We start from the raw sequence: 138926 nt of genomic DNA, 5'->3' as shown, positions 1-138926 counted from the left end.
TGTTTACAATTATGTTATTATAATATAAATTATTTTTGTGGTTCTGCTTCTTTCATTCAACATCGGTTCAGTCTTCCCAGGCTTCTCCAAAGCTTTCCCTTTCATCATTTCTTATGGCACAACTGTATTCTGATTACATGAATGTGCCTGCCCTTGTTTTCTGTTGCCTTTTACTGCTTCCCCTTTCCTGTTGATCTCTGGGCTTCTCTTTGCTTGATATTTTGGTTTGGACCTTATCCAGACTAGAGTTAATCCTTCCAGAGCCACTCAGTCTGAGCCCTTTTTTTTCTGAAGTGATGAAGTGAGAAATCCTAACAGAAAGCTCTGAGAATCACAAATTCTTAGCAAGATATGTATATATGTTTAAAGTTTTGTGAGTCCTTGTTCGTAAGTCCTGCTTGGTGACTTTGTCACCAAAGTGTTGATGACAAAATTCCTCCATTTAGCATAGTTCCGGGCACATAGTAGGTACTTTTTTTGTTAGTTGTGTCCTACTCTTTGTTGACCCCATTTGGGATTTTCTTGGCAAAGATAACTGAAGTAGTTTGCCATTTCCTTTTTTAGCTCATTTTACAGATGAGGAAACTGAGGCAAACAGAATTAAGTGACTTGCCCCAAGGTCACATGGCTAGTAACTGTCTAAGGTCAGATTTGAATTCCTATCTCCAGGCCCAGCACTCTATCCACTGTGCCACCTAACTGCCCACCTATATAGAAGGTAGTCACTTAATAAATGCTTCATGACTGACTTTGTATATATGTGTTCTCAGACCCCTTGTAATAGCTCTGTAGCCTCTATGGGACCCAACTAGGGACTGGAAACACTGGACTGAATTATATTTAATATATCTATACAACAAGAATGAAATATAACCAGCAAGTGCCTTTCCCAGACAGGTAGTTTTCCCAATAGATGGTGATTGGATCCCACCAGAACCCTGTCAGAGGCAACCACCAGACCAGTAGGCATCATGGTAGAGCGGAAGCCTTTCATAATCCCTACAATTTGTTAACTTGTCCCTCGCTCCCCCAAATTTCTTTGTTAGGATTGAAAAGGACCTTAGAGGCCTTCTAATTCAACCTCCTTTTTACAACTGAGGCAATTGAGAGGCCCAGGGAGGTTAAGTGACTTGTCCAAAGTCACAAGTGGTAAGTGGCTGTGTGAGATTTGAACCCAAGATGATGTATTTTAGAACCAATGTATCATATCACACTGTCTTATGTTGTTTATATTTTGCACCTCTAAGATGATACGTTGCATTGTGAATGCTGATTTGCAGTTAGCCAGTGTTTCCTTGCCAAGAATTCCCTACTCTGATTTACATATCTCTGCACATAATTTCCCCCAGTAGAAGTAAGCTCCTTGAGGGCAGGAACTGTTCATTTCTTCCTTTGTACACTCAGAGCCTACCATAGTACCTAGCATATAATAGATACTTCATAAATACTTGTTGAATTGAATTGAAATTCATCCATCTTTTCTATGGTTAAAAATAATAGGATAGAATAGGGATACAATCCAGTAGCTATCAGAACAGAAAGAATTTGGAAAACTGGTAAGGTTTTGTTTTGTAAAGTGACAAATATTTCCATCAACTAGAGCTAAATTATTTCAGTACTCTCCCTCATCGTCACTTTCCTTACTTCAGATACTAAAAAGTAGAGGCAGGTCTTTATTTCCCAGACAGAAGTCAATATTTTTGTTGGTTTAAACATAGTTAAAAATCATTGTATTTTTAAATTGATATGTGATTGATATGTGATTAAGTATTCTATAAATTTACTGGGGAGGGAGTGTGCATACAGGAACTTTTAGCCCTGAGGAAGGAGCCGAGGTAAGACTCCCTAACAAACATCAGGCTTTGGACCACTGTGGCTGCTTTGGTTTTGACTCCAGATCCTTTGCTCAGCTCTTTTGGCTAAGTCAAGTCTTTCATATCTGACACTGACCTAATTTACTTCCTGATTGTGTTCACAGGTAGTGGGGCTGAAGGTGAATCTCCACTGTCCTGTGCTTTGGGAGCTCAGGGAGGTCATTCCCATCACCAGAGGTGAGATGCTGGAATTAATGACACAGGATGTACAGTTTGGCATATAACGTGGTGGACAGGTGGTTAGGTGTTGCTTTGGTTAGTTGTTAGTTTAGTTGCAGGCGAATATTTATCGACAGATATTTTCTATACCTCAACAGACTTGGTGGATGAATAAATGACTAATTTTTAAAAACATCCTATATTTGTAAGTTGCTTTATTCTTTATAAAAGTTTTTTTGCATACGCTGTTCTGATTTGTTTCTCACACTTTGTGCAGTGAACATCGCTGGTGTCACTAATCTCCATTTTACAGATGAAGACCCTGAGGCCCAGAAAACCCTTGTCAGGCAGCTTGCAGATAGCAGCATGTCAGAACCACTTCCATGGCCAGTTAGAGTTTACCCTAGCTAGTGCAGTCCTACAGAGTGGTGGATAGACTGATGGACTTGAACTTGAACTCAGAAAGATCCAAGTATAGATCCCCACTGAAGTCTGTTGTTATTGTTGAGTCATTTCCGTGTTGTTGGACTCTTAGTAACTCCATTTGGGGTTTTCTTGGCAGAGATACTGGAGTGGTTTGCTATTTCCTTCCTTCTCCAGCTCATTTTACTGATGAGGAAACTGAGGCAAACAGGGTTAAGTGACTTGCCCGGGGTCACACAGCCAGGAAGAGTCTGAGGCCAGATAAGGAATATTAGTCTTCCTGACTCTGGGCTGGGCATTTTATCCACCATACCACTTAAATGCCCCATTTCATTTCACTGAACCTCAATTTACTCATCTATAAGCTGGAGTTAAGGAAACCTTATAATAACTAGCCCATAGGGTCCTTGTGAGGCTCAAAAGAGATAATGGATTCAAAGTACTTTGCTATCTGAAAGTACTTTTTGAATGTCAGCTATCATCAAGCCTGGAGGATGCCATTGGAAACATGGCTAAACTAATTTGGCACACACTATGTGTTGAATTTTGCATGCTTCTCCTCCTCACTGGAAAGTGAGCCATGGCTTGGGATCTCCAGGGAAAGGGCACATACTGCAGCTTTGTGTTTTTTTAGTGGTATTTTCATTGGCTGAAGGTTTGACAAGGAGGAAGAAGGAACGTGAGAGAAACAGGAAGGGTTAAGGGGAGGGGAGGGTGGAGGGAAAGGTTGAGTCCCTTTGCCTTGCTGACTTGGTGCTGCCCGAATGCTGTAATGGCCCAAACCAACAACATGGAGAGGGAAGCCAAGGACGCCAAAGTCTGTGTGTCACCGGGTTCCTCCTCGTGTAAATGGCTTTATTGGCGGTATTTTGAAGGGACAAACCTGGCTTATAAGCCATTTGTGCCAACATATTTACTCTAAGAAGATTTAAATGTCAGTTAATTGTGTTTAAGCTGAAGAAGGATCTAAATTGCTGACATGCCTGGCACTAATGACAAGGTACGCCCAATGTTCACCTTGCTTTTTGACCCAGGTCAGTGGCATTAGGAAAATGACTCCAGTTTAGAGACAGTCATTACCAACATCATCAGACACTAGGAAGTGACCTCTTTCATGTAGGTCTCTCTATAAGTGTGGAATAGTGGAAATATCACTGGATTGGGAATCTGAAAACCAGGGTTTGAAACTTAGCTCTTGTTCAATCTCTCTGCAACCATGGGCACTTGCCTTTAAATTCTCTGGGCCTCAGTTTTCTCATGTAATTTGAGAGGATTGGACTGAATGACTTCTGAGGTTCCTTTTAGCTATAAATCTATGATCCTGAAAGGATCTGAGATAGAACAATGATTACAATGAAATTAAACTATTCACTTAATTAACAGAGCCTAATTTTCTGACATCTGTGCAGAGAGTACTAATAACAAACACAAGTCCTATTTATGGTTTTTACCTTAAGCATTAATTAAAAATTAAATATAGACCTCAGGCTATAATTAAATTCAGAAAATTAATCAGGATGTAATAATGCCTATCCCCTGTCCAATATTCAGAAAGAATACTATATACTACTTCATTTATCTATCATCACTAGGAAATGAACTTTTTAAGCCAAATGAATTTTCCAGATAAATGATGGCTTAACCCCGTAAGTAACAAAAATTTTTTAAAATAGCCTTTTTGATGTAGAATTTCCTTTATGGTATTACAAATTTCCCCACTTTTTTTTTTAACAGATGGTACTGACTGTAGTTTATTGTTCTTATGGTGAACCAGGGTTAGCATTGTGGTACTCAGTTATTGTCTTGTGCTATGCCAGAACAACGTTCTCGGAGGCTGTTGAAGTATTTTGAACTATTTGCACCTCTGGTAATTGACTCAAGACTGCTGTGCTTTTCAAATTAGTGAGTCTATATCTGATGTGTTTTCTCTCTCTTCTTTCACTGTTAGGCTTTCTTCACTTCTTGCTGCTGTTATGGGCCTGCCTTTAACGGCTTCTCTATCCTTTTGTTAGATGGAAAATCACATGACTAAGGCAGCTAGGTGGCACAGTGGATAGAGCACCTGGTGTGGAGTCAGGAAGACCTGAATTCAAATATGGCCTCAGACAGTTGAGTGACCCTGGGCAAGTCACTTAACTCTGTTTGCTTCAGTTTCCTCATCTGTCAAATGAGCTGGAGAAGGAAACAATAAACCACTCCAGTATCTTTATCAAGAAAACCCCAAATGGGGTTGTGAAGAGTTGGACACAACAAATAACCAATCTTCTTAGAATTTTGTCTGAAATCAGAGTAAGTAGGTAGTAAGTTTGGGTGAAAGGATTTAAAATTATTTTTATAATAGTTTTATTCTGAACTCAACAAACATCAACAAACATGAACTTTTTTATATGCAAAGAACAGAAAAATAGGATTGTATTTGGGAGCATGCATCTCCATTATTTATAGCTTGTTTTTAAAAGTCTATAACAAATTCAGCATGTTAGTTCCAAAGCTGTTCTGCTTGTTTATGTTTCCTTTTGAACCTCCTTTCTGTTCTCTTTAATTCATTTAAAAATGCTTCATTAATGCCCTTTTAATTAAATTTTTTTTCACTTTTAAAATTTTTCTTTTAATTTTTTTTGCCACTGCTATTATTAGCTCTACTGTCTTCCATGATTCTCCCTTCCTTCCCTTCCCTCCCTTTAAGAAATTAAAGCCTCCTCCATTGTAACAAGTTAGCATATTCAGGCAAAAATAATCTCCACGCTGACCGTAATCCAAAAATGTATGTCTCATTATGAATCTCTGGTCCACAACCTCTTTGTCAAATGGTAGAAAGAATACTTCAGCTGAAGTCCTCTGGAGTCACAGGTGGTCATTACATTGATCAGAATTCTTCAGTTGTTCAAAGTTATTTTTCTTTATAATATTATCATCCTAGGAGCACAACTGATAGAACACCAGGCCTGGAATCAAGAACACCTGATTTCAAACCCAGCCTCAGATATTTTTCTAGCTGTGTTACCTTGGGCAAATCACTTAACCCCTGTTTGCCTCAGTTTCCTTATCTGTATAATAAGGATAATAATAAAGCACCTACCTCATGGGGTTATTGTGAAGATCAAATGAGATGATAATTGTGAAGCACTTAGCACAGTGCCTGACACATAGTAGGTACTATCTAAATGTTAGCTCTTAGATTGTTTTCTTTTTTTAAGCTCATTTGGTATCAGTTTATTTAAGTCTTATCAGGTTTTTCTGAATCCATCATTTTTATCATTTCTTATAGTAGAACAGTTTTCCATTGCATTCATGTGCCATAATTTGTTCAGCCATTTCCCAACTGATGAGTGAGTACCCCTTTATTTTCCAGTTCTTTACTACAAAAAAAGTGACGCTATGGATATTTTTATGACTATGAGTTCTTTCCCTCTTTCTTTGATATCTGGAGCATATAGCTGCATCAAAGGGTATGTGCGGTTTAGTAGCTTTTTGGATTTAATGCCAAATTGCTTTCTGGAATGGTGCACGGATTCACTAACACCAACAGTGCATTGGCACGCCTACCCTCCTACATCCCCTGCAACAACTGTCATTTTTCTTTTTGTGGCCATCTTTGACAAACGAATGGTGTTGTGAAGTAGAACTTCAGAGTTGATTTAATTTGCATTTCCCTAATGGTGATTTGTAGCATCTTTTCATATGGTTGTTGATAATTTGGGCTTTTTCCTTTGAAAATTTTCTCTTCATATCCTTTGATCATTTATTAATTAAGGAATGGCTCATTCTTACAAATTTCAATTAGTTCCTATATATCTTGGAAATTAGAACTTTATAAGAGAAACTGCTACAAAGATTTTTTTTTCCTAGTTACTTTTCAGCTTTATATAAGTAAAATTTCCCATAGTATCTCCTGTGATCCTTTCTGTTCCTTGTTTAATCCATAGTTGTAAAAGGTCTTTTGGAGGCGGCTATTAAAAGACAAAATGGGACTCCATTCTGGGTTAGAGAAAGGTAATGTCTTTACAAGCCCCAGCAAAAAGATGGGGCTGTGGCTTTACAAGGGTTCTGCTCCTCACTTGAAGTGTGGCATTCACGAGTCAGGGCTTGTACTAGAGGTCCTTGGAAGCCTTGCCTTTGCCTCTCCCTTTGTTTTTCCTTTTCTCTAGCATCAACTCTGTGAACATGGGCATGTTCTGGAAGGTTTGCAAATGTTGGCAGCTAGCTAACATTCATATAGTGCTTACTATGTGCCAGGCACTGTGCTAAGTGCTTTGTAATTTTTATCTCATTTGATCCTCACAACAACCCCTGAGGTAGGTACTACTATTGTCTCCATTTTACACATGAGGAAACAGGAAAACTTCTGTTAAGTAATTTGCCCAGGGTCACATAGCTAATGTCTGAGGCTGGATTTGAATTCAGATCCTCCTGAATCCCTGTGTGGTACTGTATGCACCATGACACCTAGCTGCCCACAGTATTAGTTGTGAAGACAGCACCGGTAGCAGAATTGGGTATGTGACAAGGAGAGGGTTGACAGCAGAGAGATGTTAATCCCTGCTCAGTATCTGATCTGACTGTACTCAGTGGAAATGAGATGTAAAATGACTAGTTAGCAGCTTTGGAAAGAAACTGTTTCTATCCCAACAAGGCTAGGATGTTAGTCTTCCATTTGATTACACTAGTAGTGATGTTACTGGATTTTCATTATTCTATGAGTTTTTTTTTTAATTTTTAAAATTTTCTATGTAGGATTCATGTTGTGTATTGGGTAACTTTGGCACATTGAGGAAAATCCTAGAATTGAACCCATAACCATTTTCATAATTTGCTATAAGTGTCAGATTTCTTTGGGCATGCTAGGTGGTCATGGAATGAAGTACCCAAGAACAGAATCAATCCCCTTGTTGAAGAGACAGGTAATCAATCTCAGAGCAATGAACTTAGGACAGACCTCCTGATGTTGGCACAGATCACCAACACATGTTGATGTCAGTCAAGAGGAGCTGCCTAGCCACTGCACTCAGCTTCATTGGTCTGGACACTGTAGTTTTCTCTTGGGGGAAAATACACATCAATTTGCCTGAATAAAAATGGTGGGATCATCCTCTATGTGCCTTATTGGACATTATCATGGCACTATGTATGTCCAGCACACTCACATCCAGAAGGCAAAATGTGCCAACCCTAGAGATCGTTGAAGGTTTTTGTGCTGCCATGGGCTGGCTTGCATTATTATATGAGTCACCTTTGACTACTTAGAATTTGCCAAGTAGAAAACATGGCTTCCAATTGCTCCATTATCACACAATGAGTTTTTCTCTCCCCCCAGCCTTCCCAACCCTATCTTAGTCCATTCTTTCTGGGGGTGTTGTAGACCCCTTCTATAATCCATGAAGAATCACTTGATTTAAGCTTTAATTAATCATTACATAAAATAAACAAGTAAGTGAAATTATGGAGATGGGAGTCCAGCATGACTGTTACTGAAAGGAAAGAACTCACTGCCACTTTACCTCAGGTGGCTATTGTGCTAACAAAGTAGTTGTGAGTCACCCAAATGTTATTATCAGCTTAAGTTTCTGGGGCATTCCTTAACTTTGCCATCATACAAGAGGCTTACAAATCTCTGTTACTTATTAGAAAGCTCAGTGTTTAATTGTAGTGAGTCTGAGAAGTACTATTATGTATTTTTTAAGTTTTACTGATGTCTTCTGTTTTTACATTAAAATCACTTCTTGCTCTCCTTATTTTCCCAGGTTACAAAGAAAAGCAGTTAAGTAAAACCAACACAATGATCTAAGCTTACAGTATATGCATCACTCCCCATCCAAAGTCCCCCCTCTCTCCACAGTGAAGAGAGAGAAATGTTTTCTTATCATCCAGATGGGGATGGTCATTACAATTAGTCAGGGCTCCTCTGGCTTTTACTTGTGTTATCCTTTATATTACTGTAGGCATCTTATACATCGTCTTGTTCTCCTGATTCTGCTTTTTCTGCTGTTTTTTTTAGATTGTAGGAATCTTGTTTTTTAAATTCCTCATTTCTTCATTTCTTTTAGTTCAAGAAAATTTCATTACACTCATATCACATGATTTGCTCAGCTATTTTTCAGTGAGGGCCACCTATATTGTTTCCAATATTTTTGCTGCTACAAAAATATACTGCTGTGAATATTTTAGTATACATGGGACCTTTCTTTTTGTCTTTCCTTCTTTGAGGGATATGCCTACCAACGAGATCTCTGGTATTATTATATTCTTAAACTTTCTTATTGGTCAAATACATTTTTTTCTTGTAAGTCCAGGTCTGTGGTTACATCCCTTATATAGATTATCTCAATACAAAAAAGAATATTTAAGCTATAGGACTATCTCACAAGTAAAGCACTAGAGGAGGTGTCATCCAGTAGACCTGGGAGTCAAGAGTCTTGGTTTAGGGACTGACTTCTCTTGACATTGGGTGAATCCCTTGGCTTTTAATTCTCTCTACTCCTCAGAGAGTGATTATGAGGATGAAAATACCAATAGCTTACATTTATGTTACCCACAGCCTGGGATAAGGGGGGCCTTCCAGGAAAGAGGTTCATGCTCTGGCCTTACATAAACTTGTTTAATCCTTGGGGGAGCCAGACACCAAAGAAAGAAACTCAGGCTTTCTTTGAACTCTTTCTCACTGTCCCTGTGCGGAAACAGAATTTTAAGGAAATCTTTGAAAAAAAATTTTAGTTATGACTCATGTCTAGGAACTTCACAGAAAGGGATTGGGAGGGTTCCTTCTTCTAGAAGGAATAATCAGTGTACAAAATAGATTATTAGCTATAGAACAGTTATTTGTTTCCTTCATCGCAAAAGAAATGTATAAAATACAAAATACTCATTAGCGTGAATTAACAAATACTAAAAACATAAAACTTATCACATTTATACTCTCCCACGAGGTAAAGAAACTTTGTAGAACTGCTGAGTAAATATTCTACATTTACCTCAGAGCTTTACTATCTAAAAAACTCACCAGGTCCATATCTTCCCACAAGCCAGGCATGGATCCTTAGTCCTTTCAGATTCCAGATGATCTTGGTGGCAGTCATCTTCTTTTAGAAGTGGTATGGCTGGAGGAAGTACTTACTTGGCAGCCAGCACCAACTCAGAAGCCCTGTTGAACTCATGAGCTTATTGCCAGGGCCACAGTTGTCCATCTCTCAGGATCACTGGTCACCTGTACTCAGGGAAAGAAATACAAAGCAGAAGATGCAGCCAGGGACTTGAAGTCTAGACTCAGGCTCGGCTAGGCATGCACATATTCTTAGTGCCATGTGGTCATGGTATAGCCTCCACTGTTTGAAATCCACAGGACTAGGGGGGAGGAGGGGGGAGAGGGAAAGAGAGAGAGAGGGAGAGGGAGAGACAAAGAGAGAGAGGGAGAGACAGAGGGAGAGAGAGGGGGAGAGACAGAGAGGGAGAGAGATAGAGGGAGAGAGAGAGACAGAGAGAGGGAGAGGAGGGGGAGGGGGAGAGGGAGAGAGAGACAGAGAGGAAGCAGAGAGGAGAGGGAGAGAGAGAGACAGAGAGAGAGGGAGAGAGACAGAGAGGGGGAGAGAGAGAGGGAGAAAGAAGGAGAGAGGGAGAGAGAGAAACAGAGAGGAAGAGAGAGAGTTGATAATTTTTGGAGTCCCTTTTAGCTTAAAGTCTATGATCTGATGAAGCATGATGCAAGTATCCATCACCATGAAGACAGAGTTCATGCTCCATGGATTCATCTCCTTCTACCCTCTTCCTTCCACTGCCAACATTTATATTGTTCTTTAAGGTTTGCAAAGCAAGTTATAAGCATTATCTCATTTAATCCTCATAACAAGCCTGTGAAGCAGGTGTTATTGTTTATCTTTATTTTTCAGATAAGGAAACTGAGTCCCAGGGAGGTCAAGAGACTTGCCCAGCATCTCACAGCTAGTAAGTGACTGAGGCGGGATTCAAAACTAGGTCTTTCTGATTCTATGTTTAGGATTCGATCCACTGAATTAGAGAAAGGTTGTAGGCTTTGATTAAATATTACATAGGCAGCCATTACCCTGATAAATAATCTGGCTCTAAGAGACTGTTGTTTTTGCTGGAAAATGGGCTGGCTCTGACCATGAAGTAACAAGGGAAGAGAGTCTCAAATTCTTGAAGCCTTTGTATGTTGAGATAAGCTGAGATGAGAAGGGAGGCTGTCTCCTTTAGGGAGGATAGGAACTGGAACCTCTTTCAAAGAGTTAGTCTCAGTGTTTGTAGGGAGGTTGTTTTGTAGCCAAGGAGCCTCTCCTCTCTTCTGTGATTAACCTCCCTGACCTCTACAAGAGTTTAACTTGGCCTGTCAAAAGCATTCCACTTTAAGGCGGTAATCTGACTTCTTTATCAAAGACTGGGGATTTCTCCTTCCTTCCTGGTACTGGCAAGTCTTCAGTGTTGCCGTCTAGAGGAGGGGGGTAAGTTATTTCATCATTGATGGTCCATCTCATAGATGTTTACAGCTGGAAGGGACCTTAGAGACCATATGGTATGGTTCTCTTATTTTATAGAAAGAGGAAACAGAAACTCAGAGCGCTTTTATGATTTGCTTAAAATCACACAGCAGATCAAAGAACCTCTTAGTTCAGTTCTCCATCTAATGTACTTGTAATTTATATGTATGCCTTTCAAAGTCTTTCTCAACAAACACTATTAGGTGCCTTCTATGAACAGCGAACCATGCTAGGTTCTAATAATTTAAGGACAAAAAATGAAACAGTACTTGCCCTCAGGGAACTTATATTCAACTGAAGGTATACAACATGTATACATGTAAGTACAATATCTATCTATCTATCTATCTATCTATCTATCTATCTATCTATCTATCTATTTATCTATTTATCTATCTATCCATCTATCCATCTATCTATCCTGATGGGGGTGGAAATCATTCTAAACAATAACCCTACACCACTTGAAGTAGGTGATAAGAAAACAATAATAACAATAGCTAGTATTTATGTAATTCTTTAAGGTTTGCAAAGTGCTTTGAAAATATCATCTCATTTTATCTTTACAACAACCTTGGGAAGTAGATCCTATTATTACCTCCATTCTACAGATGAGGAAACTGAAATAGATAGAGGTTAAGTTATTTGCCTAGGTTAAGATGGATAGTAAATGTGAGATTTATGCCTTGATACATTTGTTATGTGAGAATACATCTTGATTATCCACTAGATGTGAACAAGACCTGGATACCTCCTAAGTGTGACAGGAAATCTGTTTGAGGAAACTTGGTCGAGCCCTAGTGGTCTTTCTATAAAATATCAAGCCAGTGGAGAGGATAAAGCCAAAAAGCCTTGAGAAAGAATAGACTTGGGGGAGGGCTCAGAACTGTGGGCCTCGACATGGGTCTCATTCATCTTTCCCTTCCTTCTTGGCTGGAAGAAGACGTTGTGATGGAGGTCTGAAGGATTTCAGACTTCCCGTCTTCCCACTGTAGTCCTAGCAGCATCCTCAGAGCAGCTTATGGCAATATCTGCACTGGGAACGAAGAACAAATTAGACATAGATGCAAGGCTTTACAACGAGCCCAGCAAAAAACTGTATTATGCACCAGGGGACTATCTTGGGAACTCCAGTAAAAAGACTTCTAGAAGCTGTATTCTAGCTGTATTCTGTATGCCATGTATTTTAAGCTTAAGCCCACTTTCCCCTGGATTCTATATGTTACTAGTAGGAGAATGTGTCGCAGACTTTTGGGGGAATATTTGTTCCAATTTGTCCTTCTTATCACCTTAGTAAAGCTACTTAAGTTTGGCTGACTAATTTATATCAATTGATAATCATAATGACAAGCACACCAGTGGGGGTTCATGAGTTAAAAGCATTAGAAAGACATCCCACTCCAATCCTTCAAAACTAACCTTAGAGTTTCTTTTCTTTTAGTAATATTTTATTTTTTCCAATTACGTGGAAAGACAATTTTCAACATTCATTTTTTAAAATAAGATTTTAAGTTTCAAATTTTTCTCCCTTCCTCCCTCCCTTCTGCACTCTCCAAGACAGCAAACAATTTGATATATAACTCTAGAGTTTCCAAGGGGGCATAGTAAACCCACTTTTGATCACTTGACCTACAAGTGCAAGGGGGAGGGATTGGGGAGGGGGTGGCAGGAAAGAGTGTTGGGAGAGATCTTAGAGTTTACAAGTGATATGTGTGTACACATTTTATACGTGTGTGTGTGTATGTTCTAGATACATACACATTATTTATATTCTATATATACGTGAATAGAAAGAATTATACATATATACATATATATATATATATATATATATATATATATATATATATACACATAAATTTAAGAGGGAGAAAGTGTTGATAACTTAGTAACTGGGAGGACTAGGACAGATCTCATGTAGGAGGTAGCACAAGAGTTATAGTTTAAAGAAATCCTATTAATGAAGTTATCAAAATTTAGTCCCTTTCGGTCATTTCTTATCTTCTGTTGTAATCACTACACTCTATTGACCTCATGTATGAGTTCCCATGGTATCCAGTGAAGTCAGTTTGATCTAACATTACCTTAATTCTCTCTATACCCCACTGCCAAGTTGTAGGTTATAAACATTGTTATTCTCCATAGAAATCCTTGTGAATTTCATTGTGTCTGTGGACGAGGCCTGGAGAGTATTCCTCTGACAACCTTGATCTGTAGCGCTGGACGGGCATGGTCTTATCTTCCCCGACCAGCACAGAGAACAGATCAGAAAACCCAGACAGTTGTTTTTTTAAAATTTTATTGAGAACCAAATTGTTCTGAATGAGAATGAATGTTCTATCCCCAGACAGACAGAAAGTGTGCCAATTTCTGCAATTGCCTCCACTTGAGGATAGACTTGGATAGGGACTGGGTCTGGACTTAAGATCTCATTTGTATAGGAAATTCCTGGGTGGGAAAACTCCTCTCACCAATATAGTTCTGTCACTTTGTCTATGAGATAGTCTTAGAGAACCTCCCAGAGAACCCAGAGGCTAAGTAATTTCTTCAGTTACCCAGCTGGTAACGTTGTTTCAGAGGCAGAACATGAACCCAGGTCTTCCTGGCTTCAAAAATGGCTTTCTATTCACTATTTCATGCTGCTTTAAGTGGAATGTTATTGAAAATTATTTAGAAGTTTCTTCTAAGGACTGCATGCACACTTCCTTTCTTCCACATCTTGGTTTTGTCACGGTCCTCTCTCTTTTGAATAGGGAGATAGGGAGAGCATCCCAAACAATTAGGGGCACGTGGCCTCAGAAATAAACTTCATCTGTCTTCTGGAAGGTTTAAAGATATAGATGAAACCTATTTTTTCCATGGCCCATTCAGTTCAGTCTTTTTTATGAGTCTGCCAGAGCATAGTAGATGCTCAATAAATATTAATTGAAAGAATAAGTGGATGGATGGATGGATGGATGGATGGATGGAAGTATCTAATCTTCCTGGCACCTTGACTACATGTGCTTCGTTTTGTAAAACAAAACCAAACCAAATCTATTATATGTGAGCCAAGAAGGACATGAAAAACATAGTAAATATGAATAGGTGACAAACTGGGTGGAAATTAGATAGTTACGCTCCTTGAATGTCATGGCCAAATTATTATTATCACAACTCTAACAATTATCTGCCAAAACTAAGGACCTGCTATTGCCATGAATGTTAAGAGATTAAGAAATCTGAAATTGAATGAAAGGGGCCCAGATATTTTTAGTCTCATTAAGGAAGAAACAGAAATCTACATCTTTAGAGGATGAAGTAAAAGGTACCTCTAAACTTTGTTTTAAGTGATTTTGTCCATAAATACCAGAAGTGTGGCTTGGGCAGAGTGATTTGGACTTTGCCCTAGGGCACAAAAATTGAGAGGGAGTCAATAATGCTTATATTTCAGGAAATAAAAGCAATTTAGCTTGGTATCTAGTTAGTAAGAATGATTAAAATAGGAAGCTGCTAAAGCCTACTCACTTCCCTCAGGTGGGTACCTCCTTCTTCCTGCCTTCATGCTCCTCATTGTCCAGGTCCTTCCTTGTCCCTTCCCCTGGAAGAAGCCCCCACAGAATTCTCACAATATCACAAGGTCTCTCTTTCTGTGTTCTTCCTGTCATCCCAAGACAGTATAGTCCCAGAGTGTCTCTCCCAATGGTAACCTATGCCTGAATATTCAAGATGTCCACCTTCCACATTCCACCTTAATTGAATTTGTCTTAAAAAGTTGATCTGAGGGACCCTTTTGTGGTGCTTGCTTTGAGTGTCAGAATTGTTAGTTATGGCTCTGGTTCATTCAATAAATATTTGTAGAGTGTTTACCATGTATAGCACATTAGGCCAATGTAGGAGCTGGAAATAAATTAGCTATACTTCCCACTTTGATGGAATTCTGGGTCTAATAGGGAAGATAAGCCATATTGATCCAAACAAATACAATACAAAGTATCATCAAAGAATACATATGAGAGGTATGAGCAATTTTCTCACAGGAAGGAGAGAATACTATTTTAGAATAGTTATGGGAGCTCAGTTCTTTCTGTCTGCCACCTCTCAATCCATTGGAATCCAAGACAGAGGAAGCAATAGAAGGGGAAGGGAGCATTATACCCTCTCCCTTGAACAGACATACAGACCCTGTGTTTGACCACAGAATTTGTGTGGTCCAATGTGCAACTCTAAAGTAGTATAATCTAGGCTGAGATGCCAGGCTATTCCTGGACATGAAAGGGATTTTCAAGTTGAAAGCTGCTTTTTTAGCTTGAGGAGGGAAAATAATGGCTGTGTTCTGATTCGCTATGTTATGTTGAACAAAACCATCATTTTTTCCCCCCCAACTGTGTATTTTTTCCTCTTGTTTTCACCACTGAAACTGTGACTAACTGGTTAGCTATAAATTGACATCTGTTTGGTTTCCAGTAGCTTTCTGTGAAAAGAATTAATGGGTATTTTGAAAAAGTCGCACTGCAACAATAGCTTGTTTGGAGGTTCTCTTCTGACTTACCTGTCTCTAAAATTTGGGATTTCTGCCACTCTCTTTTCCTTTTATCATGTTTCTTTCCTTCCCTTTAATAGTTAATTATTTTTCTTTAACAATTGGTTTCATTTGATGCTCCAAAAATTACTTTGTTTGACCCATTAAAAAAAATCAATTAGTCATTCCACCTTGGCACCTATTAGGTGCCAAGCACAACAGTAATGTCTAACCCAGTCAAGGATGCCGTTTCCTCATCTCTTTGGATGTGTATTTTTTTTCATACTTCTTTGGTCATGGGTCAGTACCCACAGTTCAGTGAATAAATCAGGCTTGCCTAGGAGAAGGGGCATAAAATCAGTTTGAGACTAACTTAGAGGCTGTGTATGCTCACTGTCATTTTGCGGAGTGGTCACACAGCTGCCTAGTGCCTGAGTGAGGACTTGAATCTGTTTTCCTGATTCCCAGCCCAGGACTCTAGCCACTGCACTACTTACAACCTCTAAACGCCATGGATTTAGAGCTGGAAAGAAACTAAGGGCCCATCTATTCAGCCCCTTCATTTGACAAATGAAGAAACTAAGACTCAGAGAACTAAGTGACTTGTCCAAGGTCCCACAGGCAGTAAGTGGCAGTGCAGGCTTTGAATCCAGACCCTCATACTCCCAATCCAGAACTTTTTAATGTATCTGTGATCATAGGGAAAGTTTCCTCACTCATTCCACTTTCTCAGGTTCCTCTCTAATTGTCTCTCCCCACCTCATACCTTTGGGTTTAATGGTTCTTGGCTTATTGATGTGGAAGCTGGAAAAGTCTGCAACTTTAAGTCAGCTTCTTGACATAATTTAATAGGCCATGGCTGATGTCTGCATAAAGATTAAACCTTAGAAAGAGGTCACTTTATTCATGTGATTTCCCAACTTGTCCAGGCCATTCTAAACAAGTAAGAATCAAAACAAGAAAGGCTTAATTAGGAGTTAAAAGGCCTTTGTAATTTTCTATTGCATTTTCTAATGGAAAAATCTGTTTTCTTTCTCCACAACAGAATCAGTGACTACAACGAAAGTGTATTTTTAAATTTTTGTCCTCTCTGTTTCAGTAACGAAAAAGACTGTTTGCTAGTGGGAGTGGCAGGAGGAATGAAGCTAGGGCAGAACACAAGAGGACAATGGTGATATAGTTTTATTTTTTCAGGTCTAGTGATCGAACCTCTTTCTTAGCCAGGCCTGGTCCCAACCCTACGTTGAAGGAAGAGAGGCTCTTGAAGGCCAAAGAGTTTAGTGATGTGTTTAGGGTCACATGGCAATTAGTATCAGAACCAGTGCTTGGAATTTGTGTGCCTTTGTTTTCAGTCCAGGGCTCTTTCCATCACGTCATGTGAGACAAAAGCTAAAGTCATAAAATCATAAGAAAGATCTGAAATAGGACTTTTTAACCATTGAGGTTCCCTTTGGCAGTATGGGAAAGCCTATGGACCCTTTCTGTTTTTAGAATAATGTCTTGCACAAGATAAAGTACATAGAATTATATAGAATACAGAGTACAACTACATATTGAAATAGTTATCAAAATATAAGTTCCTGTGTTGTAGGCTGAGAACTCCTGGTTTAGAAGGATGGAGAGCCACCAAGCATGGTAAAAAGATAAAAAATAAAGAGGAATTAAATACAGGATAATTGTTAAGGGTAGAGAGACCTGAATGGATATGTGTAAGACCTTATTACTGAGGATTTGATTAAGAAGATTCATTCCAGTGGAAACAGAGAGGTTTGCCATTTTTCCATTTGCAATGACTCTAATGTAGTCTTTGATCAACATTTTTATGAATAGCAGGTATGGCTTTGATATGTCACTAGTTATATTAGTCAATATAACACATAGGAGTCATCTCAACTAGGAAGGCCTATCAGTTCTGGTAGTTTGCCTTTGCTAGACAAACAAGAGCTATCTTTTTGCCTTTCTTTGTATACCTAGCACTTAGCACAGTGACTGGTTCATAGGAAGCCTTAGTAAATGCTTATTGATTTGACTTGACTTAGTCAAATGGGTCATGACAAGTGTTCATAGAAAGCTGAAAAAAACTTATCCTCAGAGTGGCCAGTAATTGCCATTTATCCTGAAGCAGGTAAGTATTCTTGAATGAGTTTGCTGGCAAAGTGGAGGTGTTAATGATTCAGTCATTATCTGTCCTTTTACAGTCCTAATAGCTCATCCCATGAAGTACTTGCTCCAAATTCTGGCTGGCATTCACCCCCCAGGTTGAATTCACCCACCATTGGCTCTGTCTTTTCCCAAAACCAAAGTTACTTACTCTTCCCAATTGATGGGCATCCTCTCAATTTCCAATTCTTTGCCATCGCAAAAAGAGCTGCTACAAATATTTTTGTACATGTGGGTCCTTTTCCCATTTGTATGATCTCTTTGAGATACAGCCCTAGAAGTGCTATTGCTGGGTCAAAGGGTATACACATTTTTACAGCCCTTTGGGCATAGTGCCAAATTGTTCTCCAAAATGATTGGATCATTTCACAACTCTACCAACAATGCATTAGTGTTCCAATTTTCCCACATCTTCTCCAAAATTTATCATTTTCCTGTTTTGTCATGTTGGCCAATCTGATAATTCATTCATTAATGTACTCAACAACTATTTATTAAGCACCTACTATGGGAAATACTCAATGCTAGGCCCTAGAGATTGTACAAAGATAAATAAGGCTTGATTCCTGCTGTCACAGTGCTTGAATGCAGATCCTAGCATTGTTAATCAGAACATTGGAATCTGGTAGATATAGGGCAGCCTATATGTCAATCTGATAAGTGTAATGTGGTACCTCAGAGTTGTTCTCATTTGCGTTTCTCTAATCAATAGTGATTTAGAGCATTTTTTCATATGACTATAGATGGCTTTAATTTCTTCATCTGAAAACTGCCTGTTCATATCCTTTGACCATTTATCAATTGGGGAATGACTTGTAGTCTTATAAATTTGACTTAATTCTCTATAAATTTTTACTTAATTCTCTATATATTTTAGAAATGAAAGCCCTAAGAATATTGCAGGCTAAGAAGATTATCTCAGTCTGTTTTGGAAAAAGTGTCAAGGATCCATTTTTATATTCCAATGTTTTTTTTTTTCATTTCCAGACACAAACTGAGTGTTAGAGCAGGCAGAAGGCTTGACATAACTCAGTTATAAATTGTTTTTGAGTAGAATCTGTTGTGGAAACTAACTGACCTGTTTGTTAAATCTATTTAATTCTCTCCAAAGTTATCAATAATCTCTTAATTGCCAAATCTAATGGCCTTAGTCAGTCCTTATCCTTCTTGACCTCTCTGCAGCCTTTGATACTCTTGATCATCCTCTTCTCCCCAATACTCTTTTCTCAAGGTTTTTGTGACACTGCTGTCTCCTGACAGTTCCTTCTTAATCTCCTTTGCTGGATCTTCATTTAGGTTGTACCTACTGACCATGGATTTCTTCCAAGGCTCTGTCCTGGGCACTCTTCTCCCTTTATTCTGTTTCATTAGGTGATCTCATCAGCTCCTATGAATTCAATTAGTATCTCTCTGCTGGTGATTCTCAGATCTACTTATTCAGTCCTAAATTCTCTTCATTTTGGGAAGATCATACTGTCTAAAAGTAGGAAGTAATCAACAGAGGGAAGGCACTAGCATTAAGGGGGATAGGCAAAGGCTTCCTGTGTTCTGGTGGGATTTTAGTTAAGATCTGAAGGAAGCCAGGACATGGTGGTTAGAAAAGAGAGGCCTGGGGGGCAGAGTTAGGAGATGGAGTGTCTTGTTCAAGGAACAGCAAGGAGGCCAGTGGCATCCATACTGTCTATTGGACATTTTAAACTAAATATACAGTAGACATTTTAAACTCAATATGTCCAAAATGGAATTTACTCTTTCCTCCCAAATCCTCCCCTGTTCCTAAATTGCCTGCTAGTATCAAGAGCACCACAATCTTCTCAGGCCCCCAGGCTCCCAAGCTAGGTGTTATCCTACATACCTAACTTTCACTCGTAGCACATATCCAATCTCTTTCTACAAAGGTAGAAAACACCTTTGTAATATCTCTAGCACATGCTCACTTTTTCTGATGTGGATGTCAGCTTACTGGAGGTCCTCATCAATTCTTATTGGGGCTATTATAATAACCTTCTCCCTACCTCAAATATTTCTTTATTCTAGTCCAGCCTTCACTCAGCTATGAAACTGATCTTTCCAAATTCAAGGTCCGACCATGTTATCCCCCTATTCCATAAATTCCAGTGGCTCCCTATTACTTCCAGAATCAAATATAACATCCTCTATTTGTCTTTCAAAATACTTCATAATCTGGCACCTACCTACCTCTCCAGTCTTTTTATACCTTATTCCCCTCCATGTATTCTACAGGCCAGTGACACTGGCCTCCTTGCTGTTCCTCGAATAAGACACTCCATCTCCTAACCCTGCCCCCAGGACTCTCTCTCCTAACCACTATGTCCTGGCTTCCCTGGGTTCCTTCAGATCTTAGCTAACATCCCACCAGAACGTGGGAAGCCTTTGCCTATTTCCCTTAATGCTAGTGCCTTCCCTCTGTTGATTGTTTCCTATTTATCCTGTACATAGCTTGTTTCTATATTGGTGTTTACATATTGTCTCCTCCATTAGAATGTGAGTTCCTTGAGAAAAGACTGTATTTTGCATTTCTCTATATCCCCAGTGCTTAATACAGGGCCTGGTACATCGCAATCACTTAATAAATGCTTGTTGCCAAAGCTGACTTAAATATCACTCTACGGTCCAAGCCATATAAAAGAATTTGTATTAATAGGGTCTTAGAAATAGTTTAGGGTAGCTAGGTGGTATAGTGGATAGAGCGCCAGGCCTGGAGTTGGGAAGAATCATGTTCCTCACTTCAAATCTGGTCTCAGACACTTACTAGCTGTGTGACCGTGGGTAAGTCACTTAACTCTGTTTGCCTCAGTTTCCTCACCTGTAAAATGAGCTAGAGAAGGAAATGGAAAATTACTCCAGTATCTTTGCCAAGAAAACCCTAAAGGGGATCTTGAAGACTGCAAACAATTGAACAACAACAACTGAAGAAATAGTAACTAGGCACACCATCATCATCATCATCATCATCATCATCATCATCATCATCATAATGCCAGGTGACATTTATGTAGTGCTTTATGCTTTTTGAAGTGTTTTACATGCATTATCTCATGTGGTCTTTACCAGTGCTCTGTATAAGGTAGGTATTAACTGATTTTTTTAATGGATCATTAATGCAGATACTCTTGCCAATGGTGAAGATCACAATCCATCTTGATCTTCTCATTAGCCCTCACCATTTCCTCCTTTACTTCAGTCTCTGATGAAGGCAAACCCCATATGTGTGCTCCAGTTTCTTCCACCTTCTTCAGCATATTGTCCCTTCTTTCTTAAATCTTTCATTTCTGTGTACTAGATCCTTTCCTACGCCTAAAAACACGACCAAATCTCGTCCACCTTGGGGAAAAAACAAAAACAAAAACTACCCTCACTAAATCCCACCATTTCTGCTAGGTGTCTTCTTATATCTCACTTCCCTTTCTCAGTCATACTCCTTGAAACATCTGTCTATATTAGGTGTCTCCACTGGTTGCAGATCACCTTGTTTACATCTCAGCTTCAGAACATAGAAGAAGCCTGTGGTATTTCTCATGGTTGAAGATATGTAGGTTAAAAAGGTCAGCATGATGCTGACTGTAGGGGTTTTGGTAACTATGCTGTGTCTCTATGCTCTTAGTTCCTCAGTTTGCTAGCTTTGCTGTCTAAACTAAGGCCTGGCTCCCTTCACTCTCCCTCCTACTGCTAGTAGAGCAGCAGGCTTCCCCACCTGGGGCTCCTTGGCAACACATGGAAAGAGAGACCTTTTTTCTGTCCCACTTGCCATAGTTTCGGGTCTTTCCCACTCTCTTACACCTTACATGTCTGTGTACCTAGTCTTACATTTTCATCACTGCCTTCTATGTGTCCTCCTTCAATGTTCCAAGATCCCAGAAGGAAAAACTGAGAAATGAAGCTGTGTCAGGATGCTAACATCCTGGAAGGAACCACAGTGCCCTGTAATAAAAAAATATATACTTTATACTAATTTTCAGTAATTTTTTATTTATTTAAGATTTTTCTTAATTGCACATCAACAAAAAAAAAGTTTAACAGTCATTTTTCGAAATTTTGAGTTCTAAATTCTCTCCCTCCCTTCCCCACCCCCTCCTTGAGAAGGCAAGCAATTTGATAATGGATTATATATGTGTATCATTACTCAATATAGATATATTTTTAAAGGAATGAATTAGTGTGGATTCTCCAGGAGATTACTTTCTCAAAACAAGCAGGACAAGACTATTCTTCTACTTACTCCACATCTGACTGACTCTGTGGTTGTAACATGTTGTGAGTTAAGAGTAATATCACATGTGTAGCCATTATGTATCCAATAGGGACATCCAAGTTACCAGCATCTTGCTCACATTTACTGGTGCACCTCTGTTTGACAAAAGCACGCTCAGGGAATCTTTAATACCTGAATGTGAGTAGTCACACATTTGGATAAATGCAGTTTTCAGAAACTCACTTGGGAAAAACTGTGCTCTCAAACAGTCTCAACTACTGAACCTGCCGTGTACTTGTTTCTCTTTCTCCTTCTCCTTTACTACTCTCATTGTTTATTTCTGAGTTTTAGTCTTGTTAGACTTGGCATAACTTACCCTATAGGTCTTCTAAGAAGCTGTCTGATTTTTCTCTCCATTTTTCTTTTCCAAAGTAGTCACATAGGGAATTTCAATCTTGACAGCTCTTCCTAGGCACCTAACTTTGGTTGGCGGCGCTGAGTTGCCTGGGGCAAATAAGGATAAGCTGACTTTAATTAAAAGAACCATATATATCTAAAGTTGATATTTCCTTGTGGGCATTTTAACGCTGCTGCCTTCCTTTTTAGGGAAAAACATTGGTATAGTTTTTTTTTTAGCAGCTCATTTAGAAAAATAATTGAGGGAATTTACTGTTTATATACAAATTTCCTCGGATGGCTATAATAGAGGAAGAGTTACTTGCCTACCTTTGTTTAAGAGGTGATTATTACAGTGTTCCCCATAATGTTTTCCAGTGAAATTGTGTAAGTGATTAGAAACTTCAAAAAAATCCCTAATTATTTGTGGTTTTGAGCAAGAATTCTAAGTACAGATGGTGATTATAACAAAGGATATAGGGAAAGGCTTAACTATATTGAGAATTTAGGCAATAGAATGCCTTGTGTGAAGAAGAGAAAGGCTCTGGGTGGTAGAGTACATGGTAGGGGGAGTAAGGTCTAAGAAGCTTGGAAAGCTAGGAGGAGGCCAGGTTAGAAAAACCGTTGAATGCCAAATAGGGGATGAAATTTGATCCTGGAAATGATAGGAGCATTGGAATTTATTGAATCAGGGGGTGTCAATGTTAGACTAACTCTTTAGGAAAATCAGTTTGGCAGCTGAGTGGAGGTTGGACTGGTATGGGCAGATGCTTGAAGTAGGGAGACCAACCCATAGGCACTTACTATTGTTTGCTGACTTGTTTAAAAGAGCACAAATAGAACCGATGTTCTTACAATTACTTACCTGATTCTTTTTTTTTTCTTTTTTCTTTTTTGGTGAGGCAATTGAGGTTAAGTGACTTGCCCAGGGTCACACAGCTAGTAAGTATTAAGTGTCTGAGGCTGGATTTGAACTCAGGTCCTCCTGATTCCAAGGCCAGAGCTCTATTCACTGTGCCACCTAGCTGCCCCACTTACCTGCATTCTTGATACTATTGTCTTCTGCCTCCTCAGGATCCTTCTCCAGAAGTCATCTCCTCTGCTTCACTTCAGTTCAATTCACTTGCAAGTGAAGACATCACCCTCATGTTATTGGTACTCTTCCAGAACAAAGGATGGACAAGAACAATCTGTTCCCTATCAAGTGACTATTTCCCATCTGTCTCCAAAGAGGTGACCCTCAAAACTAAAAGAAAGTAGAAAAAAAAAAGCCTTCCTGGTGATGATTGTAGCCCAACCAACTGCCGTTCTCGGTTTTATTAAATTTCTTGAATATAAATCATCTCTACCTGATACTTACACTTCACAACCCATCTCTTCAGCCTTTTTGATGAGACTTGTGCCTTGTACCAATTGACTGAAACTGCTCTCTCCAAGGCTATCAGTAATTTCATAATTGCCAAATCCAATGGCCTCTTTTTTTCCCTTCTTTTCTTATCTTTCTTGGCTACTCTGCAGCTTTGAATACTGTTGACCATCCCTTTCTCCTGAGTATTCCTCCCTTAGCTTCAGAGACAATATATTGTCATGGTTTCCCTCCTAACTTTCTAACTGTTACTTCTCTATTTCCTTTGCAGTTTGACTGGAAATTTGATGACTTCCAAAATCAACACCTACAGTTCTGATTTCCAAATTCACAACCTCAACTGCCTAAAACAATCCTCTTTATGACTGTTAGATGTTCCCTAAGCTCTGTCCTTAACTCCCTTTTCTTGTCTCCCCACACTCTTCTGGCAGTCTTATTGATTCCCACCATTTCAGCTATGGCCTCTAGGCAGATATCTGACTTCTAAATCTCTCCAGTTCTGATTTCCCTTCTGCGATACAGGTTTGCATCTCCCACCACATTTGGAAAATCTCAATTCAATTTAACAAAAACATTTCTTCAGCACCTATTATGTGCAAGGCACTGAGCTAGGAGCTGGATATACAAAGACAAAATGAAAAATTGTTCCTGCCCTCAAACAGCTTACATTCTATTGAGAGAATGCAGATTAAAAACAGAATACAAATATTATCTTATTTGATCCTTATACCAACCCTGTGAGGTAGGTGCTATTATTCTCCCCCTTTTACAAAGATGAGGAAACTGAGTCAAAGAGAGGTTAAGTGACTTGCTCAGGGTCATACAGATAGGGAGTATCTGGAGTAAAATTTGAACTCAGATCTTCCTGATTCTAGTCAAAGCCATTAGCTCTTCCACAGATAATAATCTGCAGTCAAAAGAAACTTTCTCCTTTGAGACTATTTATTAGCTTGATGTGTTATACCAGGGTGACCTCTTTTTAAATTTCATTTTATTTTTAAGATACTTTTTATCGTGCCTTTTGACTATATATTGCAGTGATTTCCCACCCCAACTCTGTTTGAATGCTTTCTTGTGACAGAAAAACAACTAAGCAAATATGATCCACTATAGAAACTTTTTGACAATGTATGCCATCATCTATCCTAGCACATCCCCATGTCATTGCTATGAGGGAGGAAGGTGGATTATGTTATGTCTTCTCCATGACTCATTTTTTTTTTCCATTGCTCAGAGTTCAATTTTCTTTTAGGGATCTTTTAATTTACTTGTTGTGCACATTATTCTCTTGGTTCTGCTTATTTTTCTCTGTAATGGTTCATATCTATCCTCTGTGTTTCTCTGAATCTTCATATTTTTTCTTCCTCCACAACAATACTTCTTAAGTGCACGTACCATCATGTTCTTGGCCGTTCCCCAGCCAATAGAACCCACTTCATTTCTAGTTCTCTATTCTTTGCTAACACAAGGAGGGAGAGATTCTGTGACCGTGTTGTTTTTTCCAGTCGCTGAAACCTTCTGGGACAGCTATCAAGTGAGTGGGATGCTAGTGGCCCAAAGAGGTTGTTGATAAGTTTCTGTTTGAACTATAGGAGAATTCTTTTTCTCACCTAGGGAAAAAGAATCTCTTCTTCCCCCAAAAAAGCTGAAGAAAGTGTTCTTATTAGAAGGACAAGAGAGGACCACCTACCTGGGAGTTCTGCTCAGCGAAGTGGTCTACTAGAGCTGCTAATCTTGTGAAATGCTAACAGTGACCTCTTCCTTCCAGTGCTAGGCCCTGTCCTCTCACGTTAGCCAGGTCCTCACTCAAAGGCAGTGAATGGGTATCCATGGGCCATTTCAGGCCCTTACTTAGTCTGCATACATCACATTACATCATCCCACAAAGCATCTTTCAGTCAAACCTCACACAATGCAAAGAGGTTGGCTGTGTTCATTGGGGGTTAATAGTTGTCATGGGGACTCCACATTCCAGCATCAGCTGCTAATGTGCAAAGCATGTTGTTTGAACCTGGCCAGGAGGAGACCATGGGAAAATTCTTGCATAATTTGTAAGATAAAAACAAACCCACTTAAAAAAAAAAGGAAAGAAAGGGCCTCTGATCTCCCTCTGATGTTCAGCTTTTCTCTCTTTGCATGATTTAACATTTCTCTCTTTCAACAATGTTGAAAAGTCAGTTTGCATGGAATACCTTGGCACTTAAGTGGTATTTTAAGTCAAAGTATTTTAGCACAATACCTGAGAAGGAGGCAGCAAGTGAAGAGCTCCCTTCCGGGAAATGATGATCCCTTGCTCCCTGGCTCTAGCTTCCCATGCATTGGCATCCTATTCCAAGAATGAATAATCTCTGCACACTTCTCTTGTCCTTGCTGTTCCCCTATTCAATGCCATTGCAAAGTCTCTTCCAAACATATCAGATAGAAGAGTGTGTGTGTGGAGGGTGCAGGGAGAGGGTCATTACATAATTCCATTGTGGCAAAAACAAAAGGAGAGACAAAATAGCACTGCCCTTGCTTGCCATCCAAGAGCTGGACTTTATTTCCCTGCCTTCTTCCAGGGGAACTCTCCCTAATGGTGCTTCCTTTTTACTGTTGTGCAAGAAATCCAAAGAAGGCAATGAACGACTGTAAACTTTTTGTCCCCTGCTGAACCTCGGTATTTCAGCCACACAGAGACTGAGTTGGAAGGAATCTCGGAGCTCATCTAGTATTGTCTATACCTGTACAAAGAGGTATTTTCTAGTAGTAGAAAGGGCATTGTGCTTAGGGTCCTGAAGATGCGAGTTCAAATGCTGCCTTAGACAGTTGCTTGCTGTATGACCGTGGGTGAGTCATTTGCCTGTTGTGTGCTTCAGTTTCCTCATCTGAAAAATGATAAGGTTGAATTGTAGCATCCCTTCTAGCTTTAAATCAATGCTTCTATGATCTTATGAATAGGAGCTTCCTCTGCATCATCTCTGCAGCTTCAGGATGCATCATCCCTTCTGTCTATATGACAGAAATGTGAGGAGGGGGAGGGGAAAGGCTAGAGAGAGCTTTTAATTTGCTTAGCTATCATAACCTGCCTTGGGGATTACACATGGGCTTTGGGATTTCTGGTCCCTTCTGTATCCCTGGTCTCAGATATCATCTCCATTAGAAGTGAAGAAAAATTGGTACTTTATGACTCATACTGTGAAATAGGCTCCTGGAATCTGTGTGATGCTCAAACTCTCTGACTTGCATTCATTCCTGTCAGACTGATGGGTGTCACCAAGGACAGAGGCCACAGAGAGTTGGACAATTAACCTCAGCCCCCATCCCCACCCCACCCAAGATTTTAGAGGATGGTCTTTCAATATAGGTTTGAGACATTATTGGAGAGCATGTTCTGACACTAATCTACATGGGACCCTGATCTTTTATTGTTAAATATAATTTTAAAACAATCTTTTTCTTTCATTTTCTTTCATTTGTAAAGAGGAGGAGAGTTGGGTTCCATAGCCCCAACCTTCCATCTCTCCATTTATCTTAGTCACAGGATATAATCACAGATGATGAGGTGTTAACGAGTTAACAAAGTGTTTTCGGTCCTGTTACTCCCTTTATGGACTATGAACAAATCATGGTTTTGCTGATAGCGTGCTGTGTCTACATCAACTGACCTAGGGGTGAGGGGTGGGTGGAGAACCAAATCCTCTCCTCCTATTTTAAAAATAAAGTTTTATTGATGCTTTTTATTCCTTTCCCAATATTACCCCATCCCATCAAAGCCCTCCTTGGAACATTTAAAAACAAGTTAAGCAAAACCAACTAAGCAGCTATATTTGACAGCAGATTTACAACTATATGATAACAGTTATTCAGCAAATTAATGGTAGAGTTGAAATTCAGGAACCTCACTTCAACTCATATTTATTAAGTGCATACTGTGTTGTCTCAGTATGAGCTACTCAGTTCAAAAGACTCCTGTGTCTGACAAATGTACTTGTTTTGCTTGGTTTGCTTACAAAGGCTTTTTAAAAAAAGATGCATAGAGATAGAAAGAATTTAGCTGTCTCAAGGTGGACCTAAGCAGTCACAGTGTTTGAAATGGTTCTCTTTACCACAGTGTCCTGAATCCCAGGGATGTAGTGTCCCAGATGTAAATAAGGACTGGACATTTGCTTTACACAGAGTTCCTGTTGGAGCAGAGGAATCTGCCCCTTAGGTGTGTGATATAGGAGTGTTAGAGCTAATATAGGAATCCTGTCCACATGTAGGCAGGGCTTTGCTCGAACGTATCACATCCAGGCATTGTCTACCCTCCACAGTGTTTTCTCCATCCTTGGTGAGAAAGTACCAGACACATTTCCCAGACGGAGTGATACATGTCATTCAGGGCAAGTAGCTGTGGCTCCCATACTGCATTTCCTCAGCATCCCACAGTTCAGTAAACTTCCCTAAAGGAATTTATATTCTACTGGGAGGATTCAATATGTACATAAATAAGCATGGCATAAAGAAAATTAAGAAAGAGGGAGAGCATTGTTAACTGGAAGAATGGGGAGGGGAATGGGGAGGCTCCTTGGAACTAGTGGCACCAGAGCTAAGTTTTGATGGAAGATTAGGACTCTGAAAGGTGGAAATGAGGAGGGAGTGCATTCTAGATATGCATTGTGCAAATGCAGGGAGATGAAATTTCAAATTGAGGAAGAGCTAGTCGTCCAGTTTAGCTGGAGCACAAACTTTATGAAAGAGAATAGTATGAAATTAGTCTGAAAAGGCATATCATTGGTAGATTGCAGAGGGCCTTAAATTCTAGCCAGGCTAAGGAGTTTGTATTTTATCTTATAGACAATGAAGTGTGAGCCATTAAAGGTTTTTGAACAGGGGAATCATATGGTAAGGCCTCATATTAGAACTCAGATGTTTTGAGTACCACTTTTTCATGCTGCTTCCTGAAATCACTTTACATGATGAGGGTTATAATTTAACCCCTACTATAACTAAATCCAAAATTCATCAAAGGAGTGTTTGTATTTCACCCTAATCCAAATGCTCAGAGTTGTGTAAGTAGCATCCAGCTAATGCTTCTAAGTCTCTTTTGGGAAGAAGGCATTTTGGTAAAGGAAAACTAAAGCAGAGAGATGAGATGAGTCATTACCCAACATAGCACAGAATGTCAGAGGCACATGTGGGAAAACAAGACTTAGGTACCCTGGCACCTACTCCTTCTAGTGACTGTGTCCCCCTTTCCTTTTGCCATCTCTACCATCATCCTCCCTTTCTCCTCATTCACCTCCCCAAATCCCAAACTGTTAAATGCTTGAAATTTCAGGGAAGTCAAGTGTCACCAAGGAATTAGAATTTAATAAACTTGACTGACCACACCAGCTTTGCTAAGCTGTTGTCATCCACTTAAAAATCAATAAAGCTAAAGCCATGTTAAGCCCCCTTGAAACAGGCCACTGCTTTAATGCATAAGCAATGCCCAAGGGTCTTCCATAAAGCTCTTCAAAATGAAGGAAATAGCTATGCTCTTGCTCAACGTCAGTGTCCTTCCCCTGAATTAATTCCATGTATTCAACTCTCTCTCTCTCTCTCTCTCTCTCTCTCTCTCTCTCTCTCACTCACTCACTCTCTCAGTCTCTCACTCATTCAGCCCTAACTAGGCCAACTTTGTAGCTAAAACTCCAGGAATCTCCATTTTGACCCTTTATATCAAACCCACAAATGATCCATCCCCATCCAAATTGGAAATATCAAAGCTCCTGGTTTCGTTTAATATTTGTATTCTTATGTATAGATTTGAGCATGGGTTTCATTTGTCGTTACTAAGTTTACAATAAATGAATATTCACAAAGTGCCTCCTTTTGATACTAATATTAATATGGCAGAGTTGTGTTTATAATGAGGGAAAGGGATGACTGTTTCTTAGGAGTCTAGATAGGTGAAAGCAATTTGCAATGATCATTCTTTCACACAACTGTCTTTCAAGAATGGAAAACATGTCCTCTTGACCAATGGTCATTACCCATACTGCTATGTGGTTTTTCTTTGAATCTTTCTGTAACATAAATTCATTAGCATACCATTAGGTTTAGGAATGGCTAAAGGTAGATAATCACATGGATGTCGTTTTCGTCCTATAACACTTTGTGAGATCAGTGTAATTCCCATCTTATCTAAGGATAAACTGAGGAGACCCAGGAGGTTAAGAAGCTTGAGCAAAATCCCAGGTCGAATGTCAAAAGTCAAATACTTAAAACCGGGGTCAGAGATCCAGAAGTGGTGGCTGATGAGCTGAGGCCAAAGGTCTGGGCTGGTTGACTCAAATGACACTTCAAAGTACTTGACCATACTCTAATTTTGAATCTATAAACACATTTCAATTTAGTTAAAACAATTTCATTCCTCCTCCCCCATTTTCTTTGCTTTCTTATTTTCACAATTTGTCATACTGTTTTCTAGTCTCCATGCAGAATTGGATTTAACATTTTGTCCCCATATTTTCTGCAAATTGATCAAAGGATCTGCATCCTTATTCTGTATAATCACATAGCAACATTTCTGATAGTGAAAGGTTGTAACCAAATTCTTGTTATTACCAAATTCAAAATCTCTGCCTATTAAAATAGCATACTTTGGGCTATAAAGGCATCCCTGGCTTCCTCAGTCATCCTGATTGACAATTGCAATGGATTTTATACCCTGTTTCCTAATTGGGTTAGTGACATCAGAATTATAATAATATATTTACTAACACTTTAAGATTTGTAAAGCACTTTCCTTATAATAATCCCATGAAGAGGTAGTACAAGTATTATTATCCCCAGGTTACTAGGGTATGGCCACTGTGAATGCTACAGCTTCTTGCAGCCACAGGAGAGAGTTGAATGACAGAAGGACACCAAAGATGGATGAGCAGTCCTGAAATGGGTTCAGCAAGTCCTCACTCCAACGGTGCTACTCCTCCCTGAACACATCTGACAGCCTTTATGTAGTTCTTATAGACTATAGAGGAGGAAGGATCTTTCTGACTCAGTTGCCAGTCATCTCTGATGCTGCCCCAGTCATGGGGACCAAGGGTCCAACTGAACATGTTCCTTAGTAAGGGGTCAGAATATATGTCCTACACAGTGGGGACAAAGATCATCCTCAACCCAATGGGGAATGCCCCAATCCAGGATATCAGGGGAGAAGGGAGACTTCCCTGATTATATGAGAGATTTGAAGGGATTTGGTTTTTTTGGGGGGGAGGAGAGAGAAAGTAGCCTAGGAAACTAGGGGCTGTTTTTGCCTTTCTTTTGTAAGAATGAGTACCCTTCCTTCCCACCCCTCACATACACACACTGTATGAAGGCCAGGTATATTACATTTCACCCTTCTCTCAGGGTTCTCTCATAACCTTAAGGGGATCTGACAGTGTCCGGTCTCTCTGCTATTGGCTCAAACCCCAACTTATTGTGTTCTCCAAATTTTAGGGGTCCTCTATACCCTAGATCCATTTAAGCACTTAATTACTTCTGTAAAGGAAAAGCAAATGGAGCTGCAAACTCACCTAACAGGACAAGAAGATGAGTAAGCTCAGTTAAAGAAGGAGTCGTGTCAACTCCTTGTGAATGTTAAGCACAAGAATTCTCCCATTCATCTCACAGTACTCGCTCTCACAAAAGGCAAAGGACTGCTTAATTGTGGAATAGTAATGTGAACATTTCCACCAGGCATTATCATTCTAGGGATATAAACTTTAGATTTCTCACATTAAACAATGTCAATATTTATACAAGATTAAATATGGAAAACACCAGCATTTAAAAAGCAACAAATGAAAAATTTGCAGAATTACGTCAGTGGAACTGACTTGTGAGGGATCACACATTGGAAAAAAAAATCAACTATATAATTACAGCCTAATATTTTCTTTTTTGGGCAATTTCTCTAGGATCTTGAAGTCTAAGGTATCTAAACTTAAAAGTTACTGGCAAAGAATCTTTCCAGGAGATTCCCCCAAAGGTAAAAGTCTCAATTTTATTCCAGGCAAAGTCTCATATTTAAGTGACTTCCCTGGGACTCCCGCCCCACCTCCCATAGCCAGACACAGATATGTTATGTTTCCCCACTCCCCCAGGGTTCACTGATGCCCTCAAGGGAATTTGGGAATATTCTAGTCTCTATCATTGACTCAAACTCTCACTCATTGTATTTCCCCAATTCCCCCTGCAGTGCCAGTTCCATAGCAAGAATAAGCATCATGAATGGTAGATTTTTCATCAGTCAACAAACATTTATTAAGTGCCTTAATATTAAGGGAAAACCACTGCATGTTCTAGATGACTGACTCACAGATGAACTTTATGAACACAATTGGACTATACGGCTACTGAAATCTCTTTTAGTTCTGAAATTGGATGAGTATGATTTCCAGTAGCTTAAAAAAAATCTTTCCTATCTTCAACACATCTCACCATAATTACTGACACCCCATTTCCTTGAACCATAATAGTTTACATTTGTATCATGTTTTAGCTTTACCGTTCACTCCTCACAACCACTCTGTGAGGTAGTGGTCCACCAATATTATCACCATTTTGCAGATGGGGAAAAGGACTCAAGAGGTAAAGTAATTTGCCTAAGGTTACACAGCTACGAAGTATCTGAAGTTGAATTGAAAAGAAAGTCTCCCAACATCAAGTCTTTATACTACTCCACACTATCTCTCATCATATGCTTACCTGGAAGAACACTAGATCTTAAAAGAGTGTCCATGTTTTAGGTATATACAGGCAGTTGGTAGGACTGTGGATTGAGTGCTGGGCTACTCCAAAGTCAGAAAGACCTGAGTTCACATCCAGCCTCATACACTTACTAGGTGTATGACCTTGGCTAAGTCAGTTAACATCTGTCTGCCTCTGTTTCCTCACCTATAAAATGAGGATAATAATAGCACCTGCCTTCCAGGGTTGTTGTGAGAATCAAATAAGATATTATTTGTAAAATGTCTTATCACAATGCCTGGCACATAGTAGGCACTATATAAATGCTAGTTATTATCATCATCATCATCATCATCATGGTCATCATCATCACCATCATCATTATTGTTGTCCTTGAACAGAGCAGACCTATGATTTCATAGGTATACAGAACCATATGGAGATGCTCCCTCTACTAATGCAGATAGAATAACTGTTCTGCACTGTGTAATCTTAAAAGAATTGCCTAGAGGTTGTTCCCAGGGTAATAGCCAGTTTGTCTCAGAGGCAGGCCTTGAACTCAGATCTTGCTAACTAGAGGCCAGCCCTCTATCCACTAAGCCAGGCTGCCTCTCCTGTGTACATATTGCAGTCTAGGCTTTATCTACAAATGGGCTAATCAGTCTTCTCTGAGAAAAATATTTAGGACTTATTCAAAACCATTAGCATTGTTGGCTCTGACTTCAGATAAGCAGGGTAAACAAACCTCAGCCTCTGTGGGAACTAGCCTTTCTGTCTTTCCCTGCTTTTCTAACCCTTCAAAGCCAAGTTTTCAAAAGTCTCAGAAGTACCTTCTGACTGATTTCATTGTTTTGTTTATTGTCCTTATCACATGGGCCAGATAATTTCACATTCCATAGCTAACAGAGAGATCTGTACCATGGGCCAGAGATTTTCCTCACCTAACATTGCAATTTATTTTGGAGGAGTATATAATATCCTTCCCATTTAGGCAAGGTGAATACAGAGGCATTTGCAGGTAGACTGTCCATTTATAATCTCTGATTTACACATATGACCTGTATCATCATTATTATTATCAGCAGCAACAGTATCATCACCATGACCACTAGCATTAAATATTTAGGGAATGCCTACTCAGTTGTCAGAATCAATGAAGCATCTTAAATGAGACTTCAGAGGTTATGTAGTCTAACTTCTTTCTTTAGTCATGAAACCTAGTTCCAACATCTCTGACAAGTGGTTATTTAGCTCTTATTTGAACACTTTTCTGTTTGGATGCTGGTAATAGTACCAGTGATAGGGAACTCACCATCATACAAATAATCCATTTCATTGTTTTGGATAGTTATAATTGTTAGGGAGTTCTTCCTTTCTTTTTAAAAAAATCTTAATATATTATTTTCCCCAATTACATGTAAAAACAATTTAAACATTTTTCCAAATAGAGTTCTAAATTCTCTCCTTCTTCCCACACCCCAATGAGAAGACAAGCAATTTGAGATAGGTTAGACATGTGTAGTCATGCAAAACATATTTCCATGTAAGTCATTCTATGAAAGAAAAAAAAAGACAAAAAAAACCCGAAAAAAATAAAGTAAAGAAAAAGTGTCTTTGATCTGCATTCAGGTTCTACGGTTCTTTCTCTGGAGCTGGAGATGGACAGTACCTTTCATCACAAGTCCTATAGAATTGTCTTAGATCATTGTATTGCTGAGAATAGTTGTCATGTACAGCTGATCATCATACAATATTGCTGTTACATATGTACAATGTTCTCCTCATTCTGCTCATTTCACTTTGCATTAGTTCATGTAAGTCTTCCCATATTTTTCTGAGAGCATCTTGTTCATCATTTCTTAAAGCACAATAGTATTCCATCACAACCATATGGAGCCATTTGTTTAGCCATTCACCAGTTCATGGACATTCCCTCAATTTCCAATTCTTTGCCACACTAAAAGAGCTGCTACAAATATTTTTGTGCACATAGGTCCTTTTCCTTTTTTTTTTTTAATCTCTTTGGGATACAGAGCTAGTAGTGGTAGCTAGTAGCTTGATCAAAATGTATATGCATGGATATATTTTTGGGAATAGTTCCAAATTGCTCTCTACAATGGTTAAATCAGTATACAACTTCACCAATAGTACATTAATATTTTAATTTTCCCCCATCCTCTTCAACATTTGTCATTTTATTTCTCTGTCAGATTATCCAATCTGACGGAGTGAGGTAGTAGCTCAGAGTTGTTTTAATTTGCATTCTTTATCAATAGTGATCGAGAGCATTTTTTTCATATGACTATAGACAGCTTTGATTACTTTGTCTAAAAACTGCCTGTTCATATCCTTTGATCATTTATCAATTGAAGAATGGCTCTTATTTCTATAAATTTGCCTCAGTTCTCTATATGTTTGAGAAATGAAATCTATTAGAGAAACTCACTGTAAATTTTTTTTTCACAGTAATGATTACCAACTATGTATTTCCCTCTATTCTATTTCTGCCATGATGCTCTTATTTTCTCTCTTTCCTTTTATCCTGTCCATTCTCAAAGTATTTTGCTTCTGACTTTTACCTCCCTCAAACTGCCCTCCCTTCTATCAGCTCCCTACCTCCACCTTCTCTTATCCCTTCCCTTCTAACTTTCCTATATGGTAAGATAGAATCCTTTTAAAAAATTTTTATTAATTTATTTTGATTTGTCAACAATCACTTCCATACGCTTTTGAGTTTAAAATTTTTCTCCCCCTTCCTCCCCACCACCCTCCCCAAGGCAGTGCACAATCTGATATAGGCTATAAATTTACATTCCTATTAAACATATTTTCACGTTAGTGAAGTTGTAAGTAAAAATTATAACCAATAGAAGAAACCATCAGAAAGAGGAAACAAAACTCAACAGAAGAGAAAAAAAATGATAGCGATTCAGCTTCCATACTTCTTTCTTTGGATGTGGATAGCATTTTCCATCACAAGGTCTCTGGAGATGTTTTAGATCCTTGTAATGCTGAGAAGGGTTAAGTTTATCAATATTAGTCATCGCACAACATGGCTGTTATTGTGTACAGTGTTCTCTTTGTTCTGCTCACTTTGCTTCACATCAGACCATACAAGTCTTTCCAGGTTTTTCTGAAGTCAATCTGTTCATCCTTTCTTATAGCACAATAGTATTCCATTACATTCATATACCACAACTTGCTCAGCCATTCCCCAGTTGATGGGCATCCTCTCAATTTCCACTTCTTTGATACCACAAAAAGAGCTGCTGTGAATATTTTTGTAAATGTGGGTCCTTTCCCCATTTGTATGATCTCTTTGGGATATAGCCCCAGAAGTGCTATTGCTATCAAAGGGTATGCACATTTTTATAGCCCTTTGGGCATAGTTCCAAATTGCTCTCCAAAAAGGCTGGCTCATTTCACAACTCCACCAACAATTAGTGTTCCAATTTCCTGCATCTTCTCCAACATTTATCATTTTCCTGTTTTGTCATGTTGGCCAATCTGATAGGTGTGATTTGGTACCTCAGAGTTATTTTGATTTGCATTTCTCTAATCAATAATGATTTAGAGCATTTTTTCATATGACTATAGATGGCTTTAATTTCTTCATCTGAGAACCTCCTGTTCATATCCTTTGACCATTTATCAATTGGGGAATGACTTGTATTCTTATAAATTTGTCTTAATTCTCTATATATTTTAGAAATGAGGCCCTTATCACAGAGACTGGTTGTAAAGATTGTTCCCAATTTTCTACCTGGTAAGATAGATTTCTACACCAACTGAGTGTGTATATTATTCCCTCTTTGAGCCAGTTCTGATGGGGTAAGGTTCATGTGCTCCCCTTCCTACTTCCCCATTTTCCCCTCTGTTCTAAAATCTCTTTCAGACCTCTTTTATGTGAGATGATTTATCCCATTCTATCTCTCCCTTTCTCCTTCTCCCAGTGCATTCTTCTTTTTTGTCCCTTAATTTTATTTTTTTTAGATAATCATACCATCACATTCAACTCACACCATTGCTTTCTGTTTATGTATACTCCTTCTAACTGCCCTAATAATGAGAAAGTTTTTTGGAGTTATAAATACCATTTTACCAGGTAGGACTATAAACAGTTTAACCTTATCAAATCCCTTAGGATTTCTCTTTCCTGTTCACCTTTTTATGTTTCTTTTGCATTTTGTATTTGAAAGTCAAATTTTCTATTGAGCTCTTGTTTTTTCATCAGGAATGCTTAAAAGTCTTCTATTTCATTGAATATACATCTCCTCCCCTGCTCCTCTCGATGATGATACTCGGTTTTGCTGGGTAGGTGATTGTTGCTTATAATCCTAGCTCTTTTGCTCTATAGAATATCATATTCAAAGTCCTCTGATTCTTTAATATAGAAGCTGCTAAATCTTGTGTTATCCTGATTGTGGCTCCACAACATTTGAATTGCTTCTTTTTGGCTGTTTGTAGTATTTTCTTCTTGATCTGGGAGGTCTGGAATTTGGCATTAATATTCCTGGAAGTTTTCATTTTGGAATCTCTTTCAGGAGATGATCATTGGATTCTTTCAATTTCTATTTTCCCCTCTGGTTCTAAAATATTAGGGCATTTTTCCTTGATAATTTCTTGAAAATTGATGTCTAGGGTCTTTTTTTTCATCATGAGTTTCAGGTAGTCCAATAATTCTTAAATTATCTTCCTGGATCTATTTTCCAGGTCAATTGTCTCCAATGAAATATTTAATGTTTTCTTCTATTTTTTCATTCTTTTGATTTTGTTTTATTGTTTCTTGATATTTAATATAGTCATTAGTTTCTACTCGCCCAATTCTAACTTTTAAGGAATTTTTTCTTCTGTGAGTTTTTGTACCTCCTTTTCCATTTGGCCAATTCTACTTTTTAAGGAGTTCTCTTCAGTGAATTTTTGTGTATCTTTTTCCATTTGGCCAAGGCTGCTTTTTGAGGCATTCTTGTCATTGGATTTTTTTTGCCTCTTTTACCATGTGGCCTCTTCTGTTTTTTAAGGTGTTATTTTCTTCAGTATTTTTTGTGCCAAGCTGTTGACTCTTTTCCCCCATGATTTTCTTGCTTCACTCTCATTTCTCTCTCTATTTTTTCCTCTGTCTCTTTTACTTGATTTTTAAAATCCTTTTTGAGCCCTTCCATGGTCTGAGACCAGTTCATATTTTCTTTGAGTCTTTGGATGCAGGAATTTTGACTTTGCTGTCTTCTGAATGTGTGTTTTGATCTTCCTTGTCACCATAGTAATTTTCTATGCTCAGAATTTTTTCCATTGCTTGCTCATTTCCCAGTCTATTTCTTGACTTTTAACTTCATGCTAAAGTGGGGTTCTGCTTTCCAAATGGAGGGGGACACTGTCCCAAGCTTCAAGTTTTTTGTGCAGCTGTTTTCCAGAGGTAATTTTGGGGACCTGTAAGTTTTTGATTTTTCCAAGATGGTTATGACCCAGGGAGAGATATGTTTCCTACTCTCCTGTATAGTGTACTGGTTTGTGAGTGAACATAAGTACTCTTTTCAACCCTGGAACTGTGACCAGGGTCCCTGCTCCCCTGCAGCTGCAAGCTCTGCTGTGCTAGTGCTCCTCCTCACAGTGGGACTAAGACCCAGGGCTGTGACTCAGATCCAAGTACAGGGAATACAACAGAGTCCTGCCCCTGGTGCCAGCAAAAGGACCCCTGTAAATCTCCTGATCTGTTGTCTGATCCCCTTACCATCTGTGGCTGAGAGGTCTGGAAACCACCACTGCTTCCACTGATTCAGTCTCCTTGAGGCCTGCTCCTGGTTTGCTGGGGCCAAATCCACACTGGTATGGACTGTGCTAGACTGCAATCCTCTCTTACTTTGGTGCAGCAGACCTTTCTTGTTGACCTTCTAAGTTGTCCTGGGCTGAAAAACTGCTTTACTCTGTCTTTGTGGGCTCTGCCACTGTAGAATTTGTTTAGAGTCATTATTTAAAGGTATTTGGGGGGTTTGAATGAGACCTCAGGTGAATACCTGCCTTTATTCTGCCATCTTGGCTCTGCCTGCAGGAGTTCTTTCTTAAGTTGGCCCAACATGTGATTGATTCTCTCTACTTTTTAACAAGTTCTGATTGATCAGAGTAAATCTCATACTCCTTCCACATGACAACTGTCCAAATACTTGCAGATAGTTCTCTCCTATCATTTAAAACTTTCTTCAGGCTTCTTCAAGAGATCCTTAAATGGGAGGGTCTTTTTGAGTCTCCTCACCATCTTTGTTGCTTTCCTCTGGAAGTACTCCTTTTTGCCAATGGCTTTTATAAAATGTAGCTCCCAGAACCGAATCCCCAGGGCTTAGCGTAATATCTAGCATATAGTAAGCACTTAACAAATGCCTATTGACTGAGTGAAATATATGTTCTGACCAAGGTGAAGGACCATATAGGAACACAATGGCCTCTCCAAGTGTTTAAATGAAGATGTTCCAAGGAAGTTCAAAACTTCAGTTACCCTATCAGAGTAAGACCTACAGTAACAGGGAAGACTCCTTTCTCCCTCAGGAGTTCAAATATTAATTAGCTTCTAATTCTCCAGGCATTTCCACCACCACCACCTCCCCCACCTAAAATGTCTGTTCCTGTTTGGCCCAGATAAAACCCACCCACTTCACCCGAATTGAGCACCTAACTCTATTCAGGACATCAGTGGAGTTCCCTGTGTCTCTCCTCCCTGACAACCTGTCCACTGTGAAAGTACCTTCTCTCAGTAAAGCTTGCTTACCTTATGTTTACTGCTCCAATTTTGTGCTGTTTTGTCCTGTGCTGTGGTCTGCCCCCCAGTCATGGCTAGTTCTCTCTTTAGAAGTATGAGTCACTGTGACTAACGATCTCAGCAGTTGCACCCACATCTCAAGACTTTGACCTAGGGAATGTAGAAGGCAAAGGCTGGATGGAGAGGAACCTCATGCCCCTGTAGCAGGGCTCACCTCCTTCCCAACACCAGGTCTATGACAGGTCTATCTCCCCCTGGCAGATAAGGGAGATAAGGGAAGAACCCTACCTTTCTCTGTACTGTACCTTGGTATTCTGAATCTTCCTAAGACTATATTAAGATAGACTATAACCCCTTTGTTTGGGATACTACAATTCCCTGACTGCAAATTGCATTAATTTTGTTTTGTTTTGTTTTGCTTTTTTGGCTTGTCACACTGTTGACTCCTATTGAGATTATAATCCACTGAAGCTTTTTCTAATGTTAACCTTACAGGACCATGCCACTCATCTGTATTCATCTTCAATCTTATGTTCTTGACTTTATCTTTTGTACATGCCATTTTAAAATCTGTGCTCAGAGACAGCCATATTAGTCTCTTTAGAAACCTATCATTTTTCTTCTTCATTGGAATAATTCCCAACTGGACCTTTGGAATTTGGTCCCTGAGATCCTCACATGCTCCTTGAGCCAAGTTCACTCTTAAAGTCTCAAACCACAGGATCATGCTCACATTATCTTTGAATTCTGAAACTTTTTCTCCTTGTGTCTAAGGAATAATTCAAACAGTGCTTGTTTCTTTGCATTTCATCTATCACAAATTCAAAGACAAAATAGTTCATTAGTGATCAGCATTGCATAACAAAAACGTTATCAGCTACTTTTTTGGGGGGAGAAAGAGAGAGAAGGGGAGAGAGACAGAGAGAGAGAGAGAGAGAGAGAGAGAGAGAGAGAGAGAGAGAGAGAGAGAGAGAGAGAGAAGAGAGAGAGAGAGAGAGAGAGAGAGAGAGAGAGAGAGAGAGGGAGGGAGAGAGAGAGAGAGAGAGAGAGAGAGAGAGGGAGAGAGAGAGAGAGAGAGAGAGAGAGAGAGAGAGAGAGAGAGAGAGAGAGAGAGAGAGAGAGAGAGAAGGGAGGGAGAACAGTAGAGAAAATTTAACAGATTTACAATCTGTATTGGAAACTCATCATCAGTTTCTTCCTTTTGTCAGGTCTCCAGAATATATTCCTACCATGATACCTTGCCTGTTACTTTTGTTCTTTATTCTTGCTCACATGTCATGCTTCTTCCTTAAGTTTCATAGGTTTCTGCACAGGTGTACGTCTTCTTTATATCCGATACTGCCCCATTATCCTTTCTTGCTAATCTGTTCCTGTTGAACAAGGGCTCCCTTTTGTCATAATATTCAATTTATGACTCTCCTTCCACCATGACTTGCAAATTCCTTGTATTTCTTTGCACTGATACCAAGTTTACTTCATTTATTCTTTATACTCTACATTTACATAAAGACAACCCTTAGTTATTTTCTCCTGTGAATAGTTTAAAGCCCTCATTCCTATTCTTTCTAGGTTATACCCATTGTTCTCTATGACACATAATTTAGTTATTATGCCCAGGTACTTTTAATTCTCCCCCTTCTGCACCTAGTTTTTTTTTTAAAGGCAATTGGGGTCAAGTGACTTGTCCAGGGTCACACAGCTAGTAAATGTCAAGTGTTTGGTTTGAGGTCGGATTTAAACTCAAGTCCTCCTGACTTCAGGGCTGGTGCTCTATCCATTGAGCCACCTAGCTGCTCCTCTACATCTAGCTTAAGACCTTGAGTGGATTACCAAGTTTCCAGGCAAGTAACATCTTCCTATTCAAAATGAGACATACTCTGTCCCTGTATAGGATACTTCTAAAGACATTATGAAAGCAGACAATATAAGAATTGACCCCTGCCCTCAAGGGGCTTACAATCTGCTTGAAGAGATTGGACACAAAAATACAGTGGTAAATGTTGTAAGGTATCTGGACACATGTATATGAACATACAAATACATAATCTGAAATACATAAGAATTTGCCTTCCATGTGGTTTAATTCATTGTTCCCAGACAGCCACAACCATATATTGGATATAATGAATACCAAGAAGGGCAAATTCACCATATTAGATGGTAGATGTCTGAAATAGTGGTGACATGGATATTGATAGAAATTTTCTTCAATATATATATATATATATATATATATATATATAGGATCATAGTTTAGAGTTATATGGAAACTAAGAGGCCATCTAGTCTAGCCTCCTAAACAGTCCCGGAGCACTATTGCCCAAGGCTACACAGGTAATAAGTTTCAGATCCAGAATTGTAACTCAGGTCTTCTGACTCCAAATCCAGGGTTCTTTCCACAGCATCTATAATCTCTCTCTCTCTCTCTCCCTCTCTCTCTCAGAAATTGATCACACTTTATTTACTAGTTCTACTTGAAAAATTATAGATATTTAAGATAGAAAGGTTTTTTTTATACAACACCCAAAACAATAGGAAGCAAACATCAAAACAAAAGGTATTACTTACAACCAACACCGCAACAATAATAATTCACATTTAACTGTGGAGATTTGCAAAGCACATTAAGTATGTGGTCTCATTTTATTCTCTCAAAGAACAATAACAACTGTGAAGAAGATGCTATTTTTTTATTATCTATATTTTTTTATTATCATAAGCAAATTGAGGTTTAGCAGGGTTAATGACTTGCCCATGGGCATGAACTGGAAATCATATAGAACAAAATTCCAACTTGGGTCTTTCTGTCTCTAAGTTCAGTACACTTCCCATTATGCCATAGTACACTTACATTTATAACAATAAATGCAGATGGTCTAAATCTTTTCTATTAAAAAAAGCATATTATATCTCTTAAGAAAGGCAGTATGCTAGAGTAGAAAGAACATTGGATTTGAAGGGAGACGACCTGGTCTTACTATCTATTTCATCTTGAGGAAGCCATTTAACCTCTCAATTTCATCATCTGTAAAATGGGGATTGTTGTTTAGTTGTTTTCATTAGTGTCTGACTTTCATGGCCCTATTTGAGGTTTTCTAGGCAAAGATACTGGAGTGGTTTGCCATTTCCTTCTCCAGTCATTTTACATACGAGGAAACTAAGGCAAACAGGGTTAAGTGACTTGCCTAAAATCACACAGCTAGTAAGTTTCTGAGGCCAGATTTGAACTTAGGTCTTCCTGATTCAATGCCTGGCACTCTGTCTACTATGCCACCTAGTTGTCCCAAATAGGGATAATAATACCCTAGTTAGGTAACAGGACTATTGGGAAAGTAACATGGGATGATATATTTTAAAAATCACTTTGTAAGCTCTAGCATTCTATTAAATTTCAGTTTTAAAAAGATTATTTATTTTAATTTTGTTCTTTATATAGAATATATTTCCTAGGTTGCCAAAGACTCATCACCTTGTGGCCAAGCTACTGATGATGAATTTCCCTGTATTTAGTGATGTTAATCCTTGAACACGTAGGTTCAGTCTGTTTTTAAGGCTACATTAGAGGCCTTTCTAGCTAGTTTCTACCTGCTAGAGTTTGTACTTAAAAGACATAGCCTTTGAGAACTCTGGGTCATCTCCATGCCACAATGGGGCATTGGAGTACTCTGAACTCAAATCCATCTAATAAACTCTAGTAGTCTCCTGGTAGTGCTATATGATCGTGAACTATAGAATATTATGGGCTGGGAAGACTCAAATTGTGGCTGCCCCAAAGGGCAAGGGAGGGAATATGCTAAGTATAAATAGGCTGCAGCATATTACCTCTGAAGACTTGAACCCAGGAAGTGGTGTACAAGACATGAACTAGGGAATATATGACTGGAAAAGGAGATGGATTGGTCATTCAACAAAAGTAAGAGTAACAGAGGGAGAGCCCAGGTGTTGTGTCAGTGAAATGTTAAAACAAACAGAAAACACCCTGGGGCCATGCCTTCAGGACCCTGGATAGATCCATCAAGGAGGATTAATTCAAGACCAGGGACAAATGTAACACAAGATGAGATGTGGATGTTTGTAATCTGTATTTGTAGGAGACATGTCCAAATCTGTGAGATCTCAGGTTTATTAAGGTACAGAAATATATTGTTTCTATTTTTTGTAGCAGTAACAATAATAATAATAATAACTTACGTTTACATAGTGCTTTTGAGTTACAAAATGTTTTCCTCACGATAACCCTCTGAGGTAAATAGTCATTAGAAGGAAGTTGGGATTGTTTCCTTCTTTGTTTTTATATTTTAGGGACATCATCATCATCATCATCATCAATATTTAAGTGGCACTTTAAGATTTGCAAAGCCTTTAATATACATATGTACTATCAAATCATTTACTATTAATGCTATGTGTTGTTATCAGTGAATACAAATGTATCATTTCAAAAGCTATGCCATTTGAGTATAACCCCTGGCAGGTTGTAACAAGCTGGGAAATCTTCCAGCATGGCCCTGGTAGCTGACTGAACTTGCTGTTTAAAGATGGACATTATTTACAACACCCTAAAGGGAGGTTAAGTGGGTTTCTTGGGGGGGTCACATGGCTCATAAATATTTGAGGCAAGATTCAAACTCAGATCCTCCTGAGACCAAGGCTCTATCCACCATCCTTAATTTTTCACAGTGCCTGGTACCTAATAGACACTTACTAATTGTTTGCTGATTGATTCATTGGTTGGTTGACTTAGTGATTACTTGAGTGAAAGTGTTATCATTGCCAGTGTTTAACATAGTGTCTGTATGTAGTAGGCACTTAATAGATGTTTATTGATTGATGTTACAAATGGGGTTCTGCAGGATTAAGAGATTTGCTACAATTTGCATAGGATTAAGTAGGAGAGCCCCAAGTCTTACTTCTTCTGACTTCCAAGTTCAGGGTTCTTGTATCTTTACTAACTAGAGAGAGTTTGATGTAATAAACATTGCACTAGGAGCCAGGACACCTCTCTTTTAGTCCTGGAATGAGGGATGTGCTGGAGTTAGCTCAGGAGAGCCCACCAGTCAATTTTCAGTGTGAGCATTTATACCTCAGAAATTGCAAACTTATACATCAGGGCTTCGCTTATTGATTTGTGATTTTCTAGACTTAAGAAAGTGATGGAGAAAATATTAATAATGCAGATGAAACTTAAAAGTGTGTCCTGCTTACATTTCTGGAGAGTTTACATCCCTGTCTGGCTTCATTATTAATTAGCCCTTGGGTTATATCATTCTCTTCTCTGGGCTTTAGTGTCCTCATCTGCAAAATAAGGGAGTTGGATTAAGTGACCTATGAGGAATGGACAGCTGGGCTTGGAATCAGGAAGACTATTCCTCATGAGTTCAAATCTGGCCTCAGTCACTTACTAGATGTGTGACCCTGGGCAAATCAGTTAATCCTATTTGTCTCAGTTTCCTCATCTGTAAAAATGAGCTGGAGAAGGAAATGGCAAACTACTTCAGTGTAGTTGCCAAGAAAACCCCAAATAGGGTCATGAAAAGTTAGACACAACTGAAACTGAACAACAACAACAACAACAAGGTGCCTTTTCTCCCCAAAATCTATGAAAGGCACCTCTGTATTCAGGACAAAAGAAGGAGAGGCAAGAGAGAAACCTGAATTAAGAAGCTGACTTTGTTCTCCTTTCCTAACTAGGAGACTCACAACTCTCAGAATGTTGACAGATGAATGTTGTAAGAAAGACTTCAAACAATATCTGTGTCATCAAAGAGAGAGATAAATGCTTTAAATTTAGCTCAGTCGTTGAGGATGAAAAGAATTTGCAAAGTCGTAAGTTGCAGCATCAAATAAAAGTGCTTGTCTTCTAGTCGTTTATGTACATATGAGTTAGAATGGTCAAGATCAGACAATTACTTTCCCCACTTGTTTCACCTGGGCTCCTATTCCAATCTATTTTCCATGCTTTGGGGATTCCTGATAACTTCAGGTAAGTCAAAGGGACAAAAAATTTAGACTGGAATTAAAGTAGGTTGTTACATAATCACAGAAAGTACCATACCTCTTTCTTAAAGCCTTTCCTCATTAGTAATAACAATAGCTGACATTTACATAAGTCATCAAGGTTTACAAAGTGCTTTATGAATATATTTTTTGTCTCATGCAACTCTAAGCATTATAGTTTTAAAACCACATGGGGAAAGGGAAAAAGATCATCTTGGTGTGTCTTCTCTGTCTTCTTGTATAGCTGGTAGCAAATAATCTCCACCATTTGGTTGGAAAGCCAATGCTCACCCACAGCTCAATGCCTTCACGAGCTAGTCTTGAAGACTCTGGACCCAGCCTGGGTAAAATGCCATCTTGGCATCTTCTCCAGGTTTTGGCGACAGCCAGACCAAAAAGTGAACACCCACAGAAGGCATGTTGTAAGCTTAACCACATAAAACTGAGAGATAAAAGTGTGTCCGATTGGCATCTTCTTCAGGATGAGCAAATGCCCAAAGGGCACCCACTGCACGCTTTTATCCAGGAGGTAGCATTAAACTTGTAGTCAGGAGATCTGAGTTTGAATCCCAGCTTTGCCACTCCCTGTGTGTCCCTGGGCAAGTTACTTCATCTCTCTTGGACTTAGTTTTCTCATCTATAAAATGAAGGGGTTGGATTAGGTGATCTCTAAGATCTCTTATATCTTAAGACATATGATCCTATGAAATAGCAAGAGATCAAGGCAAACTGCACCTTCTGTCCTTTCCAAAGTCCCCACTTGATCCTTATAACAACTCTGGGTGGCAGGTGCAGTTATTATTCCCATTTTATATATTGGGAAACTGAGGTAGAGGGTGGTTAAGTGACTTGCCTAGGGTCACACAGATAGGAAGTATCTAAGGTCAAATATGAACTCAGACCTTCCTGATTCCAGTCCCAACCTCTATCCATTGTGGTACTTAGCTGCCCAGACACAGACTTCCATATTCTTTTTCATTCCTAGTAAAGGAGAACTACTGCTGAGTCCATTCCTCTTGTTCCATGAGTGATAAACTAACTGATACAAGAAGCAGTCAATAGTCCCTGCCAGTGACAATATAAATAACAGAAAACCACAGGCTTCATGGGCTTCAGTCAATGCCTCATACTAAAGAAAGAGGCAAGATCTTGCTGAGCTCATCTGTAAAAACTGGCCCTCCTGGAAGTGTGAGTTGGATCTAAGTTGGAAACTGCCAAAAATCTCCATTCCTTTCCATTCCTTTCCACTCCATTCTAAGAGGAAAACACTTTGGGGAACTAAATAAACCAAGTTCTGTTTTCCCTAGAATTCTTGGGTTCTAGGTGGCCGATATATTGTTTGGGGGCTGGCTTCATCTAGGAGAAGCTACAGGAACACAGATGAACAGTAATGTTTTACTATTTATTGCAACTAGCAATTATTTGAACTAGCATACCACTATTGAGTATTAATCTCAAGGAAGGCAAAGTTAGAGAGAAAGAGCCCTTATTCACAGAAGCACATTTTGTGATATTAAAAAACCAGACACTAAGTGGGTGCCCATACACTGGGGAATGGTTGAATGAATTATAGCATATATAATGGTCTTACCACTATTAGAATGCAAGCTCGCTGTGAGTAGGGGTTGTTTCATTCTTTGTACATAAATCCCCAGTGTCTAACACAGTGCCTGGTTCACAGGAGGTCCTTAATAAATATTTGTAGATTGGTGGATTGTAAAAACAGAAAATGTGAAGAGTTCAGAGAAACATGTATGAATTGTCTGCAGAATGAAGAAAGCAGAACCAATAGAATAGCATACACAGTGACTACAATACTGTAAATAAAAACAGCATTAAAAGGCAACTAAATTCAGATCAATCATGATGACCAATCTTGGTTCTGAAGAATAAATGCCAAAACATATATCATTCCTCTTGGTAGAGAAGTGTATGAATACAGATATCAAATGTTATATTCATTGCCAAAAGAGTCTTTTTATAAGTTGATTTGGCTTAACTGTTTTTCTTTCTTACAAGGGATTATCCAATGGGAGAGCATATTGGGAAATTGTGATGTAAAAATGGCCTCAATGAAACATTAAAAACAGAAATTATCATTAAACCAAGGCAATGAAATATTAGTTGCTCTACTTTTGGCAGAGAGTAAGCTCTAAGTCAGAAATGCCTGAATGAATGATTGAAATCCTCATCAGTACTGTTATCAGGCATCTGCATCAGACTTGTGATCAATTTGTTTTCTAAATTCCTCCTCAATTCCTCTTTCTGCCCAGGTGATCTGCAATATATGTATGTGTGTATGTATGTATGTATGTATGTATGTATGTATGTATGTATCCATCCTAATGATCATATTACTTTTGCTAATTCTGTTAATATTTGCCCAAATGTCTACCATGATTCTCCCGCTGTGGTTCCTGGATTTTGTGACTTGGGTTAATTATCTTAGCCTGTCCCCTAGTCCTCCTTCTCCTCTCCCCTCTTTGTTTTTGCCCTTCAAGCTTTACATTTCCAGAGCTACATTCCAGTCATTGGTCCCATCCTCTATAGTCTCAGTAATACTTATGAGGCCAAACTTACCTTTTTGTGTTAGGAGATCCAACCAGCTTGCTTGTTAGTGAAACTTTGTGCCCTTATGTGCAAACTTTTGAGGCTGTGGATCTTATTATTTGATCCTTTTTTTTTTGGTCTCTTTCTATTAGTGAACTCCTATTAGTGTCAAAAACTATTTTTCCCACATTGTAGCTACTCTAATTTAGCACAGTGGGTCTACATAGTCAGTTTTCTCTCTTTCCCTTCTCATTTGAAGCCCTTTTGATTTCTCACTAATACGAGTGCTATATATCACAGTTTAATCTAACCTGAGTTTTCTTCTTCTTCTTCTTCTTCTTCTTCTTCTTCTTCTTCTTCTTCTTCTTCTTCTTCGCAAGGCAATTGGGGTTAAGTGACTTGCCCAGGGTCACACAGCTAGTAAGTGTGAAGTGTCTGGTCTGAGACCAGATTTGAACTCAGGTCTTCCTGACTACAGGGCCAGTGCTCTATACACTGTGCTACCCAGCTGCCCCAGAGTTTTCTTCTTAAGCTCTGTTTAACACGTTCATTCTTACTCACCCATAAGAATCTTATCTTGGATTCATATCCCTATTGTGGTTGCTGTAGTTCTGCAACTTCAAGTTATATTGGCATCAGTTATGGATATCTTAGTTTAAAATTAAGCCTTTTTTTTTTTCTTCATAGCTTGTTGCTGAAATAGTTAAAGGTTTCTTCTTCCTTGGCAATCTTTCCTTCCTTCTTGCTGGCAGAAGATAGAAAAGAATACTCTCCTTTGAGTAGTCTCTGAACTCTTAGAAGCAAGAAAAACATCTCCTGACTAACTGTTTTCCCTCAATTAAGATGATTCTTTGCCAGCCTGCCTTGACCTGTTTTTATTTATTCCTTTCCATTAGGTATTTGACTTACTTTGCCATATAATGAAACCCCATGAGCTGGAATCGGGTGTAACCAGCTTCGCAACCATTCGCTTCTTAAACTATCCTTAACACAAACCCTTTTAGAAGCTGGGCTTTTTTTTTTAAGTTTGTAATTCTTTGCCTGGAACATTTTAAAACAACATTGAAACAACTTTGTTTTTTAACACAGCCTAATAATGCTTTCATCAGGCAGGAAGTGTGCCTTCACCTTATATAATCCCTTCTAAACCCCAGGTCCATCAAGTTCCCTGTGGCATTGTCTGTTTTTTCTCATGGAAAATTAATTGAAAGGAGGAGGAAAATTCTATTCAGGAGAAAAGGACGGGTCTGCTAGGAAAGATGGTACATAAAATGTGCTTGCCTTTTAGAAGAGGGGAACACCTTTCTTAATTCACTGACTATCCCGCTTGGGTTCATGATGAGCTGATAATTCCTGTGCATATTTAATTAAATAATTATAGCTCTTTAAGAGTTTAAAGGGTGTAACCCAGGCAAGAGACAATCTCAGGGAAATGAATCATACTAATTACTCATCTAAACAATTAGAGCACCACAGGTTGTGGCTATACTCCCATGACTCCTTGCATTTATTCTTGTTTCTCCTGGCTTTCCCTCTGTTGTGACCAGAGTGTGTAATAACACAGGGAAAACCTGGATTTATCTAAGCACTTTACTGACCCACATAGCTTGGCCTAGCAGCTGCAGAGATTAATTTTATAGTGCCCAAGTTGCTAAAATTCCAACTGTAGGGGATACATCAGGGGAGTGCCTGGAACAACATGATTACCTTACAGGGCAGAGAGCCTTTTGACTATGTCCTCCTATGGAGGAAGTAGACATGCCCTTTGGAATCATGGATGATGGGTCTCAGAGAATGGAGATGAACTGCTTGGCTGTAGACTATTATGGGATGAATTGTTGTGGGAGAAGCCATCTACTTTAAGCTGGTCTCTAAAATGGAATCTTTAATGTAGGGGTTCTCTGATTAATCTCCTATATTCTGGAAAATATAGGAGTGCATATTTACTAAGGCAGAGTCCTATCTCTTTCTAAAACATTATATTCATAGGTGCTATACCCTCTTATTTTCCTGAGTAGGGGATCAAATGTAATTTTCAAGGTGGATCTGTTCAGGTTTGGAGGTGACCATGTAAATCTGAAAGGTCTGGAAGTCCAGGGTACAACGAGTGGAGCTGATTGGCAATCAGGGTAGTTTCTTCATCAGGGAAGACTGGCAGAAGGATGGTCACTGGGAGTTGTTTGTTTGTTATTAAAGTACAGACTTTAAAATTTTTTTTTTCAGTTCCAAATTCTCCCACTCCCCCACCCCCTTCTCCACCCAGTGAGAAGACAAGAAAAACAAAGCCTATTACAAATATTTATAGTCATGCAAAACAAAGGCTTTCCCTAAAAAAGAAAAAAATAACCATAGTCTATCCTCTGAGCTGGTAATTTTTCTGTACAGAGGTTAGCATATTTTATTGTGAATCATTTGGAACTGTGGTGCATCATTGTGTTGATCAGAGGTACTAAATATTTTATTTATTTATTTTTATTTTAAAAAATATTTAGTACTTTCCCCCAGTTACATGTTTAAAACAATTTTGAACATTCATTTTTAAAACTGTGAGTTCCAAATTCTCTCTCTTCCTCCCTCCCCATCCCCCTCATTGAGAAGACAAGCAGTTCAATATAGGTTATACATGTGTAGTCATGTAAAACACTTCCATAATAGTCATGTTGTAAAAGAAAACATAGACAAAAAAAAACACCTCAAGAAAAATAGTTTTTAAAAAAGTATGCTTCAGTCTGCATTCAGACACCATCAGTTCTTTGTCTAGAGGTGGATAGCATTTTTCATCATAAGTCCTTCAGAGTTGTCTTGGATTGTTATATTGCTGAGAATAGCTAAATCATTCACAGCTGATTGCTCTCCAGCATTGCTGTTACTTTGTATATAGTACATTTCACTTTGTATCAACTCATATAAGTCTTTTCAGATTTCTCTGAGAGCATCCTTCTCATCATTTTCTATAGTACAATAGTATTCCATCATAATCACATACCACAATTTGTTCAGCCATTCCCCTATTAATGGGCATCCCCTCAATTTCTAATTCTTTGCACCCAGAAAAGAGCTGCTATAAATATTTTTTGTACATATAAGTCCTTTTCCTTTTTGTTTTTTGTTTTTGTTTCTTTTGGGATACAGACCTAGTAGTGGTTTTGCTAGGTCAAAGGGTATGCATGGTTTTATAGCCCTTTGGGCGTAGTTCCAAATCTCTCTACAGAATGGTTGAATCAGTTCATACACCAATGGTGCATTAATGTCTCGTTTTTCCCACGTCCCCTCCAACATTTGTCATTTACCTTTGCTGTCCTATTTGCCAATCTACTATATATGAGGTAGTATCTCAGAATTGTTTTAATCTTCATTTCTTTAATCAATAGGAGTTAGCTATATACATATATGTATATAGCCATAGATAGCTTTGATTACTTCATCTTAAAAACTGATCATCATATCTTTTGATAATTTATCAGTTAGGGGATGGCTCTTATTGCAGTTCTTTATGCTTGAAAAATGAGGCCTTTATCAGAGAAACTTGCTTCCAAATTTTTTTCACAGTAACTAATGCTAACTGTATTTCCTTCCATCTTATTCCCACCCCCTCCCCCAATTTATTCTATTCTCTCTTTCCTTTCACCCTGTCCCTCCTTAAAAGTGTTTTGCTTCTGACTACCCCCTCCTTCTCTTATCCCTTTCCCCCTACTTTCTTGTAGGGTAAGATAGATTTCTAGACCCAATTGAGTGTGTATATTATTTCCTCTTTGAGCCAATTCTGATGAGAGTAAAGTTCACTCATTTCCCCTCACCTCCCCCCTCTTCACCTCTACTATAAAAGCTTTTTCTTGCCTCTTTTATGTGAGATAATTTACCCCATTCTATGCTGCTTTTCTCTTTCTCCCAGTACATTCCTCTCTCACCCCTTAATTTTATTTTTTAGATATCATCCCTTCATAATAAACTCACACCTGTGCCCTCTGTCAACATATACTTCTTCTAACTCTAACTTCTAACTTCTAACTCTAACTCTACTCTAATATTGAGAAAGGTCTGATGAGTTACAAATACCATCTTCCCATGTAGGAATGTAAACAGTTTAACTTTAATAAATCCCTTATGGTTTCTCTTTCTGTTTACATTTTTATGCTTCTCTTGAGTTTTGTATTTGAAAGTCAAATTTTCTAGTCAACTCTGGTGTTTTCTTAAGAATGCTTAAAATTTCTCTATCTCATTGAATGTCACTTTCCCCCCTCATGGATCATACTCAGTTTTGCTGGGTAGGTTTATTAAGTATTTTAAAGTAGATTATCTTACAATGTTGCTATTACTATGCAGATTGTTCCTCTTGTTCTGTTCACTTGACTTTGCATCAGTTCATAGAAGTCTTCCCAGGTTTTTCTGAAAAACTGTTCACATCATTCTTTATAGCACAATAGTATTCTGTCACATTCGTTCAGACATCCCACAGATATCCTCAAAGTTTCTAATTCTTTGCCATTACAAAAATAGCTGCTATAAAATTTTTTTGGTCATATGGGTCCTTTTCTTTTTTTTTATTTCCTTGGGAGTATAGCCCTAATAAGTGGTATTGCTGGGTCAAAGGGAATTTACCGTTAATAGCCCTGGGGCATAGTTCTGAATTGCTATTCAGAATCCTTTTGAACTAGTTTATAGCTCTACTAACAGTGCATTAGTGTGCCTGTTTTCCCACATTCCCTCCTGCATTTGTCATTTTTCTTTTTTTGTTATCTTAGCCAATCTTATGGGTGTGAGGTGGTACTTCAGAACTGTTTTAATTTGCATTTCTGTAATTATTACTGGTTTAGAGCATTTTTATATGGCTACTAAATCTTTGATTCCTTCCTTCAAAAGCTGCCTATTCATATCTTTGGACCATAGATCAATTGGGGAATGGCATTAATTCTTGCAAATTTGACTTAGTTTGGAACACTGATTTATTGGCAACGGGTGGATTATGTGGCATGGTGGCTGGCACATAGTATATATGTTTGTTACTGATTCATTGATTGATAGGTTGGGTTTTCAGTACACTATATAGTAACTTTGGGTCTAGAAGACTATTTTGTAAAATACTACTTGAATGCTGACCATGTGTTGGTCTTCAAATTAATACCAATCTCCTTTTCTCAAATATAAGACAGATCTAGTAGATGCCTTAGAAAAAGCCTTCCTCAGGTTTACACATTGGAGAAAACAGAATTGTCCTGTACATACCACAAACTCTAGTGCCTTCCAGGCACCAGGAGTATTTGGGATTATGTCTGGAAGTGTTACAAGTTGGTAGTACATTTGTCCTCGTTATTTCTAAGGGACTACTTCTATCATCCTGGCTTCTGGCTCACAGTCATTCAAAGCACCTTTGAGAGGCACTTTGAAAAACCTTATTAGTAGGCAGCCCTGTCAAGATCTCCTGTCAAATCAGAATGCCTTAGGGACATAGCAGAGAATAATTGGGCAGTGTGAACCTTGATGGAGTAATTTCTCAGTACACTTCAGTTCTGAATTCTGTATGAATTACAGGGATTTGATGATGAAGACCTGCTACTTCAGGGAACAAAGTGCTAAAGAAGAATTCATTTATATTTATTTAGTGTCTTATTACCATCAATCACTTTCATTTGGTCCTTACAACAACACTGTGAAGTTTGCTTATCTCCATTTTACAAATGAGAACATTGAGGCTCAAACAGGCGAAGCCACAGAGCTAGTAAATGATAGAATCCAGATTTAAACCCAAGGCTTCTGACTCCAGCTCACCGCATGGTCCATGAATACAAGAATGAAAGAAAAACAAGCCTGGCTAATGTTTTGTGCAGCAGTCTTTTTTTCTTATTAGAATCATACTTAGAGGGTTTTTTTTTTTTTACTTGTGGGGCTTGGATTGAGCAGATGAAGATTGTTTGGGGGTGGGATGGCAGTTTCAGAGCAGAAGACAGTATGGCCAACTGTGTAGCCATGAGAAGAGAGGGAGTGGTCCAGCCTTTTTCCCTGTTGGAGTTGAGAGGAAGATGGGTCCAGGAGAAAAGGTAAGTGATAAGACTTTGGGGGTATAGGTCCGTGGAGAACCATGAGGCAAGCCCACAGACAGTGGTCTCTGTGAGGCTTTGCTTCACACCAGTTATGACTCTGCTTCTTCTCAATGGTCCTTATCTAAGATATTAGAAATACATTCTAAGGGACAATAGGTTTGTAATTGAAACCCCATAGTCCAATTCTAGGGTTTAGAATAAACCTCTATGATATTTCTGGGACCTTTACAGTTTTACTACTAATATATTAGTCCCAAAGCAAATGTTGTGTAGAAACAAGCATGTGAAGCAAATTGAAGCAAAGAATTAAGCAAATAGGACTCTGGCTTCAAGGGACCTTTTGTCAGGGTAATACTCTATAGGCATATGCCATATGTTTCCCTAGTCAAGTGGTTCTTTTCATGTATTATAAATAAACCTCACCAAAACATCATGAAACCCCTCTCTAATGTGCCGCTGATTGCTCAAGTTACAAATTAAATGGTCTAATCCTGTTTGGCTTCTTGTCATGGTTTTGGAAACCAATGCCTGTATTAGAAAGGAAACCAGTACTAATATTGCCTTGTCAGGTGCAAACATTTGTTATTATGCATATGGGAGTATGGTGAACTTTCTTCTGTGTTATAGCCATACCTTTTCCTTATCTCAGGTAAATTGAGCTTGTTCCTGGGGTTGATTAGAGACCCCATTTGAATGTATTTTTCATCATTAGCTAATTAATTAGATTCATAAATATGTCAAGCAGACATAGAAGGGAAAATGTTCATAAACATAAAAAACAATTTTTTCAAATGTTGGCTTCTCTTTGCCTTCTCTGCTTTGGGATTGAGACAGGCATCCAGGGGCTACTCAGGCTTTGTTATTAAGTATTATGAACTAATCATTAGACCTTGTTTGATTTCTGCAGAGGAAACCTCATAAGGATTAACTAACTGGAAACACATAAGAGTATAACTTAAGGAGCACTTCACTGGGCAGGAAGATGAGAATATTATCTTACTGATTCCTAAGTGATCCGTTCTGGCCAAAAAGAACAAGGAAGGATGGACTCTGAGGAAAATGCTGTCTCACCCACAAAGACCAAAGAAAAGTCCTTTGGCCCAATTGGTTGTGTAGGTCAGCAGATCTGATGGAGCAAGAAACTAGGGAATTGGTGGGAAGAAAGAAAGAAAAATTTGGGAAAAAACTTTGACATCTCCAAATTTTAGGAGAAGCCCTACATTGTTAGTCAAATTCTTTTTGCTTATTATTTCTTAGGTTTGGAAATTGTTTTGAGGATTAGTGCTACTCTAACAGTTGTGTGGGGGTAGAATGTGCTTTGAGAGGCTGCAGAGCCTTAATCCTTCATGGCTCATCTCCGCCCTCATTGGAGTGGGGCCAGCCTTTCTCAGTTCCTCCCTGCAGGTTTGACTTTCTCTCTAGTCTACTTTCTCAGATCACCTCTTAGATAAATGCTTTTTCTGTCTTTCCTTTTCTTTTTTAAAAGTAGATTTTTTTAAAGGCAATTGGGGTAAGTAATTTGCCCAGGGTCACACAGCTAGTAAGTGTCAAGTGTTTGGTCGGAGGTTGGATTTGAGCTCAGGTCTTCCTGACTTCAGGGCCGGTGCTCTATCCACTGCGCCACCTAGCTGCCCCATAAACTAGATTTTGCTCGACGTCTTTTGTTTTTCATCACCCAACTCTCCCCCTGTATCTCTCACCTTTTCCCACCTAGAGAATCATCTCTTATATTAAAGATTTTTTTTAAAGAAAGAAAAAGAGAAAAAGATCTAGTAAAACCTATGAACACGTGGAAAAAAATTTGATGTTAATTACAATATTCCATAGTCATTGATAGTGACATCTGCCAAGGATAAGGGTTTGGGGAGAAATGATTTCTCATATGTCTTCTTTGGGGCCAGCCTTGCTCTTTATAATTTTGCTACATTCAGTTTCAGTTGCTTTGTAGCTGTTCTTTTCATTTGCATTGTTGGAGTTATTGTGCATATAGTTTTCTTTGATGCATTTACCTCACTTTGCATCAGTTCATCTCTTTTCATGCTTCTCTTTATTCATCATGCTCATTATTTCTTATAGCATGATAATATTCATTACATTTATGTATCATAATTTTTTTTAGTTGTTTAACCATTCCCTATCCATGTGCATCTACTTTGTTTTTACTTCTTTGTGACCACAAAAAGCATTGTTATAAATATTTTGATTTCTATGTAGCCTTTCTTTTTGTCAATCACTCTCTTAGGTTTATATGCCTAACAGTGTAGTGGAATCTCTGAGTTAAAGGGGCTGAACATTTTAATAATTTTGTTGGCATAATTCCAAATTCCTTTCCAATGTGGTTGGGCCAATTTGCAATTCCACCAGCAATGCATTAGTGTGACTTTCTAATGGTTTTCTTGTCAAACTTGCCATAGGGGGACAATAGAAAGAGGTACTTTCCTTAGTAAGGCTACTTTCAGCTTATTTACAAACCTTCCATTCACTAGCCATTTACTCCTAGTAGAATAGAATCCATACCCATGATTTGGGGAGGCTCTAAAAATATGAATTAACAATTCTCTTTTGTTTAGCTTGCTCTGCTAGCTAAGAAGGTCCCAGTGATTAGAGAGAGACTTGATTTATGTCTGGTGAATATATATTGGAGTTTTTTTTAAGTCTCTTTTCCTCTGTATGTTTTACCATTTATGGCTTCTCAGCTACATTTGAGTAATGAAATATGGAGCAACAATTCAATTGATTAAACAATTTATATTAATATTAGTTTATAATACAAGGTGAATAGGGATAAAAATTAATGAAACAGCAATAGTTTTGGCATAAATACATCCTAATTTAGGGATGGAGAGAGAAGAGAGGAAATAGAATCACCACTTTGGTATTATCTGTTCCTCTGGATAAGAAAAAAATCAAATAAGTATTTATTAGACACCTACTATATTCCAGGCATTGTGTAAAGAACTTTAAATTATTATCTTACTTGATCTTCACAACAATTTTGTGAGGTAGACATTATTATCCCCATTTTTACAGTATGGGAAACTAAGGTAGTTGGAGGTTAAGTGATTTGCCCAGTCATACATCTAGGAAGTGTCTGATAGCCCTTCCTGACTCAGTGTTCTATCCATTGGTACCATCTTGCTGCCTGGTCAGTAAAACACACATCTACTCAGTAATCTTATTGGCCTGGAGTCTGATGCTGACAGTTTCATCACTGTAGCTCTACCCCTTCTTCCATGGTGGCTGGTCTCCACATCACCTGTTTCCATAGAATCCTGCTCTGCTGCTTTTTGGAACTGCTTTTCCGGGTATCTCTTTCATGTTCACCAGTTTCTAGCACAGAGGCAGCTCTACTTGCCTTCTGTCTCCGTTTCACCTGATCTCATTCTCAGGTCCAGAGAGATGCATCAGCTGTGATTGCTGAAATGACAACAGAGGCTGTTCAGCTCTTGGGATCCCAGCCTACAAGTCCCTTCTCTTCATCTTTCTCTCATCAAATAGCTCCATCTGATATTGTTGTCTTCAGGTTTTCTCCTTTTGTGCAGTTTCTCCTCCTTCTCTGTTAGGAATGGGAGGAGCTAAGTTCTCCAAGGCCTCAGTAGATAAACATTGGGCAATTCCTGTCCACCAATGGACAGAGGTTTTGACCATCCTTGGTTACACCAGGAAATGGGATATTGTAAATCACTTTTTTTTTGGGGGGGGGGTGAGGCAATCAGGGTAAAGTGACTTGCCCAGGATCACACAGCTAGGAAGTATCAAGTATCTGAGGCTGGATTTGAGCTCAGGTCCTCCTGACTCCAAGGCTGGAGCTCTATCTACTGTGCCACCTAGCTGCCCCCAAATCACATTTGTTTTAAGAAAGTAGTCCTTTTCTCTTAAGTACGCGACTTTTTCTCAATAGCACTTTGAGAAGAGTCACACAAGGAGAGAGAGAGTGCTGAACTCAAACTGTGGAGTTACTTATTGTGTGACCATGGGCAGACAAATCACTTAACTTCAGCTTCCTCAAGTACAAAATTGAGATAATATGATAAGTACCCACTCAGAATTGTTTTGAGACCCCACAGAGATTTTGGTATCCTAAATATCCTGGGTAAAGCTAGGCATGTATCCTAAGTTAATGGGGCTAATTTTATTTATTTGTTTTGCAAAATACCCCCCCCATTACATGCAAAAACAATATTTAACATTCATTTAAATTTTTTTTTAGTTCCAAATTCTCTTTCTCTCTCCTTCCACTCCCTCCCCTTTCCTTGAGAAGGCAAGCAGTTTGATGTAGGTTATATATGTGCAGTCATACAAAACATATTTCTGTTACTAGTCATGTTGTGAAAAAAAAAACTACAGACCTCCCCCCCAAAAAAACTCAAGAAAAATAAAGTTTAAAAAGTATGCTTTTATTTGCATTCAGATTCCATCAGTTCTTTCTCTGGAGGTGGATAGTATTTTTCATCATAAGTCCTTCAGGATTGTCTTAGATCATTGTATTGCTCAGAATAGCTAAGTTATTCACAGTTGATCATCGTACAATATTGCTGTTACTATGTATAATGTTCTCCTGGTTCTCTCACTTCACTTTGCATTGGTTCATGTAAATCTTTTCAGGTTTTTCTGAAAGCATCTTGCGTGTCATTTCTTATAGCATAGTAGTATCCCATTACAATCATATCCTACAACTTGTTCAGCCACTCCCCAATTGATGGGCGTCCTCTCAATTTCCAATTCTTTGCTACCACAAAATGAGCTGCTGTAAATACCCCCCCCCGACCATTTCTTTGGGAAATAGTTGGTGATACTGCTGAATCAAAGGGTATGCACATTTTTATGGCCCTTTGGGTGTAGTTCCAAATTGCTCTCCAGAATGGTTGACTCAGTTCACAACTCCACCAACAATGCATTAGGTGTTCCAGTTTTTGTGGAACTAATTTTAGAAGTTAGAGAATTAATCACTATTACCCTTTTCATCCTCTGCATTTAGTAGCAAATGCTCTCTAAATGGTTATATGATAAACGTCGCCATCATGCCCTGATGTGAAAGAAGAGCCTAAATGCAGAAAATACATACCCAAGTAGGGTTTACTTAAGGATGTATCCTTCTCTGCCCATCGATTGGGGAATGGCTAAACAAGTTGTGGTATATGAATGTAATGGAATACTATTGTGCTATAAGAAATGATGAACAGGCTGACTTCAGAAAAACTTGGAAAGACTTCTATGGTCTGATGCTGAGCAAAGTGAGCAGAACCAAGAGAATGTTGTACATGATAACAGCCACGTTGTGCAATGACTAATATTGATAAACTTAACCCTTCCAAGCAATACAAGGATCTAAGACATCTCCAAAGGTCTCGTGATGGAAAATGCTATCTACATCCAAAGAAAGAACTATGGAGTTTGAATGCAGATCAAAGCACACTATTTGCTATTTTGTTTTCTTCTGTTGAGTTTTATTTCCTCTTTCTGTTGGTTCCTCCTATTGGTTCTAATTCTTACTTACAACATCACTAATGTGAAAATATGTTTAATAGGAATGTATATGCATAGCCTATATCAGATTGCATGCCGTCTTGGGAAGGGGGCAGTGGAGGAAGGGAGAGAAAATTAGAACTCAAAATCTTATGGAAGTAAATGTTGAAAACTAAAAATAAATAAATAAAAAGATAAAAAAAGGGGAGCATTCATGCAGGTACTGGACAGAGACAATGAATGATTTACAAGACTCAACAAAGAAGAGAAAGAAAACCATGGAGGGAGAAGATTTAATAATAATTAACATCATGATTAAAATGTAAGAGTTACCAGTGAACAGGTCAAGGAGTGGAAAGCCCCTGGGGTTCATTTTAAAGTTAGAAGTCAGACACTGACTTTAAATTAGAGCTGTGATAGTCATAGTGGGCTGACCCTGAGAAGAGAGGGTGAAAGTAGAGTGTGGATGATTCTCTCTTGTAACTTTCGAGCAACTCCTGTACGTGTCCTTTCTCACCTTGGGAGCTGCTTTAGGTAATCCTTTTCTGAATGGTGTCATAACACCACGTCCGTAGCTCCCTGCCTACCCTGCTTCCTTCAATTAACACTTGTAGACATATGTGCCTTGCATCTTGGCCCCAATCCAGCTAAGCTGCACAAAAAAAAGATTGTGCCTTAGTGTTTTTGCTTCTTGGAACCTCCTCTACTGCTTAACTGAGGCCACTGAGGATGAAATGTGGAAGTGGGTTACCATAGCAGTCCATATGTTAAAAATGTGCATGAGGAATTTGGATGGAAAGGAGAGAAATATATTCTTTAATACAGATTAGAGCAAGGTGCAGTTCGGTGAGAGAGAATGAAAAAATAATTAGTAATTATACCACTTACAAGTATATCTTCTTATGATGTGATCTCATTACATCTCACAAGTTAAGTCATGTTTGGCTTATGTAATGTTTAGCTGGGAGGCCTACCAGGAAAACACAGTTCAGAATAAGTGATAGGGTTACTTATGAGAAAGAAAACCCCCCCAACAAAAACCCAACATCCTTCTCTGACTGCTTCTAGGTGAAAGTAATAACTCTGCAGGGACCACCAATTTCTCTTTTTGATCCCAGTACCTACATACTATCAAAGTGAAAAATGGCTAACTCAAACTAAGCATTGAAACCAACTCAGGTTTCATAGAGGGGCTTGGTTCATCTTCCTTTAAGTTGACAGAGTAATCTTCAGCAGAAACTAAGACCAAACACCCCTGACACTCACTCTCTCTCTCTCTCTCTCACTCTCTCTCTCTCTCTCTCTCTCTCTCTCTCTCTCTCTCTCTCTCTCTCTCCCCCCCCTCTTTCCCCCCCTCCCCCACTTATTCCAAGCATTGTATTGTAAGAAATATTGGTAGAGAAAAAAAACCACCCTTCTTTGTGAAGCCAGATTGTTTAGACAGTTCAGACTCATTTCCAACTCACTGGATTATTTTTTTAATTAATTAATTAATTTTTAGTTTTCGACACTCATTTCCATAACAGTTTTAAATCTTCTCCTCCTCCCTACCCACCTCCTTCCCTAAGATGGTGTGCAATCTGATATAGGCTCTACGTATGCATTCCTATTAAACATATTTTCACATTAGTTAAGCTGTAAAGAAGAATTAGAACCAATAGGAGGAACCACAAGAAAGAAGAAACAAAACAAAACAGAAGGAAAAAAAAAGAGCAACTAGTCTGCTTTGATCTGCATTCAGACTCCACAGTTCTTTCTCTGGATATGGATAGCATTTTCCATCATGAGACTTTTGGAGATGTCTTAGCTCCTTGCATTGCTGAGAAGGGCTAAGTCTATCAAAGTTAGTCATTGCACAGTGTGGCTGTTATTGTGTACAATGTTCTCCTGGTTCTGCTCATTTCACTCAGTATCACTGGATTAGTTTTTATTTCATGTTTCTCTTACTGTGAAGCAAAGGCCAATGTAAGCATAAGACTAAAGTTTGCCTGGAGAAGACTCAGGTGAGAATATGATCACTGACTTCAAATATTTAAAGGCTGTCATGAGGAAAAGAAGCTAGGCATTTTGTATAATTCTGGAGAAAAGGACTAAGTGAGTATGATTTGAAGTTATGAAAGGCAGATCTTGGGGATCTTTTCTGTCAGATCTGTTAATTTCATCCGTATCGAGAACTTCCAGTAAGGAACTTCTCACTAACGAAGATCAAAAACTGTTCTGCATTGTACAGCCTTAGAGAGTTGCCTGAGAAGCTAAGTAGCACAGTGGGTGTATGTAGTAGACTTGAATCCACCTCTTCTTGACTGCATCACACTGTCTCTACCCTGGAAAAATACTAGTGTTATAAAGATAGATCTTTGTTTTGGGGAGAATCTTGGGGTCATTCGAAGACGTCTGTGATTTCTCAAAAGCCATCTCACACAACCACCTCCTTCTGACTTCCTCTGGGCCCAGCTCATTGTCTGTTTGTCATGTGTACCCAAGGTATCTATACTGGTGGATGAATGCTAAAGATTGACCTTCCAGCTATAAATCAGAGTCTGGACAATGGATATTCTTTGACCACTTGTTTTTTCCTGTTTGCATAGTTAAATAAAACTCTTTAGAGCAATTATGGACCTCATTGAAGAGGATCTGCAATGTTTCAGGACTTGATGTAATCAGTACAATGCCACCCACAAGCAGGACTGTCTGGAGGGCTTTATTATCTGCAGATGATCTCTTCTTATTTTGGCCTCTGCTGAATTTCTTGATGGCAGTGGCAAATGATTTTGGTGAGCATCTATCTCCAAGTCTTATGCCTTGATCAATATTAACATTATTGGACAAGATTATCTCCATTGTTGCAGCTTTCAAGCAATCATGGATGATTTTGATATATGCATTTGTCAAGATGTTAGGAGACATTCTATTTTCTGGAGCTAAGGCCTAGCAAGCAAGCTTTGCCCAGAACTTGGCATAACAACAATCCTTTGCACTCACCCTCTGGATGATCTCACCCTCCCATATAATTATTGTATTGCTTTGACCAGCACCCGGTGTTCTCTGAGCTTGGACAAACACCAGACAAGCTTGGATAACTACCTGTGTTCCAGTCATGAAGTTCTGCTATGAATCAAACTTGTCTCATTGTTGCTGTTACCCCTCATTGTCAGGGCTACAGCTCACAGCGCAGCCATTGGTATAAGTATTGAGACCTTGGGTCCCCCCTTCCACCCTCTCCAATAGGGGTGGGGCCCTGACACATGTGTCCTTGCTTGCAAGCTGTTTCCCTCACTTTAAAATTAAACTTCTGTTTGATTCCCGACTCTCCTGTCTCTAGCCTGCTCTGTTTAGCTCTGCCCACCTGCAGGTAAGAGGCCTGTTTCTTCTGGTTCCCACATGGCAGACATCTTATTGGAGGATAGCATTTAAGGCACTATTTTGCTCAAGTAAATCAATTGATTTTTGATAGTCAACAAAGAATAAGCACAGTGGGATCTTGTATTCTCTGTATTTTTCAGTAAATTGTGTGATGATAAAGAGTTACTAAAGAATATCATTTGCTTCTGAAGCTTTCCTGTTTCTTTCTCAATGCCTTCATCAACTTTGTGTGTGTGGAAATTTTTTTTATAAAGATGGAAAAGTGGGCATGTAGGTCAGTAGGCATGGATGCTATTTTTAACACCTGTTTTTGTGGGTCGTAATTAGATCAAAAAGTTTTTTACTCCATACTTTTTTTAATCTTTCTTTCCTTTAGCTACCTCAAGAATTAAACTTTCAACACTCTAATTATTGTATTCTGGTGTAGACTGCTGTGTATACTTTATATTCTGTGTATGGAGTCTAGGTATTCTTCCCATCTTTGTTTTTTTCATCACCATTTCTATTTCCTCTATAAGCACTTCTGGGACTATTGTCTTTAGAGGGCCAACATGGCAACTCCACTATCCTTTAGGATGAAAATAGTGCCCCCACCCAGTATCTTTTCTTTTCCCCCCCAATATTTTTTCTATCTTTTCTTTGCTCCCCTCCTTCTATTATCATCCTTAAATGTTCTCAGGATGACTTTGCCTAGGTGAATCTCTTTGTCAAGCTTTCTTTAAATTTTCCTTTCCCAGCGTTGTATCTCACAGCTTTATGAGTGAGTATTGCTTATGACGTTCTATAATCTTTCTCTGTAAGATATGTTTATGTTTTGAATGAGTGTTGCCCTTGGCTGCCTTCTTCCTCCATTTGGCAAGTCAGTCAAATGCTTGCTGACTAAAGTGGTTTTTGGCTTCTTTTGTTCTCTCTCTCCTTGTTACTGTAATTTATTTACATTGGTTAATTTGTAAGAAGTTGCTATAATTAATGCAGATGGCCTTTCTTCCATCCACTTTCCATTTTTGACATCAATAACTTGTTTAAGTAGGTCATGTTGGATGTTTTCATTACTCATTATGCATTTTTTCCCCCTCATTTTTATACCTTTGTATCAATTAGCCACACTCAAAATCTTTGATGGATTTTGCTAGGACTTGTCTCCACCAGTAAAGCCTTCAAGAACCTTAGAAAGTTACTAGTTATGTGACCTTGGGAAAGTCACGTACAGTCTCTTGGCCTCAGTTTTCTCATATGTAAAATAAGAGGACTATAATCGATGACCTCTTGGGTCTCAGCTCTAGATCTGTGGTTCTATCGTACTATGAACCCAGGATCATCTACTCTGCATAATGAGGCATTAGACTAGGATATGGCATATTTGGCTCACTATAAGAAGAATTTGCTAATAAACAATTCCAAAGAAGAATAAGCTACTTTTCTAAATAAAGTAAGCTTTCTGTCATTGAAGATATTCAAGTAGTGGTTAGATGACATTCGTCCTGGGATGTTACACAGGTGATTTTTATATGGAATTGGAGGAATAGATAATTTCTGAGATCCTTTCCAACTCTAAGATGCAAGATTTAAAAAAAAAACTTTCTTATAATTTGCAAAGGACTTCTCTTTAAGGCCAGTTACTTTCTGAATGTTAAGTTCTTTTACCCATAAAATGATTTCTTATTTTCCTATAAAACAATTTAAGATGAATCTTAAAACATGAGTGAGCGGAAAAGACCAATTATTTAGAAATTATTAGTCTTTAGTATGTTGAATGTATTTAATAAATGATATATTTATATGCATATAAAATTAATAGTAGAAATAATAGCCAGAATTTATATAGCACCTACTGTGTGCCAGGCACTGTGCTAAGTGCTTTACAAATATTATCTCTTTTAACCCTCACAACAGTCCTGTGAGGTAGGTGCTATCATTATCCCTGTTTTACAGTTAGGGAAACAGAAGTTAAATGACTTGCTCAGGCTCACATAGCTAATGTCTGGGGCTAGATTTGAACTCAAGTCTTCCTGACTCCAAGCCCAGGCTCTATCCGCTGTATCACCTAGATGCCTTGGGTATCGTGGAGCATGCACAGAGCTGCCCTGCCTGCTTCTCGATATTGGTGAACAATTCAGGTACTTTAGGGATGACAAAACAATCCCTTTATTGGCCACTGAGTAGGAAATGCTCTGTAGTCTCTCCTGTTTTCACTTGTAGATCATATCAGGTCTATTAGGTCTATCAAAGGAGGAGTTGGGGAAAAGGTGACCAACCCCATCATACACACACACATACACACACTCTCACTAACATATGTGTGTGTGTGTGTGTGTGTGTGTGTGTGTGTGTGTGTGTGTATATATATATATATATATATATTTGAGGTATATATACATAATAATAACTAATATTTATATAGTGCCTACTATACCATGTACTGTGCTAAGTTGTTTACAATTATTATCTTATTTGATCCTCACAACAACCCCGGGAGTTGGTGCTATTCTCATCCTCTTTTACAGAATGAGGAAACTGATGCAGAGAGTTTAAGTGACTTGCCTAGGGTCCCTTTGCTAGTAAATGTGTGAATCCAGAGGTGAACCGAGGTCTTCTTGACTCCAGATCCACTGAGCCACCTAGCTTAGAACTGCACTAAGACTTTTGGAACACACAGTATATCTGTATGTATATACCATATATAGACAAACACATAACATACATATATAAATATACATACACACATGTACACATGCATATGCACACACCTGCCTTTGGCTGCAATAAGATTAAGCAGAGACTTGGGGGAAGGAAATGAATCTCTGGACTGGTGGTTCTGCCCTGATTCCCAGTTATGATTTTTGATCTTAGAAGGATCTTGGGGGAAAAAGAGAAGGTGGAAACCAGAAAAAGAGTAAGACAACACAGAAAGAATCCACTTTGCCAAACCACACTGAAGCTCTGGCACAAAATAACCTATTGACACCTTGTATCCTCAGTATATTAGAACTCTTGCAGGTTCCATTTGTGGATGATGCCAATAGGAGATGAGGGACTGAGACAGAAATTTCCAGGAGCTGAATGAGCAGGCTAGCTAGACATAAAATGAGCTCCTCCCCCTCCCTGGCCCCCTTTTCCCCTTTGAGTGAAAGACCATCCCACCCCCTACCCCAAATATCCAAACCATTCACTTTCTGTTTTTCCAGGTTGCAATTCCTCCTATGTCCCCCAGCAGCCAATGACCACAGGGTGGGTGACAAATAGAGATCCCTCTGAGTTGATATTAGGAGAAAAAATACAGGGTAAAAATGATTTTGGATTGAATGGAAGACTTATACAGGCATACCTCGTTTTATTGTGCTTTACTTTATGACGCTTTGCAGATACATATATTTTTTCCTTACAAATTGAAGGATTGTGGCAATGTGGGTTAAGCAAGTCTACTGGTGCCACTTTCCCAACAGAATGTGCTCACATCATGTTTCTGTATCACATTTTGGTAATTCTCACAATATTTCAAACTTTTGCATTATTATTATATCAGTTATGGTGATCTGTGATCAGTGATCTTTGATGTTACTATTGTTAATTGTTTTGGGGGTGCCAGGAACAGGGCCATATAATACGGCAAACTTAATCAATAAATGCTGTGTGTGTTCTGACTGCTCCACCGACCTCTGACTGTTCCTCGACTCTCTCCCTTTTTTAGGCCTCCCTATTCCCTGAGACACAACAATATTGAAATTAGGCCAATTAATAACCCTACAGAGGCCTCTAAGAGCTCAAGTGAAAGGAAGAGTCAATCCATGTGGCAAACTTCATTGCTGTCTTATTTTAAGAAACTGCCACAGCCACCCCAACTTTCAGCATCCACTACCCTGATCAGTGAGCAGTAATCAATATCGAGGGCAAGACCCTCCATCAGCAAAAAAATTTACAATTTGCAGAAGGCTCAGATGATGGTTAGCACTTTTTTTTTTAGCAGTAAAGTGTTCTTTAATTAAGGCATGTACATTTTTTAGACGCAGTGCTATTACACGCTTGAAAAACTACAAAATTCATGTGAGTTGCTTTATTGTAATATTCACTTTATTGTAGTAGTCTGGAACTGAACCTGCGTGTCTCTGAAGCATGCCTGTAGTAAGACATCTAGTCAGGGAACTTGCCGGGTTAGTCGTAGTGACTTTGGAATGAAAAAGGGAGAAGCAAACTGGGAAGCAGGGTAGGGGCTTCTTTGAGTGTGGTGTATACATAGAGCCGTACTGAATAAGAGTAATTTCTAACACTAGTAACAGTTATATGGAACTTTAAGGTTTGCAAAGCACTTTACCAATATTATCTTATCCTTATAACAACCTTGGGAAGTAGGTGCTATTATTTGCCCCATTTTATAGATGAAGAAAATGAGGCTGACAAAGGTTAATTGATTTCCCCAGGGATGCACAGGTAATGTGTCTGAGGATGAATCTGGACTCAGGTCTTTCTAACTCCAAGCTCTCGCTGTGCTATCTAACAGTCATAGCTAAAGTGAAGATCCATGTGTACATATAGTGGATCTCAGGTTCAAATGATCTGCAGTTTTGTCATTTCCCCCTCCAGGTGAATATCGGTTTTTTCCAACTCAGAGACTAAGAAAACAGCTGTGGTAAGTAAAGGGGAGCACTTAGCTCATTTTCCTAACAACAACAAAAAAAGTAATTATTTAAGATACAAAGAGACGCAGGAGCATTGAACAGTTGGCCCTTCCAAGAGCACATGCACAGCTGCTGTCCAGATTTCAGTCAGGTCCCATTTCTCATTTTCCCTCAGCTTCTTTCCCAGTAACCTCATTCTCTCCACAGGAGGTGGAAGAAGCAGCTTTTTACACATGAGCTCTCCCTTTTAAATGACATTCTCTCGTTCCCTGGGTTTGAGATGATGAATTGTGCTCCTTCATCCAAAAGCCTTCCTGTTTGCCCTAGCCCATAATTATTCTTAAGTCCCCTGCATTCAGGTCTTTCTTTCTTTCTTTCTTTCTTTCTTTCTTTCTTTCTTTCTTTCTTTCTTTCTTTCTTTCTTTCTTTCTTTCTTTCTTTCTTTCTTTCTTTCTTCTTTTTCTTTCTTTCTTTTCTTCTCTCTTCTCTCTCTTCTCTTCTCTCTTCTTTCTTTCTTTCTTTCTTTCTTTCTCTTCCTTCTTCTCCTTCCTCTTTCTTTCTTTCTTTCTTTCTTTTTTTCTTTCTTTCTTTTTTTCTTTCTTTCTTCTTCTTCTTTCTTTCTTTCTTTCTTTTTCTTTTTTTTCTTTCTTTTTTTTTCTTTTTTCTTCTTCTTCCTTCCTTCCTTCTCTCTTCCTCCTTCTTCTTCTTCTTACTATTTTCTTCTTCTTACCCCTCCAGTGTTCAATTCTTACATTCCCACTCTATTTACTTTTCTTCTAGTCCAATGATTTTTCTTTCATGTGCAGACCAAAGACACCTAAAAGCACCTGCTTCCCAAAGACTTTTGTTTAAACAATGCCTGGGGTCTCCTCTGGTTATTCACTGGGAAGAATCCCAGGACTGACAGTAGCTTCAATCAAGGGAATAAACTTGGAAGGTGGGAGGGACAAAACCACCCAAAACACTAGATTAGGAATTTTTAATCATTTTTGTGCTGTGGAACCCCTTTGACAATCTGGTGAAGTCTCTGGATCCCTGTTCAAAATAATGCTTTTAAATGCATAAAGAAAATACATAAGATTACAAAGGAAATCAAATATATTGAAATCCAATTTTCAAATATTAAAAATGACTGGTTCACAGATCTCATATTAGGAATCTCTGCTTAAAGGAAAGAAAAGAGTACTTATTTATGTAGGAGGTAAAAAGTAGAGTCTGTATATGTAGGTATTAAAATAGACTCCTAGGAGCTTGATTGCATATCGTAAGAGGACTTGGAAAAAAAAAGTGAGAATTCTTGCGGTTAAAAATCTGGGTCTTCTACTTTCTACTGTATTTTTTCTACTCAAGCTCATATCAGAAAATGTTTAGAAAAATTATTTTTGGAGGTGGAGAGAGGGATTTGCTTCTCATCCCCAGGTTCAAGCACTCTTTCCCCTCCTACCTGTTTGTCTTCCACTTAGGTGACCTCTCAAATTAACCTGAGGGGGCCGCCCATCATTGTTCATCCTATCCTGTTGCTCCTTTTGCGATTCACTCAAGGAATCTCTTCATACCATGTAAAGAGATCACTGGCTCTATCTTTACAATTAGTTTAACACCTGTTTTCATCATCCTGTCTATGATTCAGTCCTTGGGCTTTTAAGGATCAACTCCTTTACAGGTCTCCCTTTTTACAAGGGTATTTATTATCAATCAATCGACAAGAATTTATTAAGTGCCAACTATTGCCAGACACTGGCATAAATGGAATATAGCAATTTTACTTTCCAGGGAGTTTACATTCTTATGGGTGTAGATGAGCATGTACAGTATTTATCCATACACATGTGTGTATAGACATACAAACATACACACACATGCATGTGTACATATGTATATACAAACATCTGTGTTTTTTATGCACAACATATGTATGTGTGAATGTGTATATAAAGTGAATAAACACAAATATCTACCGACGAGTTAAATACAAAGGTAGAGAGGGCATTTGCAGTTGGGGAAACAGGAAAGTTTTCATGCAGAAGATGGTGCTTGGGTTCGAAAGAATCTTAGAGTTCACTTCCTGCCCTCCCCTTTTTGTAGATCTCCGAGGGAACACTTTTAACAGTTCTAATTTTCCCATTTTCCAAGCAGCAACTGTTGTAGGAAATAAAAAAATGCAAAAAAGAAGCATGTAAAAATCATCAACACTAAAAAGATTCAATATTGAAGTTGCATTATTGTGAGTAATGAGGTCTGTTAAATACTTTTAAAGTAGCCACATTTAATTTTAGTTGCTAATCTTCCCGTAGTGAAAAGATAAAGGGACACTCATGGCAATTGTATGGATTTGGTTTTCTTCATTTAATTCAGAAGATAACCAGGAGAAATAAAATGAAGCATATGCTTCTCAGCTGAAACCTGTAGACTTTTCTTATGGAGATGTGAAAAATCTTCCCTTTTACCTCCCTACCCCTCTAGCCCCATGTAGGACTGAGAACCAGTAACTAAAGTGAGTTTTTATTTTTTCCCTTGGCTTCACTAATTTAGAATGTATGTGAGATTAAATATGAGAATATTTTTAATGTTTTGCAAACTTGATGATGGTTGATAATTATATGACTCCATATATTTGCTACTGTGTATGAACAGGTAGCACTTGGTTTCTGCAACATGAAGTTTGGCACTATTTTTGTTCATGTTTCTGAAAAAAAATGATTTGTGATTTCCTTAGAGTGTGGATTGCATTTTTTTTTACTCTGATGTGGGAATCCCTTCCATCAAAAGATCTTTATCAGAAAAAATCTTCATATCCAATTTTTCTAAAAAGAATTTGACATCCAAGATACATAAATGATTAACAGATATGTAAAACTAGAAGTCATTTCTCAATAGATAAGTGATTAAAGATTATGAATAAATAGTTTTCAAAAGAAGAATTGTGAGCTATTTACAACCATATGAGCGTAGCTAGGTGGCTCAGTGGTTAGAGTGCCACACTGGCCGGGAGTCAGGAAGTCTCAGCTTCCTGAGTTCAAATCTGGCCTCAGATACTTACTAGCTGTGTGACCCTAGGCAAGTCACTTCATCCTGTTTGCCCCAGTTTCTTCATCTGTAAAATGAGCTGGAGAAGGGAATGGCGAACCATTCTAGTATCTTTGCCAAGAAAACTCACAGAGTTTGACATGACTGAAATGATTGAACAACAACAACATGAAAGAATGTTCCAAATCATTAATAATAAGAGAAATGCAAATAAAAAATCCTGAAGTTTCACCTCTTACACTTGCCAAAAGATGGGAACAGCCAATGAAGGAGTTGTGTGAAGATAGGCACACTAGTGTATTGTTGGTGGAGTTTTGAATTAGTATAACCATTTTGGAAAGCAATTTGGCATCATGCAGATAAAGTGACTAAAAAGTTTGTCCCTTTTGACCCAGAGATTCCTAAAGAGGTCATTGATAAGAAGAAAGTTTCCACGTACATAAAAATATGTGTGACAGTGTTCTTTGTGGTAGCAAAGAATTGGAAGCAAAGTAGATGCCCATCAATCTGGGAATGATTGAACAAATTTCAGTACATAAATGTAATGGAATATTATTATCTTGCAAGCAATGATGAATGTAATGAATACTGAGAAGCATGGAAAAATGGATGCTGTGTGAAGTAAGCAGAGCCAAGAAAACAATATCCATGACACAGCAATGTAATCATAAAAACAATAACAACAAAAATAAATTGTAAAAGTATAATGAACAAACATGGCTCAATAGAAGAGATATGAGAAAACACCCCTCACCCATCCTTTGCAGATTTGGGAGGTACACAAATGTACACTGAACATATTTTTAGAATTTTTTTTTTGATATTTTGATCAGTTGTACTGATAATTTTCCTTTTCTCTATCAAAAATATAGAATAGCTCTCTGAGAGGAGGGGAAGAGATGCTAGGGAAAATTATGGTGATGTAAAAAAACCCCAAAAGATATTGATTAAAAAATTATAAAACACAACAAAACAATAAAAAAATTCCTACCATTTATGTCTTAGTAGAAAAGTCCTAGGCTACCTGTCCAGGGTTACAGAATTAGTAATTTTCAGAGGTAAGATTTGAACCTAGGTCTTCCTGACTTCAACACCAGCACTCTATCTACTACCACATTGCCTCTACATTTCTGAAATAAATATAACATTTTGAAGGTACATTTACATTCCTATTAGTTATTAACTTGCCTTTGTAGTTTTAAGATCCTGTCCTAAAGTACTGGCCACTTACAGTCTCCCATTTTAATGAATTCATAACTCAAACCCAAGATAATGTAGCTAGATGTTATCCCATCAATCTTCATGAAAATACTTGTAAAATGGTCTCAGCCAAGTTTCTGGCAGGTCTAGCTTAACAAAATGGCCAGCAGGGCTCATTTAAATTTTTTTTCCAAAATTGAAATGATTTCTTAGTTTCCAACATCCATTTTATGCAAACTAGACTATTACCACCCATAACTTAGATAAGATAATCATCCCCAAGTGTCAGTCCTGGCTCTCTGCTCTTGGTCATAGATTTATTGATTTACCTCCTACTGTATGCAGACACTGGGGGAACTACAAAGTTCTCTATCTCTTACAATTCATTCATTTTTAGGCCTCCAAAATACAGAAATATTTTCCATGTCCTTCTGTAAGCTCCTCACAGAGGAGAGCTACCCAGCACTTGGTGAGCTTCCTTATTTTCTCTTGATATGTATTGTTGTTTGTCCCTTGTTCTCGAAGAAGACCATAACATCAGGGAGGTGATGCCATCACATGCAAGTGAGTTGGATTTAAGTGAGGCAGGGCTGTGCAAAGTCACCAGCCTCACTTTCTCCTCCAGAGCCATCTGGGTCCAGTAGAAAGATACAGATCACGGTGACTAGAAATGGCCCTGGATGTAATGGGAGGCTTTGGCCTTTTTAAGGTAAGGTCTTTAACAGGTCTCATTTTGACTGAGGCAACGCCCATTCAGTGATTAAGGGAAGGTAAGGAATTAGGCAAAGAATGGTCTCTTCTACCAGTTTAAAAAATATCAATCTGGGAGGTCACCAATGAAGCACATAATCTGTCCAAAGGTCTTCTGTTCCTCCCACCAAATAATCAGCTCATCTTCTTTTAAAATTATATGTGTTTTTGATGGCATATCTCTTATTTTGATTTTTTTTTGTGGTTTCTTTTTTTTGCTTGTGTCACACTTTATCTCTCAGTTTTCTATTTCTAGTCCTGAACTCTCTCTAAATTCTAGTCTCAGATCTCGAAATGACTATCAGAAATTTTCAGTTGGATATATCTTTACCTCAAACTCAACACATCTAATATCACATTAAGTGGCTTGCCCAGGGTCACACAGCTAGTAAGTGTCAAGTGTCTGCGGCCACATTTGAACTCAGGTCCTCCTGACTCCAGGGCCAGTGCTCTATCCACTGCACCACTTAGCTGCCCCTTAATTTTCTTATTGAACAAGGTCTCCATAGCTAAAAGTAAGCTGAAACATATCATGTGCTTTCCAGTGGTGTTTAGCATTGTTGTGATTGTTGTCTTCTGAAAAATTCAAATGAAAGAAGTATTCATTGTATAGGTGATGAATTTCTTCAGATACATATTTTTGTAAGATGACATTATTCTGATTGTATCAAGCCCAGAAGAGTATCTCATTCAATGAGATCAATAGCCACTCAAAAGGACAAACCTATTAATATACATACAAGAAAAGCAAAGTAGATGAAGAATATAATTTTCCCACATAATGAAATTCAACTAGATGCGTTAGTTATGTGATGAGAGTAAGGGATAACAAGTAGACAGTTAAAGTATTGTGTTGTGAAATACTAAATACAAAAGAACTAAGGGAAAATTGTCAGTGTACTAAATGGATTCTTATGGAGAGTTTGTGGAAAGATGAGAACAAGAGTCACAGACAGCTTGGATGGTTACATTCTGCACTCATTCAATGAGTATTCACCTTGATAAGATCATAGGTAGATTAAAGTATTGAAGTATATTAATGTATATGTGTAAGGTACTACACTTTTCTTAGATGGGCATTTTCTTTACTGAAAGGGGCAGAAAAATACATTTCATATAAAACTCAGAGATGAGTTGCTTGGGGAAAAACACAAATAATTCTAAAAGACTCCAGGAAATAACACAGCCCCTCAGATAAAAGTGCCTGAGGAGAAACACTGGAAGTTCTGGGAGGACCAGAGTGAAAGCATTCTCTTCAGAGGCAAACTCATTGACTGATTGTAAAGATAGTTGGGACTTGCATTGTTTCCAAAGACTAATTTGCTTTTTTTGCACCCCCCCCCCATTTAAAAGTATTGCTAGAAAACCATGTCAATGAACTTTTTTGGGGGGGGAGGGGACTGTAGGATTACTATACATGATTATTTGTGTGATATCTGGCAGAAAAGTGGGGGTTTCTTATACTAAGTTAGAGCTGGATCACTACATACAAGGAGGCCTTTATTGGAAGTATCGTAGGCCAAATCAAAAGAGAAGACACAGAGAAACTAATGAAAGAAGCTGATGAGAAAAGCAGCATATAGAAACAAAGACCTCAGAAGACAGAACTCAAAATGATAGAGCTGTTAGGCTGACAGAGTTGAGGAACTGACAGATACTAAGAAGACCATGTGATTAGAAACAAACAGGTTGTGCAGTTGATGCAGAGAACTGATCTGATTGGAAGAAAACTTTGATATTGGGAGCTGATTGGAAAGGATTCTCCTATGCTCCTATGCTCCTATTTAGGAAAGGTTGTTTTATTCTCTAGCACCAAGCATAATTTGAAAGGGGGAGGGGCAAACCTTTGAAAGCTTGCCTACATTGCCCTTTTTTGACTTCTATGGTTTAAGAGGGGGAAACCCCATAAAACTCATAAAAAGAAGACCTAAGTAGATTTGAGGTTCCTGGGCTTAAAGGCAATTATTTCTTTTTTTTAAAAATTTTTATTTAAAAAATTTTTTTTCCATATGCTTTTGAGTTGAAAATTTTTCTCCCTTTGTCTCCCCCCCCTCCCCAAGACGGTGCACAATCTGACATAGGCTTTACATTTACATACCCATTAAACATATTTTCACATTAGTGAAGTTGTAAGTAAAAATTAAAACCAATGGGGGAACCATCAGAAAGATGAAACAAACTCAACAGAAGGTAAAGATAAGTGATAGCAATTCGACTTCCATAGTTCTTTCTTTGGATGTGGACAGCATTTTCTATCCCAAGGCCTCTGGAGATGTCTTAGATCCTCGTAATGCTGAGAAGGGTTCAGTTTAACATTCTTAGTCATTGCATAACGTGGCTGCTATTGTGTACAAAGTCCTCTTGGTTCTGCTCACTTCATTCAGCATCAGACCATGTAAGTCTTCCCAGGTTTTTCTGAAGTCAGCCTGTTCATCATTTCTTATAGCACAATAGTATTCCATTACATTCATATACTAAAGGCAATTATTTCTACTGAAATAGTGTCCCCTGGTTTCAGAGTCTAGCCAACAGGGCAGATCTGGGACATTCAACAGATCTCAACTCTCTTGCTGTTTGCTAAGAGAGCTTAACATTTTTTTTTTGCTTCTTTCTACATCTTTTTTGTTTGTTTATTTGTTTTGGTTAGCAGTTGGGTTAAGTGACTTGCCCAGGGTCACACAGCTAGTAAGTGTTGTGTGTCTGAGGCTGGATTTGAACTCTGGTCTTCCTGAATTCAGGGCTGGTTCTCTATCTGCTACACAACTTAGCTGCCCCTTTCTTTCTACATCTTGAGAATAACAGAGAAATTAATTCTCCCGGAGAGCAGAGAGGCTCAGAAGAGGAGTGCACCTATCTAGAAGGTGATGAGTAGTACAGACTGTTTTCCAAAGAAACTATAGACATCCAGGCCCACAGGGTTGGTTGTTGCCTCAGGCAAATGGATATTCTCATTCATGTGCCTCGCTGTTAGGTTTTTATAAATTTATTTTTTCCATATTTTTGTTAATTTATTTTGAATTATCAACAATCACTTCCATAAGCTTTTGAGTTTTAAATTTTTCTCCGCCTCCCTCCCCATGATGGCATGCAATCTGATATAGGCTATACACATACATTCTTATTAAACATATTTTCACATTAGTCATGTTGTAAGGAAGAATTAGAATAGATAGGAGGAACTACAAGAAAGAGAAAGCAAAACAAAAGAAAAAAAATAGCAAATAGTATGCTTTGACCTGCATTCAAACTCCACAGTTCTTTTTCTGGATGTGGATAGCATTTTCCATCATGAGACCTTTGGAGATGTCTTAGATCCCTGCATTGCTGAGAAGGGCTGTCTATCAAAGTTAGTCATCGCACAATGTGGCTGTTACTGTGTACAATGTTCTCTTGGTTCTGCTCATTTCACTCAGCATCAGACCATACAAGTCTTTCCAGGTTTTTCTGAAGTCAGCCTGTTCATCATTTCTTATAGCACAATAGTATTCCATTACATTCGTATACTGCAACTTTTTCAGCCATTCCCCAATTGATGGGCATCCTCTCAATTTCTGATTCTTTGCCACCACAAAAAGAGCTGCTATAAATATTTTTGTACATATGGGTCCTTTTCCCATTTGTATGATCTCTTTGGGATACAATCCTAGCAGTGCTATTGCTGGGTCAAATGGTATACATATTTTTATAGCCCTTTGGGCATAGTTCCAAATTTCTCTCCGAAACGGTTGGCTCATTTCACAACTCCACCAACAATGTATTAGTGTTCCATTTTTTTTTTTGCATATCTTCTCCAACATTTATCATTTTCCTGTTTTGTCATGTTGGCCAATCTGATAGGTGTGATATGGTACCTCAGAGTTGTTTTGATCTGTATTTCTCTAATCAATAGTGATTTAGAACATTTTTTCATATGACTATAGATGGCTTTAATTTCTTCATCTGAGAACTGTCTGTTCATATCCTTTGACCATTTATCAATTGGGGAATGGCTTGTGTTCTTATAAATTTGTCTTAATTCTCTTTATATTTTAGAAATGAGGCCCTTATCAGAGATACTGGTTATAAAAATTCTTTCCCAATTTTCTACTTTCCTTCTAATCTTGGTTGCATTGGCTTTGTTTGTGCAAAAAGTTTTCAATTTAATGTAATCAAAATTATCTATTTTGCATTTTGTAATGTTCTCTATCTCCTGTTTGGTCATGAATTCTTCTGTTCTCCATAAATCTGGTAGGCAAATTATTCTTTGCTCTCCCAGTTTGCTTACAGTGTCAGCCTTTATATCTAAATCATGGACCCATTTTGACTTTGTTTTGGTATGTGATGTGAGATTTGGGTCTATGCCTAGTTTCTGCCATATTCTTTTCCAGTTTCCCCAGCAGTTTTTGTGAAATAGTGAGTTCCTATCCCAGAAGCTGGGGTCTTTGGGTTTATCAAATAGTAAATTACTATAGTCATTGACTACTGTGTCTTGCATATTTAACCTATTCTGCTGATCCACCACTCTATTTTTTAGCTAGTACCAAGTAGTTTTGATTATTGCTGCTTTATAATAAAATTTAAGATCTGGAATGGCTAGAGCACCTTCCCTTTCTATATATTACCAGCAAAGTCCAACAGCAAGAGATAGAAAGAGAAATTCCATTTAAAGTTACTGTAGACATTATACAATATTTAGGAGTCTACCTACCAAAACAAACCCATAGAACTATATGAATACAATTACAAAACACTTTCCACACAAATAAAGTCAGATCTAAATAATTGGAAAAACATGAGTTGCTCATGGGTAGGTCAAGCTAATATAATAAAACTGACAATTCTACCTAAGCTAATTTACTTATTCAGTGCCATATCAATCAAACTACCAAAAAATTATTTTATAGAGCTAGAAAAAATAATAACAAGATTCATTTGGAATAACAAAAGGTTTTTATTAATTTAGACCCACTTTCTCCTCCCCTATCGACCTCTGACACTGTGCATTGGTAAGAATGTGTGATCCAGGTTTTTGGATAAACTGTTATGTTATGATTATTCCTGCTTTTGCCTTTTATTTTGTAAATGTTATGATTATTCTTATGTTTTGTTTTCTTGTTTAGAAGAGATTTTGTGTTTCAGAAATAATGTTATCTTTGTGATTGGTTTATGTAAATGAGGAGTATATAGTTTGGGGTTCTGAAGCTACAGTGGTAACTAGTAGGAAACTGGTTCCCTTTTTACCAGGGGTTATCCTGGAATCTTGAGACTATGTTGTAGTAGCATGATTCCTCTTTGAGGAACCACCTTGACCTGACATCCTGGGTTCATGGAGGTGAGAGAGCCAGCCCTGGCCCAGGAAGAAAGATCCTGGAAATAGCTGGGGGACAGTTCCATGACCTCTGTACCTGTCATATACAGAGATACTGAAGTGGCAAGAAATGCTCTGAAGGTGTCTGAAGTCTGAGTGGTGATCAGAGGAAAGAAAAGATGTAATCAGCCTTTTCTCTCTCCTCCATTTTAGCCCAGTATTTCTGACTTCTTATTGGACAGCTCCTCTTTGATTTCCTGTCAGGATATTAAGCTTAATATGTTCTAGAAGTCTTGTCATTTTCTCAACTAAACCCTCACTTTCTCAAAATTTTCCTATTTCTGTTGAGGGTACCACTACCGCTCTAGTCAACTGACTTACTTATCTTGGAATCATCTTTGATCTCTATGCCTTATCCCATATTCAATCCATTGACAAATATTGTTGATTTTACCCACACTATCTCTTGCACCCTTCTCTCTACTAACATGGTTACCATATAACTTCAGGCCTTTATCACCTCTTACCTAGACTGTTTTAATAGCCTCCTAGAGCCTTAGCTCTAGTCTCTCCCTTTTTCAATTCTTCTTCACCACACCTGCTGATACAACTTTCCTAAGGCATCATTCTATTGTGGCATGTCATTTCTTTGACTAAAAATCTTCAGTAACTTCTAAATTGTCTCTAGGACAAAATTCAACCTTGCATACACGGTCCTTACTGACTTGTCACCTACCTTCCCTTTCATTCACCTTTCATTCTAGCTGAGCTGCACTACTACTTCTCCCCCAAACTTGGTGTTCTATATCTTGCCTCTATGAATTCTCACAAGCTGTTTCAATCCTGGAAGGTAGTCCTTTTTTATTTCTTCCTTTAAGAATCCTAATCTTCCTTCAAGGCTGAAGTGAAGTGTTACCTCCTTGGTGAAGGTTTTCATGACTCACCAAATTCATAGTGCTCTCAGTCCTTAAATTACTTTGCCTTATGCTACCTGTGTACATCTATTGTATTCCTTCAGTAGGATGTGAATTGTCTGAGGGATGGACTATTTTGGTTTTTGTACTATTCCCATAGCAATAGATATAGCCCTTCTTGTGGAATGTTAATGAAAATCCACAGATGCCATCCAAAGAAAGACCATGTAACTCTGCTTAGAGGAAGAAGACAGGACCCATAGTGACCGGTGAAGTTCTGTCAAGGGAGACCAAGGTGGTCACATGTTGACAGAATAGCAAACATGACACAGCAAGAAGATTCAGTGGAGAAGACCGGTGGAGACTCCAACATAGAAGATGAGCCAAGAAGAAGGGCAACAACAAAACCTCAGCCACTTATTTAAAAATATACCAAATATGGGTAGTCTGCAAAGTGAATAAGGGACAATAACACAAGGAGATAAGTTGGATGTCAGGGATATCACTGAGCTTTAGTTGAATGTGACCCAGAACTGGAAAATGGCTATCCCTTGCTTAAAATCAATAGGTTTGATAAAAGAGATGCTAAAGTATATCAAGTTGCATAGTAAGAAGATAAACTCATGAAGAAATCCATCTACTAGAGTTGGAAGAAACATGGTGGAAGGCATTGGGGTGAGGGTCAATGTAGGTAAAAATGAAATATCATGTCAGAGTATATACCTAACCCTAAGGAGGAAATGAAGGATGAGTTTGGAAAAACAATCACGTCTCTGGCCCAAAGGTATGCTATAGTAGTGATGTGGGACTTCAACTCTTCAGACATGTCCTAAAGTTCTTTTTTTTTTTTGGTAAAAAGGAAGCATAGTTGATAAATGTGTGGCTTGCTATAACAATTTTATTATTCAAAAGATGGAGGAAGGGACCAAAGGAAAATGCTTTCTCTTCTGACAATAAGGAGTAGTTGAAATAATGGGACCCTTGTGAGAGTGTGAGCACTGTCTTAGATCTCATGATAGTTAAAGAGATGAAAGTTAAGCAGAGTTTGACATGCACATATTTTTTAAAAGTCTTTCAAAATTATTCATTTTTATGATATTAATGTTATAATATAAGTTGTTCTTTTTCTGCTCACTTCACTCTGCATCAGTTCTTACAAGTCTTCCCAGGTTTATTTGAAACTATCTTTTTCATCATTTCTCACAGCATAATAGTGTTTTATTGATGCTCTGGAGTTTTGAAGAATAAGTTTCAAAGAGTTCAGAAAAAAAGAGAAATAGGGTTGAATAGTTTAAAATTCTATAGAGGGAAATCAATTCATTGGGATTGCTATGGAATGCTCTTAAGAAAGAAATATTGATAACATAACCACAACTGATTGCAATAAGAAAGGGAGAGATGTATATAAGATACCCATATGGATATACAATGAGCTCCTAGGCAATGAGGTTAAGTGACTTGCCCAGGATCACACAACTAGTAAGTGTCAAGTCGAGACGAGATTTGAACTCAGGTGCTTCTGACTTGAGGTCCAGTACTCTGCACCACCTAGCTGCCCCTGACTCCCATTTTCAAAAGGGATGTAGTAGCAAGGGCAGGTAACAGGATGAAAATGAGTCTTAGTGCATTTTTAAGCTTTAGTAGCCAAAAATTGCACTAAGACTTTTGGGACACCCTACATTTATTGCTTTAAATTTAAACTCTAGTTGTTTCATATCTCAAATTTTCACCTTCTCAGCAGTGCTGTAAGGGAGCTTATATTAGTCTCTGACTCCTCCTTCTATAACATCACAGGACAAATTTGTGATACAAAGCACAGCTGTAGAGTTGGAAGGGACCCCAGAGGTCATCTAATCTAATCCCTTCATTTTAAAAACAAGGAAACTGAGACTTAGATAAGTTAAATGATTTACCCAAGGTTAGATAGGTAGCAAGTCACAAAGTTTGTGTTCAGATCCCTGTAGGTCATCTGATGTCAAATCCAGTATAGCACATAGTGGTTGAGGATTAGAAATATTTTTGACACCTGGAAAGAATTACATGGACTGATGCAAAGTGAAGTGAGAAGAACCAGGAGAACAGTGTACACAATAATAGCAATATTATACAATAATCAGCCATGAAAGACTTGGCTGTTCTCAGCAATTCAATCATCTAAGACAATTCCAAAGAGCTTATGATGAAAAGTGCTATCCGCCTCCAGAAAAGAACTGATGGAGTTTGAATGCAGATCAAAGCATACTTAAAAGTTTTTTTTTCTTTATTTTTCTTGGGTTTTTTTTTTTGGTCTCTGTTTTCTTTCATAACATGACTAATATGGAAATGTTTTGCATGACTGCACATGTATAACATATCAAGTTGCTTGCCTTCTTAATGAGGGGAAAGGGAAGGGAGAGAGGGAAAGAATTTGGAACCCAAAATTTTAAAAAAGGAATGTTAAAATTTGTTTTTACATGTAATTGGAAAAAATAAAACATTTAATTGGATTTTAAAAAAGAAATACTTTTTGAATAAATGTGTAGCAGAACTTACATGACCTATCCAAGCTTCAACAGAAGAATATGGGAAATTGGAAGGGCCAGGAAGTTTGCGTACCATCAGTGGGAGGTGCTGACAGTGAGAATCCTTATGGTGAGCATTTGAGAAAGACCTCCACACATTCTGGGAGAGATGATAGCAGCGCTTGAGAATGAGTTTTGATGAGGGGACTTGTATGGTGAGAGGTCAGAATGGTGGAGCAATGGAATTGTGAGTGGAAGAGGAGAACCAGTCTCAGACCCTGTGCTTTACTGGATCCCCTGCTAGAAAAGTATTTTAAGTTATGGGGTTGGCTCTCTGAAAGGCAAGGTACCTTTTGATTCCTTCATAGGCTTATAGCTTTAGAGCTGGGCATTGAGTTCTTTCCCGTTGGGAGCACAGCCCCACAAATAGTACAAGTTTAGAGATCTCTGTAGTCCCTGTGAAAAGGTGGAAACCCACCATAAAGGGAATGTAAATTTCTAGACTATTTGTGGGCTTCAGTATAAGTCCTTTTTGTGTTCTTTACACTGCTAAATAAAACCTTTTCTGTTTGATACCATGTGAGTCTGAGAGCTTACATTTGGGGAACATATGGCTACCCTTTGGGGGAAGTGCCATATGTTAACATCCCCAAGTGCTACTTGGGTAGGAGCAGATGAGCTGGGTTAATTAGTATGATTAGTGAGCTGATGGCCACACTGTGGGAAATGCCAGGTACTGATATCCCCAAGTTTTCCCTAGGTAGGGGCAGATGAGTCAGTGAGATTTGTGAGCAGCTCTCAACATGTACCTGCACCCTTAGAATGAAGACAGAGAAGAAGCAGGTTTCAAATGAATAAGGTGAGTAGCATATGACACAGAATTCCAGCTTCTCCTATGCTTAAGACCCAAAACAAGAAATCTTAACTCCCAATTAGATTGTTCTAATTAGATTGAAAGAGGCTTTCAGATTTTAACTGTTTTAAAAACAATGCCACATTTACAAAGTGGTTAGTTAACAAAACCAGTTGAGTCACAGATCTTTCTTGAATCCAGATCACTTCTACTTTTTTTAATTAGTTGGATCTAATCTTAAGAGCAAATTTTTAACATAATTAAATTGGCCTTGATGTGGAAAACCCAGAATCTGAAAGGGGGAGGGGTGAGGTGTGTGTGTGTGTGTGTGTGTGTGTGTGTGTGTGTGGTGTGTGTGTGTAATCATGTAGGAATCTACCAGACATTTAATTATCCATTCTCTCCAACTTTATTTTAAGCCTTGTTGTTAACAACCCCTGTCAAAGAGTTTGTTGAATGAATGAGCTAGGAGAGTTCTTTTTCTACTCAGGACCCCACAGTGAAGAGTAAGCTTCATTTCCTGTCTTCTTTCCATTATAAGCAGGTACCTGGAGAGGCCTCAAGGGATGTGGCAAGATGATTCAGGAAACCAGCCAAGGCACAATGGAAGGGTTTGGGTTGCGTGTTCTGTACCTCTGGGAACCTGGTGATCAGGAAAAAGACTCCTCTGGTTTCAAGGAATAGCAGTAACATCTTCTAAGCAAGAGTCCCAAGAGGTGACTCAAAGAAAGAGGTCTTTGGGTCACAGAAGGAGATATAAATTAGCTCTCTGGAAAAAGTTACTGAACACAGACTGAAAAACTGCTATACACTGAAAGTGATGGTCAGTTTGATGACAGGATAGAAAATCTAAATTGCTGCCTGCCTGAAAGACCATCCATCGGCACAGTTTTCCTTTCATTAACTCTCAAGGAAAATAGCCTTTCCTGTGATTGCTGCCTGTGACTCACTGTATCTTATACTCTGTGTGTGTGTGTTTGTGTGTGTACGTATGTGTAGGTGTTGAGGTGTGTGTATGGACAGTGTTGTGCCTTTGCTGTAAAACACTACAAAATTGTTTCTCTAGGTAGACAAGCTAAGGTCATTGGGACCTTCGCAGGTACCTGTTCTCTCAGGTTCCTTCTCTCAAGGAGGTTGCTATCCCTATTTTTCTATCTGTGCAAGTTGACGTTAGTTAACTGCAATTGGGCACCATTAGCTGTCAGTATGCAACAGAAATAATATTCATCAGTGTTTCATCTTCAAAGTACTTTATAAACACAAAATAATTAACCCTTATGTAAACCTCAGTGATGTAAGGGGATGCTAGGAGGGAGACAGGCAGAGACTTGCTTTGGGCTGCAGCCAGAATGGGAGACAGGTTTTCCTCAGAGTCTGGATTAAAAGTCAAAAGCTCCAGGCTATTAACAGGCCACACCTGATTCTTTTTTAACCTCCTCAGTGGCCTTGAAGCTTTGCAGGGAGGCCAGGCCTCTGCTTTGTTATTATTCTTCCTTTAGTTCTATTCATATATACAATAGTTAACCTGGTACCTCTCAAACACCTTCACACTCTACTTGTCTTATAGTTACTGGGTCCAGGTCTTAGTTTTCCCCCTATTAGATTACAAACTTCTTAACAGCCAAGGGACTTTTCATTCTCCTTTCTGTCTTTCTCATTGCTGCCACAGTCCTTTGCATATAGGAGGTACTTTATAAATGTCTGTTGATGTTGCTGAATGAATATGCCCCTCACAAACTCCTCCATTCCCATGGGTTCTAGTGCCATGCAAAGCAGCCTGGTTCAGGGGCTAGAACAGTTGTAAGAATCAGGAAGAACTGGTTCAAGTCTTATCTCTGACACATTCTGGCTTCGAGACTGGGTAAATCACTTAATGTCCTAGTGCCCAGGCAATTCTCAAAAAATGTAAATTGCAGAATGGTTGCCAATTCAAATGGGCAGGGGAAATTTCCTCATTAGGTATTTGCCCTGCCAATGAAATCGCAGGTTCTGACTCATACAAACGAAAATTGAATGAATACACCTCCAACCTTCATTCCCATGGGTTCCACTAGTTTTGTCACGTGAATTTCAGGTAGGAATTGACTTGAAAAGCAATGGGGGTTGGGAGAAATAAAAAGAAGTCCCTGAACATAATACAATATGTTCTTCCTATTTGAACTCATCTTGTACTGTTGCAAAAATGCTACCCAAACATAGCTATAAATGAAAGTTAAGAACAGAAAACAAAAACCTGGGCCTGAGTGAGGATGCTTTTTAATTTTCTTTTTCTTTTAAAAAACTCTTTTTTTTAAAATTTATGGAATAAAACAAGCATTTCCATAACATAGTATAATAAAAAAGATGATTGCATATGAAACTGCAAATCTACTATGTACAACTTGCTATTCCTTTTAAATATACAACAAAGTTATCGTGTAAATTTCTTTTTTTCCTTTTTTTCTTCTCTCACACCACCCCCACCTTAGAGATGGCCACCATTAGACACAAATAGGCATATATATATGTAAAATTATTCTATACATACTTCAATTTATCAGTTTTTTCCTCTGGGTGGAGGATACAAAGAAAGAAAGGTTACATGACACAGAAGGAAATGTTACATGACAGAGTACACTGGATTTGGATTCAGGAATACCTGGGTTCAAATTATACCCCCCAAAACATATTAGTTGTGTTACTGGCAAGTCATTTGAACTCTCTGTGCCTCAGTTTTCTCATCTCCAAAATAAGGGAAAGCAGTTAAATTTTCTCTTTTGTTTAATTAACTAATTAATTAATTAATTTTTAGTTTTCAACAATCACTTCCATTAGCTTTTGAGTTTGAAATTTTCTCCCTCTTCCTCCCGCCTCCCTCCCCACGACGATGTGTAATCTGATATAGGCTCTACACATACATTCCTATTAAACATATTTTCACATTAGTCATGTTACAAAGAAGAATTAGCACCAACAGGAGGAACCACAAGAAAGAAGAAACAAAACAGAAGAAAAAAAAGAGCAAATAGTATGCTTCGATCTGTATTTAAACTCTATAGTTCTTTCTCTGGATTTGGATAGCATTTTCCATCATAAGAGTTTTGGAGATGTCTTAGATCCTTGCATTGCTGAGAAGGGCTAAGTTTATCAACATTAGTCATCGCACAATGTTGTTGTTACAGTGTACAACGTTCTCCTGGTTCTTCTCACTTCAGTCAGCATCAGACCATACAAGTCTTTCCAGGTTATTCTTATGTTTACCTGCTCATCTTTTCTTATAGCACAATAGTATTCCGTTACATTCATGTACCACAACTTGTTCAGCCATTCTCCAGTTGATGGGCATCCCCTCAGTTTCTAATTCTTTGCCACCACAGAAAGAGCTGCTATAAATATTTTTGTACATGTGGGTCCTTTTCCCATTTTTATGATCTCTTTGGGACACAGCCCTAGAAGTGCTATTGCTGAGTCAAAAGGTATGCACATTTTTATAGCCCTTTGGGCATAGCTCCAAATTGCTCTCCAATATGGTTGGATCAGGCAGTTAAATTTTCAACGAGATCATTTACACTTTTGAAATGGACAAATGCTATAAATCAGGCCTTGATATATTTGTCTTGTTGATTATCTAGACTTAAGAAAGTGATAGAGAAAATGTCTAATAATTCAGATTAAATTTAGAAGTATGTCTTGCTGACATATTTTGGGAGGAGAGCTGGTTTTTAAACCAGCAGAATTTGGACATGATATCTTTTAAGGTTCCTTTTAGTTTTAAATCTATGTTTCTATGATCATTGTACTATGCAATACTCTTTGCATCAGTTCATATGAGGCTTCTCAGGTTCCTCAGAAGCCATTCATTTTGTTCTTTATTGTGGTGGAATAACATTCTATTAAGTGTATGTTTTTGTGGTTGTTGTTCAGTCATATCAGACTCTTTGTGACCCTATTTGGGGTTTTCTTGGCAAAGGTACTGAAGTGGTTTGCCATTTCCTTCTCTAGCTCATTTTACAGATGAGGAAACTGAGGCAAACTCAGGAAACTGAAGTGATTATTAAAAAAAAATTACAATCACCCTTAAAGGGTGTTTAGAAACTTAATGAGAATAGCAGTTTCATTTAAGCCAAAGAATTGCAAAGCTCAAGAGGCTGGTTATCTTTGGCCATATAGACCTAGCCAGCTCTTTACTTACAAGGGTGCTTATACAGCAAAACAGTAACTACTTATCTTTACCCTTTTCGTTTTTCCCTTTCACATTAGAAAGGGCAGTCAAGAGCAACGTGTACTCTTGAGAAGCTTCACCTCTCTTAAGCTCTAGGGAGGGCTGAAGAGCAATATCTGGACCTGAAGCTTTGGCCTAATGAGGTTGAGTCAAATAGTAACAAAAGCTTTCTTATTAGCTGACTCTGAGAAATTGCTTTTGATTTCCTGCTGTTTCTTCAATTTCCTCTTTCCTCAGCCTTTGTCTCCTATATCTTTTGATGGTTTAAATCAGAGACCCCTGGCTGCCCGTGATTCACCTTTCATTTAAAAGGTAACAACTGGACAAATTTCTCCTGTGAAATGGATAGCCATTTTAAAATCATACCTCAATCTCCAAATAATTACATGATTTCTCATTTTAAAATTTTATCCTCTTTAGTCATAAAACAGTTACATATTTTATATATATGGGGTATCCCCAAAGTTTTAGTACAGTTTAAAGTTTTAATAGTGTAATTATAAAATGGTAATATATGTTATTAATTATTAATAATGTATATTCCTTGTTAATATAGTGCAATAAATATATTGTTAATTTAAAATTATTAATTAAAAATTCACTAAAACTTTGGGGAGACCCTACAAAACAAAGGGCCACATGGCCTCTGTTTAGGACAAATTTTATTTAAAAAAGAAACCATTTAAAATCTTTACAAAAAGATCAGTAGCCATTATTACAACCTTCTGGAGGTTTCTGAGCAAGTATTGCCATGGACTTAGGATTCAAGGGACCATGAAAGTCCTGAAGCAGTGTCCTAAGGGACAGCATTGTGAACTAGACAAATGGCATGTCCCTAGAGAAGAGAAGGGAGATCAGTGGGATCAGGAACCAGTGGCCCTTTGCTATATTTTAAACATGATTTTCCATTTCATTTTGTGTCTTTGAATCATGATGCTTCATATTCATCATTTTCTAATTTTTTAATAAATAAAAGTTCTTTTTTTGACCCTGTTAAAACCACTAAACTCTTCTCATAGAAACATGATCCTACATATTTTACAAGATGATATGAGTCTTTATATTTACAACACTTTATTTTCTGTCCAAAAGTGCTCAAAGACTATCTGAAAGTTGTTTTTTTTTCAACATATGTTTTGGGAGTTTTTTGGCTTTTTTTTTTGCTGGGTGTGTGTGTGTGTGTGTGTGTGTGTGTGTGTGTGTGTGTGTGTGTGTGTGTGTGTCTGTGTGCCTGTGTGTTTGTGTAAAGATGATGAGTTTGATTTTGGGCAGGTTCAGTACCAAATGATTGCAGGAACCTTAGTGGAGATGAACTGTATTTAATTGGAATTTATAGAATCCACAGTTTTGAGAGCTGGAGTGTATCTTAGGGATTATTCTAGTCCAATGTCTCCTTGTTCTACAGGTTCATTCATTCGTGCATTCATCTGATAGATATTAATGAAGCTGCTACTGTATGCTGAAACGAAGTTTGGATGAGATACACTCTCTGCTGTTATCACACTTACAGTGCAGTAGGGAAATAAGACAGAAACAAATAATAACAATCTACAATATTCCATAAGTGTACTGAAGTGTTGTAAAATATAGGGCCATGTGATCTGATAGTGAAGGATGATACTGACTAGTGTGGATCAAGGAAGACTTCATGAAGGAGATTGGCATTTGAGTTGGGCTTAAAGAATAAGTAGGAATGCAGTGGGTAAAGGTAAGGAGGGAATGCATTTCAGATATCAGGAACAGTGGAACAAAGATTTGGAGGGAGGTATGAGCAAAGTAGTTGTTTGAGGAGCTGAGTTTTTCTTGCTGGAGCATAAATCAAATGAGATAATGTAGGCAAAGTACTTTGTAAACCTTAAAGTGCTTTGTGAACATTAGCTCTCATTATTATAGAGTACCTGAAGGTGGAGAGAGAGTAATATGAGATAAGGCTGGAAAGAGAGGCTGATGCTAGATGGTGGAGAGCCTGGAATTCCAAGGAGAGAAGTGTGAACTTTATTCAGTAGTTCATAGGGTGCCACTGAAGATTTTTTTTTTTAGCAGAGGAATGTTATGAAATCTGTCAAGTATATATATGGTTGTACTTAGGGAAAGATGTGGCCCAGAGGGTTTAAAATGATGCTCAAGCTCATAGCTATTTGTTGGAAGGTAGAGGACTAAAACCTAGGGTTTCTGGCTCCAAGTCCAGTGTTCTTTTCCCAGTACAACTCTCTGTCTTTCAAAATGGAATTAGAATACAGATAAGAGGCCAGAGCTAGAAATACAGATTTGAGAGTCACCAGCATTAAGGTGGTAGTTGAAACTGTGAGAATGGGTTAACTCTCCAAGGAAATGAAGGCATAGGGAAAAGGAACAGGAGAAAAAGGATGGAACTTCAGAGAGCACCAACAATTGGAAATTAGGAGGAAATGATATCAACAAATATTGATAATGATCATTGATAGACAGAAGGTTAAGGGCAATTGACAAAAAAAAGTCATAGGATCACAGATTTAGAACTGAGAGCAATTTTAGATATATTCTAATCCAATTTCCTGATTTCATAGAATTGAAAGGAAACTTGAATCCTAAAAAAGTTAAGTCAATCAATAAGAATTTATTAAGTGCTTTCTATATGTCAGGCTCTATGCTTAGCACTATGGATAGAAAAAGAGGCAAATGATAGCCCTTACCCTCAAGGAGCTCACAGTGTAAATATGATTTGCTTAAGGTCACATAGGCAATAAATAGGAAATTAGGAATTTAAATGCAAATTCTGTGACCCCATATCTGTTATACCTTCTACCACATGAATATAATACAAACTAAGAGAGGTCAGCTTCAAAAAGTGTATGTAAAGGTAGGGGGTAAGGTTAAGTGTCAAAATGGTGCAGAGAGGATGAAAACTGAGAAAGGGTGCTTGGATTTGGTCAGAAAGACTTTTGGTGATTTGAAAAAAAATATTGATGCCTTTTGCTGTTCCATCAGAGTAATTTTCCAGGCCCCTCACACCAAACTGAACCCTCTGTGGTAAAAGAGAATAGTAGCTAAGTAAAAAAACAAGAGATACAATGACCTCGTCTAAAAATGTATACATTTATTGCCTTTGTAGTCTTCTACTTCTTTGTCTAATGGAGAGAAGTGTGTGTCAATATGTTTTCCAAGTTCATTATTGGCTTTTCAGTTACTTAAGAGCTCAGCTTCCTCTTTGTAACCTTTGTAATCCGAGTTGTTTTCATTTTCATTTTCTCTTATTATTAACAGGTTTTCATGGGGTCATTGATAGTTTGCAATTCTACTGAACATTTTGGGTATCCTTTGACCATATCTTTTGGAGGATGCCTCTTGGTCTTATATATTTGTGTTAATTTTCTCTGGCAATTTTTGAGAGAACATTTTCAGAGTTGTCTATGTGCCTGTTACATAAAACTTAACCTTAACTACTGCCCCTGTACTCCTCTGAACCCTTTTCCTGCTAGATTTTATATGTGGATATTGTGATAGATTTTACACTAAATTCTGTCCACAAATGCTTATATTCTTTTTGTTTGTTGATATGGATTATTAAAGTCACCGTCTATAACTATGGGATGTTGTAGAACAAAAGTATAAATGCCCACCCTGTTGACAATCAGAAGGTCAATAGCATCACCCAGTTTGAATGGCGGAATGGTCACAAGAGGGAACCAGCAGGAGAGGAATGATGGCATAAACCGACACAGCTAGACTTCAGGACCGAGTGATGATGTTTAGTGATCTGATAAAACAACAACAACAACAAACCTCCTAGAATTAAATCACGTTCTTTTTTCAAGGGTCAATGATGCTGATTTTGGGGCACGGAACTTTTTTTTCAATCAGTCTTGAATGTTTTGGTGGTGGGTTAGAACCAAAAGGTAATGGTTATATAAGACTGACTTGGGCAGTTCAACACTTACAGGATAGGATTTATAGTCAGAAGGGTCTTTAAATATCATCTAGCCTAATGTGCTCATTTTAAAGATGGAGAAATTTGACACTACTTTGTTTTCTAGGGTTAACTCTTAAAAAATTGGAGATGTGGTAGTGGTGGCTCTGAATTTCCAAGCCCGTTTGGGTTAAATTTTGGCAGCAGATGGTACTGCAGCCACTTTTGCTGACTCTCACAATAGCCAGAGATCAGGATTAGATCACTTCTATGATGCAGACTAGGCAAATCTTCATAATGCTAAGCTGTTAGGCTAAGTTTTTTTTTTAATAGGGTGGTGGTGGTGGTGAACAAATCATGTATACTTTGTTTTATTAGGAAATTAACAATAAAAATATAATTTGGCATAAGAATGACAAATTACTCTTTTTTTTTGGATATATGAACACAAAATATTCTTGTGGGTGTGACCCCTAGGCCCCCCCCCAAAAAAACCCCTACACCCTTAATAAAATAACAATGCAAAAACCCCTCTATGATTTAGGTTAACATGTCCAGAAATGGTAAGATAATGTAATTTACCCCATGGACCATAGGATAAATAGATTATTTTGCATTTACTTATGTGTAGATGTTTCTCTCTAGTAAAATGTAAGCTTCTGGAGAGCAGGGACTGTTTCCCTTATATCTTTTTTTGTCCTCAGCACTTAGCATAGTGTCTGGTATAGCCCAGGGGTAGGGAACTTGTGGCCTCCAGGCCACATGTGGCCCTCTAGGTCCTCAAGTGCAGCCCTTTACTGAATCCAAACTTCACCTGGGTAGACACTTAAAAAAATACAGGTTGAATCGACTAAATCAACCTTTGGGGGCATCTAAGGGTCTTTAAGTCACTTCCATTGGGCACATGACTAGGCTGATCAGATGTGCCATGATAGGAGCAGGACAAAAGAGCTGGAGAAGTCCTCATCCATGCACTTTGTCATCTTTCCCCTACTTAATCTTTTTGGATATTGTCAGCCTCAAAGGTAGCGAGTCTCCTGGGGCCTGGTGAATCTGGTATCTCATCTGCTTCCATGTTTCTTAAGATTTTGTAATGGGAAGGGTAAAACCGGATAAACCATACCTGCCCTTTGGCCCCTGCCAGTGGTGACTTGTTTCTTTAATCTTTCCTCAGGTTTTTCCTTCAAACAATGAGCAGTGCTGGGGACAGAAAAAGCACCCCATTCCACTATAGGTTCCCGAAAAATTCTTCCAAAATATGATATTTTCTGAGGGGTAGTGGTGGGAATGAATTAGGTCACCTTACAGGAATAAAAAATTTATTTCCAAGGAACACTTTAATTCTCTCTGACCACCTCCCCGACTCACCACGAAGGAGTCTAATCATTGAGAATACGCACAGCAAGTTTGCGTTTGTGAAATGTTTGCCAACCCTTCTTTAAATCAGATAGTCGGCCTTTGATTCAGCACACCTGGGTTGGCATCTTTTCACCCCTGATGCTTGTTGCTGGTTTCTTGACTTCAGATAAACTCCATTTGGCAAAGTGAAAATGAACCTGTTGCTAAGGTCAGCTGAAACCTGCAAAAATTGAACCTCATTCTTGTGTTCCCAACCTTGGGTGGAATTCAGAGCCTTTTGATGAAAATATTTCCTATGATGCCCAAGTCTTGGTTTAGAATGCAAAGAAGGCTTCTGCGGCAGCTGCCTGGTATACTATTAATTTCTGCCAATGCAACACTGCCACCTTGTGGTCATTTTGAAAGCTTGCAGCTTTGGGCTACTTCCAGAGCTGTCATATTCTCAAGGGTTTCTATCAGATGAGCATGACAAGCAAGGACAGCCAGGAAGGACCTGGTTGTTCAGAATGCAAACTAGAAAAGAAGGGGAAAATTGACTTTTGTCTTCGTAATGTAAAATGGCCTGAGGAAATACTCCAAAGAGTATTTCAAAGATGGTTTTTGAACACAGTATTTTAAAAGATAATAACAAAAAAAAAAAAAAGGAGGAAACATATTAAAAAGCTCCCAGGACTGGGATTTGGAAGACCTAAGTTCTTGTCCTGGTTTTACCACTAGTGTAGTGTTGACTAAATTGTGTAATCTGGCATAAAATATAACCTCTTAGACCTCTGTTTTCTTTTCCGTAAAATAAAAGGATTGGATTAGACCATGGGCAGCTTGGTGGCACAGTAGATAGAGTGAAGGCCTGGAATCAAAGAGACTCATCTTTGTGAGTTCAAATTTGGCCTCAGATAATTACTAGTTGTGTGACACTGGGCAAGTCACTTAATCCTGTTCCCCTCAGTTTCCTCATCTGTAAAATGAGCTGGAGAAGGAAATGGCAAACCCCTCTAGTATCTGCCAAGAAAAGTCACTAATGGGGTCATCAAGAGTTGGACAAGATTGAAAAATGACAATAAAAATGGTCTTTTCTAGCTCTGGATTTCTATAACTCTGCAATAAAGTATAGGGAAAAGAACAATTTGGATGGCTCCCTGAAGAGAAACAGAAATGGTCTGACCTGGAGGCTGAGTTTGGAACAAAATGACTTATAGACTAATAGATTCTGACTGTGCTGCTATTTATTGTTACCCAGATAATCAGCCTGCTGATGGCACTTAGGAAAAAGTTGACAGGGCAAGATTTCTCTCTCTCCCTCATCTCTTTTTTATATGTTTTTCATCAAACCATATATTTTTTTTATAATCAACAAAAACCAAACATGGTAAAATTTGAATCTCTCTGTATCTTTTAGTAATTATGTAGCTGTAAAGAATTTCATTGCTATTACAATTTTGAGCCAGAGCTATGATTTCATTGTCATAGAGATTACTACTCCTTCATAACTTAGTCTTAGAGAATTGCCTGGGGCACATTTAATAGATGAAGAAACTGAGCCCTAAAGAGATTAAGTGACAAGTTCAGGGTCACATAGGTAGTTAATAGCATAACCTAGAATGGAGTCTAGGTTTTCTGTTTCTAAATCCAGTACTCCTTCCACTTGAATTGTCGCAGGTTTTTTCCCCCCCTTATCCAAGGAATTTCTATTATTTGTAGGCAAGGGGAAACAGGACCATAGATATACAAGCAGGTCTCTTAGTTAAAGTATTCCCCCAAGGAGAGTGTGATTGGCCAATTTATAATCTGAGGAGATGAGGAATAAATTGGAGGTAGTATAGAATTTAAAAGTGAATGAAAGGTAGCAAAATGCTGAGAAGTAGGCATGTAAACTCAGAAGAATGACGAAGGATTGATTGACTTGGGATAGTGGCCAAATTGTGTTTGGAACATTCCAGGAATAGGTACTGCAAAGCGAGCAATTTGTTTCCCCTGTCCCTCCTAGGGAAAGCATTTTTTCCCATTGGAGCACATTTCCCCTTTCTTTCTTCATGTCAGTAATGCCTAGTCTGATCATAGGCCTTGGCAGCGATTGTCAGTCTTTTTAGAAGCACAGCACAATAAGATTGATTCCACGATACAAAAATATCTTTAAAAAAGCAGCATGGTGGGACCTACCAAAGCTTACATTCCACTGACAAAGTCCTCAGTGGTTCAGGATTGTTTCCACACTACATTGAGTCATCCTCATTAAAGGCATCCCCTTTAAGCTGGAGCATCTGCATCCTAATTCCTTCATTCTCCTGCAGATCTCTGCAGCTTCCATAAGGTGACATTGGTTTGAATGCCTGCCTGACCCTTTACCATAACAGATCCCTCTCTGTTGGGCACTGCATTTGTCCAGTGCAGTGGAGGGGGCCTCCAGTTTTTCTTGTCTGGCAGAGGACAATATTGTTGCTGTATCACAATCTCTCTCTCTCTCTCTCTCTCTCTCTCTCTCTCTCTCTCTCTCTCTCTCTCTCTCTCTCTCTCTCTCTCCTCCCCCCTTCCTTTTTCATCCTCATTCTCTCTCCTCTCTTCCTTCCCCCTCTCTCCCTCTCTCCCTCTCTTTCTCTCATTCTGTCTCTCCCTTCCTCCTTCTCTCCCTGTCTTCGTCTCTCTTTCCTTCCCCCCCCCACTTCCCCCTTCATAGTTTACTAAACCTGAAGGTTTTAAAATCTGTGTCAGCGGAAGGAATACAGCATACTTGTGAAATCTCATCAGTTCTTTTGAATTCTTGAAGTAAACACATTCTACACACATGCCTAATGATAGCTGACATTTATATAGCCCTTTATGGTTTGCAAAGCACTTTACATAAATTATCTAATTTGAGCCTCACACCAACCCTGTGAAGTAGTTACTTTGGGTATTATTTTTCCTTATTTTGTAGATGGGGAAACTGAGGCTCAGAGAGATTAGGTGATTTACCCATGGTCACTCAGTAAGTGTCAGAGATAGGATATGAAACCAAGCTTCTCTGCCTCCAAATCTAGTACTCTTTTTTTCCCTTTTTCTCCTTTTTTTTCTTTTGATTTACCAACAATCACTTCCATATGCTTTTGAGTTTAAAATTTTTCTACCCCTTCCTTCCCACTACCCTCCCCAAGACGGCGCACAATCTCAAGTAGGCTATACTTTTACATTCCTATTAAACATATTTTCACATTAGTGAAGTTGTAAGTAAAAATTAAAACCAATAGGAGGAACCATTCAAAAGAGGAAATAAAACTCAACAGAAGAGAAAAAAAATGATAGCAATTCAACTTCCATAGTTCTTTCTTTGGATGTGGATAGCATTTTCTATCACAAGGCCTCTGGGGATGTCTTAGATCCTTGTATTGCTGAGAAAGGTTAAGTTTATCAATATTAAGTCATCGCACAACATGGCTGTTATTGTGTACAGGGTTCTCTTGGTTCTGCTCACTTCACTCAGCATCAGACCATATAAGTCTTTCCAGGTTTTTCTGAAGTCAGCCTGTTCATCATTTCTTATAGTACAATAGTATTCCATTACATTCATATACCACAACTTGCTCAGCCATTCCCCAATTGATGGGCATCCTCTCAATTTCCAATTCTTTGCCACCACAAAAAGAGCTGCTATGAATATTTTTGTACATGTGGGTCCAAATCTAGTACTCTTTCCATTCTGTTTCTCACAGATGCACACACACATATTATGTAGAGGTATCCATCCATCCATCCATCCATCCATCCATCCATCCATCCATCCATCCATCCATCCATATGTATATGTATTTTGTATGGAAGTTCAAATTTTCTAGCAGAAAAGACTGGTGTGAGGCCAGCAGCTTTTCCTACCCAGCCAACATGTTTGTGGTTATTGGAAGCCCCTACTTGCAAAGCCCAGAAGAATCTGCCTCTTAAGCTCATAACAAAAAAAGCCACTTTGTTTATCACAAATATACAACTAGCTAATCTGTATGTTTCAGTGTGTGTGTGTGTGTGTGTGCGCGCGTGTGTGTACATCTGTGTGTGTGAGTGCACGCGTGTATGTGTGTGTTAGCAGCCCAGAACCATGCCAAATCATTTGACAAAGTGTCCATCTGGAATTGATTTTCCAGCCTATCCCACCTGTTGTTGTTCAGTCCTTTTTCAGTTGTGTCTGACTCTTTGCGACCTCATTTGGGGTTTTTCTGGCAAAGACACAGGAGTGGTTTGCCATTTCCTTCTCCAGCTCATTTTTATAGATGAGGAAACTAAGCCAAGCAGGGTTAAGTGAGTTGCCCAGGGTCACACAGCTAGAAAGTGTCTGAGGCCAGATTTGAAGTCAGGGACGTGAGTCTTCTCAGCTCCAGCCCGGTATGCTATCCACTGCAGTGCACCTCACCTGTACGTTCCCTTTTTTTGTTTCCTTGCCAAGCATGGGCTTCCATTTTAGGTTGTTAGCTATTCTTTGGCCACTTGTCTTCATACCAGAGGATCTGAGTTGCAGCTGCATCATGTTAATATTGGTCATCTGGCTGAGCAGATGCTTTTTTTTTGCTTTTCGGTGAGGCAATAGGGGTTAAGTGACTTGCCCAGGGTCACACAGCTAGTAAGTGTCAACTGAGGTTGGATTTGAACTTGGAGTCCTCCTGACTCCAAGGCCAGAGCTCTATCCACTGCACCATCATTAGCCTCACATATTGTGACTACAGATCTCTATGTCTTTTCTTCCTCAGACACTCTGGTCTCAGTGAGTACTTCTCACTTGTTCAGTAACTGGTAAAGAGGCAACATAGGACAATGGAAAGATCCTTCACTCTGATATCAGGGTAGCTGGGTTCAAATGTCACCTTTGATGCATATGACTTCCTTAGTGTTTTCATTGGTAAAATGAGGTGGTTGGACTGGATTACCTCCGAGGTCCCTTTTAGCTGTAGAGCTAGGGCTCTAAATCACTCTGACTCTTCCTAGTTATCACTCATAATTTCCAAAGAATTTCTGAGATAACTGGGGATTATTCAAATTATCCTAAACTGCTTTCAGCCAGTCTTACAGTGGAGGGGGCCAGTGGGAAAAGTTGGGCATTCTCTGTGCTTTCCAACATACATTCTTCCTGAGGAGATGATGTAATCTTTGGGAGTGGATGGTGGGGAGAAGAAATAGTCCCGGAGGCTGATTACAGATGTTAGATTCAGGACAGCGGAATTTGAATCCTGACTCTGCTACTTACTCAGAACAAGTCACATTCTTTCTGGCCTCAGTTTCCTTAGGTATAAATTTGGGATAATAATGCTTGCACTGCCTGTCTCACAGGGTTGTTATGAGGAAAGTACTTTGTAAATCTTGGTGTACTGTGATGGATGGGGTGCACTGGTCTTAGGGTTAGGAAGACTTGGGTTCAAATCCTACCACCACTAACACTAGTTGTATGCTAACACCAACCTAACACTACCTGTATAACCATGGCTAACTCACTTAACCTCCCACCAAAGTATCATTGCATTGTCCTGAAGGAAGATAATTGCTCATAAGTCTTATCAAGAAGCCTCATTCTTTGTCTGTCTTAGTGCAGATGCTGAATTTTTGAAGATTTGCCAATGGAACCCAAGTACTTGCAAGTCCTACCTAACTGGAAAGGTTTTGAGGATGGCTCCACTCCACGCTAATTTGGGGGTGGGGAAGTCTGGCAAGCCTTGAAGTCTTTTTTACAAAGTAGGGAGAGGACAGGAGGGGCATCCACTCCGATGAAATCTCAGATCTTTTGACGTATGAAATACTGACAGAAGATAGTCCCTAGCCTCCTGAAGTCAATTTGCATTCTAAACAATTCTCTGTAAATTTTCTTCCTTAGTAGTGGGAATTTTGGCATGAAAAGGCAATGCTAGCTCAGTGAACAATACTGTAATCTTGGCATAGGCAAGTGAGGAGAAAAAATCTTAGTGGAATTTAATTTAATTTTATTTTTTGCAGAGCGGTAGCTGACAGTTACTGAAGGAAGAAAAAGCAGCTTGGTGTGAGGCCTGCTGCAGTTATGGTACTAACCTGTCAAAGGTGAATTAAAGCCTTCGGGATTCTTCTATCCATATATTGTAGGGAGATGCTGGTGTTGAGAAAAAGTCCAAAATGCTGCTGCCTGTCATGATTTTACCCTACAAAGAAGAAATTTCAAAGCTTGGACATTTTAACTCAAAATTCTAGGTACTGCTTTTTGTTGTTCAGTTGCATCTGCCTCTATGTGACACCATGGACTTTGTCTATGGGGTTTTCTTGGGAAAGATACTGTAGTGGTTGCCATTTCCTTCTCCAGTATGTCCCCATTTTTCGGAAGTGGAACTGAGGTAAATAGGGGTTAAGTGACTTACCTAAGGTCACAGTGCTAGTAAGCGTCCTGCAATATTTGAATTCAGAAATTCTTGGTACCTAAGTGGCACAGTGGATAGAGTTCTAGGCTTGAAATCAAACTCATCTTCCTCAGTTCAAATCTGGCCTCAGACACTTGCTTGTTCTGTGACCCTGGGTAAGTCGCTTAACCCTGTCTGCCTCAGTTTCCTCATCTGTTAAATGAGCAGGAGAAGGAAATTACAAAGCACTCCAGTATCTTTGCCAAGAAAATCCCAAATGGGGTCATGAAGAGTCAGATATGATGGAATGACAGCAACAACTTCCTGGTTCCAGGAACAGTGTACTGCCTGTCTGCCCTTTTACTTGCTAGTACGTTATTGAAATATCATGATGGGAATTTCACTTCCTCCTCACTAACCTCCTGCTAACATAACCAAGAAAGAAAACCATTCCTATGTGTATTGTCCACATGAGAGCTTGAGTCAATCAATGGTTCAGATTTCGTTGCAATCTCATCATTCCAAGTAAGATCACTCACATTAAGTACATGAATGCACACCCATGCAACAAGCTGGGGTAGCCATCGGCAAGATTTGAAATTTTAGGGTAGAAAGCCAAAGAAGAACCACTCTTCTATTTTCCTCCCACGAAAGGAGGGGACAGATTTTTTTCAGACTGTGCTTTTCTGCTCCCTTGTTTATACCTCTCCTCTGTCTTCCTGAGGAGAGACTCAAGCTTTACTGAGGAACATGTTCTCTAGCCATCTGAATCCTGCTCAGTAATAGATGATCCCATTAACGTAGAGGTCCAAAGGTCCTGAATTATGTAGAAAACTTAAGTCAGTTTCGTAGCTCGTAAGAATTATGAATAGGATTATTGAGTTTCTCCCTACTTCTCAGAGATCCGGTAGCCAGGGAGCAAACCCCAATGCTTTAGACAGAAGTTTGAAATTTTCACTCATTTATTCCTGTATATCAACCTAGCCCATTGCCATCCTTCCTATATGTAATTAATATGCAGACATGCATCAGAAAGAAGTTATGATTGATTATGGTTATATGTCAAGGGTAAGAATCTTTTCTTTTTTAAAAGAGATTTATTTTTTAACATTCTTTTCTTTTTAAATTTTGAGTTCCAAATTTTCTCCTTCTCTCTCATCCCCTCCTATACCCACTGAGAAAGCAAGCAATATGATATCAATTACACATGTGAAATCATACAAAACATTTTCATATTAGCTATAACTTTTTTAAAAAGTAAGAAAAATAAAGTGAGAAAATTATGTTTCAATTTGCACTCAGAGTTCATCAGTTCTCTCTCTGGAGGTGGATAGCATTTTTTCATCTTTAGTCCTTTGGAATTCTCTTGTATCGATCAGAGTAGCCAAGTCTTTCACAGCTGAGTTAGGACACTTTCAAAGACATCAATTAAAACAGGAGTCATAAACAGACTTAAAGAATAGAGTAACTTTGGAGTAAATGCCTGGTGTTTGTTGGCAGAGGTAGGAATAGAAAGGAAGAGAGGAATTGAAGCAGTCTACCAGTTTTTCTCCATCTCTCAAAGAGAAACAGTTCAATCACACCTCTCAGCAGGGGTTAGAATAGGTGCAGGTGACTTACCTTTTCAGGTCACTGTCTCTATGCCCTAGTCTTAATCCCCATTTAAAGTACTTTCACTCAATAGATGTGGCTCACTTGCTCCCTGCTTCACCATCCTAGTCCTCCTCCCCCAATCTCTCTTCAAAAATGAACGCAAAAAGCCCTGGGCTCATCCTTCATGTTGTTGCCACATCTTTACTTTTGTCATGAGCTTTCCATCCTTCCCAGCACAGGTGGATACAGTGCTGGACTACATTCCCCAGAACTGGTAAAGCTTCAGGCATTTCCCTGCCTGTAAAGAAATCCATCGGAATATTCACTTATACATGTTCTATATGTGTTATTTCTTTGGGAATTAATGACTTTCATGGGCAGAGAGTTTCAAGAGCACAATAAGTTTATCTAAGCAGTCTAAACTGTTTTGGTTTACTGACTTGATATCCTTAATCCATTAATCAATTACATAATTAGATCGCCACTAAAGTCTTATTCTAATACTTTGCAATGATGTGTGTAGGGAAGAAGGTCAGGGAGGAAGAGGACTCCAGATTCTCAAAGGCAATACTATTGGAATACACTTCCTGAAAGTTTCTACTAACCTAGGCACCATAGATTAAGGAGGACATTAAAAAGCTGTCCAGAAGTAGGCAACCAGGATAGTGAGAAAAAATGACCCTTCTGGACCTTTCATAACCTATACTCTTCTTTCCTTTTTAGTCTTCTTACACCATATTCCCCTCCACTTGCTGTCCTTTCTAGAAACTGGCGTCCTTGTTCCTCACACAAGATACTCAGTCTCCTGACTGGGATTTTTCTCCTCCTAATTCCTGGATGCCATATTGTTCATTGGTGCCTATGATTGCATGAGCTTTCTTCAATGCTGTCTGCATTGTTAATTCACATAGAGTTTGTATTCCATTTAAAAATCCTCAGATCTCTTTCCAGTTGAATTGCTGGTATATCCATGTTTTACCCATTTTGTATTTGTGACATTGACTTCTTGAATCCATATGTAAACACTACTAGCATGTAAACGCTTTGAGGGTAAGGATTATCTCTTTTTTTAGCTTTAGGTTCCCAGTGCCTAATGCAGTATCTAACACAAAAGAGTCACTTTTAAAATTCTTATTTAATTGAATTGAAATTATACACAATTCCAGGGAGCCCTCTCCGAACCCCACAAGGAATGTGGTTTAAGGTATTTTACAAATCTGCATCCCCTAAAACCATAGCTCATGAGCTACCAGCAATTTGTTTATCTTTAATGTTTAGCCAGAGGACATAATTCGTTCAAAGCAAGGCCATTTAAAAAAATGTCCAAGTAAGAGAAGTAGCAACAAACATTTTCCTTATAAACATGGGAGTATACTCTCCCACAAATACATATGATGTCAGTGAGAAGAATATACAACCATGCTAGGAATGTGCATGGCCAACATGTATGGGTAGAGGTGTAACATGCCTCTGACACTATTGCCGGGCTGCTGATGCCTTCTACTCACGTTACTAAGTGGTTTCCTGCTGGTCTTGTAATCTTCGTTGGGAAATATTTGGCTGGATGTTACTGGCAGATGCTGTCGGACAGTGTTAGACACTGCTCATCTGGATTTGTAGACAACGCCAAACTCGTCTTGACTAGATGTGTAATCACTGGCTGGGTTCTCTGCTATTTCCAAGTTCAGTTGACATTCTTGACTATCTCTTCCTCAAGGGAAGTGTAGGCACCATCATGCTCTTTTAGCTTTAAGGTTGGAGATATGTGTAGCTCTTTTAGAAAAGACAGAATCTTGGCTACTTATGCTTCTAATCACTCCAGCAGGCAGGTCTCAGCCCCGGTGCCCAGCTCTTTAGAGGAAAAAGTAGGATTCTCTGAGCTACGTAGTACTCTCAGGTTTAGTCTTTTATCCAGACTATACTTCTTGCTTGGTCTAGGGGCCTAAGTCCCTCTGTCAGAGATCTCACCCTAACATGTGGTAAGCATTCCATCCACCTCCAAATTTTAACCTCTGAAGGCTAGACTACAAACTAGGTAATGGCTGTTTGTCTAATAATTATCAACTAGCTCTGAGGTTCAAGAGTCTCCAGTTTCAGACTCTAAGTTTCTTCCAGTACCCCATGGCATGCATTGTGAGGATTTTTGGGTCAAAAGGTAGCATGACATGTTTTTTTGTTTATTATTGTTGCTATTTTTAATGAATGAATTAGAGTAACTTAAGTACTTACTATATGCCAGGCACAATTCTTAAACAGTGGGGATATAAATACAAATGGCAAGACAATCCCTGCCCTCAAAGAACTTACATTCTTTTAAAAACATTCTATTTTGTTTTGATTTTGTTCTCTGAACTTAAATACTAAAAACCAGCATTTCCATATATGTAGCAAAATACAGAGTATTCTATGCAAAATGATGAATCTCCATTTCATATTGCTTGCTTTTAAAATGTATATTATACACGTGTGTGTGTGTGTGTGTGTGTGTGTGTGTGTGTGTGTGTGTGTACAGCTGGGTGTAGGCAGCACAGTGGATAGAGTGTTGGGCCTGGAGTTAGAAAGACTCATCTTCCTGAGTCCAAATCACTAGCTGTGTGACCCTGGGCAAGTCACTTAACCCTGTTGGCCTCTGTTTCCTCATCTGTAAAATGCACTGGAAAAGGAAGTGGCAAACTACTGCAGTATCTTTGCCAAGAACACCCCAAATGGGTCACAAAGAGTTGGATATTACAGAACAACAACAAATGTATATACACATAGAATAAATTCCCATGTTACTTTCAAAACTGTCTTCCTTAATTGTATTTCCTTCTGTTCTCTTCTGGTCATTAAAAAAGTTTTGTTGCCCCCCTTCCCCCTTTTCTCCACATCACTATTACTGGTTCTTCTACCCCTGACCCCTCCTCCAAATTAAAAACTGAAAGAGAGAAAAAAAAATCTCTTGTAACATAAGCATAGCCAAGCAAAATAAATTCACGCAGTAGTCCTGTCCAAAAAGATTATCTTTCGGTACCTTTTGTGTATCATTTCTTCGTCAGGAAATGGGTAAAAATGCTTCATCACAGTTCCTCTGCTGACACGGTTGGTCATTGCATTGATCAGAATTCCTGAGTTTTTCAAAGAGTGTTTCTTTATAATGTTGATGGTCTTGTATAAATTATTCTCCTCGTTCTGCTCACTTCACTTTGGATAATTCATACTATCCAGAATTCTCTGAAATTGTCTCCCATCATTTCTTACAGTGTAATAATATACCACAATTTGTTCAACCACTCCTCAGTTGTCCAAGAGGCAATGTAAGGCACCTCCTTCTATTCTAGTTCTGTCCTGTCCTAATTGTTTTAAGGTCTCTATTCTAGGGCTTTCTGTCTACCCTGAGGCCTTCTGCTCTTCCCGCCTCCAGACACAGATCCTTGAAGGCTACACATTTCCCTGGCTCCACTTTGTTGTGTTGGGGAGGCTGCCTTAGACCCACCGTGCTAGATCTGATAATGGACCTCTTTGCTTTTACTCTCTGAATTCTGGTTGACCTCTTTCGCAGTTTAGCAATGAAAGAAGTCACTTATTGTATTCCTCATTGTATTTCTTGACATAATTCAGTCTGGTGCAAACTTCAGGGTTTTGCTGAAGTAGATGTGAGGGAGCTGGGAGGTCTGCCTTCCCTTCACTTAGCCATCTTTATTTCTTTGCTCCAAGTGTTCAGTGCTCTTTCTTTTTCCCTTTCTGACACCGGTTAGGAATCCCTTCTTTCTGTTTACATCGTTCTTTGTTTTCACAATGAAATTCTTCTTCCATTTTTTAAAGGAACGTATTATTTTCCTTGGAGTCATATAGGGTACAGAGGTATCCTTCAAGCTCCTTTATTTCCCCATATAGGAGAGAGACAAGCTTATGCTTTGAGCATAGCTAGCAGTTATTTGGCTGTACTAATACAAATACTGCTCACTCCATATATTACTGCAATTCACCACGCTTCTCTACTTGCTAGAAGCAAGATCCTTAGTCTTTTTCTTTCTTTTTTTCCCCTCCTCTTTTTGACTTTTTTTTTCCGATGAGGCAGTCAGGGTTAGGTGACTTGCCCACAGTCACACAGCTAGTAAATGTCAAGTGTGTGAAGCTACATTTGAACTCAGGTCCTCCTAAGTCTGGGGCCAGAGCTCTATCCACTGCGCCATCTAGCCGCCCCGTGTCATTTTCTTTCTTGATAAAAACTTCCTTGGGCCTTTCTGTATCTTCCACTCCTTATAACTGTTACTCTTCACAGTATCCATCCCACTACACCAAAATTTACAAACAACAGCAGGAAGATCGTTAGCACCTTTATGGCCATATCCAGTTTGTTTTCCCTTTTCTCACTGACCTCTTATTGACTTGTGTTACCAACTTGTCCTATTATATCGTCCCAGGCCAAGCCCCACTTAGTCATAGTTTGGGCCTGGATTGGCTCAGAATGAAGGTAAATAGCAATTGTTTCTGTTTTGACCAGCAACCCTGAGGTTCTTCCCCTCCAAGATTGATTTTTTTTTAAAACCAGGTAATATAGGGCATTCTCTGCCTCACGTTTTGCCTAGAATCACTGAATGGGCATTGCCTCAGTCAAACAGACCTATTAAAGATCTTAGCTTAAAAAGGACCAGGTTTGCCACTGCATCCAGGGCAACTCTAGTCATCCTGATCTGTATCTGGCCATTGGACCCACATGGCTCCAGAGGAGAAAGTGAGGCTGGTGACTTTGCACAGCCCTCCCTTATTTAAATCCAATTCACTTGCATGTCATGGCATCACCTCCCTGATGTCATGGTTCTCTTCGAGAACAAAGGACAAACAAAAATGATGACAACAATCTTGTCTTGCCAACTACCTTCTTCTTTTCTTTGAATCTCTCTCTCTCTCTCTCTCTCTCTCTCTCTCTCTCTCTCTCTCTCTCTCTTTTTCTCTCTCTGAGGCAATTGGGGTTAAGTGACTTGCCCAAGGTCACACAGGTAGTAAGTGTCTGAGGCCAGATCTCAACTCAGGTTCTCCTGACTTCAGGGCCAGTGCTCTATCCACTATCCATCTAGCTGCCCTGAATCTTTCTCTTTCTCTCATGTCATCTCCTCCTTTAAATCTTTCTCTTTTTCCTTAGCTTTAGCCCTTTTCTTTCTCCTTGAATCATTCACCTTTTCCTTCTGATCTTCCTCTAGTCATTGTGCTAGTCATTTTCTATTTCTCCTCAAATTATTCCTTCAGGTTAAATTCATCATCTTTACCCTTAGTCCCCAAGCCCTTTTTATCCTCTGCCTCTTTCTTTTTTTCCTCCTCCTCATTTTCCTTCACTTTCTGCTTTTTCTCCTTCTCCTCCTCCTCTTTCTTCAAATTTTTCTCACATCCTATCAAATTTCCACTTCCCAAATTCAATCTCTGGCCTTTTTCATAGTTCTATTATATAACCTGCACAATTCTTCCCCTTTCAGCTTAAGTTCCTTCTTTAATTTAAGTTCTTCCCTTGAAAGCTTGAGGAGAAAATTTTATAATCGGCTATATACATGTCTTAACATCCCCACTAGATTTAAAACTCTTTGAAGGTAGAATGCATTTGTCTCTGCAACCTTTATCTCCTCAACACTTAGAACTGTGCATTGCACATAGTAAAGGCTTAATAAATGGCTTTTAAATGTTAAATAAGACTGCCTATATGGGACTAGGAGGCAAAGAGGGGTAAAAACCTACATTATGTTTTAAGATCTCTTGTTATGAATTGTTTAGGCTTGTATGCTAAGCCTGATCCCTGAGGATTTTCCCTAAAAGAAGAAGGAAAATTAATTGGGTATAAAAATGCCAATGCTATAATCTCTTAAAAACAGAGACACATTAATTTAGAGAATTTAGGTGAATTGAGAGTTGTCATAGTAGTAGCCATCTCTAGGAAGGGGGGGGAGGGAAGAAAAAAATTTACATGATTTTGTTGTATATTTGAAAGGAATAGCAAGTTGTACATAGTAGATTTGCAGTTTCATGTATAATCATCTTTTTTATCATACTATGTTATGGAAATGCTTGTTTGATTCCATAAATTAAAAAAAAAAAAAGAAATGAACCTGTCTTTGGCCTTAAGCTCAATATAGAGAATGGTTTAAAACAAAGACGGATTGATGTCTAGGCATTCTTGGTCTCACCTGTACACTCTGATGCCAACCTGTGGCATGGTTTGCAGACAAACACAATTATCTGCTTATCCTTACATTCTCTTTCTGTGGCCCCTATTGTTTCTTGCCCCGGGCTAGTGACTATTTGCAAGGCTATTGGAACCCTCTAATAATTTAGTTTTTAAGGACAGCCTTGTTTCCACACCCTTTGCCAGTCAGCTGCAGGTGCTGATCTGTGGGAGAAATGAGAAATTAATACAGGCATTTTAATTATAGCTCCACCCTGACTGTGTGTATGGCCTTGAGCAAGCCCTTCACATCTCTGCTGCCTAAGCTTTCCCACCTAGTTGTAAAACAGAGATGACACAGATCTCTGTCCAGATAGAGCTAAGAGAAGTCAATCAAAAACTGATTACAAAGCACTTTGAAGCCTAAAGTTTATATCTGGTCTGGAAATTAAAGTAACCTATTCTAGAAAATGAAGAGATTGGAGTACAATAATCTCTTTTATTTAAAATTATTTAAATTTAAAATTTATTTTAAAACCTATTTTAGTGTAGATTGTTCTAAGGAGAAAGTTCCTCCATATATTTAAACAATTCCTTCCTTATTATAAGCTAATCCCCTTCACCCCCATTCTAGCTAGGAAAGTTTTTTTTTACTTGAAAAAATTATTGGGGCTTTAAAAAAAAACACGGTTATTTCCCCTTAGCACCTGCTTCCTGTATACCCTCCCCTTCCCCCAATAAAATTCTTGTAACAAAGAACATTTAAGTATTCATTGTGGATTGTACAAAGCATTTGCCGTGTTCTCTTGTTATTTCTGGCCATTGCTGAAAGGACTTGGCATTGGCTATGACATGGCAAACCCCAAGGTGTTCCTTGGTGCTTCCATATTTTCTGCGACATTATGGGGATGGGGTGCTGTGTCAGTTGAAAGAAGAGACAGCTTCTAGCTCACTTTTTTCCTTAGATCCCTCAGGTGGCATCATGTAACTCACACCTGGACCCTTCCTATGTTTCCAGGTTTCTTACACCTTAGTCTCCAGTGATATTGACTTCCTTGTTTCTTCTTGTACATAACATTTTGTCTCCTGACTCCAAGCATTTTCAGTGGTTGCCTGTCATATGTTGAACTCACCCTTCTCGTCTTCATCTCCTAGCTTTCCTCACTTCCTTTAATTCTCAGCTAAAATTCTACCTTCTTCACAAAGTCTTTCCTTGTCCTCTTTAATCTTAGTTCCTTTCCTCTGAGACTTCCTGTTCTTCCTGTTTATCCTGCATATATCTTGTTTAACATAACTTTTTTCATGTGGTCTTCCTCATTAGACTGTGTTCTCCTTGAGGGCAAGACTGTCTTGCTTTTCTTTACATCCCCAGGGCTTAGAGCAGTACCTTACACACATTAGGTGCTTAATAAATGATGACTATCTTGACTTGAAGTCTTTCATCATGCTGATATTATGGTGACTCTGTCCACTAGGCAGCTAGAGTAAGAGACTCAACTGTGTGAGCTTTTACCTGGGTCTACGGCTACTTCTTCTGCATCAGGTATTCTTTCCTGATATTAGATGAATAAGAATCTATCTTGAGACTGATATATCTAGCATGGAGATGAGCTATTATGAGATAGGTCTGGAGGTTCTGGGTCTTTTTAGTTGAAACAAAATGGCAGCAAGGGGAGGAGTCCCAGGAAACTATTCCACTGGGTCTTGGAGAAGATAATGACCAACAAGAGGGTTGGCCCAAACCTGGCCTATTATACTAGAAGACATGTACTAAGAGCTGTTTGGACAGGCAGAGATGAGGTAAAATATAAAATGCCTAATTAGCACTCCTGAAAACTTCATGTTTAGTTGGCTTTGATAAAAACCAAAACAAAACAAAGTAAAAACAAAACAAAACAAAACAAAAAGACAAATAACAACAACATGCTTCCTGGCTCAGTATAACAGTAGTTAGCACTGCTGCTTATTTATTCTTTTAAATTTTTTAATTTATTTTATTCTGAACTTAAATAAAACAAGCATTTCCAAAAAACAGTAGAATCCAAAGAAAATGATTGCACATGAAACTACAAATCTATTATGTACAACTTGCTATTCTTTTTAAATATATAATAAAGTTAATATTTAACTTTCATTTTTTTTCTTATTTTCTTCCCTCTACCTCCTACTTCCATTGTGAAGATGTCTACCATTAGACAAAAAATATATATACATATATGTATGTGAAACCATACATACTTCTATTTATCAGTTCTTTCTCTAGATGCAGATAACATCTTCCCTCATAGGTCTTTGTAGTTAATTTGGGTATGATTATTTATTTTAATTGTATTATGGATGTGAACTTGTAACAGTCTTTTGTGTTTTAGCAGTTTTCTTATATGTAGAAAGTAAATAATGGTCCCATACCAGATTCTTATTTTACATCGAGTAACTGTGTTCTCCCTCTTTGGGAGAAACTTAAACGTGAGCCTAAACCAAGCTTTAAATAATTTGTTTCTGAGGCAGTAGGATGATAGATTTCATGATCCAAAGAGCCTGAGAAAAAGGAGCACAGCCCTTCTCTCATTAGAGATCAGGCTTCCCCAGGACTAAAACCTGCCTGGGTCTATAGTAGAAGTATTTCCTTAGGGGGGGAAACAGTGTACTCAATACCTTAGTTGCTGTGAGACCAGAAGTGGATCCTCAATATTAGAAATAATATCTATGAACAAAATGATTGAATCTGACAGCATATGCCACATTCCACAGCCATGGTTCCCGTGTGTCTCTACTGAGAACAGCGTGACATATTTTATCATCAACTCTCTGAGTCATTATAACCAAGCAGAGTTCAACTACTTTTTAATGTTTTGAATTTATATTATTATAGTCAATGGTTCTGTTTCCTTTTTCTGTTCTCTTTACTATATATCAGTTCATATAAAATTTCCCATACTTTTATGGTTTCCTCACTTTGGCTATTTCTAATGGCTCACTTCACAACAAAAACTATCTTGAAGCTATATAAAGTTTTTCATGTACTACGATTCTTTCACCATTCCCCAATCAATGGGACTCCCTTTGTTTCCTTGTCTCTCAATTAGGATCTTAAAGAGTTGCCTGGGACACTGAGAAGTTAAATAACACAGTCATGGTCACATAGATATGTTTCAAAAGTAGGATCCAAAATTAGGTTCTCCTGACTCTAAGGATAGCCCTTTACATGCGCTAAGTCACATTGTCTTTCAGAGACAAAGTTAACTCAATTTATTATCTTTGGACCTTTGTTTTCCTTTATTTAAAACAAATGTATGTGCCACACAGACACAGACAGATGGACAGACACACCCAAAACCTTCCCCTTTGCTGAGTAGGATTGAACTTGTTCATTAAAAGTTACCTAGGCATCTAAGAGAAAACCATAGATCTTAGATTTGCAAAGGGTCTTGAATCTATTTGGCCTAGGAAGGTAAAGTATAATTGTTATTATTGCCTTCAGGAAGGTAAGATATTATTATCCCCATTTTACAGATCGGGTGACTGAGACCCATGGATATTAAGTGACCTATGAGAACATTAGATTTATTCATGGAAGAGATATTAAAGATCACCTAATTCAAGGGTTCTTCAGTTGTTGTTTTTTTGCCCCTTTGGCAGTCTGATAAAGCTGATGGAGCCCTCCTCAGGATAATGTTTTAAAATGCATGTTGTTGTTGTTGTATGCATAAAATGAAATACCACTAGTGAACTGGAGCATGAGACTCAACTGTGTGAGCTTATACCTGATAGAAAAGAAACCAATTATACTGAAATAGTTACCAAAATAGTTTTAAAATGTTCACAGATCCCAAATTAAGAACTGCTGCTCTAGTTCAGCCCCATCATTTTACAGATGAAGAAAAAGAGCCTGACTTTCCCAAGGACTAGAACACAGATCTTCTGTCCCCTAGTGCAGTACAATGCTATTTTTGTGGTTCAGTCATTTCCGACTCTTTGTGACCCCATTTGGGGTTTTCTTGGCAGAGAAACTATAGTGGTTTGCCATTTCCTTCTCCAACTTATTTTCCAGACGAGAAAACTGAGGTAAACAGAGTTAAGCGATTTGCCCAGGGTCATGGAGCTAGTAAGTGTCTGAGGCCACATTTGAACTCAGATTTTCCTAACACTGTATCCACTGTGTCACCTACCTGCCCTAGTGCTGTTTCACAGCTAGTAAAAGGAAATAGATAGGGGGTGCAGTGAGTAGAGTGCTGGGCTTAGAGTTAGGAAGGTCTGGGTTCAAATGACAGTAGCTATGTGACCCTGGGAAAGTCACCTATCTATCCTCTCTTAACCTCAGTTTTCCCACCTGTAAATTGGGGATAATAATGGCTCCTTCCCAACAGAGTTGGGTAGCAACTCCTAAGAAAGCTGTTGTAAAGATCAGTTAAGATAACATATATCCACTTCTCTGCAAACTGAATGCAAACAATACCTGCTAGCTATTGTTATTATGGGCATCCGCTGAAAATGATGAAATAAATCCTCATGGTTCACATAGTGGTAGCACCCTTCTCCCTCCTGCAACACACAATATAGGCTGTCTCTGAGCAGTGATAAAGAAGAAGAAGATTGGTATTATTCATTAAAACATTTTATACTAAATTTATTATTTATTTTTAATATTCAGTTTTTAAAAATTTTATGTTCAAGCTCTCTTCCTCTCTCCCACCCCTCTTTCTCCTAACTGAGAAAGTAAACAATATGATATGAATTATAGATGTAGAATCATGCAAAACATTTTCAAATAAGCCATGATGCAAAAAAGCAAGAAAAATAAATACAGTGAAAAAAATTATGCTTCTATCTGCACTCAGATTTTGTTAGTTCTCTTTATGGAGATGGATAGCATTTTTCATCATAAGTCCTTTAGAACTGGATTTTTAAATCATTGTATTGATCATAGTGGCTAAGTCTTTCACAGTCTATCACCCCTATAATATTGCTGTTACTGTGTACAGTGTTCTGGTTCTGCTCACTTCACTTTGTATCAGTTCGTGTAAGTCTTTCCAGGTTTTTCTGACACCATCCTGCTCATCATTTCTTACGGCCCAATAATATTCCATTACAATCATGTACTAGAACTTGTTCAGCCACTTCCCAATTGATAGGCATCTCCTCAATTTCCAATTCTTTACTACCACAAAAAGAACTGCTATAAGTATTTTTGTACACATGGGTCTTTTTCCTTTAGATTTTTTAATCTCTTTGGGATATAGATAGTGGTATTACAAGGTATGCACAGTTTTATAGCCCTTTGGGCATAGCTCCAAATTGTTTTTCAGAACGGTCGTTGGAGTTTACAACTCCATCAACAATGCATTAGTATCCTGTTTTTCCACACTGCCTCCAGCATCTGTCATTTCTCTTTTTCTATCATGTTAGCCAATCTGACAGGTATGAGGTGGTACCTCAGAATTGTTTTAATTTGCATTTTCCTAATCAACAGTGATTTAGATAATTTTTTTCATATGACTATGGATAGCATTGATTTCTTCGTCTGAAAACTGCCTGTTCATATCCTTTAGCCATTTATCAATTGGGGATTAAAAAAAAATAGATGACCCAGTTCTCTATATATTTGAGAAATTAGGCCTTTATTAGAGAAACTTGCCATAAAAAACCCACCCCTACCACCCACCCCCAGTTTCTTGCTTTCCTTCTAATCTTGGCTGCATTGGTTTTATTTGTGCAAACCATTTTTAATTTAATGTGATCAAAATTATTTTACCTTCTGTGATCCTCTCTATCTCCTGTTTGGTCATAAAGCCCTCCCTTATCCATAGATCTGACAAGTAACATTTTCTATGCTTCCTTAATTTTTTAATAATATTACCCTTTATGTCTAAATCATGTACCCATTTTGAACTTTTCTTGGTGTATGGTGTGAGATGCTGCCTAGTTTTGGCCAAACGCTTTCCGGTTTTCCAAGTAATTTTGTCAAATAGTGAGTTCTTGCCCCAAAAGCCTGGATCTTTGGTTTTATCAAATGCTAGCTTACTGTAGTCATTTACTATTGTGTATTATGTACCTAATCTATTCTAATGATCCACCGGTCTATGCCTTAGCCAGTACCAGATTGTTTTGATGGTTACTACTTTGTATTGTAGTCGGAAATCTGGTGCTGCAAGGCCACCTTCACATTCTTTTTCACTGATTCTCTTGATATTGTTGACATTTTGTTAGTATTTTTTCTTCTAGCTCCATAAAATAATTCTTTGGTGGTTTGGTTGGTATGGACCTGAATAAGTAAATTAATTTAGATACAATTGTCATTTTTATTATATTGGCTTGGCCTATCCATGATCAATTAATATTTCTCCAGTTGTTTATATATGCCTTTATTTGTGTGTAAAGTGTAAAGTTTTGCAATCAGGTTTATAAAATCCTTGGGTTTTTCTTGGCTGGTAGACTCCCAAGTATTTTATATTATCTGCAGTTTTTTAAATGGAACTTATCTTTCTATCTCTTGCTGCTGGACTTTGTTGGTAATACAGAAGTACTGATGATTTATGTGGGCTTATTTTATATACCACAACTTTGCTAAAGTTGTTAATTATTTCAACTAGCTTTTTAGTCAATTCTTTAGTATTCTCTAAGTGTACTGTCATATCATCTGCAAAGAATAATAATTTTGTTTTCTTATTGCCTATTTAAATTACTTCAATTTCTTTTTCTTGTCATTGGTATGGCTAGCGTTTCTAGTATAATATTGAATAATAGTGATGATAATGGGCATTCTCCCTTCATCTCTGATCTTATTGAGGAGACTTCTATCTTAATGCTTGATCATGGTTTTAGGTAAATACTACTCATCATTTTTAAGGAAAGTTCCATTTATTCCTATGTTTTCTAGTGTTTCTAATAGGAATTAATGTTGTATTTTGTCAAAAGCTTTTTCTGCATCTATTGAGATAATCATATGATTTTTTGTTGTATTTTTCAATGATATGGCCATTTATGCATTTAGTTTTCCTAATACTGAACCGGCCTTTCATTCTTAGCATAAATCCCACCTGGTCACAGTGTATGATCCTTGTGATATATTGCTGTAACCTCCTTGCTGTATTTTATTTAGTTTTTTTGCATCAATAAATCATTAGCAAAATTGGTCAATAGGTTTTTTTCCCCTGTTTTTGTTCTTCCTAGTTTAGGTATCAGAACCACATTTATGTCATAAAAGGAATCTGATGGGACTCCTTCTTTGCCTTTTTTTTCCCAAATAGTTTATTATAGTATAGGAAGTAATTGTTTTTTAAAGGTTTGGTAGAATTCACTTGTAAATCCATCTGACCCTGGAGGATTATTTCTCCCCCCACCCCTGCCCACAGTATTTTATTTTTTCCAATTACATGTAAAGATAGATTTCAACGTTCATTTTTTATAAGATTTTGAGTTCCAAATTTTTCTCCCTCCCTCACCAACACAGCATTCAATCTGATACAAGTTATACATGTACAATCATGTTAAACATATTTCCACATTAGTCATGCTGTGAAAGAAGAATCAGAACAAAAGAGAAAAACCATGAGAAAGAAAAAATAAAAACCAAAAACACCAAAGTGAAAATAGTATTCTTCCATCTGCATTCAGACACCATAGTTCTTTCTCTGGATGTGGATAGCAATTTCCAGGGATTATTTCTTAGGGAATATTCTTCATTTAATACTCTGGCTGGTGAGGGAAGCTGTTCAGCATCTGTCCACCTCTAGGCTTCCAGCTGATGGGACAGAAACCTACCAGGGGCAGTGAGAGATACATTTCCACTCCAGTGCCTCTGAAAAGAATTACAGAACAAAAACAGGGGATGCTTCTGAGAATCAGGCAGCTGATGGCCATGTTGGTTTATTGGAAATTTGGACAAAAATACCCAAATGCTTAATGGACATGAGAAGGAACTCTTGTGCAAGTCCTCAGCAGAATTCTGCCTCAGAGCATGCAGCTAGAGATGTGGTTTTTCCTTATTTCTTTGGCTTGGAAAGAGAGTGCTTCAGCTTTTGTGACAAACTCTCTGTAGTTTTCAGATCTACATGTGATTGTGCTGGTGTGGGGGGCAAGAAGGTGAGGAACTTTATTTAATGCTAGGCAGTCTTAATTGGAATTTGGTAGATACAGCCTTGCTTCAAATTGCAGGTCTCTCAACTTCAAACAACTCCCTCAGCGGATGAAGAGAGAGAAGAAGTAGACTGGCCAGGAGTGACAGCTCTTAGAGGGGGATGGGAATTGGGGAAGGCCAAGAAAGGTCATCATGAGAAAGAGTTTAACCTCTCCCTTCAAGGGGAGAAAACAATGGGTCCTTGGGTACAAGGTAGAATGTGTCCCATTGATACCTTCCAACCAGCCCTGTCAAGAGACAAGAGCAGCATGAAGTGGGTCTTTGAACTAAAAGTGAGTCCCCAGCCCAGCCAAGTAGAACAGTAACTGATATGCAGCCTGGCAGTGACTCTCAGGTTACATACCCATTAACTACAGGGTATTGTGCTGGCTATCAGATCCCTGCTTTTACCTTGGTCAGGCTTCAGAACACAAGACTTCTAAAGGACTGCTCTATGGAACAGCCCCTTATTTCATGAGACACTGGGTCAGACTTGCCTGCCTTGCCTAAGTATCCAGTTTAATATCCTGAAGGGTCAATTAGGCATCTATCTACTGATATACTGGCTTTGAAAAAAAAAATCATTACTACCAAAATCCTTTCTAGGCCCCAAGTGCAGGAAAATGCTAAGAGATTATTATAAAAACTCAAGGCAATTGGAAATTGGCCAAAAAAAATTCAGTGAAATGGAAATGTGTTTGATCTTCCTCCAGGACTGCCTATTTTTCATTTACAAAACATGTGTCTGAGTCCCCTGCCTTTTCTCAGTACAGAAGAGTGTAGTCAGCAGAAAAGGGTTTTATGCAATGATTAGGAGGGGTATTTTGGAAACACTGAATCCGGGTAGGATGTCTTAAGGCCTCTTCAGAAAATAAAAACACGTTGTCACTGATAGATGAAACACAAAAAGTCCCACTTTGTAATGAACTGGAATCAGGACCAGGAAGACCTGGGTTCAAGTGCTGCCTCTGAACATTTACTGTCTGTGTTCCCTTGGTGAATGACTTTTCAGTGCTCTAGGAGCCAAAGTTGCAGAGAAGGTGCCAGCCCTTATTGAGAGAGGAACTTGATTCATCCAGAAAGTACTTATATCAGTGAGATCACAGGTCTGGTCACTATCCCTAAGTCTAGGAAACATGTCTTTAGAAATGAACTAGGAACAGTTCATTTCTTATTTCATATTATTCAATTTTATTCAATTCAATACTATTCAATTATTCCTTATTTTCTATTATGCCACTCCTTTGCATAATAATTAATATTTACATAGTGCTTTAAAGCTTGTAAAATGGTTTTTACCTCATTTGATCATTACGACTCTGTGAAGTGGGTGCTATGATTACCCCCATTTTACAGATTAGAAAACTAAGCATAGAGAGGTTAAGTGACTTTTCGCAGGTCACTTAGCAAGTAAATGTCTGAAGCAGAATTTGAATTCAGTTCTTCCTGACTCTAGGTCCAGTACTCTGTCTACTAAGCTGCATAATTGTCTCTAAGATGTCTTCTATTGGTTAGTTCTGGTGGGCACACATGTCATGTGGACAGAATTAGAATTAGAATGGCATGGCTGGCATGAAAAACATCTAATTTGGGCAAAGTTCTCATCCTGAGCTTGAAAAAGTTGAGAATCTGGTTTCTATCTTGAAGCCAAAGAAGGGAAAGATTGATTATACTAAAGAAGCTGGCCAAATTTCTTGGACTTTGGAAATACTGAAAAACTGTTGGGCAGCAGTTTATAAAACAGCCATACTCCCTTAGGTAAATGTCGCTCTTAAACAAAGAGCCCACATGCCTAACATAACTATAACCAGAGACAGGGCAGTTGAGCTGAGAGGGCAGAAGTATAGTTCTAACTAGTTTTATAATTCTGTAGTTCTAACAAGAACGCCTGCTTCTACCCTGATCTGAGGCTAACTATGGGAAACTCCCATACTGGACATTTGCAGCTAAACATATCTGAAAGAGAACTTATCTTTCCCCACAAACCGGTTTCTCTTCCTAATGTCCCTATTTCTGCTATGGTATTTTATGGTGTTCTGCTATATATTTTATGAAACTGTATTTATAAAGAAGCCACCTATGACATCTGTTTCAAAACCCTGAAACTGACCACTCCCGCGTCTGGTAAGCTGAACCACCTGGTGTCAGCAGCTATGCGCGACGTCATCACCCGCTTGCATTTCCCAGGGCAGCTTAACACTGATTGCGTAGGCTGGCAGAAAACACGGTCCCCTTTCCCTGTCTGCACTTCTTTATGCCTGGCTTTGCTCCACTGACTAGCTGTGACAGCCAGCAGTTCCGTGCTTTGACTGTGCCAGAGCTCACCCAGCAGATGTTTGATGCAAAGAACATGATGGCTGCTAGTGACCCACGGCACAGGCGCTATCTTATGGTGGCAGCCGAGTTCAGAGGCTGTATGTCCATGAAGGAGGTAGTAGAGCAAATGCTTAATGTTCAAACCATTAAGAGCAGTTACTTTGTTGAACAGATCCCCAATCGCATGAAAACAGGCGTTTGTGACATCCCACCCCAGGGCTTGAAAATGTCTGCCACCTTCATTGGTGACAGTACTGCCAACCAAGAGCTCTTCAAGCCATTTCTGAGCAGTTTACAGCGATGTTGAGCAAAAAGGCTTTCTTACACTGGAGTACTGGAGAGAGCAGGGAAGAAACGTAATTCACTGAAGGAGATAGCAACACGAACTGATGTAGAGCTGTGCATCTGTTACTGTGTAAATTATGGTGAAAGCAGTATGAACTCTTTATTCACTCACAAACTTGTTTTTCTGATGTTCGTGTCTCACTACGTTCTGCACTTGCTGTTTTCCTGTTCTTTGATATCAAATGCTATACAGATAATACCATTAAAGCATTTTTCATAGTGCAAAAAAAAAAAAACCAACCCCAATTTTTTCAGGTTTGTGGGCTTGAAATCATCCTAATTCTTCCTTCTGCCTCACTCACCTCTCCAGTCATTTGCCTAGCTTGTTGACTCTGCCTTTACAATATATCTTGTTGTCCATCTCCCTTTCATTTCTCATAGTCACCTCCCTAGTTCAGGCTCTCATCACCACTCACCTGGACTGCTGCAATTATCTCATCATTAGACTTCCTGCCTCAAATGTCTCCCCTCTCCATTCTCCTGCAGCTGCTTAATCAGCACAGATCTGACAATGTCATTTCCTTGCTCAGGAAGCTCCAGGGGTCTCTCATCATCTGATGGATAAAATACAAACTCTTCCATTTGGTGTTTAAATGTTTTACAATCAGGCTTCATCATTTTTAGGCTTATTGCATTCTTTCACTCCTGCTACATACCATCAAACCAGCCCACTTATTGTTCCTTGTAAATCAAATTCTATCTCTCATTTCTGTGCCTTTGCCCAGGCTGTCCCCAATGCCTGGACTGCACTCCATCCTTGCCTTTACCTCATAGGATCTATCCCTCGCTTCCTGCAAAGTTCAGCTCAAGCTGCTATAGAATGCCAAACCTGTTCCCCCACTCTCCAGTTCATAGTGCCTTCCTCCAGAAAGTTATTTTGTATCTACTTTATATCTATTTTTTGCCATGTACAGTTTTGTTTTTTCCCTGATAGAATAAATCTAAGCTTCTTGTTTATGTATCCACAGTACTTAACATTTTGTCAGGAACATAGTTGTTGGTCCATTGTTTTCAAAGAGAACTAATGACATCATGGGTGATATCTTGACTTGTGTATGAATTGGATGTAAGTGAAGCAGAGTTGCCCCTTTGCAACTCAGGAACATTGCAGGTACTTCAAAAATGTTTGTCCTAGGTTTCTGGGCAGGTTTTAACTAATGTGACCCTAATAATCTGTAGAACTGAATGTGTTGGCAGGAGAGACAGGAGAAAAAGCTATATAAGGTCTCCTCGTGGCAGAATAGTATGTGGCTCGGGGGAGTCTGGGTGGCTTGGGGGGGGGTCTGTTTTGTGCTTCTCTCTGTTATTTGTAATCCCTGGGAAAGTTTTGTTTGTTTGACTGTGCTGGAAGCTGCTTGATGTTTTAGACTCGGAATACCCCACAGAAAGACTAGACAGTGATGATTCTGAGCCACAAGGCTGCAGAATCATAGGGTTTAGTGCTAAAAGAGAATTCCAGCTGTTTCTAACCAGGGATAGTTTGCCCCTCCTGGGGATCCTCTCCCATAGAATCATAGAGTTTAGATCTGTAAGAGACGTCCCATCTAGTCCAATCTACCAATCTTTCAACTACCTTATTTTAAAGATAAGCCCAGAGCAGCTAAAGCCCAGAACAGTGAAATGACTTGCATGAGTCATACACATAGCAGTTGGCAAAGCCAGATTCTGAACCCAAATTATCTGGCCATTTAAAAAATTTTTTTTTGCAACTGGGGTTAAGTGACTTGCCCAGGGTCACTTGCCCAGCTAGTAAGTGTCAAGTGTTTGGTCTGAGGCCAGTTTTGAACTCAGGTCCTCCTGACTTCAAGGCTGATGCTCTACCCACTACACCACCTAGCTGTCCCCATTTTTACATTGTTGATGGTACTTCTTGAGCCATTTCCTGCTCTTCCAGGTGTAACCCTGATTGGCCTTTGGTCTGCTATATTATCAACTATGTGAGCACTCATACAAGAGAGGGGAGGTCAGCTATGTTGGTGTTTATATGAGCACCACTATAAGAATGGGGGGAATATTATTAGCCAGCAATTTCAGCACATCACGGTATAATGGAAAGAACATTAGATCCAGAGTCAGGAACCTGGGTTCCCATCTCAGCTCTGTAACTAATTTATTAGGTGAGTTTAGCTGAATCAGTTGATATCTCTGGTCCCCAGTTTCCTCATCTTTAAAAAGAGGAATTTGGGATAATATAGTCGCCTCTAACTCAGGAAGTCTGAAACATTATGACAACAACATCCCTGTTACTTTTCAAAGTTGTTTTATTTTCAATTATCAAGCATTTTTTTTCTTTGTAATGAATATGGTCTAGTAAAGGAAAATTTTACATTGTCTGTGCCCCCAAATTTTTAAATTTTGCATATTTGTCCCATCACCTCTGTGCAGACAGCATGTTCCATCACTGGGCCTATGTCATCATGCTTGAGCACTGCACTGATTTTAAGTCTTTCAAAGTTATTCATTTTTATAGTGTTGTTGGACAACAGCATTACTGAAAGAACAGTATATTTGGAAATTCAAGATTACTCACTATAACTTTTGATGACAGTAATAATGGTTAGCATTTATATATAGCACCTAGTATGTGCCAGGCACTGTGCTAAGTGCTTTAAAACTTATTATCTCATGTAATCCTCGCAACAACTTGGGGCAGTAGATGCTATTATTATCTTTATTTTATAGTTGAGGAAACTGAAGCAAACAGAGGTTAAGTGACTTGTACAAGGTCATACAGATAGTAAATGTCTGAGGCCATAGTCGAACTCAGGTCTTCCTAACTCCAGGCCCAGCATTCTATCCACTGTGCCACCTAGCTGCCAATTCACTTGAGATCATAGGAAAGGGGGTCTAGAGCAGAAGGGGACCTTAGAGGCTATGTGTGCATGAATAAATCACCATGAATAAACTTATTTGCATTGTTTTTTCTAAAAACGTCCTAAATATTGGGTGAACATTTAAAAGAGAGGTGAAGGGCAGCTAGGTGGTGCAGTGTATAAAGTGCTGGGCTTGGAGTCAGGAAGACCTGAGTTCAAATTCAGCCTCAGATACTATCTATGTGACTTGGGCAAGTCACTTAACCCTGTTTGCCTCAGTTTCCTCATCTGTAAAGTGAATTGGAGAAGGCAATGGGAAACCACTCTAGTATCTTTGGCAAGAAAACCGCAACAACAACTACAAGCATAGTATAATGGACGGAGGAGCTGGCTTTGGAATCAGGAAGACCTGGATTCAAGTCCTGCCTCTGACATTAACTATGTGACTCTGGGCAAGTAACTTATAGGCAATTGAATTCCTGGTTAGGTAATTTTAGCATCAGCAGTGTTCCCTTTGGGTGTTCTTTTCCCCAATTCCCTATTTAAATATTTTCTTTTTATTTCTCCTTCCACAAGAGAAGCACATTTTCAAAAATGAGGTAAACTACAGTCCTTGATGGTCTCTCCTTTTCACTTATTCCAGTTTCATTAAAACTATGAATTTCACTGAACTCCCGCAGGGGTTGAGACTGAGTATTGTAGCTTTACATCCCCAAGCCATGATGTGCCAGACGGAGTGACTTAATATCTACTTTCTACCCTATACAACTCTTGATAACTATTGTAGGCCTGCTTCCAGATTATTTTCCCTTTGTTCTCAACCATTTTGCTCACCGTCTTCCTCTCCCTCTCCACCTAGCTCTTTCTCTAAATGTTCTAGGAATACATCTATGCTGATATTTCCTCAAATGTCCTACCCTTTTATTTCCTTATTCTCTTTAAGTCACATCAGCTCAGCTACACAGGGGGATGTTCACACCCTGCCCCTCATTAGCCATGAGTGTTCCATTTCCTTAATCAAAAAGCTTGACATTCCTCTTCTTGTTCATTTGTTTTCAGTTGTGTCTGACCCTTTGTGACCCCATTTGGGGTTTTCTTGGCAAAGATACTGGAGTGGTTTGCCATTTCCTTCTCCAGCTCATTTTACAGATGAGGAAACTGAGGTAAACAGTTAAGTGACTTGCCTAGTAGCAAGTATCTGAAGCTGAATTTGAACTCAGGAAGATGAGTCTTCCTGACTCCAGGCCCAGCCCTCTATGCATTGCCTCACCTCTGTCTGAATATTACTGCCTATCATTTCATCTTTCTCTACGCCTCATCCCTCCCAAACCTATTCTTTAATCTCATTGCTACCTCCAGCGCTTGCATTCCTTACTTTCCTCTCTTCCCAGTCAGTGCAGTAGTACAGTGGATAGATTGCTGACCTGAAATCAGGAAGATGTGAGGTTAGACACCTACTAGCTGTGTGATCTTGGGCTTATCATTTAACCTCTGACTGCCTTAGTTTCCTCATCTGTAAGATAGAGATGATAATAGCACCTACCTCTCAGGGCTTTTGAGAGGATAAAATGAGATAATATTTGCAAAAGCATTTTACAAACTTTAAAGTTCTAGCTATAATAATAATTATTATTAATGCTATAGTTAGACAATCAAACTCCATATTATAATCTACTCTTGAATCCCTTGTACTTTTGTTCTATTTATGCTTATTCCTTGACAAATCCTGGTTTATTCTCACCATTCCCCTCACATTGTCACATGCTTGGGTTCTTACTCAGCTATCCAAAATGTTAGCTATATTTACCAAGCTTCCCCTTTTGGATTATCTTCATTTATTCTGTACATATCTTCTGTGTAAGCGGAGATATGTAGCGTAGTAGATAGAGCATTGGCCCTGGAGTCAGGAAGATGAGTTCAAATCCAGCCTCAGACACTAGCTCTGTGACTCTGGGCAAGCCACTTAACACTGTTTGGCTCAGTTTCCTCATCTGTAAAATGGGCTGGAGAAGGAAATGGCAAACCACTCCAGTTTCTTTGCCAAGAAAACCCTAAAGTGGGGTCATGAAGAGTCAGACATGACTTAAAAATGACTAATAAGAACGACAATCTTCTACCTGCTACATGTTGCCTCCCCATTAGAATGTGAGCTCCTTAAAGTCACAGACCAATTCCCCCCCCTCCTGCCCCTTCTTTGTGTCCCTAGCACTTAGCATAGTGCCCAGCACTTATTAAGCTCTTAATAAATGCTCACTTACTAACTTCATATCATCTGCACATTTGTTAAGCACTCTCTCAGTGTCTTCCTCCTAGTCACGGATGAAGTGGAGAGGCAGCATGGTACAGTGAATACATATATATGTTAAATGCATATGTGGAATATTATAATTAGAATAATTATAGCATTGTTATAATTATTCTAATTATATACATTATGTTATGATCTGTATTTTGTATATGTATTTTCTCTCTCTTTCTTGATATATATTCAGAAGATCAGAGTGTAAAGCTCAATGCTGTTAACTTGATCCGTCTGTGACACTGAACGAGTCACTTCAGCTCAGCCTTCTGAGTTGCTTCATCAGTGTTTGTTGGTTCATTCGTTGGTTCCAGTCAGAGAGCAGTTTGGCTACAAGTCACTCAGTAATGCAGACACAACAGCTTTGTCCTCCAGACAGACATTCAATCTTGGTTCTGGCTGATCTTTCAATGAAATTGGAATCCTGTGTTGGCAAATGCTACAGAGGAATTATTGTATTATGACAGATCACCAACCTCATGTTATTACTTCATTATCAAAATAGTACTTACTGGCACACACAGCCTTTCTTGCTAGGTGCTAGAAAAGGCTTCCTCAAAGGATCAATGAGTCAGTTATAATGAAGTCCAAGAGAGGAAGTTCTCAGATAATTAAGTTTAAATGAATAGTGGGCAGACGCAAAATACCCCTTCTGTCTGTTCTATGTAAATACAGTACAGTTATATGAGAATAAGGACTAGGAGGTATGTGGGAAAATACGTAGATGCGTACGGGACAAAGATTCCCCATGATCAACCATCCCTCCCCCAAACAACTCAAAATCTCACTAAGCCTTGAAAAAATGGCATCTCAGAGTTGTTAGGGACCACAGAGGCCATCATGTTCAGTCTGTTCTTGAATAGGAATTCCTTATCCCTAATAAAGGTAGATAAGGTGCTGAATATGGAGTCAGGAAGACCTGAGTTCAAATTATGCTTTAGACACTTAACTGTGTGACTCTGGGCAAATCACTTAACTGCTGTCTGCCTCAGTTTCCTCTTCTGTGAAATTGGGATAATAGCACCTACCTCACATTGTGATAAAACAAGATGACATTTGCAAAATGCTCTGAAAACCTTAATGCTATTACCACATCTCTGCTCGAATATTCCTGGTGAAGAGATGATGTGATGCCTCCTAAGGAAGCCGAGTCCACTTCTGAACAATCTTAATTCTTAGGGCATTTTTCCTTATGCTGAACCTGGAGCTCCCTCCTTATCCATTATTCTTAGTTTAGCTTTCTGGGGACAACAGAACAAGTCTAATCTTCCTTCCGTTTGGCAGCTCTTTGAATATTTGAAGACAGCTATTACGTCTTCCTAAATCATCTTCTCTCTCCAGGCTAAATAACTTTAGTTTCTTCACCTTAAAGAACCTTTGTGAAGTTGTGGGGAACTATATTTTACTATGAAACAGAATTGATAATGTATATTAGGTTAACACCGGCCACAGTGGTGATTAAATAATTTATATTGTTGGAAGACAGAATAGGATTTAGTGCTGTAAGGGATTTTAGAGGTCTTTTAGCTCAACTCGTTCATTTTACAGATGAGGAAACTGAGGCCCAGAGAGTTAAGTAACTCATCTATGGTAGCTCTGTAGGTAGCAGAGCCAGGATTCAAAGCCAGGTCTTTTGACTCCAAATTCAGTGTTTTTTCCACTATATGATGCTTCATGAAGGATCAGAAAGAACTCTAGCCTGAAGATGGAATCAGGGCAGCTTGCTCTAATGCTACCTTGCTGAAGACAAATCATGGTACCTCCATGAACCTCCGTTTCTTCTTCTATTGTAGAAATCCTTGCACAACCTATTTCCTAGGGTTGTGTTGAGAGAAGCATAAAACTTTAATAGCTTAAAATCACACTGGGATTGTTGAGACACAGTATATACAACATGAGTTACCTTATATATAATTCAAAATAGGTTTTGTCAGCTCAGCCAGTAAACCATGAAGCTCAGTCTCTGGGTTGTGAATCCCATGATGGGTTCACATGCTTTCAGGCTGCCAGGTGGCTCAATGGATCGAGTGTTGGGCTTAGAGTCAGGAAGACCTGAATTCAAGATCTGTCTCAGATACTTATTAGTTCTGTGACCCTGGACATTTAAACTATCTCAACCTTTGTTTCCTTGCATCTTCTTGTGAATTTACTTTGTTCTTACCTTATTGTATTTTAAGTATTTATGTACATTTAGTATTTCCCTTTCTAGATTGTAGGCTTATGGAGGGTAGGACTATGTGTTATTTATTTTTGTATCTCCCTTAAGACCTAATTGAGTGCCTTGTAGTGGGTACTCCATAAGGCTCTGCTGAATATTGACGTACTCAAAAAGCTAATAAGAGAGAGACAGGATGAGAAAGTATCCATTATGAAGGCAAGCTTCAGTCGAGATTTGGATTCAAGTGCTGACATGTCCTGGCTGTGTAATCATGGGCAAGTCAATCTCTTACTGTTTCACTGCTGAAGAACAGTTGCTGATCTATGTTGACAGGGTGTTTCCTCACTGGGAGTTCACGTCAGTGAAATTACAGATCAAGACCAAAAAGGAAGCAAACAAGATATGTGGTACGGTGGGCAGTGATGTGCAGACAGAGGACTCTCTCTCTCTCTCTCTCTCTCTCTCTCTCTCTCTCTCTCTCTCTCTCTCTCTCTCTCTCTCTCTTCTCATGCAAACAAAGGAGAAGAAAATCCAAGCAAACAAACTGCAAACAGTGAAGACAGAGAAATCAATGAAAACAGTGCAAATGATAACACAATCACAAAACTTGTGTGGGAAGACTAAGTGAGGGAGACTGGGAGGAGAGTTTCCATACCAACTGGTCTTTAATTTAGAATACTTTATATACCAGAAAAACAGAATTTTAAAATTAATTTTAAAAATACTTTGTTGTATCTTTTTCCAGTTGTGTCTGACTCTTCATGACTCTATTTGGAGTTTTCTTGGCAAGGATACTGGAGTGGTTTTCCATTTCTTTCTGCAGCTCATTTTATAGATGAGGAAACTGAGGCAAACCAGTTTAGGTGCCTTGCCAAGCATTACACAGCTAGTAAGTGTCTGTGGCCAGATTTGAACTCACAAAGGAGTCTTCCTGTCTCCATGCCTGGCACGCTATCCACTGTACCACCTAGCTGCCCTACATTGCCCTTAATGTCCTTAGGAATATTTTCTCTTGTGTTCACCATCCTAATGAACAGCTACTGTATTTTATTTTAAAAAATATTTTATTTTCCTCCAATTATATGTAAAACTATTTTTAACATTCTTTTTAAAAATTTGAGTTCCAAATTTTCTGCCATCTCCCCTCTTCCCTAATTGAGAAATCAAGGAATTTGATATAGGTTATATATGTGCAGTCATGCAATACGTATTTTCATATTAGTCATGTTGTGAAAGAAAATGCAGACCTCCCCCCCAAAAACCAAGAAAAATGGAGAAAGTTTAAAAAAAGTATGGTTCAATCTGCATTCAGACTCCTTAAGTTCTTTCCCTGGAGATGGATAGAATTTTTCGTCATTAGTCCTTTGGAATTATCTTGGATCATTGTATTGATGAGAATAGCTAAGTTATTTACAGTTGATCATCCTACAATATTGCTGTTACTGTGTACAATGTTCTGGTTCTGATCATTTTGCTTACATTTCATGTAAGTCTTTCCAGGTTTTTTGGAGAGCATTCTGCTTGTCATTTCTTATAGCATAGTAGTATTCCATCACAATCATATATAACAACTTGTTCAGCTATTCCCCATGATGGGCATCCCCTCAATATCCAAGTCTTTGCCACCACAAAAAGAGCTGCCATAAATATTTTCTACATATAGGTCCTTTCCCTTTTCATTTTTTTTTCTCTCTTTGGAATACGGACTTAGTAGTAGTATTATAGAGGAACTACTTTATTGTTTTTTTTCCTTTTTAAAAAATTATTTAAGAGGCAGCTAGGTGGTGCAGTGAATAGAGCTCCAGCCTTGGAGTCAGGAGGAACTGAGTTCAAATGTGGCCTTAGACACTTGACACTAACTACCTGTGTGACCCTGGGTAAGTCACCCCCCTGAAATTATTTAGTATTGTATTTTTCCCCAGTTACATGTAAAAACAATTCTTAACATTTGTTTTCAAAACCTTGAGTTCCAAATCCTTTCCCTTCTTTTCTTCCTTCCTCCTTCCCCACTGAGAAGGCAAGCAATTTGATATAGGTTTTACATCTGTAGTCATGCAAAACATTTCTATGACAGTTATGTTGTGACAGAAAACATAGACCTAAAAAAAACCCCTCAAGAAAATAAAGGAAAAAAAGTATGTTTCAATCTGTATTCAGACACCATCACTTCTTTCTCTGGGAATGGATAGCATTTTTCATCATAAATCCTTCAGAGTTGTCTTGAATCGTTGTATTGCTGAGAACAGCTAAGTCATTCACAGCTGATCATCTTTTAATATTGCTGTTACTTTGTACACAGTGCATTTCTGTATTGCATCAGCTCATGTCTTTCCAGGTTTTTCTGAAAGCATCCTGCTCATCACTTCTTACAGCACAATAGCATTCCATTATAATCACATACCACAATTTGTTCAGCTGTTTCCCAATTGATGGGCTTCCCTTCATTTTCCTGTTCTTTGACCCCAGAAATGAGCAGCTATAAATATTTTTGTATACGTAGGTCCTTTTCCTTTTTTTTTTTTAATCTTTTGAGATATAGACTTAGTAGTGGTGTTACTAGGTCAAAGGGTATGCATGGTTTTATAGCCCTTTGGGCATAATTCTAAATTGCTCTACAGAATGATTGAACCAATTCACAACACTAACAGTGCATTAATGTCATTTTCCCCACATCTCTTCCACCGTTTGTCATTTTCCTTTTCTGTCATATTAACCAATCTAATAGGCATGAGGTAGTACCTCAGAATTGTTGTAATTTGCATTTCTCCAATCAATAGTGATTAAGTACGTGTTTTGGTGTGGCTATAGATATCATTGATTACTTCGTCTCAAAACTGTTCCTATCTTTTGATCATTCATCAATTGGGTAATGGCGAGGAGCTACTTTCATAACCCAACTGTCACTACCTGTGTGACCATAGGCAAGTCACTGAACCTTCTGTTTTTCAGTTTCCAGTAGAATGAACATTGACTTTGGAATAGGGACCTAGGTTCAAATCTTGCCTCTGATGCTTTCTATGTATGTGGCTCTGGGCAGGTTGCTTAACCTTTCCAGGCTTTGGTTTCCTTTTCTGTAAAATAAGGAGCTTGTACTAGATGACTTCTAAGATCTATTCCAGCTTCAAGGTTATGATCTTATTCTGTGACAAGATGAAGCTCATGCTATCATTTGGATATTCCCCTCCCCTCCACTTCCTCTGGCTCATTGCTAAGTATCTCATTCATTTGAAAAATCAAAGAACAGGAGCCAACCAGTGTATTTTGGCCTGAAAACGACAGCAAGAAAATCTAGAATCCTTGCTGTGGAACATGGTTCTAAAAATGTCAGTGGACTAAACAGAGCAGCCATTAATTCATTAATCAATTAATTTATCCATTTATTTATTTCTTCATCTACCCATTTATTCATTAAATTAAAGTGTATTTTTCTTAAGTACATGTAAAAATTTTTTAAAAATTGACGTTCATTTAAAAAAAAATTAAGTTCTAAATTATCTACCTCTCCTCCCCTCCCCCCCTTGAGAAGGCAAGAAATTTATTATACATGATTGCACATGTATAACCTATATCGGATTGCTCGCAATCTTGGGAAGGGAGGTAGGGAGAAAAATTTGGAATCCCAAATCTTATGAAAATGAATGTTGAAAATTATCTTTACATGTAATTGGAAAAAATACTATTTAGAAAAAAGAAAATAAATTTATTATAGTTTGTATATGTGCTGTCATGAAAAACATATTTCCATATTAGCCATGTTGCAAAATAAAGTGCAAACTAAAAAAAAACACCCAAGAAAAATAAAGAAAGTAAAAAAAAAATAGTCTGCATCCAGACTCTGTCACTCTGTCAGTTCTTTCTCTGGAGGTGGATAGTAAACAGAGCATTTGGAAGGCAGAAGAAATCAAATCCCAGTGTGGGCCAGGCACAAGACAATACTGTCTGTAGGTAATTAGATTAAACACGAATGCAAATTACTGGAATGTGGAACTCTTTCTCTTCTCTGCCCCTCTGGTGAACACTCACTAAGATAAATGTTAGTTGTTGGTTCTGTGTATGCTATAGGCTCAAGAAAAGCCCTTTGACCACAGTAACCACTGCTTTAGGAAGAGGAGCTGTTCAGTTTCTACTGTTCTACAGTTTCTACACATCACTGATCAAATGTAAGCTCCTTGAGGGCACAGTCAGTTTCATTTTTTTTTTTGTCTTTGTATTCCAAGTGCCCAGCACAGTGCTGGATATAGAATAATCACTTAAGAAATAATAAATATATTAATAAATGCTTGTTGATTAATTGATTAGGCTCTTGGATCTTGTTTGGGTAAAATTCTTATCTTGTACACAAGAGTTGTAGGAGTAAGGATTTCATCCTTGTCCAGAAGCCAGAGGAAGGGGAGAGGCTGATGATATAGCATGAGTTTCTTGTGGTTTTGAGAGATGGAAAGATCTTAAGACTGGTGGTTCATAGAACAGGCATCCTTTAAGGTTCAGATCTGCTCATTTTTTCTATTTTCATTCATTTATTTCTTAAGCAACTCTTTGTGTAAGACCAGAATTGTTGGCAATAACCTTTTAAACCATTCATCTTAGAAAGGTTTAATAGCTGTTGTTATCAACTTCCTTCCTCTTTCATCTCTACATTTCATAGCTATCACATTAAAGGTACATTATGAAAAGGGGAAGCCTTTCATACACAGAATGGAACTACCAGGAATTACAAAACCATACTACCAAACACGACCACATTGGAAGTAGTGTAGAAACCGTCAAATACTATGAGTTATACAAGAGACTGGAACATCATAATCCTAAAAGTACATTTCCCAAATTAAAGGTTTCAGGGAAGGTGCTAATCTGTATTAGCAGAAGGAATTCCTCACCTGAGAGTTCTCCATACCAGTGAAGTCACAAGTCTGGTCTTTGTCCTTATTCCTGCTCTAGAAGGGAGGGCCATCTCTACTTGTCCTGATCTATATCTTGCCACTGGACCTAGATGACTCCAGAGGAGAACGTGAGGCTGGTGACTCTGCACAGCCCTGCCTCACTTAAATACAATTCACTTGCATGTCGTGGCATCACCTCCCTGATGTCATGATCCTCTTGGAGAATGAGGGACAAACAACGACCTCTGCTATAGAAGGAATTGCTCTTCTGTTTCTATTTAAGAAGCTTTTCCTTTTCTCAAATGGAAATAAAGTAGATTTTTTTGATAAATAGTCAATAGTAAGGATAATTGAAAACATATATGCAGCGACCAGATTTGTGGTACATTCCTGCGGAAAGTGAGGCAAAATCTTCAATCCCTAGCATGGTAGTTATTTTCAGTTATTTTTTAGTCATGTCCAACTCTTCATGACCCCATTTGGGTTTTTCTTTGCAAAGATACTGGAGTGTTTTGCCATTTCCTTCTCCAGCTCATTTTACAGATGAGGAAACTGAGGCAAACAGGGTAAATCATTTGCCCAGGGTCACACAGACAGAAAGTGTCTGAGACCAGATTTGAGTTCATGAAGAGTCTTCCTGACTTGAGGCCCTGTACTGTATCTATTACATCAACTAGCTGCCCTATAGTAGTTACTACTTACACAGAATATAGAAACATGATGAGGGAGAGGTTAAAAACAGCTTTGTCACCATAACAACACTCACCCCCCCCTTTTCTTTTAATTTGAGGAAGTAGAGATATTGATATTTGCGTAGACTGGGGCAAGATAAGACCCATAAACTAGAACAGGATGGTTTTAAGAAGGGTTCAAGAGCAGGTATGACCTTAGGCCAGCTTTTTACCTTCTTGTGCCACCTGACTGGGGGAAGACCTTCATAGTCATTCCGTCAACAGGAATGATTGAAGAGGACTGAAAAAGCTTCATAGTCATCAACCCAGAGGGATGGCTGAGGAGAGCTGGAAACATTCTCAGAAGGATGAGGCTTACTAATTGGAGCATCTCCATCAGGTAGATGATGGAGTAGCAGGTGGAGCTGATGATAGTACCTCAGCTGAGGGCTATTACTGAAGCAGATGAGTAGGCTATAAAAACTGTAGGGGAGAGGCTGATTAACCATTACACTTTTTAGTGAATGGTGGATAGGTATCAGAGCTCACATGTCCACATCTGTAAGGTATGTTGAATGGGGTACTGAGTCAATCTGAAGATAGTTGGATTGTTGAAGATGAGTTGGAACTGAGATGTAACACTCGGTGGGGAGGAGTTGAGATTCAACGTGCGGAGGAGGTCAGGTCCAGTAAAAAAGCAGCAACATCATCAGAAGACAGAGTTGGAGGTGTGAGTTGCCCATTCAAGTGGCCACATCTTGTATATGATTCCTATTTAAGTTGTGTCTGACTCTTCATGATCCCATTTGGGGTTTTCTTGGCAAAGATACTGGAGTGGTTTGCCACTTTCTTCTCCAGCTTATTTTACAGATAAGGAAACTGAGGCAAATAGGGCAAAGTGATTCCTATGCAGGTCCACTTTTCCCATTCAATATGTACATGGGCAAACATAGAGTGGATTTGGGGTGTGTGTGTGTGTGTGTGTGGTGTGTGTGTGTGTAAGTTTAGGAGAGAGTGACCTCAAGGTTTATGGGGAAAATATTTTGTTGTTTTTAACTGTCATTTCGTTGAATACTATTGTGAATTATATGTTCTCTGACTGCCTAGTGAAAGTGAATATATTAGAGGAACTCATAAACTATGGTTTAGAAAAGGCTGACTAGGGTTGTGCTGGTAAATGTTTAACAATTGACTGAAAAAACCCAAAGCATGTTTGTATAACACATTTTTTTTTCTTAACACTTTTTTAAGCTTTATCTGCATTATTTCCCATTTAGTTGATCTCTAGACTTCATCATTTACTCCACTGAATCATCTTTCTGCAAGACTGCATCAGTTTTGAAACTTGCCTGTCCTCTGGCCCTGGCCCTGGCATTCTTCCCTCCGACTGGAGAGGGTAGATATTGGAGACTCCTCCCAGATCATCCATTTAAAGAGGGGGCCCAGAGAAGCCACCTCATCATTTCCTACCTGGCTGTTGATCTCCTTTGGTACCCTTCCCCTCTCCAACCCTTTGTAGCTTCTTGTGTGTTGTCTTGCCCATTAGACTGAACTCCTTGAGGTCAGAGATTGTCTTTTGCCTTTCTTTGTATCCTCAACACTTAGCATAGTGTCTGGCACATAGTAAACACTTGATAAATGTTTATTGACTATTCATTGATTATTAACATTTCCCCATCAATTTTTAAAATCTACAGAGTCAACACAATAATAAATCAAGACTTGAATTATGTTATTTGTTAACTTCTGAGGTGAAAATGCTTACACTGAAAATTTAACAGTCTGGCTTTCATGAGCCTGTATAAGCTGGCTCCAGCACACCCCTGATGCTACCCCACTAAATACCCGAAGAATCTATGAGCTTAAAAGGACCTCCTATGTTATCTAGCTCACTTACTGTTCTACAAAAACCTTTGGGGAAAAAACTAGAAAGCTATCTGGCAAAAATTACGTTTAGATAATTGAATGGACAGGGTGACAAGAGAAAATATGATTAATAAGGGGGAATTAAGATGGAGGGAAATGCATAGTTTATAATCATTACTGCGAAAAATAATTGTTACAGCAAGTTTCTTTGATAAAGACCTCATTTCTCAAATATATAGAAAATTGAATCAAATTTATAGAAATAAGAGCCATTCCTTAATTGATAAATGGTCAAAGGATATGAATAAGCAGTCTTCACATAAAGCAATCAAAGCTAGCTTGTCATATGAAAAAATGTTCTAAATCACTATTGATCAGAGAAATGCAAATTAAAACAACTCTGAGATACCACCCCACATCTATCAAATTGATTAATATGACAGAAAAGGAAAATGACAAATGTGGGAAAATTAAAACTCTGATGCATTGTTAGTAAAGTTGTTTACTGATTCAACTATTCTTGAGAGCAATTTGGGACTATGCCCAAATGGCTTAAAAAAAAACCCAAACCAACTACACATACCCTTTGACTAAGTGATATCACTACTAGGTCTATATCCCAAAGAAAGAAAAAAACAAAAAGGAAAAGAACCTACTTGTACAAAAAATATTCATAGCAGCTCTTTTAGTGGTGGCAAAGTATTGGAAATTGAGGGGATGCCCATCAACTGGAGAATGGCTGATCAAGTTGTTGTATATGATTGTATTGGAATACTATTGCGCTATAAGAAATGGCGAGCAGGATACTCTTAGAAAAACCTGGAAAGATTTACATGAACTGATGCAAAGTAGAACGAACAGAACCAGGGGAACATTGTACACAATATGATGATCAACTGTGAATGACTTAACTATTCTCAGGATAACAATGATCCAAAACAATTCTGTAGGACTTATGATGAAAGGTGCTATCTGTCTCTAGAGAAAACTGATGGAATCTGAAAGCAGATTGAAGATACTTTTTCTTTACTTTCTTTCTTTTTCTTTTTTTTTTTTTTTGGTCTGTGTTTTCTTTCACAGCATGACTTACATGGAAATGTGTTGTACATGACTACACGTGTGTAATCTATGTCAAATTGCTTGCCTTCTCAATAAGGGGGAGAAGGGATGATGGGAGAGAATTTGGAGCTCAAAATTAGAAAAAAAAGAATGTGAAAATGTTTTTCCATGTAAATGGGAAAAATAAAATGTTAAAAAAGGAATTACTTTTAAACGAGCATCATATGTCAAACACCACAATAAGATCCAAATAGATAGGTGACCTCAAGATAAAAGGTCAGAGCATAAAAAATTAGAGGATCAAGGAAGAAAACACCTTTTATGACTGTGGATAGAGGAAGATCCTATGACAAGATAAAGTAATGGCCAGAGAAGGGATAGAGAGAATTATGGCAGATAAAATGTACATATTTGACTACATACAATTTGCAGTTTTTTGCGTATAAAAATTAATATTGTTAAAATTAGAAGGGAAACAACTTATTGGAAAAAAATCATTTTATTAAGGTTCTGTTTTCCCAATTTTATTTTTATTTATTTATTTTTAATTAATTAATTTTTTAGTTTCCAACATTCACCTCCAAAAGCTTTTGAGTTCCCAGTTTTATTCCCCTCTCTCCTCTTCCCCCTCCCCAAGATGGCATGCAATCTGATATAGGCTCTTTAGTGAGTTCTGCTATCTAAGATATATGAATAGCTGCTTTACGTATATAAGAATTTTAGTTATTCCCTAATAGTCAAATGATGTGAGCAGAAAGTTCTCAAAGGAAGAAGTCTAAAATATCAACAACACATGAAAAATGCTCTAAACAATAGTAATGAGAGAAATGTAAATTAAAGCAACTCTGAGATTCTGCCTTATGCCCATCACACTGACTGTGTGACTTTGGGCAAGTCACTTGGCCTTCATCTGCCTCCAGTTTCCTCAGCTGTAAAACAGAGAGGTAGCACCTACTTCTAAGGGTTGTTGTGAGGACTAAATGAGATAGTTGCAGAGCATCTAGTACAGTGCCTGGCGTAGAGAAAGTGCTATATAAATGTTAGCTGGTTAAAGATTGCTAAAGATAACAAAGGAAAACAACAGATGTTGGAGGGGCTGTGCAAAAACAGGCATGCAAGTGCACCATCTGTGGCTCTATGAATTGCTTTAGCTGTTTTGGAAAATAGTTTGGAACTATGTGCAAAAAAATTTGACTGAACTATGCATGCTCTACCCCAAAGAGATCAAAGAAAGAAGAAAGGGTTTCACTTGTTCAAAATTATAGCAGGGCTTTTTGTTGAAGGGAAGAACAGGAAACTGAGTTGGTGCCCACTTATTGGAGAATGACTAACCAAATTATGGTATAAGAATGTGAAGGATTATTATTGTACCATAAGAAACCTCAAAAGACTTCAGTGAAATGAGGCAGAGTGAAGTGAGAACCTGTATGGTAATTTATATAATAATAACAACATTATTAAAAATAACTTTGAAAGACAAAAACTTCAAAACTATCCTGCTAGTCTGGGCTTCATTCTAAACTTCTGTTTGCTTTGCGCATTAAAAGAATCTTACAATGGCCCTCCTTTTTGTTTTTGGCATCACTATTGCTAACCCTATGTCTCCTTTCTCCTCTCTCCCATTAACTAAGAGAAAGAAAAGAAAAAAAAATTGTAACAAATGAACGCAGACATGCAAAACAAATTCATACAGTGTATGTGTCTAAAAATGTCTATCTCTGCACCTTGTGTTAATAATCTTTCTGTTAAAAGGTGGGTAACGCAATTCAGCATAGGCCTCTGAACACATGGCTGACCATTGCTTTGATCAGAATTCTTAAGTATTTCAAAGTTGTTGTCCTTGGATACATTGTTTTCCTGGTTCTGCTTACTTCAGTTTATGTCAGTTCATACTACCCAAGATTCTCCAAAATTGTGTCTTTCACAATTTCTTATTAAACAATAATATTCTGTTGTGTTCATATGTATCAGAAAAGGTTTAGCCATTCTCCAATTGACTAAGAGGCAATTTAAACCACTCCGTTACATTCCTGGTTCTGGTTATATTTTCCTGAAAGGAGAAACAAACATAGTTTACAGACTATAGGCCAGTGAATTTGACTTTGATTCTTCAGAAAATTCTAGAATGGATCATTTAAAAGTGGTGAATAATTAAGATATTACAAAGAGCACCTTTGAGCTCCATCAAGAACAGGCTACATCAGACTAACTTATCCTTTCCTGGGTAGGACTGCTACCCTAATAAAAGAGAAAAGTGTAGGCAATAGTCTACCTAGATTTTAGCAAAACTTTTGGTTATCTCGTGCTGTTCTTATGGAGAAAATCTCTTGGAGAAATGTGCACTTGATGATAATACCAGCAGAATTGCTTGGTTGGCTGAGCTCAAAGAATAGTTGTTAATGGTTCATTGTCAATGGGGCAAGAGGCCAATGTGGCCCTATACTGTTTAACGTTTTTGTCAATGCTTGGATAAAGTCATAGATGGCAGACTCATCACAATTGTAAATGACGCAAAGCTAGGATTCAGGAACCAAGAGGATTTTAGAGGCTAGAGCAGAGATCCAAATCCAGCCTGCTGCCTGTTTTTTTTTTAATAGCCCAAGAGCTAATAATGTTTTTTACATTTTAAAATACAATAAAACTTTATTTGAAAATGTAAAAAAACCTATTTTTAGTTGGGGCCCCTTGGCTAGAACATTGTGCTGAATCCAGTAAGATGAAACTCAATAGGAACAAACTGTCTTACACTTGGATACAAAAATTAACTTCAAGTACAAAGTGGGATGATGTGACTAAACAGTAGCTTGTTTGAAAAAGATCTGGTGGGGCTTAGTCAGCTACAAGCTCAATAGGAGTTAGCAGTGGGTTGCAGAAGTAAAAAAAAATTGATGAATCTTAGGTTGCATTAAGAGAATGATAGCTTGAAGGAATAAGGCGATGACAGTCACATCTTATTGCCCTTGTCAGACTCTATCTAGAGTACTGTATTCAGTTCTGAGGCCACAGGCTAAAGAAAAACTGATACATTACACTACAGAATGTCCAGAGGAGGACAACCAGTATAGTGAAGGACCTTGAGTTTACCTCATATGAAGAGCAGTTGTGAGAATTGGAGATGTTTAGCCTGTAAGACAAACTCACGTGGGAGCCTAATGATGAATTATCATTGATAATAGCTATCTTCCCTCCTTCCCTGTTTCCTATTATTTAAACAAATCTATTTCTTGTGGTTAAAACGTTTCCATTTCATCACTGTCCAGTAGGTGGCAGGCTAAGGCTAGAAATGATTCCTATGAGGATTAATGTCTGCGTGGGTTTAAATGAAAATTTCTAGAAGGATTTTTAAAAAAAGTATGTGGTTGCATAACTGTAAGTTCATATTTTCCTACCGTATTTTAGGGCCAATATCTTTGTTTTTATCCTTTATGGTTCTATAACCTGAGTTTCTTTAAAAAGGTGGTGAGCGGTTTCATCCCAGGTGACAGACCTCTAAAAACAGCTGAGGAGTTGGTAGCATCTGTGCTGACCAGGCAGCCAGGCCTAGATCTCATGCAGGTGGTTCAACTTGGGTTTTTTTGTTAACACATGGGGACAACTTCTCATTACAGGGTCTAAAACAGGGCTTTGTGCAGGTAAGGAGGAAAAAAATATCCCCATATCTTTAGCAATCAAAATCTCAAGCTTCTTTGACGGCTGGTGATTTCAGCTTTTATTACTGAAAACAATCCCAAAGCTACAGGCAGTGAATTTTACAGCCATTTATAAAAGTGCTTAGGTCCCTGGATCTCCTCCCTCCCTCTCCACTTTGTTTTTCTCTGTCTCACACAATCCATGCATTTCAAACCAGCAGAGAAATTCTACTTTTGGTTCCCCACTTAAAAACTGCAATCTTAAAAATGGGAATATTGGTTTCTGTTCTAGAATAGAAATGTTCAAAGACCAGTTCGTGGCATTTTCCCGAAGACTACCCTGAACATTGAGAATAGTGTTTCTTGGAGCACAGGCACCAGTATGGATTGACTTGGAGATACAAGAAAAATTAAGCCTAAGAAGAGGACAAAAGAGGAAAAAAACCCCTAGATTTACATTGTGTTTTTCTCAAAGGAGCTAAAAGCATATTTCCCTCATCACCTGCTGCTATTTCCTGATATCCAGGTGAGCTTTATAAGGGAGACATTATCCTCATATAGAGATAGGGAGGCAGAGGCACAGAGACATCAAATAACATTCCCAGTGTCCCACAGCAAAGTCAGTGATAGAGCTGGGAATAGAGCCCAGATCTCTACCTGAACACTTTATCTGTGTGATCTCTTGAAAGGCAGTGTGGTCTAAGTACAGGCGATTGTTTCAGGACCCCAATATGGTACACTTCAAGGGAGTTTCTTATAGAATCACAAAATTGAGAGAGACCTAGAACGGTCATGTCCTCTATCCCCGTTGCCTTCAGATGTGATCATATTTAAACCATCCTACACAAATTAGATTGTTTTAAAATACTTCACGGGATAGCAATCCCCTCACTTCATTAAGCACTGAAGTCCGTGTTCTAAAGCCCTCACCTTAGGAAAATTCTCCCTTATATCTACTTCATGCTGCCTGTTTTCTTTTGTCCTTGATGAGCAAAGAGAGTGGCTGGTCACTCTTTTTGGGAGGTAGTGAGGTACAGTGGAAAGAACATTGTATTTGGAGTCATTGGATTGGGGTTCAAATCCTGATTCTATCACTTTACTACCCATGTATCCTTAGGAAATTTGTATGACTCTCTGGACCTCAGTTTCTTCATCTTTAACATGAGGGAGTTAGATTAGATAACTTTGGGGCAGCTAGGTGGGGCAGTGGATAGAGCACCAGCCCTGGGGTCAGAAGGACCTGAGTTCAAATCCAGCCTCAGACACAATACTCACCTAGCTGTGTGACCCTGGGCAAGTCACTTGACCCCAATTCCCTCATCCCCCCAAAAACAGATTAGATAACTGTAAACCTCTTTATAGCTCTAAATCTCTGATTCTTCATCTATTTAAATGACTATAACAATAAATCTCAGATTTCTCTGCTCCAGACCAAACGCTTGCTAATTCCTAAATACTTTGATAGGTGGTTTTGACTAATTTATGTCTATATTATAGAACACAGACATTTAGAACCAGGAGGGATCTTCATGAACTAATCTTTCATTTTAACAGTGAGGTTGAGGCTAGGTTAAGTTAAATAACTGGTTTAAGGTTACGTAGAAGCTTTTAAAATTGAGCAGCCATGTGTGTAGGAGATAGAACCCTGGACTTGGAGGCATGAAGACCTGAGTTCAAATCCAGCCTCAGATACTTATTAGCTGTGTGACCGTGGGCAAGTATTTAACTTTTGTTTGTCTCAGTTTCTTCATCTGTAAATTGGGGATAAAAATAGTTACCTACCTCCCTGGGTTGTTGGGAGGATCAAATGACGTACAATTTGTTTATAAAGCACTTGCAAACCTTCAAGCACTGGAACATAGTAGGCACTAAATAAATGCTTTTTTTTTTTTACAAAAGCAAATATTTACTTAGCACCTACTATGTGCATAAGATTATTTTAGGTGTTGTGGAGGATTCAGTGAGGTATGGCATGACCTTTGCTCTAGAAACTTACTAGAAAACAGGTCATCAACCTGTCACAGAAGATGTTGTATTGTTGGGAAACATCATCTACAGGGACATCTGCTGCTCAGGACTTGCCCAAGGTAGGGCAGTTAATAAATTTGTGACTTTCTTGAATTATAGTTTCATCCTTTAAAAGATAGAGGAGGTAACAAGGTAACATGGAAGTGTTTTTTGGCACAAATTTTGACAAAAGAGGAGAGACTGAAGTAGAAACAACGGGAATCTTGGGGCAGGGTAATTTCATTATGAGCATTTATTTCTCTGAAACTGGCAAGCATTAGGAATCAGACCTTGATTTATTTATTTACTTTTGACTTAAGAAGGTGATGGAGAAAATGTCAATAATGCAAATTAAACTTAAAAGTATGTCTTGCAGTGCATTTCTCCCCTGGAGAGCTAGGTGTTAAACATTTACCAGCACCCCGCTGATGTTACCACTTAGTTCACTGGGAGGCCATTCCCTGCTTACAGGTGTGTACTTCACAATATTACAGAATTAAGTTTTATTAAAAACTAGAAAACAAACAGAAATCTTTGATTAAATAACTGTTATTTCCAAGGGTACTATATATGGAAATCTCCAGATTCTTAGGGTTCTTCTGACCCTCTCCCCCAAGTCCTATCTTGACCTGCTCTTCAAAGGGGGAAAAGGGGTGGGTAGCTTTCTTTTTGTCTGTCTCAGTCTGTCTCCGTATCCCTCCAAACCTCCCTCTCTGTCTGACATCCAAGTCTTTGTTAGCATCTATCTGGTACAAGGGCCTAACACAATATATCTGAGGCCTAGCACAATGCCCTGCACAGAACAGAAGCTTAGTAAATATTTGAGGAATACAAAGTGAAGACAAAAAACTTCTTCAGCCTTTTTCTTTTCTTCTTGATTACCCCTTGCCACCGTGGGTGCCCCCTTTTCCCTCTGCTTTCCTACTGTCTCCTTTCATCATCAGTCAAACTTAAGGTGGAAGAAATTGGTGATGGTGGTGGCAGCAGCAGCAGGGAGGATGGGGCAGAAGAGGACTATGTATTTATTCTCTTAAGAAACATTTAGGGAAAGGGGAAAAGGAAGTCTCTTAAGGGTCATAGTAGTATCATAGCAAGTAGAACTAGAAGAAACTTTTAGAGCTTATCCAGCTGAACCCCCTCATTTTATAGCTAAAGAAACTGAGGCCCAGAGAGTTTAATGAATGTGTCCAAGCTCACATGGCTGGTATGGGTCCAAGCCAAGAGTGACTTTATAGACACATTCCTTTGAGAATCTGGCAGGGTAGGGATTCTCTAACATAATTTTTGTGGCACTTGGGCCAGACTCAATATGCTCTGGGCACAACTACCTCGCCAAATGGTTAAATATAATAAATGTTCCAGCTGCCCCAGAGGTCTAGGGAAAGAGAGCGTTGTTTGTTTTTCTACTGACCCCGTATAATCTCTGCTGAGCTATCAGTAAAAGCCGTTGCTTTCAACGGGGTTTTACAGCCCCTCAGTTAAGGAACAAATGACCAGGCAGTGACTGTTCAGCTGCAGAGAGAGAGACTTTAGGTTGTAAGACTTCCAGTAACTTTATGGAAGATTTTCCTGGTCTAATTCTCCTTTATGGTTTGTTCCCTGGAATTTGTGGTTTTTCTTAGGATGCATTGATTTGATTGCTTTGCGGGGTCCTTGGTTGGGTCTGTGTCTATGATTGCATCAGTGGCTGGAATCCTCTTGCCAGTGCAGATTGCCAGAT

At 38.5% G+C, this 138926-nt stretch overlaps 1 long non-coding RNA gene and 1 pseudogene across 1 annotated transcript; both read left to right on the top strand.

Moving 5' to 3' along the window:
* The first annotated feature begins 20612 nt into the window (after nucleotides 1–20612).
* LOC110196921 (uncharacterized) lies at nucleotides 20613–82444 on the top strand. Its single transcript, XR_002321349.2, has 4 exons — nucleotides 20613–20691; nucleotides 66998–67043; nucleotides 81472–81570; nucleotides 82106–82444. It is a non-coding gene; the product is annotated as an uncharacterized LOC110196921 (long non-coding RNA).
* A 32782-nt stretch (nucleotides 82445–115226) lies between these two features.
* LOC110196941 (tubulin beta chain pseudogene) lies at nucleotides 115227–115869 on the top strand (annotated as a pseudogene).
* Nucleotides 115870–138926: the final 23057 nt, after the last annotated feature.

Source organism: Phascolarctos cinereus, unplaced genomic scaffold (genome assembly GCF_003287225.1).
Source record: "Phascolarctos cinereus isolate Bilbo 61053 unplaced genomic scaffold, phaCin_HiC Scaffold_5;HRSCAF=322, whole genome shotgun sequence".
Classification (NCBI taxonomy): Eukaryota; Metazoa; Chordata; class Mammalia; order Diprotodontia; family Phascolarctidae; genus Phascolarctos; species Phascolarctos cinereus.
Note: the sequence above shows the minus strand (reverse complement) of the source record. Positions and strands in the feature narration are given on the sequence as shown.